The 144,179-nt window shown below is 26.5% G+C and overlaps 10 protein-coding genes across 10 annotated transcripts in view; 4 read left to right on the top strand and 6 right to left on the bottom strand.

The window, feature by feature from the left end:
- LOC135929110 (hippocampus abundant transcript 1 protein-like) overlaps positions 1 to 13,907 on the top strand; it is an 18,167-nt gene extending 4,260 nt beyond the window's left edge. Inside the window, exons 4-13 of the mRNA XM_065465617.1 lie at positions 1,715 to 1,842; positions 2,051 to 2,165; positions 2,248 to 2,448; positions 7,702 to 7,800; positions 11,163 to 11,276; positions 11,339 to 11,410; positions 11,455 to 11,567; positions 11,664 to 11,761; positions 11,870 to 12,069; positions 13,582 to 13,907. Coding sequence (XP_065321689.1) covers positions 1,715 to 1,842; positions 2,051 to 2,165; positions 2,248 to 2,448; positions 7,702 to 7,800; positions 11,163 to 11,276; positions 11,339 to 11,410; positions 11,455 to 11,567; positions 11,664 to 11,761; positions 11,870 to 12,069; positions 13,582 to 13,764 — 1,323 coding nt within the window. The 3' untranslated portion in view covers positions 13,765 to 13,907. The remainder of the gene's footprint in view (positions 1 to 1,714; positions 1,843 to 2,050; positions 2,166 to 2,247; positions 2,449 to 7,701; positions 7,801 to 11,162; positions 11,277 to 11,338; positions 11,411 to 11,454; positions 11,568 to 11,663; positions 11,762 to 11,869; positions 12,070 to 13,581) is intronic.
- Positions 13,908 to 13,928: 21 nt separating this feature from the next.
- On the bottom strand, positions 13,929 to 47,217 carry LOC135928717 (WD repeat-containing protein 7-like). The gene is made up of 30 exons (XM_065465173.1): positions 47,056 to 47,217; positions 46,909 to 47,015; positions 46,788 to 46,866; positions 46,541 to 46,742; positions 40,906 to 40,973; positions 40,726 to 40,848; positions 40,529 to 40,677; positions 38,956 to 39,022; positions 38,740 to 38,863; positions 38,133 to 38,215; positions 37,738 to 37,885; positions 36,608 to 36,843; positions 36,184 to 36,373; positions 34,072 to 34,173; positions 33,757 to 33,978; positions 33,313 to 33,470; positions 29,278 to 29,443; positions 28,903 to 28,980; positions 28,667 to 28,838; positions 26,782 to 26,926; positions 26,054 to 26,304; positions 23,809 to 23,999; positions 23,048 to 23,197; positions 19,881 to 20,139; positions 19,607 to 19,705; positions 19,248 to 19,410; positions 14,903 to 14,985; positions 14,762 to 14,861; positions 14,445 to 14,552; positions 13,929 to 14,402 (listed from the first exon to the last, which is right to left on the bottom strand). The coding sequence occupies exons 1-30, from the start codon at positions 47,215 to 47,217 to the stop codon at positions 14,214 to 14,216; spliced, it is 4,374 nt and encodes a 1,457-aa protein (XP_065321245.1). The 3' UTR covers positions 13,929 to 14,213.
- Positions 47,218 to 48,193: 976 nt separating this feature from the next.
- LOC135928955 (uncharacterized) lies at positions 48,194 to 50,552 on the top strand. The gene is made up of 8 exons (XM_065465414.1): positions 48,194 to 48,276; positions 48,326 to 48,388; positions 48,436 to 48,582; positions 48,627 to 48,701; positions 48,749 to 48,811; positions 48,859 to 49,005; positions 50,228 to 50,372; positions 50,430 to 50,552. Exons 1-7 carry the CDS (start codon positions 48,217 to 48,219, stop codon positions 50,258 to 50,260), a joined length of 588 nt encoding a protein of 195 aa, XP_065321486.1. The 5' UTR covers positions 48,194 to 48,216; the 3' UTR covers positions 50,261 to 50,372; positions 50,430 to 50,552.
- Positions 50,553 to 62,918: 12,366 nt separating this feature from the next.
- Positions 62,919 to 64,596, top strand: LOC135928151 (ceramide phosphoethanolamine synthase-like). Its single transcript, XM_065464518.1, has 5 exons — positions 62,919 to 63,600; positions 63,640 to 63,816; positions 63,858 to 63,980; positions 64,021 to 64,101; positions 64,154 to 64,596. The coding sequence occupies exons 1-5, from the start codon at positions 63,001 to 63,003 to the stop codon at positions 64,187 to 64,189; spliced, it is 1,017 nt and encodes a 338-aa protein (XP_065320590.1). The 5' UTR covers positions 62,919 to 63,000; the 3' UTR covers positions 64,190 to 64,596.
- A 16,164-nt stretch (positions 64,597 to 80,760) lies between these two features.
- On the bottom strand, positions 80,761 to 81,927 carry LOC135928716 (adenylosuccinate synthetase-like; the record flags this gene model as incomplete). Its single annotated transcript, XM_065465172.1, has 5 exons — positions 80,761 to 80,960; positions 81,085 to 81,234; positions 81,327 to 81,424; positions 81,513 to 81,637; positions 81,730 to 81,927. Coding segments are annotated over 5 exons (624 nt in total), but the record flags the coding sequence as incomplete, so codon positions are not given.
- Positions 81,928 to 84,190: 2,263 nt separating this feature from the next.
- On the bottom strand, positions 84,191 to 108,360 carry LOC135928715 (uncharacterized). The gene is made up of 15 exons (XM_065465171.1): positions 108,296 to 108,360; positions 108,094 to 108,250; positions 107,840 to 108,047; positions 107,670 to 107,797; positions 107,399 to 107,627; positions 107,243 to 107,354; positions 107,075 to 107,196; positions 103,563 to 103,751; positions 102,158 to 102,570; positions 98,506 to 98,668; positions 98,310 to 98,409; positions 96,320 to 96,498; positions 95,922 to 96,182; positions 92,489 to 92,611; positions 84,191 to 84,477 (listed from the first exon to the last, which is right to left on the bottom strand). The coding sequence occupies exons 1-15, from the start codon at positions 108,327 to 108,329 to the stop codon at positions 84,304 to 84,306; spliced, it is 2,592 nt and encodes an 863-aa protein (XP_065321243.1). The 5' UTR covers positions 108,330 to 108,360; the 3' UTR covers positions 84,191 to 84,303.
- LOC135928431 (uncharacterized) lies at positions 89,123 to 90,148 on the bottom strand. The gene is made up of 2 exons (XM_065464890.1): positions 89,204 to 90,148; positions 89,123 to 89,142 (listed from the first exon to the last, which is right to left on the bottom strand). The coding sequence occupies exon 1, from the start codon at positions 90,134 to 90,136 to the stop codon at positions 89,204 to 89,206; it is 933 nt and encodes a 310-aa protein (XP_065320962.1). The 5' UTR covers positions 90,137 to 90,148; the 3' UTR covers positions 89,123 to 89,142.
- A 209-nt stretch (positions 108,361 to 108,569) lies between the features above and the next one.
- Positions 108,570 to 115,948, top strand: LOC135929147 (NADH dehydrogenase [ubiquinone] 1 alpha subcomplex subunit 8-like). The gene is made up of 3 exons (XM_065465665.1): positions 108,570 to 108,760; positions 108,808 to 108,983; positions 115,375 to 115,948. Exons 1-3 carry the CDS (start codon positions 108,617 to 108,619, stop codon positions 115,565 to 115,567), a joined length of 513 nt encoding a protein of 170 aa, XP_065321737.1. The 5' UTR covers positions 108,570 to 108,616; the 3' UTR covers positions 115,568 to 115,948.
- A 5,184-nt stretch (positions 115,949 to 121,132) lies between these two features.
- LOC135928714 (uncharacterized) lies at positions 121,133 to 124,822 on the bottom strand. Its single transcript, XM_065465170.1, has 4 exons — positions 124,706 to 124,822; positions 123,270 to 123,362; positions 122,865 to 122,987; positions 121,133 to 121,483 (listed from the first exon to the last, which is right to left on the bottom strand). The coding sequence occupies exons 1-4, from the start codon at positions 124,760 to 124,762 to the stop codon at positions 121,133 to 121,135; spliced, it is 624 nt and encodes a 207-aa protein (XP_065321242.1). The 5' UTR covers positions 124,763 to 124,822.
- A 747-nt stretch (positions 124,823 to 125,569) lies between these two features.
- LOC135928993 (glutamine synthetase-like) lies at positions 125,570 to 127,084 on the bottom strand. Its single transcript, XM_065465477.1, has 7 exons — positions 126,898 to 127,084; positions 126,690 to 126,851; positions 126,500 to 126,646; positions 126,311 to 126,438; positions 126,063 to 126,259; positions 125,873 to 126,012; positions 125,570 to 125,721 (listed from the first exon to the last, which is right to left on the bottom strand). The coding sequence occupies exons 1-7, from the start codon at positions 127,067 to 127,069 to the stop codon at positions 125,570 to 125,572; spliced, it is 1,098 nt and encodes a 365-aa protein (XP_065321549.1). The 5' UTR covers positions 127,070 to 127,084.
- Positions 127,085 to 144,179: the final 17,095 nt, after the last annotated feature.

Below are 144,179 nucleotides of genomic sequence, written 5' to 3'. Positions count from 1 at the left end.
AAGGTTATATTTATCATATAATTTTTGATAATGTATTGATTATATAGATGATTTCATCAAATAATTTATATATATATAACAGATTTAATAAATTATCAGTTCATATAAAATACATAGAATACGAATATAATTAGCGTTTTATGGTTATTTTTTTCCGGAACGTTCTAAACTATTTCGGAATATACTGCTTGTTCCAGTCAACGAAGAAATTTGTTATAATAAATTTATAAGTTAAATTTTTTTTATCAAAAGTTAACTAACTTATCAGATTTATTGATTTTTGACAGTGCTAATACTACATCAAAACGATTGTTAAATTAGCATAAATATCTTTTAATTTCTCTTTTAATTTAAAGATATAATATACAGGCAGCCACTGAACACTTCTTCCCTATTATCTATTCTCATTCTTGTTAAAAAAATTTGTTGATTCACTGTTTTTCCCCTTTAAAAAAATGATTTTGCAAATAAATTATTATTGACCTAATTAATTGTATTTTTTTTTCTATCTAATTATTTAAATAAATTATTTATACTTTATAAATCAATGGCTTTGTAAAGGGAATATATTTTTTTTAACAAACTTTCCATTTCTCTATAACATTTATCAAATTAATTAAAATATTTTTTTTTCCAATTATATTTAACTATCGTCAATCATCTCAAACATAAAATATATTAATTTTTAAATGTTGCGAAATATCATTTTGAACTCAAAGGCGACGTTAGCCCTTATCATTTAGTTATTTCCAATTTTTTTTTCGCGTGCTTAAATTTACCCCTTGAATCTGTTAGCTAGGACTCTGTAACTATAGTATTGAAATTTATTAAGAGGGATTATCAGGGATCCAACAGTAATAAATATTGGTTCAACTTGTCTTTCAATTTTTCACATTCAAACGTATTAGGATTATGTAAAAAGAGGCACATTTTTAAAAATTTTTATCACTATTCTTTAAAAATAATTATTGGTGCATGTACAATTTAAATATATATCTTCAAGATTCTCTTCTTACAAATTATGTCTATAATAAAGAAATAATATTCTAGGATGAGAACACTTCTTACGCTAACTCAATTTATATTTTAGTCATTAGAGGGAACTTTTGCGTTATAGACTTGGGGAGGGGTCTGAAAGGCAAATTGGGTTCAAGAAAAGTCTGTCTACATCTAGTATTCTATATCATTAATAAATAAATACCATTTAAAAAAAATTATAAAATAATATGACGATTAGTAATAATATTTGAATATGGTCCAATTAAAGAAAATTGCCGTTATAACAGCTGATTTATTAAAATTTCTATTCGTCCATTTAGAATCACATCAGATTTGACAAGTTATTTATATAAATGATTAAATTTTGATCAAATATTCTATTTATTTTAACCTAACCATATAGTCAAACCTTTAAAACTCTCACCCATACCTCTTTATCCTTTAATCCTAATCTTTACTTTGGATACTTATTTAATTTTATATATATTTCATCCAATTGAAAAATTTTCTTTAGTTGAACATTTTTTTTAGTTGAGCTATTATCCCCCCCCCCTCCCACTTAATTTTAAAAAAATAAAAGGACTAAAATGTCCGCTCTTAAAAAAATTAAATAGTTATTCTTTCGGCGCTCCTGACGTCAATACATTTTTTTTATAATTATGTTTATTGTAATTGTGACAAAAATAATTCAATTGATTTAAAAATTATACAATAGGGACTACTGTCGTTTTTCAGCGCACCTATGATAGGAGCATTATCAGATGTTTGGGGAAGAAAATCATTCTTATTTCTCACAGTATTTTTTACCTGTAGCCCTATTCCTCTCATGAGAATAAGCCCATGGTTAGGACTTTAACCAAATATTATATTTGTTTTATTACATATACTAAATATCTTATAGATGTTTTAATAGTCTAGTTTTTTTTTAAATAATAAAATTTTACTTAGAATAAGTTTAGAAAAATATATATTACATTTTACATGAAATATTATTTGTATAAACCTTGAATCCTAATTAAAGCTATTATTTGTAATGTTTAAAACATTCAAGGTGGTTTTTTGCTCTCATCTCAATATCCGGTATATTATCAGTGACCTTTTCCATTGTATTCGCGTATGTTTCCGATATTACTACCGAAGAAAATCGAGCAATATCATATGGATTGGTATATTAAAATTTAATTCGTCATCGACATTTTATTATGATTATCTTTTCTTTTACTCAACTCCGTAATTTACATGATTTAGGTATCTGCTACGTTTGCCGCTAGTTTGATAACCAGCCCAGCTATAGGCGCATATTTGCACAAAGTTAAAGGGGAAACTTACGTGGTTACCGTAGCGAGCTTAGTAGCCTTAGTCGACGTTTTATTTATTATCTTTGTCGTCCCCGAATCTCTCTCCTATCGAGCTAGCAACATCGCCTCCATACCTGCTAGAACTAAAAACGTATTTAAAACTACCTCTAAAGCACTCTTATTTTTTTTACCTTTCCTTAACTTTACTCCATTTTCCATGCAATGTTCTAAGATGTTTGTTGGACAATTCCATATAAATAGATGAGAGCTAACCAAAAGTAAAAGTTAAAAAGAAAACTTTGATGTAGGGTTAAAAAATTACTTTTATTGTATACAGCTTTAATTTTATTACTATTTGAGAACTCTCATTCGAATTTTGATATCCAGAGGAGGAAATTGATATTGAAGAGTTTGAACTATTAATTTAAAAGAAGATAGACACGTGAAAATATAAAAGTTAAGGATGATAACTTAAAATCAGCTTTTGATCGAATTATTCGCCAGGATTTTCAGATCCTGGTTTATAAGAATTACATTTTTTGAGATTTATTTAGATACGATGCAAAAAAATAATATTTTTTTTAGTTCTCGCTTAAGATTTGGATTTTTTTTTATTTAATAAAACGCATATTAAATGTATTGATACGAGGATCACCTATCAACCCTTTCCCTCATCGAATCCGATATTAGCATGATTCATAATTTTTACCTAAATTGTTCATATTTATTTTACTTATAATTATTTGATCTTTAAAAAATTCAAATATTGTGATACTTGCAGATTCCAAGGATGAAATGGAAGAAAAGTTAGTGAGTTGGATAAATATCTTAGCACGGACTAAAAGTGAACAGAGAAAAGACGGAGTATATGGTAATAGGAGGAGATGAAACAGAGAGCATAGATATAAATGAATGGCAGATATTGGCAATTGAAAGCTACAAATATTTGGGCTCCATATAACGGCACTATAGAGAAAGAGATAAAGAGTAAAATTAATCAAGGGTGGTTAAAGTGGAGATCTTTATCTGGAGTGCTCTTTGACAAAAGAATCCCACACAAATTGAAAGGAAAAATTTACAGTTTCATAGTACAACCAAGAACATCTATTGGCAAAACCTCGAAGCTTCGGCAATATTTTCTTGGTTATAATGTTGAGTTAGCCGTTTTTAAAAATCGGCTCAAATTGAGCCGTTTAACAACACTACTGAGGATGATTGCTGGGGTATCAAGAAAAGATAAGGTGCGAAGTACAAGAGTACTAGGAAGTATAATGAACAGACTTAGGTGGTATGGGCATACAATGAAAAGGCCTATGAACTATATAGGAAATAAGGTTGAGAGTTTGGAAGTGATGTGCAAACGTAAAAGAGGAAGGCCAAACTTCGGGCCATAAAGTTAGAGCCAATATGAAGAAATATAAATTAGATAAGAGAGATAGCATGAATTAGTGATCTGCATCAGGCCTAATTTTTCAAGACCGGCCCGAAATTTTTTTAAAAAAGTTTTGCCAGCCCGGCCCAGCTTGATTTTATTTAAATATAGAAATTAATTTTTATAATTTCTCACAAAGCCATATGTTATATGGCTTCTAGTTTTATAAATAAAATCTAATATTTTTATTTTACAGAAAAAATTCAATATAAAATTGATAAATCTAAATATATTTTAAAAAATATCCAAGGCGCGACCCGGCCTTAATTTATTTTTAAAATATATTAGGCCGGCCTGAACCCGATTTTAAAAAATTAGCCCCGAGCATGGCCTACTTTTGCAGATCTCTAGCATGAATAACATAAAGTGGAGAGAGATATTGAAGGAGCTTACCACCAGAAAAGGTGCAAGCTAAAAAGATAAAAAAATTTATATAAAATTATTAGCTTATTACTTAATTTAAAATAAATTATTGCAAAATAATATATCAATTTATTAAAAGTTAGACAAGTATTTAAATATAACTTTTTATTTTTAATGTGGCAAAACAATTCATGGATCCATCATTAGAGTGCTCTATCTGACATTTTTTGAATAATAGAGTTCTAATTCGGAATCACAAAGGTTTACACTAGTCTTTCCTATCGTTTCAGAACTTTTGAAAAAAGAAAAGGATCTTTCTACATATGATTGATTGTCAAATCAAAAAATTAAAAAACCCTTATAAGTATAATATAATATCTTCAAACAACCTAATATTTAATTTTAAATCATTTATGTCTAATGGAGCATAACTAATAAATAAATTTATTAATAAATTAAAATTTTAATACACTATATTTACTTGTAATTTTAGCAATTTTAAACAAATGACTAAATTCTTATATTTAAAACCAGAAGATGTAAACATATTAATTTTTTTTATTAAGTCCCGAATATTCTTATTGGCTATACTAATAATTAAATTGTTACTAATATATATTTTTTAAATCTAGTAGTGCACTTTGAATATGATTTAATAAGGTTGAATAAATTTAAAAATTTCTAAAACATAAAGTCATTAAATAGAATTTTTGTTTACTCCAAATTACTCATGAATTATTAATAAACTATTGTCGAATGTATTAAAAGAGGTTTTATAAAAAAAATTTCCGATGACAGTTCTTGATATCGATCTTTGCAGACTTTATCAATACTAAACATTTTTATTTGCTTTAAATTTAGATTATTTTAATAGCCGGGTTTCAGGCCTGGTCTTCAGATATTTGAATAGTAAAATTAATAGGAATCATGGCTTTGAACCAGAGACCTTCATGGGCCGGCCCATGGCCCGCAGGCCCATACCCAGTACATGAGCCGGGTATGGGTCTAATATTATATTTTCTAGCCGGCCGGGCCGGGCCTGGATTTTTAAAATTTTGGCTTGGGCTGGGCTTGGGTTTAAAATTATTAAATTTAGATTTAGATTATTTAAAACAGTTGTTAATTTAAAGAAATATTGCCTTTTTTTCTTCTAATAATAATAAATTTCTCTATTGTAAACAATTTAAATATTGTATATTTTCATTAAATAAAAAAATTAAATTTTTGGATATGGGCTTGGCTAGGGTTTGGGAAATTATTTTGAAATATATCATGGGCTTGGGCCGGGCTTGGGAATTTTTTTAACATTAAATATGGGCTGGGCTTGGGCCTAAAATATTTTTTAGCTGCAGGACTGGGCCGGGCTTGGTCACCATGAAGGTCTTTGCTTTGAACATGAATTTTTATGACAAGTTCTGTTCGGTTTAACATTCTAAGCCGGATTCGGTTCAAAGCTGGTTCAGTTCAAGTTCAACATCAAGCATAATTTCTAAATGCATATTAATAATTTTAGATGGCGATTAAAAAAATTAAAATATGAATAATATTTTAAAATCAAAATTAGATTCTTTTCAAAACACAAAAAACAAAACTAGCTGGTTATTTACTACCAGCCTTATTTTTTTCAGATTTTTGAATATTTTTTTTTAATTAACTAGATTTTTCTCCCTTACTTTTGTACATTTTCTATAATTAAATTTTTTCCCGTTTTCTGTATAATTTTAAAATATATTTTTTAATTTTAACTTAATATTTTTCAGTTTTCTCTTTTATTTATTTATTCAAGCCAATATTTTATTATTTGGATTTTTTTTTAAATGAATTTTTCTCCTATTTTCCCCTACTTTTGTAGTTTTTCCGCTTATTTTTCAGTGTTTATTTTTATAATAGCATATTTTTTTCCCATTTTCGGCTACCTTTATATTTTTTCATACCCCTTTTTTTACTATTGTATATTTAAAAAAAAATTTCATCGATTATATTTTCATTATTTTTTCATTTTCCCGTCCAATTTTTAAGGAAAATTTCTCTTAATATCTACCTCATCTTGTATATCCAATCCACCCATTTTGGGGTTTATGATTTTTTTTAATTATTATTTTTTCTCCCTTTAAATGAAATATAAATAATATTAAAAATGATGGAAAAAATATAAATAAGCGAAAGTTAAAAAAAACCAACACGAGGGAATGGAAAAATAGACCAAGTACAAATAAGTTTAAATTAAATCATTAAAAAAAAGCCTCAAACAAGATTAGTATATTATATCAAGCTAATATATTCATATGGGTGGGAAAATGAAAAATTAAATAAAAATTAATTTTTTATTTTTAATATTTAAAAAAAATGGGTGGAACAAATATAACGGTAGAAAAAATTAAATTATATTATAATATAATACTCAAAAACTAGAAAATAAAAAGTAAACAGAAATGACATAAAAATTAAGTTTTAAAAAATCAAAATAATCAAAAATGGGCTTAAAAAAATACAAAAAAAAAGCAAAAATGGATAAAAATGAGGTTAAAGTTATTTAAATAATAACTAAATGCTCAAACATGATTGAGAAAAATGCCAAAGTAATCGGAAATGGAGAAAAACAAAGTTTAAAAAGTTATTAAATAACTCTAGAAAACAGGCGTAATTATAGTATAGTAAAATCAAGTTATTTATTTATAAAATAAAATATTCAAAATTTGAAATAATTTAACAAACAAAAAATTACGATCAATTGACTGAATCATAATCAAATACACAACCCTGTTAATTTATATTATTTAAATTTGTATATAAAAAATTGTCAATATTTTTAGTCATTTAAAATATTCTTAAATAACTTCTAGAATAATTCTAAGAAAAAATTAACCCCCCCCCCTCCTATCGCAGCGAATTCCTGCGTCCCATCACATAAAACCAGAGTTTGAAAAAAATCTTTTTTTTGAAGAAGAAGAGAGATTTTTGATCAAATTTACCTAAAAATGCTTTAAAAACTCTTTTATAAGTAAAATTTTTTGTAATTTCCATGCATAAAAATTTTTTGAAATTTTTTTCTAACTCTGCATGAAACATTATTACAAAGTTGTTTTACCACTATGAAGAATTTTTTACTAAAACGAGTTTGAAATGAACAATAAAAAATAGAAACATATTTTGACCAAATCTGAGATATTTCGCTATAACGCTTTATAAGTTATAGGTATTTGCCTTCTTACCCATCTGGCCCCTATCTCCCCTATTTATTATGATTAAATGATTTTATAGGACTCGGCAAAAATATTGAAAAGCATAATGTATGCATGAAAAATATTTAAAAAACATGATAATAACAATATATCCTATCGCCTATAAAAACCGAAAGATTCAACACCTTCTCTTAATTCGAATTATATTCCAATATCGAGGTAGGGTAATTGTTGAGATTAATCTATAATAAACGAGATTCTAAAAGATCAGATAATCATGAGTGAGCGGCTATAAACAAAAGATAATTATCGAGTGTGATTCTAATGTGATGGGCGGGTCTGTGAGTGATAAATCAGATCCCTCTTTGCCTCTTATTTTATTGTTGCCAAAGTTGTCAATAAAATATTATAAAAATATTATCTTTAGCTCATAAGCTCCTCGCCCGGCACTGATTTATTCGAGCCTGTGGGATTTGGAATCCATTCTGCCCCTCTCATTTCATGGCAAAACGCTGATCCATTATTGGTAGCTATTTAATTATATTAATAATATAACTAACACCTTTTGAATCATTTAAATTTCTTTCTAATAGTTTTACTTAAATTTAAAACCTGCGCGACCTGTTAGGCTCACATGACCACAATTATAAATATTTTTCCCCACTCCCCTTCGCCAGTAGTCTCGGAAATTTAACGAGATTTAAAGAAGTATTGTACTCATTCCTCTTTTTTAGGAGGATAAAACCGATACCAAATTTTATATTTATTAAATGTAATTTTTTTAAAAAGAAGTTAATTTGAAAAAAATGTCATTCAATAATGAGACTTTTATAGCCGTTTTTATTGTTAAGGTTTATTCTTCTTAAGGTTTATTCTTCTTAAAAAAGTTGATTCCTTAAGATAATTTTTAAAAGTAAAGAAAAACATGGGTAGAGAATAAATGGTAACTCACTGAAACTCGGGGAAATTTTTAATATTATTTTTTTTAAATATTATTATTATTTTTTTTAAATATTTTTTTTATTTTAAATTAATAAATATGTAGTGCTGTAAACATTTCTAAAAAAATCAAACGCGTTAACCTTCATTGACAAAAATCGAACGCGTTCACTTTCAAAAAAAAGAAACGCGTAATAATTGGTTTTCAAAATTTTCATCTGATAGAGAGGAACGCTTAGCAGTTAATACGGCATTAGCTTTACTAAAACGCGCTCTGCAGGGGCAGATGAGTGGATTGCGGTATTATGCTTCATAAAGAACTTTTTCAACTAGGGGAATTTATTAAAAACATTTATTGTTTTGTCCTTTGCTTCAAAAAATTGAGATAAGTTATCCTCCTAATCCATCTTCTATCTTCGTTATATATTAATTATTTTTATAAAAATATTAAATTTATCATTTATTTCATTTTTATATTGTAAATATAAATATAAAATCATAGGTATAGTAGATTCAAATCATTTTTATATTAATGCTTTTATATATCTTATAAAAGCTAATTATTACAATATATTAATTTATACTTCAAATTGTGTTTAACAATTTATAAAATACTTGATTTAGATTTATATCCATTAAATTTTATATCTCTTTCTTCATTTTTGGCATCGCGTTTGATGAACAACGCCATGATATCTTCTTTTATCATTCCTAAAGATAATCAAAATCGGCCTTGACAGATTGGATATCTTTAGCTCTACCTGAAGCTGATTTACTCACAATTTTAGAACCTTTAATTAAAAAATTTTTTTAAATACTCTCATCAAACCCCCCTTTAGAATATATTCAACTATTAAAAATGCTGACTGTGCTAGTCGTTATGAATGGCTGGAATCATTACCAAATTGTAACTAGGAAACCTTTTATCAGATGAACAATTAAGAGTTGTCATAGGACATCGAATTGGATGTAGCATAGTTCAACCACATACATGTATAAAATGTAAAATTAGTTGATTCCTAAGATGGAAATGGTCTTAATTGTATATATAGTTAAGGCATACATGCAAGACACACAGCAATTAATTCAGTTATTAGCCATTCTCTTACAAGAGCCCGAATACCAAACATCATGGAGCCTACTAATTTATCATTAGATAATGGCTAAAACCAGGTCGCTTAATTTCTATGCCTTGGTCTTTAGATAAGTCGACTTCACATGCGTCTCTTCATTTCCAAAAAGTTTAAATTCTGACCCGGTTGATATAGCCGAGAAAAAAAACAATTAAATATTCAAAATTAACAAATTTTATTTTTTTACCAATCGTTATCTCTTTGCTTGGACATATGTCATGCGTAACTTAAAATTTTTAAAAAATATAGGCGGCAATATAAGAGCTTACATCAGAACCCAAAGAATTTTATTTTTTAGAACAAAACATACAAATTATCATTTTAAAATATAATTATTCATGTTTTTTGGGAACTAGTATTCAACCTTCGTTTTTATAGAATGAGTTTTTTATTTTTATAATATAATGGTAATAAAATAGACATGGTTGATAAAAAAAAATAGTGATTAGATTATAATTTTAAAAAATGATATTAAAAATAAATTCTAAATGATATCAACCATTAATTTAATGATTTTTACTTAAAACAATCTGAAATAAATTATTAATTGGCTACTTTGTTATATTATATTATATAAAATAATTAATATTAAAATCGGAACTTGAAGCTTGAAGATTTTGAAACTGATATAATACTTTTGAGCACAGTTCTTTCGCTATAGGATGTTACTGTAAAATATATATCATATTTGGGCCATGGTAATGTTAATTCATATTTTGAATTTTCAGAATCAGATGATAAAATAATATCCATGCTTATGAATCTATTAAATTAAAATGCAATAATATTCAAAGTTTGTCAGAAATAAAAGGAACACCGTTCATCATTTTTTTCAAAAAAACCTACTTCGTACAGCACTATAAATACGCTATCGTGTGGATATGGGTGGAAATTTTTTGATGTAATAATAAACTCAAAAGTTTTAAGAATTTCATTTTTTTTTTCTTGAAAATTTTCACAATTCTTTAATTTTACATTAAAATGGAAAAGGCGTGTGCTATATATATTAAATGCTACTAAGTTAGGACTATAATTTTTTTTTGTGAAAATTTTCACAATTCTTTAACTTACATTAAAAATAGAGTATATTATTTTAAGATGCTACTAAGTTAGTAGGACTTTTAAATCAAATACTAGATAATTAAGCAATTTATTCGAATAAACATAATATATAGATGTATATTTTAAGGAAAAACATAAATAGTTTTATATAAATTTATTTTATTTAATTAACATAGCCTAATTTGGTAATTTAAAAATTTACTTAAATTTGACATATTATTAATATTACGAAAATAAGAATATTCACATATATATAAATGAGAGGAAGATTTTCTTCCATTTCTGGGGATGCTCGCCTTAAGATCCCACCATAAACGCTCAGTACTTTGAATATGATCGATATATCATTTGGGTCTATAAAGTTTTGGTTGTGATTGACCGAGTAATGTTCATATCCATTTTCATTTTGTTATGACTTGAAAAATATAAAATTTTAAGATTTGTGCGATCGCATATTTATTATTTTTTATTAAAAATTTCCCCGTGTTTCAGTGAGTTACCGAATAAATAAAATAACAACGGATTCTTATATAGTTATAAATTTTTAGGAACAAATTTTTTTTTCTTCTCATATCAATTCAACTTAATGTAGACTAAGGATTCCAATGACTATCGGTCATCGGCAAATCTCTGTTTAAACATATTATGTCAGCTGGGCTTGTGCAGGATTCTAATAATTAATAAATTTGTATCGAAATGATTTATATTTTTCTACTATAATATAATATTGTTTTTCGAAAAAATCTAACAAAAGCACATACGTAGAATCGGGAAAGACAGGACAATAATGATATTATGCATAACTATATTTTTTTCTTACTTACCCGAATCTGGTCAATATTCGTCGTTTTTCGTTTATCTCAAATTAGTAATTTTACCATTCTTAATATTACATTTTGAATATGGTTTTATTTCTAATTTTATTTATAGATTATGAATTTTTCGGGAGAAGAAGTCGCTTCATTTATTGCATTTGTAGGAATTTTATCCGTCATAGCCCAAGTAAATGTAAAAATTACAATATATTATGTTAAAATTTGTTATAGACATTCATTTTAAATTTCCTGATGAGATTTTTGGGTGGGAAAACTACGATATTGATAGGGCTCACGTTTGAAATTTTTCAATTAGCCTGGTATGGATTTGCTTCCAAGATGTGGTAATAATATACTTAATTCAATCAAAGATGCAGAATAAATCATGTGCTATATCGTTTTTATATACTAAGTTAATCATTTTTTGATATAAACACAAGGATGATGTGGTCAGCTGGAGCATTAGCTTCTTTATCAAGTATAACCTATCCAGCTATTAGTTCCTATATATCTACTCAAACAGACCCTGATAAACAAGGTTATAAACAAATTATTTTATTTATTAAATATTCTAATTATGAATGAAATGTTTTATTACCAAATTAATTATCGTATATTATAAATTATATATAAAATTAAAACATAGGTTTAGTTCAGGGTTTAATTACCGGAATCAGGGGACTATGCAACGGAATCGGTCCTGCCCTATTCGGCTTCATATTTTATATGTTTCACGTAGATTTAGATAATCATAAAAGGACTACACTTATGTTAGATGATTTACCTAACAATTTTAATCACACTGGCATACCGATACCACAATCTTTTTACGCTGATTATAGAGAGGTTTTAAAAATAATTAATGATACCAAAAATCCTAATTTTTTTAAAATATATATATTCGTCTCTTAAGATTTTCTCCATTGTTGATTGTCATCTAGCCCAATATTTACTCAATTCATGCAATTGCATTGATTATTATTATTTTATTTAATATCTTTCTTTATCAGATTGATCTATTTCTTTAACCATCAATATTGGAACCAACCTACATTTGTCTCTTATGTGTCATTTCATAATTTGGGCATATTAAAACGACAATAACCCACTATATTTTATTTCTTACTTACACTTGTGAAGGCCAGGTTTCGGAGTTATTGTATAGTTAGAACAATCACTGACCTATATAAATTAATTATTCAATCTGAGCGGTAAATTTCGCAATTTTATCCATTCAGAATTATTCTTTTATTTCCTATTACGGTCTTCAAATATTTTGTTCTTTCCCTATGCGTAACCCTTAATTATATTAATTTTTAAAAAAATCTACCATCTCTTCCTTAATAGTGCACTCAAATAGAACGTTTCAAACGCAAATAATGCTTTTCAAATATTAATAAAGTAACTGTTTGGCGTAAGCAACCATTTAAAAAAACGCAAATAGATTTGCTTTTTCATTACTTTTTTTATTCTTCGCTTTATAATATTATATAAAATGTAATATAAATATCCTACTTATATTCTAAAAAAGAATTTTTAGAAATTAAAAAAATAAGAAGAGGCCAATTGTATTTAATTTTAGAATTATATACCTATTTAAAATGAATATGGTAAATTAAATTATTAATTAATGCTTTTTATTATCAGTTATTATGTACTTTATTGTATTTCCTATACAGAAGCTTTTTGTGGATATTGAAGAGGCTATAATAATATCATATATATTATATAATAAATCATGCATCACGACAGCCTTAGAATCTAGCAAGAAATATTGATTATATTTATTAATAATTTTATTATATATTATATTCATTTTCTTTAATAAAATAAAATATTTTGGGAGAAAATTATATACGCGAAGAAACCTCCCATCCTATGCGTTAGAACTCGTCCGTCCTTCCAAAAAAGACATGGACGGATAGTTCCTTTTCTCTAATTTAGGGTGATCAGGCAGAAAAATTGATTCTATCTTATGTTCATCGTTTACCATAAACTAATTTTTGGCCATACGGCATCTTACCTTTCCCAACCTGGCACCCCTTGTTATAACTTTACTTATATTCCATACTTTTTATTTATTTACAATGTGAACTTGTCTTATACTCTATCTTTCATATTTATGTAAACCGCTCATAGAATTCATTGAAGAAACCAAACTCACAAAAAAGGATTATAATGGGATTGAACCTAAAGCCATAAGCATATTAAATTATATGCTTTACAATTGAACTAAATTATTTTATTGGTATTTTTTCCGTTGCCTCAATTTTCTCAAAATATCGCAACTTAATATACTAAATTTATTTATTATGTAAAATATAAAATTTTTTAAAATTATTTTGATAATAATCTAAGCGAATACTGCCCGGTCCACCATATGTATTCGGAGCTTTTTTAGTCATGATGGCGTTTTTATTAGCTTTACTCATACCAGAAAATGTAAACAAAGGTACCGTAAATCACTCGCCCAAAATTTATCAAACTAATCCGCAACTTAGCTATAGATACCAAACCGAAACTCAACCTTTCATATCATAAGATTTTTTTAAAAAATATATATATGTAATAAACCAAAAATTCGTTATGAATTTTCGAGTATTTATTTGAATCGATTTGGCCATATTTATTATTTATAATATTTAACATGGATCAACATTTATTGTACATAATTCTCGCATTAAAATTTATATCATGTTTTTTTTAAATATAAATGATCAGGTTTTAAAAAATATGTATACAATATAATGTGAATAATTTATATTTTTAATAATAATAGTCGTAATGGCTACAGAAAGATAAATAATTATGGATTCATTGCAAATAATTTAAAAAATTTTTTATCTAAGGAACTTGGCTAAATTAAATAAATTTTTTTTGTATTGGTTTTAAACCTAATTGATTACTACTTAAAATTAAATTAAATAAAAGAAGGAAGACTAAATCGCGAATTAATTAAATTGTGTGATTGGAATGAAAAATACTCTATCTTATAAATGGAATTTTTGTTCGGTTCCATCTGAAAAAAGAATTAATAATACTTTATTATTGATCCATATCAATTTTCCGATTTTATAATCCTGATCACTCGTTTGATACAAATGAGGCACATTGTCTAATTTTCGCGATTTTAAATATTTAGCTTGACTGGGGCCTATGCCAAATAAAGTCGAAGTTATCTTTGTTTTAAATTCAAAATTTTTTAAAATATTTTTATTTACCTGCCATATGACTAAAAGTCCTTCGGGGTAAGATAAGGTGGCTAAATTCTTATAGTCTGGAGAATAAGACACTGCTATGATTGCATTTATATGGGGTGTATTGCAAATCTAAAGAATTAAATAAAACTATATTAAATGGTCTTATATCAATAATAAATTCTATTTACAATATAAAAGTTGAAAAATACTTATAAATAGGGATAAAAAATTTTTAAAAATTACAATATTTTTGTGTATTAATTATTTAATGTATCTATCTTTTATAATATTTGAAATTTAAAGAAATATTTCTAATTAAGTTTTAAAAATTTTCTTACCTCGGGTTTGATTGTTTTAAAATCGTAAAGGTATAATAGGGCCTTTTGAGTACCTAAAATTAACTGCTTTTTTTCAACATTGAAGGCTATTTGAGGGAATCTAATATAATTTTTAACTATATGCAATTTGGCAAATTCAACTTCATAAAAGGTGACAATAATTTTTCCCAATCTTTAACTCTATGCATGGTATTACCTCCACAATATACGTATATATCAATTGTCTACAAATAAAAATTAATAATAATTTATAAATAACAGATAGATAACATATTTCTATCTAGAAAATATTAAATATCCTTTAAAGTTGCAGGGAGCTATATTTCTGGATTTAAAGGATAACTTGGAAAAAAAATATACTAAGAATATATTAAATAATCAAAATTGTGGATGGTAAAATAAAATATTGGGTACGACATTTTCCGTTCAAAGTTTATCATATTATTCCATATAATTTTTTTCTGTTGTCTTATTGAATATTCTTGTAGAGAGTTTTTATTTTAAATAAATAATATAAAATACATTGGTTGTATCCAGAGAATAAAAATTTATCATGCTATTTTTCTTGTGTTGTTCGACATGATCATACAACACAAGATAATATTAGCGTAGTATACGTGCAATTATAAAATTATTCCAACTATCTTATTTTTTTAAATCGAATAAAAAAAAAGGATAATGAAAATTTCTAAAAATTAAATTTAATAAACAAAAAAAGTTCCGCATTTTAAGCGCTATCAGCACCACAAACTAATGAAGATTAGTAGTCACTTTTGCGTCTGACCCACTGGAAAAAAATACGCTCATTGATAGACCAAGAAATAAATCTTATGAAGATATTTCATGGATTAGATTAGTTGAAGATTAAAGCAAAAATTCATATTGAAAGATCAATTCTAATGAAGAAAATTACCTATTGCAAGTATATTTTTAGGTGAAGATATAAGCATGATGAAAATCAATAAGACCATACAAGATGGTCAGTAAAAATTTATTTTTTTAATAATGATGCCACAATGATCTTAAGCCCAACGATCACTGAAAAACCTAATTTTTGATTAAAAAAGGAAAAGAAAAGAGTATTAAAAGATAAATATAGTTTTCTGTTATAACAAATTGTTTTTTTAAAAAAAAATGATTCTCGCATTTATACATTATGCGTCCAAACCCGATGGTGAATTACTTTTATCCCATCTCACTTGTGAGAACTCGAGGGATTATGCGAATTCTTCAACTCTATTCACTTCTGTCTAGTGCTAGAATTAATATAGTTATTATCTTTAAAATCTCTATATTTTTTCCCATCGGTCTTCTCTGTCGCTTATTTATCATCAATGATTCTGCCTCCCGAATTTGTAAATATGCGCCCAAATGACCATAAGTTTTTTTTAAAAAAATATGCAAATTGACTTTCAAATTAAATCCTGTTTTAATGATGATATTCGATGTATATTTCAAGATATAGGAATTTCTCTAGTTAATATGGTGAAATTATCAACTAGACACATACAGATATTTAAAAAACATTATCAAATAAATAATTTTATATAAGCAAATAGATTAATGGCAAAACAAAAATAGCTAGTTGTTTTAAACAGTTTAACTGCTGTTATTAACACAGTAATATTCACTATTTCCCAGAAATTGTGTTTTCCAACAATTATTATTTGACCCTTAAATAAATATATTATATACTAAAAAAAGGTGTATCAGCGACTTTGTTATTTTACTAATATTATCCTTTTTTGACGACCTTCATTTTAGCACCCATTATTTGTGTCACACAGATAGTTTCTTGATAACCCATATTTTTGATCCCTTAACGGTGGTTTAACCACTATTGAAAATGTGCTCTTAGATTATCTTAGTAAATAATGAAGCGGAAGAAGGTTTATAGAGGGAGGAATGAAGTTGCGTTGGTAAAGACGCGCGAATAATTAGTGGAAATGGCATAGATCGGTGTTAAAAAGCTAGGTGTAAGGGCTTAAAAAGAAAATGTACTTTCGATGAAATGGAAAGAGAAGAATTGAGTTTTATTGCCTAAATAAGACTCCCTCTCGAATTAAAGTCCATCAAAATTTTATATGAGAATATTCAAGGAGCATATTGGGAAAAGGGTAAATATGTAGGTGGTAGAACGAGAGCTGGGTAACTGAGAACCAGAAGAAGAGAACGATCTGTGTAAAATAGCGGAACTTTATAAAAGAGTATATGAGGATGATTATGTTATGACGTAAGCCAGAGATGATACCAGACAGAAGTGTATGAAGAAAAATAAGTCGAGTGGCAAGACAAAAAAAGGTTAATAAACTATAACCAAAAATATTAACATCATAATCAAAAATTTGTATCTATAATCAGGGATCCGAATCATTAAACCGTTAAAAACCGGTATTTTTTATCGAACATAAACGGCTAAAAAATTTCTAGCCGAACATGAACCGCGAAAATGCCTCTGAACCTGTTCGAGCCTCGTGATTTTATGTTTATAAAATAATATGTAAATTATTACTAATATATTGGAAAAATTTTAATTATATTCGAATTATTTTAAAGATTATTATCAATCACATTTGATTGATAAGTGTCAGTCATAATTTTTATAAACTTAGTATATTGCCACCCATTTTACATTTCCATAAAGTTTATTTATTTTTTTTAAAAAAAAAAATTGAATTGTATTAAAGGAAATTACATTTTTTAAATATTTTAAGCATATAAATTATATTGCCTAGAGAAAAATTAAATCCAATATATAAATTATTTACATATAGTATTATAAATGACACATCAAAATGTAATATTAGATTGTCAAATAAATATGAAAGGCCATCATGGAGTAAATCTTGAGCGTCTCATATAAAGAACGCACCCTCTAGAATTCGATAAAATTAACAAAATATCACATCAAAAGCCTAATGAAATAAATAAGTTTAAGATGTCATCAAGCAACAGATGATAGAAGAAGCATTAAAAGAACAAACAATATCAGTAAAACTAGATAAAAAAAATAATCGATGCTTGTAATGAGTTGGTCACCTTTAATGGCAGACCATTCAAATTAATCAATGATAGCGGTTTTAAAAAAATCTTAATCCCATATTAGAAGGCATGGGTAATTAAAATTAATTCTCAAAATATTCAATCTAATGTTGCAAAATTAGCCTTATTCGGCAAAATGTAATAAAAAAGATAAATAGTAAGTTATTATCTCTAAAAATTGACTGTTATACTCATCTAGACAGGTCGATTTGTGGGATTAATCTTCAGTATCTTCAAAAAGTAAAAATTGCTCTAAGAACACTAGCAATGAAAGAAAATTTTAAACGGCCCAGTGCAGAAAATTTAAAATAGAAGTATTAAATCACTATAATAACTGACAATGGGGCAAATTTTATTAACAGGTAAAATTATTTATGGAGGATAGTGATGATGACAATCAAATGTCTGAAAACGATGAAGAACAAATACAAATTGTCTGATATCACACTGGCAGTGCTGGCTACCCAAGTTAGTGTGGAAAGATGTTTTTTAACAATTAAATTTATAATCTCCTTATAGATGTATGAGTGAAACGAATCTTAAAAATATATTAATTGTGCGGCTTAATAAAAAATTTTCAAGTAAATAAAGTTAAATATTGTTGGTTAATGATGCTTACTACCAAGTGAATGTATGGAAATATTCTAAATACCAACTTAATTTGCTAAATATCGACCAAAATTTATTAAAATGTAATAAGATCCTTATTATTTAATATATTAATACGGAATCACGTGGTCGAGTCCGGCCTCCTATATATTATCCCCCCAAGGATGGAACCACCAAGTTAGAATAAGAAAAAAAACATGATCATTCCAGGGATTCGAACCCGGGAGCATGGGATAAGTAAACCAAGCTCTTGCCTACTAGGCCATAGAGGCTTTCCAAAAATCACGATTTTTCAAGTATATATTATAAATATATTTGGTAGTGCCTATCCAAATGAAAAATGAACAAAATTCAAATTTGATAGATGGTACCTTAAGGTACCAAGCATCATTAACCAATATTGTTCATATTAAAATTAATCATTGATATTTATTTGCTACACTTATAAATTAAATATTATTCTATAATGTTCAATTAATAAAAATGAAGGTTTTATGTATGATTTTTTATTTTAACGACGAAATAAAAAAAATATTCTTTATACTTAATGGTTTAAATACAAAAGTGTTTTAGTGTTTTTTGAGGTTCGAACCTAACCGGTATTTTTATTTTTTACAAACCGAACCTGAACCGATATTCGTTTCAGTTTGGATCCCTGTCTATAATGCCTTAAAGGAATAAAAATTAAATTATTTTAACAAAATTTTAATTAACCATAGTTACTCAGATGAATAAAAAAATCAAATCGACCGTTTTTATCATATACGACAAATTAAGTGTTTAAGTTTTAATGATGAAAAAAATCATATGAAAATATATATTTTTAAATATTTACTTCGGATAGCAAATTGATAATCTCTATAGGCTGTTTATGTATCAACATTTCTATAGTTGAAAATAAATACTCTCGAGAATTGATGATTAAATTAGAAGGTACTGTTGATGGTTGCGTTATTGCGTTAAAATTTTGAAGGGGTGTAAAGAAGTGCAGCATATATCTTTAAATTAGTTTATAATTTTTCAAGGAAAAATAAAATAAAAATTATTAATATTTTAAAAAGGTTTAATTTAATAGATCATAATATATTATATTCAAACTATTTCTAGTAAAAATTAACATTTTTATTTCGACCTCATACCCCTAGCCAATAACATCATTGTTGAATAATATAAGACACATTAAATCACATATACTTGCTAATTTCTTTGTTTATAATAGTTATAAATGCGGCAGGTCTCATGTAAGCTATTTTATTTAAGCAGGATTTGGTGGGTGAAAATAAGGACATCCCGCTTTATATAATATTTAAAATATGAATTATTTTGCTTTGAGCTTTTTATTTTATAAAATGGAAATTTATTTCTATAATTATTTAAATACAACTATTATGTCTATGTAATATTTAGGAATTTTCAAAACTATATTTATACTAATGTTAGCAAATAATATTTAGGCATTTTTTAAAACCCATTATTAACGAGTAGTTTAGAACCCGATGTGAGGATGCACAATTCGAGAAGCCTTAAAAACAAGGAGGATAGATCAAGAAATGGTTCCCATGTCGAGAAGGCTTTGCATAAAACGTTATAAGCTATAAGTCTGTTGAAAATTTCATTATTTCGAAGGTATTCACTGAATGATTTGACATTATTCGTTGGTTGAATTAAATTATGATCAAGGCGCTGGGAGAAAAACGGAGAGTTTATGAAATTCCATATAATATCGCCTGAGAATGTATGTAAAATAAGTTAAACAGTTGATATAAGAAATATATAAATATATGTTAGAGTCAATATGTTTTTTTCGGCATTGTGTGATTTTTTCAACTTTAAATCATTTTTGAGTGCCTTTTTTTTAAATTTAAAAAATTGATTTTATCGGAAATGTATTCCATCATGTTTGGAAAATATTTCTTAAAAATTTACAATTTTGTCATGAAATTTTGAACTTAATATAATTTAAATTTATATTAATAGATTTTTTATAAAATTATAAATTACTCAAAGGTTAACAGCTAAATTATTTACAATTCATAAAAAGGCGCTCAAAAATGATTTAAAGTTGAAAAAATAACACATTGATCCTAACATATATATAAATCTAAAATTATAATATTTATTTTATATCCAAATACCAGCATACCATACCTAATTAATTGTTTGGTTTCATGTCAATTCAGAAAAAATCTTACCACTAAACGTTATCGCGAAAATATAAATATCTAAGTAATTTTAGCAAAATTCAAATCGCGAAAACTATTTCGAAAAATCGCGAATGCAATACAGGGATAATTGCTAATATGTGCTATTTTATTTTGAATGATTTCTATTTTAAAACCTGATTAATTAAAAGATTTTAAAATAGGTTTAAAAAGCTTAAAATGGTTTAGAAAATTAAAAGGAATACTATGTTTTATACCACCCTATCTATTGCCTTTTCCTCAAAATCTTATTTTATAGAAATTGCGCGATAGGAACTTGAGCTTTAAGAATTTGATTGGGCTCATTAGACAGTTACCGTGATCCTTGCTGGAAGGAAAAATGCAAAAAATAAAATTTATGGTTTGATATATTTAACTCGTTAGGCGCCGATATGGCTTCAGATTAAGGCATGGATATAAGTGTAAAGTACAGAAGTAAATAGTTTAACAATAATAAGGTTTAAGTTATTTTTAATTTATTAATTCTTGGAAATATCGATTTTGATTTTATTTTTCCCATGCCTAACGTCCCGACCGCCCTCCCCCCACACATTTGTATAGCGGATGATTAATAACCTTAATTTTGTGTATATAAATACCTAATATATTTAAAGCTGTATTTTAGCAAAATTAAAAATTAGCTGTAGCTGGTAATTGTACACTATGCACTTTTTTTACAACCCTAACTTCGTCTATGAGTTTGGTCTCAGAAAAAACTCTGGGAAACGAAACAACTTGCTGCGCCTCAACCGGGATGTATATCTCTGAGTACCTTATAGACCTAAAAAGGCTACCTGGTTCGGGTTTAAAATATGATTACCGTCACCTAGGTGGAGTGTAAAATTCATCTTTAAGATAGAAAAAAAACCCGCTCCAAAAACCCTAATGATTAAAACATTTTATTCGCTTTCATAAAAAATTTTTTAATGATAGTTTACCCCTCCTCTCCTAATGATATAGACTAGACCATGATTTAGAGTGATGATTAATAGCATTCCTATTATTTATTAATTTTAGTTGATATTGATGCTCATATAGAGCTATTATTCTAAAAAAATATAGGCCTGCCCCCCTCTAAAGTATAAATAATATAAATAATATAAGTTAAATAAATTAAACATAAACGTTCTGAAATTTTCTGGAAAAAAATTTAAGAAATAAAATTTACTAAGCGAAATTATTTTAGTTTTTTTTTTAAATCAGGGAAAGTTCGTAGCTTTTAGTATTTTTAATCCGGGACAAGTAAGAACTTTTTTTGGGGGCGTTTCAATTTTTAATTCAAGTGTTTTTCATCAAGTTAATTTTTAAATATGAATGAATATTTAGCATTATTATAATTAGGGATGTACCGATATTTTATATCGGATCGGACCAGACCGATATTTCACCCATTTTAAAATATCGGTTATCGGCAAATATTATAAAATTTTCCGATCGGATAAAAAATGGCGCTTTTAATAAAAAATAAAATATAAAATTTTTTTAAAAAAGTTATATATAAAAAACCATTTATTTTTATAAATAAAATCGAAATCCATTTTTATGTTTAATTTTTTTAATAGTAATAATTAGTTATAAAAAACATTCTACCATATAGTTATTTTTCTCGCATTCTGTTTAAAAAAGTGTGCAATAATCTCTTCAGAACCTGTTTTAGTGATGCTAGTGATATTGCGAGTCCCCATCACCGCAGACTGATCTCTGATAAATTGGAAATTTTGCTATTTCTAAAAAGAAATCTTCGATATATTAATTTTAAATATTAATTTCAAATTCAATAATATATTAGTTTATTACTAATTATTTATAAGTAATTTATCAATAAAAATATTTTATATACTTTTAGAATTGCAATTAAATTATAGATGTTATACTAATAATAAGTATATTAAAAATCAAAACCATTGGTATCTTTACAGAATACAACAAAAAGTGGTATCGTGGTACACCCCTAATTACAATTATGTAAATTTAGAGTGATTAATTTATGTGTTGTTTGCTAAAATTTAAATTAATTGCATAAAAGGCATTTTTCAAGTTTGGGGATTTATAAAGGTTAAAGTGAAATTATCGACTCCTTACTCGCGAAAATGAGTGGAAGAAATCTGGACTTTAAACAAGAAATAAATTATCGATAATAGGTTTGCAATATTATATTGAATATAAAAACTGGAAAAATTTTTGCGAAATCACTTAGCTCTGATATTCTTTAGCGATAAGCGCCATTAGCGGTAAAAAAATCGCAAAAAAGTTAAAAGTTTTGCTGAATTGATCTGATATTTTACTAATTATAGTCTATTTTTTTAAAATAGGATAATAATATAATTCATATATGCAAACTAAAAATTCCCAAAACTGATAATATTCACTTATTAATATAGCAATGAAAATATATTTGAATGTTAATCTTAAAAAAACAAGTATACAATATTACTAGTTAGCACTAATAGGCGTGGGTTTTTAAGACTAAAATATTGATCTATTTGCCAATATGAGTCTTCGGTGGAGTCAGTAGTATCTGTAGGTAATCTATATTTGATAAATCCCATTAACACAAATGCTAAAATAGGTCCAGGTTGGCAACCTTTTAAAAAATATAATAAAATAGATTTTGATTTTTAACATGGAGTTAATGAATTATGAATTAGACCTTTTTTATAATTATTCTATAACATGAACATTGTAATTATTTTGCTGAATTCGTACTATCCTGTTAATAAAGTCTAAAAATAATTTATTTGTGCAAAATTTCTTTTTGGGTTGGGCAATTTAGGTAAAAATCTATTTGGGTTGGGTAATTTGTGCAAAATATCTTTTTGAGATGGGCAATTCGTGAAAAAATCTATTTTGGTTGGGAAATTTGTGGAAAATTATTTTGACCACGCGAAATTTTTTGAATTAGAATAATGAAAATTTATAATTTTTTCCCCCAAAAAATAACTACAGGTTGACCAGATACAATGAAAATTACGTTTTAAGGCCAGCCTATGCTAAATATTATGGGCCAAGCCAAAGCCTTTAAAAAAATGCAAACCTTTTATAAGCGATTTGTAAATTTTCTTCAAGCATTTAATAAGGACCATCAAAGTCCCTAACTTAGATGAGAAAAAAAAAATTACAAGTATTTAAGTGGTCATGTTTTAATGCTTACATTTACAAAGAGGTGAATATATTAAATATTGAATCAATAATTACCATAAAATGTATAAAGGTCTTCAAAAGGAGATCCACAGAACTTTCTATAAAAACTTTCAGTCGAATCGTATTCTGAGTTTCGATCATCATGAAATAAGGAATTTTCGTTAACTTCTTCGGCTTCATATTCCACGTATTCTTGATTGTCAAAAGGATGATGGGTTGGTTTCATGTTTTTTTCTGGTGATGTTCTGGATGTAAATAAATTTAAAAAATTCAGTTCACTGGCTCAAGCTCTTAGTAGAAATAGATGATTTATTTTTTAATGAAAATAAATTCCATATTTTTGTAGGCGGCTGATTAAAGTATTCTAACCCAAAATTCAAGGATCCAACCGAATCAAACAAGTGTTAAATCGGTATTGTTTATCGAATCTTAATCGTTAAAATATTTTGCCTTCTAAACCGACCCCTAAAAAATTAGTGAACTGGTTTGAATCTTTTGACATACTATTTTAAACATTTTTATTTCTATATGGCAATTTGATGGTGTTTGCTGAGGTAGCGTATGGAAGTATTTTCAGCGTAAAATTTATTCTTTTTCCTTATAGATATAATAGAATCTTGAAATATTCTCAATTGTATGATTTGTTATTTATAAAATAAGTATATTTGTATGTGTGATATATAAAATGTTAGTTGTTTTATAAAGAGGTTTTAATAATAATATCCATAAACTTTTCTATACATCACTCTATTAAATTCATATGCGAAACGGTTTGAATCAATTTTTAAAGGTACCTTTTGAGATGCACAATGCTTTTTTTGAAACCCCCATTTTAAGATAATATTTCAGCTACTAGGGCGAGCTACGTTATCTAAAATCATAAAAATATTTAGGGCTGTGCCGATATTTATAGGATAGGATCATCACCGATATTTAGTTTTTTCAAAAAAGCGGATCGGGCCGATCTTTACCGATCCGATATTTTATGTTTCTTTAGTATTTTATAAATAATTTCATAATAATAAATTAATGAAAGGAACTAATATAAAATTTATCTGTTGTAATGTTTAGTTTAAAATTTTACACTATTTTTTGTTATATTATCTGCAAAAAGGAAAGGATTTTAAAACTCAGGTCACCAAATATTTTAAAATATTAACTTAATAAAAAAAATAAAATACACTTATCATTGGTGAAGGTAAGTTGACTTTTTTTTAGAGTAGAAAATATTGATATATTTATGACATTGATTCAAAGAGAGATGGTAAATAAAAATCAATATAAATATTGGATCGGTATCGAATTGGTTTTTGTAATATTGGAAAATATCGGATCGGTGAAAAATTTGTGGATAGGCACAGCTTTAAAAATATTAAATATATTTTTATTCAATGCGATTTACTAAACTATACAAGTTATAGAATTTATATTTGAAACAGGAATTAATCATATATGACATTTTTTACCAATGTTAGGAATTAATCATATATGACATTTATTATTTTTATATTTACCAATGTTATGAATTAATCATATATGACATTTATTATTTTTATATTTACAAATGTTAAATTTTTTTTTTCAAGATATATTTAATATTATGACTATTTTCTATAAACTCCAATTTTATTCCTACTACTCGTTGCTATTTTTCTAATAATTTCTTCATTAATTAGCGCAGCTGCTGTATTCTCTCAAAAAATATAGCAAATAATGTATAAGGAAATGTATAGATACCTATATATACGAATGTATTAAAATAAAAGGCTTTTTAATCGTTCAAAACCATTTTAAAGGCAGATATATCCTAAGAATAATAAATTTTATAATATTTTTTGAAAATTCACATATTAACTCTAAAATCAATCGAATTGCCTTGAAATATTTTAAACAATAAAAAGCCTTTTATTGTATGAAAGTGCGAGATCATGTACAACTTTATCTGAAGAAACCCATTCAATTGGGATATAAATCTTGGATTTTGGTTACTTCCGTCTATATAGAGGAAAAAGAGAGCAATTATAAATATGAATGTTAGTTTATGGAACGAAACGCCTTATGAACCTTAATCAATATATTTTAAAAAATTAAGCATTTATGTCCGCTATATATAGTTTGAAATGGGTTAAATGATGAATTATAGGAAATAAATGGTAAACTCATGAGAATGAGATAAAGTTTAGATTACTAGAAGGTTAATTTTTCCCATTTGCCCTAACTATAAATTTAGTATAATACACATTTGAATTATATCTAAATTGGGAGAAAAATTATGCAGTGAATATCTTTATAAAAATACCCATGGCTCGCCTTTCTATATCCATTGCCAATCGTTGGCTTAGAATTGAATTGCGAAATAGATTTTGTTTGTTTTCCTAGCATTGTGGATAGGAAGAGCTTTTGTTGATAATGCAGGTATTCTAATTTTTGTATGCATATTTCTAGCACTGTACTTATCATGGTCACGAGAGGTTTTTCACGTATACTAGCTGTGGTGAATTCGAAATTGAAGAGTAGATAAGAAAGTATAGAGCTACAAGCATCGCTTAACTATTTATATAACAAAATTTATGATTGTTTATTTTACATTAACATTAGTATAATTTTATAAATATATAAAAGTTTGAAATGACTTGATCATCAAAAAAATAGTTCTCAAAATCGATTGATATATTTAGACTCCATATTTTATTAGAATTAGCAATACAGCCTTATTTAAAAAATATCATGATGCTTAGCTATTATACCGTCAAAACAACAAACTGCACCGCAGTCAATAATTTTATAAATTTCCATGTCGCCCATCTCTAAGAGCGGTATTAATATAATTTTAAAAGAAAGTATAGATTTTTCAACCATAATTTTCTGGGAAGCTTAGAAGGATTTAGTAAGTAATAGCTTTTATAAGCTTATCACTTGCATATGGGCTGTGAGAAAATTAGTTTCGAATTAATTAGTATAGGGTATACAACCTGAAAATACCAAAGGTTTATGACTAAAAAGGCATTCAATCCATATAGAAATTACCGGAGAACAAGGATTTTGTAATCTTGAAATTATGATATCTAAAACCAAGCCGCATTTAGCGTGATGCCCATCTCCTATGCCCTTATTCAGGAAACCTTGAAGGTATACAAGTTTTAACCTTTGGCAAAAATTGATATCCTTGACCCTGTTAAACAAACAATATTTTAAAATTTTATTATAATTTTAAAGGTTATTTTATATTGCATACATGTACATTCAGAGTTGGGCAATGTAAACACTTGTATCTAAGAAACAATCCTTTTGTATCTTGTACTCAGTAGCTTATTGATAATTTTAATAAAAAATTAGTATCTGTATCAAAAATCCTTTATTCTTGTATCTTCTTGACGAAAGATACAGATTCTTTTTAATATTCATGTTTAAAATTTTACATATCACAGTATATATCTTAGTTATTCGGAAATCTTGAATTAATTTCCTTATTTTTTTCCGCCATATTTTTTATAAATTGATAACCAAATTAGCTGGAAAATATACAACTCATATTAAGATAGATAGATAAAAAATAACAACACCAAAACGGAATAAGTAAGGATTATTTTTATGTATATATGTAACTCGATAGAATATAATTACCAATTTTATGTAATATTTTTTAATTTGTATTAACACTTATAGTAGTGAAGAAGAAGGTAATGAAATTTAAATTATGGAAATAAGTTCCCCTGAATAAAATCCCAATTTTAAAATTTTGATAAACATATTAAAGTATTTTATTATATGTGGTTTAAAAATTCAAATTTACACTATTGTCTACCTTTATAAAAGTTGCCCAAGAAGTGATATGAGCAAAAGATTTTAATATTTTTATATATGAATAAATGAGGCTTTTTTGGCATCAATATAACATCCATATTTTAAGAACTTATAGATTGAGTCGGGTGATAAAAAAAATACTTTCAAAATATATTATTAATAAAAGCCCTAAATGTAGTACTAAAGTATATAATCAAGCTCAAACTATAACACCAATAGATTTAAAATCTAATAAAGAAAATGATGAATTTTTGTATTGGTAAAAAATTTTGCTGAGTTCAATAATACAAATAACATTGAACTGGGGTTTTAAATTATATTAAAGAAAGTCGAAATACATTATAAATGCATTATTATCCTTCCATTAAGGAAATTTTTTAAAAATATAATACTGCAATACCTTCATCAGTGCCAAATGAAAGGTTATTTTGTTTTGGCACAATGTTAGATAAATTATTTGAAAAATTTGATTATCTTATAAAATAATGAATCTATTTTAAATACTCTTTTGCAAATTATTATTTCAACTCCCATTAAAAATACTAGTCTCCCTTCCCTATCTATGCTAAGAATGGGCTAATACTAATATTAAAATGCCTGATTAATATATTTAACTCATCATTAAATATTTTATTAATTATTGTAAACATAGTTTTAATATGCGTATGTTATGTTCTTTACAAATAAATAATAAAAACTGAATTTTATAAAATATTTTAATTTAATTGGTAATGATTTAAAAGTAACTTGTATTTAAGATACTCTAATTTAGAAAAAGATACAAGTATCTTATATCTTTTTGATATTTTGAAAAAGATTAGTATCTGTATCTAAAATACATTTTCTTATAAAGAATCTTTATCTCTATCTAGATTCTTTATCTCTATCTAGATTCTTTTTCCGGATGACCTGCCCAACTCTGTATACATTATACAATATATTGAGGCTTCAAATGATATTAACCCTATCTTCTTTATAAATGAAACAATCAAAATTAAATGAATTTCAATAACTATAAATTAATGAAAGACTAAAAATATAATATGAAAAGTTTACATTCGAAGTAATAATTAATAACGTTAATCATAAAAATGTAAAAAATGGAAACCGTTTAACAACTAGGTTCTCGGAATCGTTAATCATTGGCTTGCTATCTTCCTCTTTTTCCTTAGCTAGAGTCTCTATTATGCCTTCCTCTTCAAAATTCCGTTCCAGAATATTTAAAATGGTCAACAAATGAATGAGCTTGCAAGTCCTTAATATTGGTCCAATTGCAATATCTGTTTAAAAAAAATTAGTTTGTAAATATTATTTGACGTAAAAAAATAAACGGTTATCAGTTACCTCCTATAGGTATAACTATATCACCATTATTCCCAATTATGCAGTTTACGGTAGAATTGGATTGAGGCATATGAACTTCTAAAATAAAACAAAATGTAACTGATAATTAAAGCTTCAGTTAAGTATCGCGTCTATTGGACTGGAATCGACGGACGATACAATATAATATTGCGATACAAGGATCGATGATATCGCGATATAAGGATATAATATAGATATAAGGTTCATCCAGACTGTATCGCGATATAAACGAATTGTAGGAATATTGCTTATATCGGAAATCCTTTAAAAAATGAGTATCGATATCAAAATACTTTTGCTGTTGCCTTAGAATTATTCTAAAATAATAGTAGCATAAAATCTTAAATAAAAAACCAAATGTGGCTTGCATCTCATTATCGATATCGTTATTCAAATGCCAAATGTGAGCGTGCGAGAGAAGAGATATCAAAATTTTCTTTTCGTAAATCATTTTAGACCTTTTACGAATTGGGGACGATGCATTGTAATACAATTGATTTAAATCGGGCAATGGAAAAGACTTTTTATTTATTTTTTCAAGTAATATAAGAATAAGGTTAATACCAAATCTAAACTTAACATTTTAAAAATATTCATTATGATAAATGGCGTTGGCGGACTGGCAGGTCAAGAGGTCCGTGAGATGTATTTAATAGACCCCCTCCCTATTTAAAGAACTTAGCCTCGAACCAAGCTTTAGAGTTATTATTGTTTATTTATTCAAAAAGTTGTTCAATTTATAGTTTATTATAAATGTATGCCATAAATGAAAGTTTATCGTTCCCTGTAATCTGGTATAGAATAAGATCATCGTCGCTTTTACGAATTATAAAAAGCAATGTAAGATGATAATGTCAAGAAAGGCACTCGATAGTAAAAACTTGCTTCATTTTCTTATATGAACAGTACAACGCAATATTGGCGGTATACAGGGTTGTACATTTGACCGATCAAATAAGTATGGTCAAATATGGTCAAATTCAAATAAATATTTATCAAGACAATATTAATTCATTTTATTATAATAGTAAAAATGTATGTATATTAAATTGTATTTTTCTAAATTCTATAATTAATGTTTAGCTCTCCATGATAGAGCTTTGTTCTAATTTATATTATCTTATCACTTTCTTTAACATTTGTTAATCAATCTTAGTTTATGATATACTCTTACCAATTTTCTGGTTGTCGAGATCTTTAATTGGATTTCTGAGACACTTCTCTTAGCATTCAAGGTGAACAAAGCCCATTCCAACCACTTGAACCCGAAATCTGATTGTTTTTTAAAGTTACTGCTTTCCACATATTTTGGCTAATAAATATACCGCCGCTTTTACTTCTGAAATTTATGATATCACTTAAAATATTTTGATGATCATCACTTTGTAAAACGACTAATTTTTGTATTATATCATATGCGTCATGTTACATTATAGGAATTAATAAATTAAAATATTTTGGTTATTGAATAGTAAGTTTTAATTTATGTAACGTACATTCATTCTGTTTATTCAAATTATATTTTTTATTTTTAGTTTTACCTTTTATTTTTATAACTTAACCCTTTTAATATTGTATTCTAATTTTAGTTTATAAAAATTTATATATAGGTTGTTATTATTCTGTAAAAGTTAGTTATTGATTTATCATTCTTCACTTATTTTTATATCCAATTTGATGAACTATTATTTCTCATTAATCACAACTTACTGATGATAATAACAATTTTGAAAAATGATAATAATAACAACTGCATTACAAGCAAGCTATATGAAGTCACGATTTATAAGGACAACTTACGATAAGGATATCAAGCTCACGATTTAAACAAAAACGTGCAAAAACGAACAAACCAACGATTTGGACAAGCCAACGATTAGTGACTTATGCAACATTGACAACCAAAACGATAAACCACTTGAACAACAAACTCTCTATGACTTCTTAGATGAAATTATGGGAAGGCTTGTAGAAGAGGGAGAATGTTACATTAGAGGAATTAATAAATTAAAATATTTTGGTTATTTAATAGTAAGTTTTAATTTATGTAACGTACATTCATTCTGTTTATTCAAATTATATTTTTTATTTTTAGTTTTACCTTTTATTTTTAGTTTTACCTTTTATTTTTATAACTTAACCTTTTTAATATTGTATTCTAATTTTAGTTTATGTAAATATATATATAGGTTGTTATTATTCTGTAAAAGTTAGTTATATTAAATAAAATAAATTATTTATTATAGGCTCGTCCTTCTTTCTCTTCACGTCATCAAACTCAATCCCCTTATATTGGGGATCCAATAAATAATCAGCAGTGCAGTGTGAACACGTGTATTTGGATTGTTTTCTTTTTCAAACGTAAATATTTTTTCTTCAGGTTGGTATATAAAATCATGGACTTGATTGTATTATGTGTTTTCTAAATATAGCATCTGGTTTTTACTATAACCAGGGTCAATAAGATAGCTAAATGTTTATGAATAGTTTAAAATTTTAAATTTTTTGTCCAAAATATCATTTAATATATTAATGTAAATGTTTATGAATAATTTTTAATTTTTTGTCCAAAATATCATTTAATATATTATTGGTAATTTCTCTCGGACAAATATCCAACTTCTTCAACAATTGCTTTCTTGCATATTTGTATTTGCTCATTACATTTTATTCATGGCCTATATTGTATGAATAATTGTACATAATGTAAAACAAATTGGAAATTAATAATTTTCTCAAACCATGCATAAGTAAAATTATTATATTTATTTATATATTTAGATCCAATCAAATTAATAATGAGAAAAATTCTTTTTTTTTTATATTTCAAATTGAAAATTTAATATTTTAATACGAAAATTTAATATTTTTATATAAAATTATATTTAAATCGATGCCTTGATGATACAAATATATTTTTAAATAATTTGTACTTGCCAACCCTGATTTCAATATCTGAAATAGAAAAGCTTTGGAAAAATTGAGGAAGTTAAGCGACTTAGGCGATACATTTAGCGCAAAGAGGCGTTGACTTGATAGTGACTGCAAGGATAAAATAGGCTTAGAAAAAATTCAGAGATGGCTTCAATTTTAGAGGATAAAAATCTTCTTCTATCGAATGAAAAAGTTTATACAAGCCGTGTGATAAGTTGTCTAATGGGCAGCGAAACAGGGGGCAATTAAAGCGACACACGAAGTCAAGGAGATGAGAAAAGCTAGATGGATATGTGGGGTATATGAGAGAGAAAAAACAAGCAAAGAACTGATAAAAAATTGGTATAGAAGCGATAGGTGATTACGTGAGAAAGAATAGGTTGAGGTAGTTTGGGCATGTTAACCGAAGACAGAGGACGATGGATAAATATTAAAGTTGAGGGAATATGACTCATAGGCGACCAAAGACAAGCTAAATAGTAGTGGTAGATAATGATATGAAAATATTAGGTTTCCAGGCCGTGGAAAGGAGAAAAAGATTAGAAGAGTTACCTAGCTAAATATGAAAAAGGGCCACTGGAAGAATATATCATTTTAACCATTTAATAATTGAATTAAGAGATGGAATAAAAAATATATACAATAACTAACTATAGATAAAAAATGCAAGATAGCTAAAAATTTCTCATCAAATTCATATATGCAAATATATTTCTATATGTGTATATTATATAAAGTTATATTTTCACAAATATGGAACGAAAAAGAAAATCTAATCAAGTGAATGAAAAAATAAATCAAAGTATTTTTTTGTGGATAACGAGTCTCGTGTCTAATCATTATCCTTACTCTGTAATGAATAGTGAAAACTGAAAGACGAAAACTTTCCATATTGTACACTCTAAAAGAATAGTTTTTTAAGAGCCATCAAAATCGGCATTTTTAAGAGGCCCCATGGGACTTGCCTTAATAGTGTATGACCAGTCAGTCCCTGGGCGTATTATAAAGTAAAGCTAAGTAATATTTAGTGCTAAAAAAAGTTTCATTCTGCACAAATAATTAGTGTTTTAAATAGCTCGATTTGAGCCGATTTTTTAAAACTGCTAACTATAGGCTAGGCCTAGAGATTTCGCTAATAGATGTCCAAACCTTTGTACCGCTTATGAGCAAAATCTTCAGGCGTGTATGCTATTTTTCTGAATAAAATATTGACTTAGCCGTTTTTCCAAATGGTGCCGTTTAACAAGACTCCAAATAATGTTTAGGTATGCCGAGCATGCAATGGATTTTCCATAGCAAGCAGTAATAAAAATACTGGGTTTGACAGAAGGACATTATTAAAACTTACTTTCGTTTGCCTTTCTATTTCCAATAATCGTATTCTTAAAATTGGCTCTGTATTAACTAATATAAGGAGTTTTGGCCTATTAAAATAATAAGAATTAATATGTATACATTTCTCTGGGAAGCTTGGCGGTAAATTTGTCTACGTTGATCTTGCAAGATGCTATTATTAGGGCGCTTAGCGGGAGATTGGGGTGAGATAACTGGTGATAATTCCTCTAGTTTGTGTTCTGTTTTTTTATCCTGGGGGAGAGGTCCGCAAAAAATTCCTTATCATTTTTAAATGTCGCCGATTTATTCAGGATTATTTAAAAAAATAAATTTATAGGCTACAATTGAGTCATTTTAAAATTCATACCATGTTTATGAGGTAGATATCATTGTTAATATGAAAAATATTTTTAAAACCCTTATTTTAATTAATTTAAAAATTATTCGTTATTGCATTTTATTTAAATAGTTTCCGAAAGAAGTGTTTATTTAGCTATATATTTAATAGAAATTTTCATGAAAAACTTATCATAATTGAATAAAACTAAATTGTAGTAAGCAAACTTGCAAAGAACTCTAAATCATATAAAGCTATCTGATATGGAGCATAAGGATGGGTTCTGTGCATTGGAAGAAGTGTAAGTAATGGGTTCGTAAGTTTTGCAAAGTTAGACATTTTCGGTGAATTTGAATGCATGGCTATCATATTATTTGCTGAGATTTGGGTTTTATGATTTTCTAAGAGATAATTTATATCGTTACTCCAAATGAAACGTCTTTTATTTCCTTTTTATAATAGACATAAAATTAATTTTAAAAATAAACAACATTACATTAGATGTGGAATAAAATAAGGTATAATATTTTCTATGTGTTTACGCCTGATAAGATTTCTGGGGAATAATGGCCATATTATATGATCACGTAATTTGGTATATATTTGTTCGGAATTCAAACCAGTGACGCAACGATCTAAAAGACCTATAAAAATTATAATATTTTCAATTATAATAATATAATACGGTTTCCAGATGTTCAAATTTATTTGGAATCGCCATAATTTATGCTTAAAAAAAAGTATGTGGATACATATTTTTATTATGAATTATAAATATTCAAAATTTAATTCTCATGTAAAACACCAGTAAAATTATTATTTGCAAGGATTGATTTTATTAATTCTCAATACTTTCGGTTTTCAAGTTTTAATTTCGGGTATATGCGAGAAATTATTTAATTTAAAATGTTTATTGGTTTTTGATCTTTTCGGCAATTAGTATTTTAAATTTATGGTCACGTGGGAAACAAATTATTTATTCTATTTTATTTATAGTAATACTATTTATTAATTTGTTTCTAATATATGAGAAATATATAATTGTATAAAACTAAAAAACATTACATGAAACTATATTTAAAAATAAAGAATAAAAAAATTTTCGTACTTTTAAGAAAAACATACTTGGGTTTTTAAAAGGGAACAATTGTTAAATTAAATTGTTTATTTGTATGTTCTGCAAGGAATAAGAATCCCTAGGTAAGTGTTGTAATTTAATTTTGTGAGCTAAATTTTAAAAAAAAACCAAAGGTGATAAAAACAAACTGTCCGTTGGTGGGAGTTGTAAGTGTCGAAAATATGAAATTGCTGAGGCTTTTGTATTTGTTTATTTTTTAGTCTCGGCTAGAGTAAGCAAGTTACTATTTATAATGATGAGACACGTGTATAATCCCAAATAAGGGATTTACCCATAGCCCAGAGGATAGTGGTGCGAAAGTCTGCTCTTAGGCCGTCATGTTGAAAGATTGCAAAGGTTCTAGATATTAGGTATGCGAGCCTTTTTTTAAAGGGGGCTTAATAATTTATTTATCGAAGAGTATCGTTAATGTCGACCTTGACTTTTAATGCAATAAAGGTCATGTCTTCTCTTGGCATTTTAGGAGGTTGCAGTTCATGCAATGATAAGACTGAACTAAGTCGTATCCGAGTCTATATCCTAAGGTCACTTTTAGTTGTTCATTGGTTAAGAGATTTCCCAGATTTTTGCTCTGTAAGGCTTCCAGCCATTCGTAGCCTCCAATTTTATATTCGTAAGAGTTGGATGTCCTCAAGAGATGAGGAGAAAGATAAATTTAAAAGTTTTTGATATTAGGGGTGAATAAATTGCTTTGAAACATAGAAAAATTGAATCCATAATGATGATTAAATTTCAACATTAATGTTCCGTCCAAAGGAGCCAGTTGCAAAAATTAAAAATTATTAGGGAACCCCTTCTCATAATTTGAGGCCTCCTGAAGTGCCTATATTTGCAAAAAATTTGGGCCCAGTGTCTGCTACCATCTGATTGTATCGTGTAAAATATTTTTATTTTACTATTTAGTTAAGAATATAGATGCATTATAAATTTTTCCTTGTGTTTTAAATAAGATGCCATTCAAATTTTGATGTTAATTTTTTTTATATTTTAACCATTTTTGAAAAATATCTTATAATTTTATATCTATCTTTCGTTTTTTTCTTAGGGAAAGTAAAAATAATAATTCGATGTCTGATTGTCTCTAAAACAATGAGAAAATAGTATAGGATATTTTTTTAAAAATAATGAGATGTTATCAAATAAATAACAAGTAGGCAATAGAAATCTTGCCAGTAGTTCAAAAAATTCATTTTTCAATTTTACATAGTAATTTAGATAATTAAATTATGCATTTCTTCTTTTTATTTACATCGATGATATGGATTCAATTTTGAAAAAATTTTAAAACCTATAATGACTATGAGTATTTTCATTTAATAAAAAATATATTTACTCACAATTATGCTATATAAAATAATATAAAACATTTTGATAGTTTCAAAAATTTAGAAAATAAATTATATTGAAAGATATATTTGGGTATAAATAAAAAAATTAAACGATTAAATCATATGGTCATGATTCATGAACTAACAAAACAAGTTAATAAAAGGTGTATATTTTAAAATACAATTACCATCCTGCCAAACGTATAAATCCCCATTCAAACAACCAATCACGATATAACCTTTTGAACCGAGCCATATGACATAATTAATGGGTGAGGACATTTGTGACGATATCGTTGTGCAAGACTTTTGAAGTAAGTTGAGAATTGATAAGGTATTGTCACCGGCGATCGAGAGTATGAGATTATTGTATTTGTGCTGATGAATTTAGTCAATTTTATTTAAAATCATTTGATATCATCTGTTTTTAACTACTATAGAATTTGTCTGTTTTTATAAGGTAAATCAAATTACAAAAATTAATCGTTTTTCAGTTTTATAAAGTTGTAAAAAAAAGATTAGACAAACTAGCATCTAAGATATTGCGCAGTAATTAAAAGGATAAATTTTAATATAAAAAATAAAGATTATAATTTAAAAAAAATAATAAACCATGTTATAAGACAAGGGTAAGACGATTAAATCCCGAATATTGCTAGAAGAAGTATGAGGAGAGAACGTGTGAATCAGGGAAAATATATTTAGATCCCAGAGACATATGGTGGAATGGCGTTGGGCCGATAATAAATAAGACGAATCGTAAGTGGGATTTTCGGAATGAGGGTACTTCAAATAAGTTATTGAAGCATTGGATTTGTGACTAAGGAATTGGCATTTAGAAAATTGACCTGTAATAAAAGTGGATAAGAATTAATAAAGAATAAAATAGTTAACTTACGAATATACAACTTCGATAATTGTGATACAAAATAATAAAGTACTGGTGCCGTGGCCTTTTTGAGCTCGCTATAAATATTAAACCCTTTAGGCAGGCCCAGCGGCTTCTTCCACGGCTAGAATACGATGCAGGACCTTCAATAAAATCTCGGGTGGGGAGGTAGGTAATAAGAAATATTTTTAGATAATTGAGGCCCCTCTCCATCCTTGTGTTTATGTGTTTATTTCTCACTCAATGAAATATGGTAATAAATTTTACATTTTACCACTTAATTTTGTAATCTTCTTGGTGATCTCAATTATATGCTATAATATAATATTTCTTCTTGCAATAAATTTATTTCATTTATTTTCAGTTTTTTATTTGTCTTATTTTTATGAATTGTCATATTTCTTTTCACAATTATTATTATAAAATGCATGTGATGTCCTCTATCTTATATCAGTAATAATTTTTTAAGCTGGTAAAAAATTTCGGCGGGAGAGGGGGGGGAATCGTCAGTGGTTTGGGCTTAGAAGTCGCTGAGCCGGCCTAAATGATAAGTAGAAGTCACCTCACCACTGTTCTAAACTAAAATACATAGTACTTAAGATTGTGAAATATCATTTCAAACTTGTCACCTAAAGTACAATTTCAAACTTTAAGCAAATCAATTCAAATCTGTAAAGGATTACTTGAAAAATTAAAAGGTATTTAAAATATGTAAAATAATGAGTTTAAAATAATTAAAATGTGAGATGATACATTAAAGGGGAAAAATAATTTGAATCATAAAAAAAGACATTTAAAATTAATAATGACGAGTATTTATAAATAAAATAAAGATAGGAATATTCAGATTTACTTAGATAGTTGGAGAAGCTTTCTAAAATACCCAAGGAAGCACGTTGGAGGATAAAAATTTTGCCGATCGAAGTACCGTATAGATAGTAATCATGAAATGGAAGATATAACGATGAGGTTATTTTACATTCAAAATCGCATATTTTTTTCTAAAATGATTATTTTGAGCCATAAAATTTATATTATATTGTTTATAATTTTTAAACTGATTGGTGATAAATGACAACCAGTCTGAAAAATGCCCAATAAGAGGAACGCTGCAGGGTTATATTTTTTTAATTATAATTATAAATTAATTATTATAAAAAAATTGATATTTTATTTTTTCGACCAATCAAATTTTTCAGATCCGTCATTGTCTAGCTTTTAAGTTATGTTAATGAAAATATATTGTACTAAGTTTTTATAAAGTTCACTAGTGGGCTTGAACAAACTGTCCCAATAATCTTCAAGAGAATATTCAAACGCAGGTAAATGAGCTTAAGTTTATGTAATTTTATTTAAAATATATAAAAATTTTAGCTGATAATAACTAGTAAGTAGTGATGCAAAATCGTTCCATTTGAGCCGATTTTAAAAACGATTAACTCGCCAGAAAAATATTGCTTCGAGATTTCGCTAATAGATGTTCAAACCCTTGTGCTATATCTATGAGCAAAATCTTCCGCCTTGCGTAAAATTTTTCTGGATAAAATACTGAGTTAGCCGTTTTTAAATCGGATCAAATGAAGCGATTTTACTAGTAAGGGTTAATGATCCGGTTTCAGGTTTAGACCGCATAGATTTTCAACATTTATTGTCAGCTGGGATTTTAAAAACCTAGCCGAATTATTTTAAAGTCTCCTGCTTTTAAAGCTTTAAATTTTTGGTCGCTTGATAATCGTCAAGCGGGAAAAGTAAAAAAAATCCAAAAAATAATCATGTGTACAGAATTTATCTGATTGTATATAATGATTCAAAGATTTAGAGCGTCGATTACTTTTTTATATAAATTGTTTTTTACTTAATAATTGTTCCGATTTTAAAAGATATTTTGTGATTTCGTAAATATTCCAACATAAAAACCCGTTTTCCATGGAACAAAAAAGAAAGTTTGATCTGTAAAGATATTTCGGATTTAGCAATGGCTTTTTTTATAAAATAAAATAATATTTTATATCGATTATCTTTAAAATAAATAAACGCATTTAAAAAACATTTAAAATAATTTTAAGTTTACCTTTCTCTTCCCAACTTCAAATATACCCTTAAGCTCCAAATTGCAGCGCAAATCTAGTAAATCCATGCTTTCCATAAATAATTATTTATTAAATAGAAAAAATATATCTATTGTATGTATAAGAGTGACTATCTCAATATAAAAAAAACTATTGTAATTGTAGTAATTTTACAGTTATCTTCTTCCTGTTCCCAAAGTGATTTCCATAATATTTTAGTTTAAAAATGCGATTTTTAATTTTATTTAATTGTCTTTTAAGATAATAAAAAGAATTCATCAAATTAATAAGTTAACATAGCTAAAAATCAATCCTAAAATATTAAAAACCTTTATTCCATTTTAAAAAAAATTAAGGCTGTAAATTTCTTAATTAAAATTATTAACAATATTTGGGAGGAAAAATTTCTCCTATAAAATAATCGTGCAATAACATTTGGAATTCTAACTCCTCCACGATCAATCATAAAAAAAAATATTTTGGCTCCTTATTAAGTAAATAGATGAGGACATAAAAAAATGGCCCTAACTCAAATTAAAGCAAAAATGGAAATAGAATATAATAATCATGCGGCTGAGGGGCTAAATTATAATAAATTGAGAATATAAACAACAAAAAAAATTAGAAAATCATTAATAACCAAAAAAGAATTTAATGTTTAGAGAAGGATATTAAAAAATCTTATTTTATTTTTGTGCTTTTGTGCATTAAATTTTAAATCCACCCTAGATTTTTGTCATTTTATGTAATCTTATTGTAATTAAAATTATATTATTTAAATTAAATCAATACATATGGTTCGGTTAAAAATGTTTTTAAAAACCTATTCGGAACATTTTGTAGAAACTAATTATGTTCGAAACGAGACATTAAAAAATCAATAAACATTTAATTTAAAAAACACAAAAAAAATGATAATCAATTTAATTTTTTTTTTCTTTTTAAATGAATAGCTACATTTCTATATATATCTAATCTATATTAGGGATGCACCGATATTTTTTATTGAATCGGATCGGGTCGATATTTCATGTTTTTAAAATCGGTTATCGGCCCATATAAAATTTTCCGATCTGATCTGATTTTGGATTCAATATAAACTATAACTGATCATTATAATATATTTAAATGACTTGTGTTATGGTATAGTTAAATTATAGATGTTATACTATTAAAAAGTATATGAGATGAGTAATCTGTATGTAGTGATGCAAAATCGCTCCATTTGAGCAAATTTTTAAAAACGGTTAACTCAATATTATAGTCAGTAAAATATTGCCTAAGCCTCGAGATTTCGCATATAGATGTCCAAACCTTAACTATGATAAAATGTTTAGGCTTGCGTAATATTTTTCTAGATAAAATACTGAGATAGCAGTTTTTAAAAATCTAAATGGAGCGATTTTGCAAATTCTTTAAAAATTAAAACGATTAGTATGTTTACAGAATACAAAATCAGATATGATATCGGATCGTTAATCGGCCGATATCAATGTAATATCGAATCGGTCTCCAAAAATTGGTATCGGTTCAACCCTAGTCTATATTTATAATGAATGAAATATAAATTCTAACTTGAGTGGGATCATTCGAAACATGTAAGCTTTTACATTTTCAGTCCATACCAAAATATAATTTTTGTTTATGAAAACTCCTCCGCACCATTTTTCGGAAGAAAAACTGTCTAGGTGACACAATTTGGTAAAAGTTGCCACGTTGTATAACTAAAATTATCGGTTGAAATTTGAAAGAAAGCGTGAATGAATGAAAACCTGAAATACAGTAGCGGTTACCATCAAAAATATTTTAGGATTCTCGTGGCAATAAGTTATGCATTTACAATTTATCAATTCTGTTGACTTGGCTTCATTTTCATATAGATTTTCGAGGGATGACTAAGATTAAAAAAATGAGTTTCAATTTACATTTTTTTTAGTAATAATTAATATAACCGATATATTTTCTTTGGATAAGGTCCATAATTTCACGCATCCAGTTAGACTGATGCCTATGATCACATCTATATTATTCAAATAATAATCATTTTAAAATCATGAATTTATTTATCTTAAAAAAATTTTGTTCCTCTTTTTTACAAAAAATAGATATAATAATAACATAATATTGAGAAATCGGTGGTATTAACTTTTAACTTGAGCAAAATACTAAATAGGACTCCTTAAGCACGCCATGATAATAAAGCCACTTCATCAATTGATATTTTGTGCAAATAATTAAGAAAATATTAAATATTTTAATATAATCATTAATAATTAAAATTTTCTGCCTTCTATTATACTAATCGTAGGATATTAGAGTTCATTATAATTTTTATATTATAGGTGTTCGTAAGGGGGTTTTAGTTTGTAAAAAATACATTAATAAAATACCCGAAAAATAGAATTGCATCCCATAAATGAAAGAATATTGTTAAATTTTTAAATGATAAAGAAATTAGGATAACTTTAAATTGCTTTAAAGTTAACATTAATTATACCAAAAAAAATTTATTTACCGATTTTTAAAAGCACTAATTAATCGAGATAATGATTTTTTTTCTCAATAGCAAAACTGTATAATATATGGGTATTAAATTATGTTTCATTAAAAAAATGAGGTTGACTATATTTATTTTCTACTAAAACGTTAAAATTATATTGCAAAAATGAAGTATAGCTAGCGTAGCTTCCAAAATATTAACAATAAAAAAATGTATTATCAAAGAATTTTATTGTATTTTATATTCCGGGATGGAAAATCAATAAAATTAAGTTGATCTGTTATATATTTTTTTTTAAAAAAAGTCCGAGCTATAATAATATATTATTTATTGCATGAGTTTAAATGGATAATAAATATTTTAGAATTGTATGAATGCTATGCCACTAACGAATAGCTCACCTGAGGAGATTGTATGAGCTGTCATTTATGTGAACTTTTTTGGTGCTCATTTTAAGATTGAGCTAATTTGATTAAAATATGCATGGTATATTAGCTAATCTTTCAAACTATCCTCAAAAAAAGGCCTAGCTAAAATAGGAAATATTTTAAGCGCATGCACTCAAATTAAACATGATGAACAACAAACTCCCCTTCCCCTCCTTAATGAAGTAACGAAAAAAGGCGATTTTTTAATATACGGAAGATAAAATCAATAAATTATTTAAGTTAATCAATTATTTTGTAAATAATATTTACTTAAATAAATTTGGTCCTTGTATAAGAAAAAAAAATTAATAAAAGTTTAGATAAACAATTATAATTAAATAAATAGCAATTATAAAAAATAAATTTTGATGAAGTTAAATTTGTCCTCTAACTCTATATATATTTAATGATTGACAAATTTAAAAATAATTTTACCTTAGTTTGAATAAAATTTAAAAATTAGAGATATACTAGATCCAATTTTTTCACTGGTATCTGTGCCAGCACCAGATCATATTTTTAAGAAATTGTCTAACTAGACCTGTTACGGTACTCCAGATTTTCTTAAAAATATTTATCAACTTTTTATACATAGAATGGAAATATAAAAATATTGTTGGGCAAAAATCATGATTAATTACAAGAGCAATCCTAATGAAGTATACTATCCATGACAGAGAATTTCGAGATATTGTTAAAAGTGCATTTCCATAAGGAGCATTGAGCCCTTTTAGTAATTTAAATTATAAATCTGCAAAGCCCAAATAGTCCAAACGGACTTTGGGCAAGGCTTATTTTTCTTAAAAAAATCAGGCCCGGATATCATTCAATTTTGTGAAATAAATAGATATATTTTAAAATTTTTGTAAGAACCTAAGCGCCAATATTTTTATAATTAAAAAAAAACATTAGATTCTCATAAATAAATAAATTCAGGCAGGGCGGAAATAATTATTTTAACTTTACTATAGACTTTTCGGGATAAATAAATAAAAATTCGTTAAGGATCAGGCAGGACAAATATTTTTTTAAAAAAAATTTTGCACCGAGCCTTAAAAATTAGGCGTGATGCAGATCACTAATTTAAATATTGTTACATCTTTTTTATAGCTATTTATGTTTTTGTTTTACAGTATTTTTTTTAAAAAAATGAGTTATATTTTTTAGAATTTTTATATAATAATATTAATTTTAAATAGTACTATTCAAAAACAAATATGAATCAAATGCATTATTTGTGTTTGAGTCGTTTAAATGAATCAAACAAATAATTTAATATTCGTTATCATACGAATAATAAAATTTATTTATTTTCCTAAAATATTATAAAATCTTCTCCGTGGCGATCTCCAGGTTTACCCAGGATGGCCAGTTTTCCCTCTGATTTAATCATTATGAAATTTTGTAGCAAGGTTTTTACAATCGGATGCCGTTCCTGACATCAACCCCTTAGCAAAAATGATTATATGGTGATAAAGACTTCTAAATCCTAAAATTTATCATATCAAATTCATATAATATTCGAATTATTCAGATAATTTGTATTATTAGAAGCAAATAATTGTTTATTCATGAACAAAACATATTTCAATGGATTTCTTTAAAAATTTTGAAACAATAAATTTCAGACCAGACGTACCATTTGCACAGCTCGGCCCGGATTTTTTTATAAAAAAATTTTTTGGCCCAACCCGGCGAGTTTTATATTTTCAGGCCCGGCCGAATTTTTTTTTTTTAAATATTCACAGCCCAGCATTATTACATTTATTACTATTTTATAGCTAAATGGCGATTTAAACTATTCGGTTTTAAAATATACGGCCCGACCCGTATTTTTAAAAATAATTTTGGTTCGAGCTTGATCGGGCCTAATATTTTTTGAAAAATTTTGGGCATGGCCAGTCGGGCTTAAATTTTTAAATATGATATTACATTTTGTCAAATAAATTGATATATTTTTAAATTCAACAAGAAACAAGGTGCTATATTTTTATTTGTAGAATACTTTTTTATACAATCAAAAAAATATATAATTTTTATATATTTAAATAAAATAAATTGGAGCCGAGCTGACAAATAATTTTTATTTCGGGTCAGGCTTGGGACAAATAAAAAAAATTCACACAGGCCGGACAAATTTTTTTAAAAATATTTTGAGCCAGGGTGGAAAAATTAGTCCAGGTGCAGATCAGTATCAGGTATATTTAAAAAAATTAAAATACAACCTGGCACACTGATAAATTTATTTATCAAAAAAAATAATTAAACTTACCATAATGTTTAACAAAGGAATAAATATAGACATTAGATATAGTCAAATAAAAAATAATTGCATGGTTATAAAAAATTCAAAGTATTAAATATTACTCACAAAACAATCGATTTGTAGATTTTCGAATTGTATAATTGTATTATTTAGTGATCTGCATCGGGCCTAATTTTTCAAGCCCGGCCCGCCATAAATTATTTTTATAAAGTTTTGCCGGCCCGGCCCGAATTTATTTAAATATAGAAATTAATTTTTATAATTACTCAAAATAAACGGTATATGTTATATGGCGTCTACTTTCTATAAATAAAATCACATATTTTTATTTTACATAAAAAATTCAACATAATTGATAAATTTAGATATATTTAAAAAAATTTAAGGCCCGACCCGGCCCGGCCTTACTTTTGCAGATCTCTAGTATTATTCATAATTTTGAATCAAACAATTTTTTTCAGATACCCTGAACTCTCGTATTTTGGCTGTACCTGAACGGACCCTTTTTAAAAGTAGAGGGTTCAAGGGTTCTAGGTGTCATAAAAATTTTTAAAAATAAAAATATTTTTCTAAAAAATAATATAAATTTTTTTTGTGGAATCATTTATTTTATCTTCGCGTTTTTCTTTCAACTTTCTTCCTGGACTTCCATTTTATTTAAAGATTGATATCATAAATTATTTTCTAGTGCAGGTAATAATATTTTATTATGTAAATTTATTAATATGCTATGTTAAAGAAATACGTTGATTATTTTGAAAGTGAATTATTTTGTAGTGCAAGTAAATAATATTTTAATTTAAATGATAATGCACAAAGCATTGGTCCTCAATTTGTATGATGCTAGAACGATCATTAAGTTTAATAGATTTCTGTAGATTTTATTATAGGAGCAAGTGAAGCATTTTGCTGGAAGATGATTGGTGCCAAATAAAGGACCTTACTAGTGTATTAGTTTCTTTAAAAATAACAATATTAAGAATACAATCAGAACAATTATGTTTATTTGATTTTTATGGCTTATGTATTAGATGCCGTTTAGATTTAGAAAAATTTAAAGTCTTTTTTATATGAAATATTAGAAAACATTAAAATTCGAGAGCAACAATATTTGCAAAATAGTGTTGCATACGTTTCTATATATTTAGATACTCGATATCAAGTTTTATTAAGTATTGAGCAAAAACAAATGGCTAAAGACCATCTTAAGGATGGTATACGTAAAACTCCATTATTTACAATATATTGGAGGCTATGACAATACCTACTGGTTGTAGTGATAATAATAATTATGATAGCAACATTGATGATCTTGAAATTTTACTTTTAGATAGAGAAAATAAAATCAAATTATCAGATAGAAAGGAGGATCAAAAAATGCCTATTGCATCTTTAATAGAAAAGTTCTCAGAAGTTAAGAGAATCAATAAGGATAAAAATATTCTAAAATTCTGGAAAAAAATTCTTCACTGGCTGTACCAGCGACACAAATACAATAATTTTATAAAGATAATTATCTATTTTAGGTAAGGGTAGATGTGAATTTTCATCTTTGAAATATATATTGTCTAATTTAAGTGGAAGTCTCAAGGATGATATTTTAGAAGATATTATGATTGTGCATTGAATAAAACATTTAAAATATAAATTACATTTGTAAATTATGAATATGTATATATTGAAGTATAATAATAAATGAATGAAATTTTTATTTTATTTTTGAGTCATTATTTTTATGTTCCCTGAACCCAAACCCTAGACCCAGGTCTTTTTTGAATTTTATTCCAGTACCCGAACCTGGACCCTTTTTTTGTCAAAGGGTTCACATTCCTAGTGTAAACTAGTATAAAATAACATATATATATAGAAATAAAATTTAAATAAAAACATTTTTAAATAAACATTAAAAATAGTCATTTTCCTCTAGTGATGGCGAGGAATCTTTAGATGATTTAAAATTAAATCATAAAATTTCAAAGCTGAATTTTTGTTTGATGAATAAAGCTTTAATTGTTGTTTTAAGGCTCTTTTGGCTTATTAGTTTGATTAAGGATTTAACCTCATTTTCAAATGGGCAGTTTGTTAGTACCACAATGGGTATGAAGATATTGTTGTTGGCTAGAAGTGAATATTTTTGTGATTTCCATTATACCCAATGGATCTTCATATTTTTACAAATCAAATAATTCTATGTATATATGAGTAATAAAACATTATTTAACTAATATAAATCAAATACTTCATTTTAGGTAAGTTGAAAGTATGTGAATAAATTTTACATTAAATTTTAATCAAGATAGTATTATTAAAAAATTTTATAAAAGCTGGCAAGATAAATAAGATCCAGGCTTGGTCTAGCACATCTCTATTTAAAATAAAGCAAGATTGATAACCTAATTCGGTGGCAGTATTATGTAAAAAACAAAAGGATGTTATCCAATTAGGAGTAAATTTTGAGCATAATTTAAATAGTTGCAATAAAGATATTGCATCCAAAACTTTAATATCAGGATATGTTCCAATACAATATAAATATGTTGAATTAGTATTTAATGTTGATTTATTTGAATAAGGGTAATGAATAGGTTTATTGGCCTAGTAAAAAAACATTAAATATTATATATTTTTTTAAGTAAATACTTTAATTGATATATTAACTTCAGGATAATTAACAGAATTTATTGTATGCCCATTTTCATAATCATAAAGATTTACATTACTACAAAAAATGAATTAAATAAATCAAAATAGAATTTTATACCCATTTTCACAACAAGATACTAAATATTTTAAGTTATTAACTTGATAAGTTTCTAAACATTTTATACCCACATTTGAAGGATTGTGAAAAAACAAAATAGGTATGATCTAAAAATTATTTGTACTATTGGCTTAAATATTTTAAAACCTTGGAAAAGTTTTCATTGCATAACCAAAGAATAATGTCTCCATTTAAGGATCCCGTAATTATATATAAATTATCATGTGAAGATGTTAATGCTGTAATATCATGATAAGGACTTTGAGAAGACCAAAATGCATGTGATTGTCTTAACGCTATATCGATCATGAAATTTAAATAGTGTGCTTGGCATAAAATATTTTCATATGATTTTTGGTGGTGACCAACATTGAACAATGAAAAATTAAAAAAAGATGACAGGTGATTGATAGTGAATGAATAGGAAATGCGTTTGTAGTTGTTCAATGATATAATCATGGGAATCATTCCCACCCCCACGACCAATGATGCATTGGATAAATCAAGCTATAACACAACAAACAACAGAGCAATTACGTATGATTAAGAAAAAATGGGCAGCAACAGCTTAATGAAAATTATGTATGATCAAGAAAAAATATGCAACTTCCTGGAACAGAAAAAAGAAAATTTAATGAAAATAAATAATAATTTTTATATTTCTTTTTGATCATTTAATAGTTATGCACACATTTATTTTAATTATATTTATTATATAAACGTAAATTGATTTTTTTATCCCAGTTTGATTTCTCAAGAAAGGGGGCGTGTTATATCTGTTGATATATAATTGACATTTATGGATGTCAATTGATTTCGAATAAGAGATATATATAACATTTTTATTATCTTTGATCTTTTTAATATAATATCATGTGACATTATGATTATAGTTATATATTTGTGAAATTAAAAATTAGCAATAGAGAATCATTATTAATTTTTTTTAGAAATTTAATAAATACAACAAGTATTAATATTAATTTCCTTAGGGAAACGAATTTTAAAAAAATGGAATTAAATCTTTGGAAAAAAATCTCATAAAATCTATATTATAATTTTCCGATGTCCTCACTACGTCATCGCTACGTCATGTCATCGCTACGTCATGTCATCGCTACGTCATGTCATCGCTACGTCATGTCATCGGTACGTACTTATTTTTATTTTTTTATTGATTTTATTTTATTTTTTTTATAGAAAATATTTTTAGACATGAAGCCCAATAAAATCTACCAAATGCAAAATAAATTATTCATCTATATATACTAAAAAGGCTTATACTTTTCATTTTAGAATACTTAGCTTATGATGGATGATATTCCCACTATTTCTAGAGAGGTTAACCTAATATTGACTCCTCTTCAGGTTTAATACATTAATCTATTTTTTATTTATTCTTTTGTTTTTATTTTAGATAACAAGCCATGTCCCAACCTCACTTAATGATTGTACAGGTGGTATATTGACTCCTCATCAGGTTCAATGCATTTATTTTTTTTATTTATTCTTCTGTTTTTATTTTAGGTAACAAGCCATGTCCTAACCTCAGTTAATGGTTGTACATGTGGTGATTTATCCATCATTAATAAAAGAAAAAGATGGCAGATCAATCAAAAAAAGAAACACACTAGGGATAGCGAGGCCCTACAAAATCTAACAACTCAAAATAAAGTTAGCCTTATATATATATTTTTTTATACTCTTTTACATTATAGAATACATCTATTTTAGTTTCTGATAATGTCCCAACTATTTCTAGGGAGTTGAACCTAATATTGACTCCTCTTCAGGTTTATTGCATTTATATTCTTTATATTATTCTTTGTTTTTATTTTAGATAACAAGCCCTGTCTTACCCATATTTAATGATTGTACAAGTGGTATATTGACTCCTCATCAAGTTCAATGCATTTATTTTTTTTATTTATTCTTTTGTTTCTATTTTAGATAACAAGCCATGTCCTAACCTCAGTTAATGATTGTACAGGTGGTGATTCTGTCATTAATAAAAGAAAAAGATGGCAGATCAATCAAAAAAAGAAACGCACTAGGGATAGCAGGACCTACAAAATAGAACATTCTCTTATTTATCAAGTATAATTTTTCTCAAAATTATATTGGGATTTTTTAATGTTAAATGTTAGTCTTATGTTATTATTTTTATAAAGTAATATATTTTACCTGTAGAATAATTGGTAAATTAGAGATTTCCTCTTCATTAATTATAAATTTTGGGCTTGGTTTCAAAATTATTAGGGAAGGTGGGTTAGAGAAATTCTTTTTAAATATTAAGATCTTGGATGCTTTTTTCTTGAACCTATATTGGGAATTTCTAAATTATTAGGGAAGGTGGGCTTGAGAAAATCTTTTTAAATATTAATATCTTGGATGCTTGGATATTTTATCCAGATATTGTAGGCTTGAACCTATATTGGGATTTTTTAATGTTAAAGGTTAGTTTGGATGCTTGGATATTTTTTCCAGATATTGTAGGCTTGAACCTATATTGGGATTTTTTAATGTTAAATGTTAGTCTTATTTAATATCTATGGGCTTGGTTTCAAAATTATTAGGGAAGGTGGATTAGAGAAATTCTTTTTAAATATTAAGATCTTGGATGCTTTTATCTTGAACCTTTATTGGGATTTTTTAATGTTAAATGTTAGTCTTGGATGCTTGGATATTTTTTCCATGTTAAATGTTAGTCTTATGTTATTCTTTTTATAAAGTAATATATTTTACCTGTTTACTAATTGGTAAATCAGATATTTCCTCTTCATTATTTATAAAATTAATATCTCTGGGCTTGATTTCAAAATTATTAGGGAAGGTTGGCTTGAGAAAATCTTTTTAAATATTAAGATCTTGGATGCTTGGATATTTTATCCAGTTTAACCTATATTGGGATTTTTATTATTAAATGTTCGTCTTGGATGCTTGGATATTTTTTCCAGATATTGTAGGGTAGAACCTATATTAGGATTTTTTTAATGTTAAATGTTAGTCTTATGTTATAAATTTAATATCTCTGGGCTTGATTTCAAAATTATTAAGGAAGGTGGGCTTGAGATATTCTTTTTAAATATTAATATCTTGGATGCTTGGATCATTACATTTATCATGTTATTTTTTAACTTTTAGAATATCATAATAGACTTGATTAGTCCCCCAAAAATTTTATTTGATGATAGCCCTCCAACTTATTAGAAATATGCATCTAATATTGACCATTCTACCGGTTTTAGATTATTTTAATGTTAGTTTAATTTCAACAATAGTATATTTATATTTTTGCCTGATTTCTTTATTTGTCTAGAACCCTAATCCCTCACATTGCTACCAAACATGATGAATCTTTTATTAAAGATAAGCAAAGAAAAAAATGGCGATTCAACAACCGCCTTACCCGTTCTAGAGTTACTGGTGGCCAAGATAATAAGGCACTGTGAACTCCTCTGGAGGTTTATTTTGTTTTTTATCTAATGTTTTATATCTATATGTTTATTTTATACACCCAGTTGCCTCCAAATGATATTTCTATCACCACTACCACAATCCCTATGCCACCTCTGCTTAATTTTTAACAAATAAAAGCATTTAATTCCACTATCATTTACCTCATTAGGAGTTATCATAAATAATACTTTATCCGATTCCCTGAGGAACTTTCATGAATATTTAGAGAGATGTTCAAACGTGAATGTGTAGTGCGGCCAATTTCATTAACATTATTAATGGGAAAATATGCGGTAGTTTTGTCATGGCCTTTATAACAATACTTACGACCGTTTTATGGTTGAGTTGACAATGTCGTTCATGATTCTTTTTTAGAGGGGGATACCAAAACTGACACTTTGGCAGAAATATCATTTTGCGTTCTTTTTTTACCAGTAGCCCAGGGCCTCAGCTTTATCAGGACGCAATGGGTGTTGTACACTGCTTTGGTATTCCGTCATTATTCATTACTTTCACCTACAACCCTAAATGGGATGATATTATACATTAATTTTTCCTTCTGCAGACGACTGAAAGGATTTGCTCTTAATTTTACCAGACACACAGAGTAATAATTATTCCTCATCATTTTTAAAAAAAAATACCTAAATTTATATGGCAAGAAAAACAAATTTCTTAAAAAATATATAAATAAATTGCATATAAGTTTCATTAGTATTGAATGGCATTTTTGTAATTTAAATAGATAGCATTTTTTTGTACTTAACAAAAGATATATATAGCCCTTATCAAATTTTTTGATAAAAGGAGTTAACCCACTAATTGGTAAATCCGAGATTTCCCCTTCATGTGTTGATAAATTATTTAGAAATTTAACTATCTCCGGGTTTGGGAAATAGTTTTGAAACTTAATATGTGATGGACTGGGCTTGAAAAATATTCCTCAAGATTAATATTTGCTTGCACCTGACTTGGGAATATCTTATACAAATTATTATGGGCCGGGCTAGGAAAAAATTTTCAAAATTATTATGGGTTGAGCTAGATTTAAGAATTTTTTTTATAAATTATAAGGTCTTGAACGCGTGGAAATTTTTTTCAAATATTATGAGCATGGACCTGGCTTGAAATTTTTAATGTTAAATGTTAGTCTTATGTAACCAGTAATATATTTACAAAGAATTTTGGTATTGGGTACAAGCTCATTTAAATATATTTTGACTCAAATAATAGTTTCCACTCTTAGTCCTAATGGGTTGGACTCAATGACATTGCTTGGACTTGACATAAATGGGGAGGGGGGGGGTTTAAAAATTATATAAATTGGATATGATTTTTAAATAAAAGGTAACATCTTTCTTAAATAAAATTCTCATTCTCAGTCATTTTTGACGGGCTATCTACTAGTATTATTAATAGAAGAAAAAAAAATTCACCTTTTTTTGAAAAATAAAAAATATTTATAAATTTTGAGAAATTATCGGAAATAAAAAATTAATAGAAAATATTTTCCTGGAAAAACATTACACAAATAATCTAAATTATAGTTTTTCATTTGTGTGATGCCATGTCACATTTATATCATGCTTATTGCATTTGCAAAACCTCATCGTGTTGATAAATATTGAGCCCTTTTTTCGTTAAGTTATTTTCATATGATTTTTTTTAAATAATTTTTTTTAAAGTCTTCACATCACGATGATTTTCATTTCATATGGCTTTTTTTTGAATAATTTTTTTTAATAGTTATACATCACGATTACAAGGGTTATTGAGGTAAATTAATATTAAAATTGCATTTTAATTTAGTATTAAATGTAAATTACTAGTATTTTTCAGCATTAATTTAAAGAACAAGAAGGGTAAAATTTTTCATTCTTTATAAATTTAGGCTTATATTGACACAAGATCTTCCAAATCGTTTTGGCTTAATTTTGAATTATAAATGTTTAAATAAAATTGCCTTATTTACTCATTCCTCTACTAATTATTTAACTGTTTATTATTGAAATAATTTTTCCATATATTTATTTTACACTTATATACAAAACCGGATAATTGCGAAGCGTTGGGACTGAAAAAATAAATATTTTCGCACTTATCCGATTTTTGGCAATTAAATGACTAAATTTTAATTATTTAATATATAAACCAATTTTGTGTTGTTAATTGTAATATATTATATACAAATTATATTAAATTTTTATATAAATATACGATTATTATTATTAAGATAATAATTGAGGAATAATAATTATTAAGATATTTTTTAAAATGACTAAAAATATATTTTTCGCAATGTGTCTAATCTGTGAAATAACATGATAAATTTAAAAATTATACCTAGTTCAAGCTCGGTTATATTAGTTACCAAAATTTAACAGGTTAAAATGATTCATAAAATATTTTCACATATTCTAAAGATAAATACAAATGCAAATTAATCCACATAAAACAATATTACCTGTCAAATTTGTCATATTACTGTAGAGTAACATGAATATGTGCACAAAGGTAAAAAGGTGTTTATTTATATTTAACTTTATTAATACTATTAATACTATTTTTTCCATTTCACACTTCTATTATATACATTTTTTATAAGTCCAAATTAGAATATAAACGAAATACAAAAAAGTAAAATAATATTAAAAAAGTAAGGTTACGCCGTTTATAAAATAAAATTAGATTATAACAAATAACAAAAATTAGATTATAATAAATAATAAAAATTAGATTATAAAAAATTCAAAAACAAAAAGAATTCAAAAACAAAAAGTATATAACGCAACATTCTCCCTCTTCTGATAATTTCATCGGAGAAGTCATAGAGAGTTTGTTGTCCAAGTGGTTTATCGTTTTGGTAATCAAGTTGTATCACAAATCATCATAACGTTGGCTTGTCCCAATCGTTGGTTTGATCAATTCAATTTTGCACGTTGGTTTATTTAATCACAAGCTTGATATCCATATCGTAAATTGTCTCCATAAATCATAGCTTGTTTGATAGTACTCAATTGTTATTATCATTTTTCCGAAATTGTTATTATCATAAATAAGTTGCGAATAAGAAATAATAGTTCATCATAAGAATAAATGAAGAATGATAAATCAATAAGATTGTTATATTTTTAGCGTTTTAATTTTTTGCGTTTTAATATAAGCGTTTTAATATTTAATTTAGTTTATGCAATTTAACATTTATTTTATATTTTAAGTTACATAGTCTTTTAAATAAGCAGGTTTTTTTTTTAATTCGCATAGGTCTAGAGATAGGTGTTATATCGTTATTATCAGTAATTTTTATATTTTTGTCCATACTTCCCTCCTTAAAAGAATCCTTAGAGTCATAGTTAATAATTGTGTTAAAACAGTTTCTAATTCTTATTTGATCTAAATGTCTCCTCAAAATACCTTTCTCAGTCTTAATTTGGAACATCATATCACTTTCTTTATGTGTGATCATACCTTTGCACCATTTATCGTCACCTTGTATTTTATACCAAACAAAATCTCCTACATTAAAAGTTCTATTTCGTGGTAAAGTAACGTTTATTTTATTCTCCTTCTCCTCCATCGGTTTTAATAAGTCCCATTTAATTCTAATATCTCGATTAAACATTCTCTGTGATGGTGTAACTCCTGTAGTATCATTACGCGTATTTCTGTAATTAAGTAAAAATTTGCTAAGTGCGATATCTGGGTCTATTTTAATATTCCTTTTCATATGTGTTTTGAACGTTCTAACCATGCGTTCAACCTGGCCATTGGATTGCTGGTGATAAGCAGATGTAAGCACATGTTTAATACCAAAATTGTTGCAAAATTTTTCAAAATCGTTACTCGTAAAGTTAGTGCCGTTATCAGTAACTATAGTTTCAGGTATTCCGTATAGCGAAATAGTTTTAAAGATTTCTTTTAAAGTAACATCAGTCGTAATATTTTTAACAGGAATAATAATTGGAAATTTGCTGTAGGCATCGACTATTATCAACCAATTTTTTGTGAAAAACGGACCCGCATAATCTATATGTATCCTTTCAAACGGTTTGGTTGCCGAAACCCATGGTTTTTGTATCTTTATAGGATTATCATGATATATATTACAATCGTCACAACTTTTTACTTCCATAACGATATCATTATTTATACCAGGCTACCACATGTAATCTTTGGCTAAGGATTTGATTTTTCCTGCTCCCAAGTGACCTTCATGTAATGACTGCAGTATAGTTTTTCTCATAGAAGACGGAATTATGATTTTATTGCTTTTGTAAAGACAATCCTTAATTATACTTAATTCCAATTCAATGTTTTTATAAATATTATTCATTATAGGTCTGTTGTTATTAATATCATTTATGACTTGTTTTAATTCCGTATCTTTCAAAGTTTCATCACGAATTTGATCAAAGTTAATAGGTAAATCCTCATATTCATTTATTATGGTTACATCTTCAATAGTTTCATCACGACATTCTTGTGGTAATCTTGAAAGGCAATCAGGAACAACATTATATTTACCGGCTTTATACTTTATATTAAAATCATATCCTCCTAATGTAATATTCCACTTCTGGAGTCTTAACGACATGGTGCTATTATCCTTAAGACCCTTGGTGAAGATGTGAACTAGAGGCTTATGGTCAGTAATAATTGTAAATTTTGTGCCGATTAAATATTCCTGAAATCTCTTTATAGCGAACATTATAGCGAGAGCCTCACGCTCAATATTGGTATAGTTCATTTCAGACTTTAATAAAGTTCTCGACGCGAAAGCTATAGGTTTTTCTTTACCATCTTTTTCAATATGAAATAGTACAGCTCCTAAACCACATTTTGATGCGTCAGTGGCTATCCCTATAGGTAATTCAGGGTTAAAATATGTCAAAGCAGGTGGAAGACTAATTAACTTCTTTAGATCATTAAAACCTTTAGAGTGTTCTAGGTTCCAAGCCCATTTTTCTTTGTTGACAATCTTATAAAGAGGATCGGCAATTTCCGCAAAATTGTTCAAAAATTTTCTATAGTAGCCAGCCATTCCCAGAAATGTTGATAATTCAGCAGCTGATTTTGGTTCTGGCATATTAATTATTGCTTCAATTTTGTCGTGATTAGCATGAATCCCCTTAGCGTCAATATCATGACCCAGGAACCTCACTTTGTTTTTAAAGAACGCACTTTTATTAAAGTTAGGTATTAGCCCATACGATGATATCCTATCAAATACTTTTTTTATGTTGTTTAGGTGGGCTTCATCGTTTTTTCCAGTTATAAGTAAATCATCAATATAAAATATAACGTCATCCATGTCACCGAAGATTTGATCCATTATCTGTTGAAAAATTGCAGATGAGGTCTTAAGCCCAAAAGGAAGTCTAGTAAATTGGTAATATCCCTTATGCGTAGATATGGTTAAAATATTTCTGCAACTTTTATCAATTGGAATCTGTAAGAAAGCATTTTTAAAGTCAATCTTCGTAAATTTCTTTCCTTCCGAAAGTTTAGCAATTAGATCATTAATTCGTGGTAGAGGGTATCTAAAGTCTTCTAGAGCTGGGTTTACAGTATCCTTAAAATCAGCGCAAAGCCTAATGCTTCCATCTTCTTTGTAGACAGCGGTAACAGGACTTGCCCATCGGACATCATTCACCGGCTCAATTATTTTATCATGTATCCATTTTTTGAGTTCATTACTAACAAGATTAATTTTTGAATAAGGAATGCGTCTAGGCGGTATAATTTTAGGTTGGGCATCACTTCTTAAATGTAACTTGACACTTGCTTTGTTAATTGGCCCATTAGTCAATTTCGATTCACACTCTTTAATCAATTTTTTTATTTCATCTTCGTAATTAGTGTCAATATTTGCTATAAATTTATTTAAAATATTTTTGAAAGCATTAATCCACGTACGTCCCAATAAGGCATTTTTACTTGATTCAACCACTACCGCTTGTAAATATTTGGAAATACCATCATAAGTCACTTTAACTTGAGTAGTTCCTATGATTTTGATTAAATTCCCATCATAAGCAGTGAGTTGTAGCTCGGATTTCTTAAGATCTCTAATACCAAGTTTTTTAGCCAGACCATGAGGTATAATAGTGTATTTGGATCCAGTGTCCACTTGCATACAAGTAACAATGTCGTTCACTTTTAAAGTAGCCATAAAAGCGTTATCTTTGTCATTAATCATATCGCCAGATAAATTGTTGACATTAAAATCATTATCATCTTTGTTCTTTGTAGAGTCGCCTTTTTTCTTCAATAATTTCTTCAATATTCATGTTGTAATCATTATTGTATTGTATTTGCTTTCTATTATTTTCGTCACCACTTCTATAATTATTTGAGTTGTTGTTATATTGTATTTGCTTTCTCTGATTATTATCATTACCTCTATAATTATTTGAGTTGTTGTTATATTGTATTTGCTTTCTCTGATTATTATCATTACCTCTATAATTATTTGAATTGTTGTAATAAGATTGGTAATTGTTACGATTTCCGTCACCGTATTGGATTTGTTTTCTTTGATTATTATCATACCATGTATTATTTCTACCATAATTCGATTGATTATTATTATTATAGCGATGATTGTTATAGTTATAATTGTTATAATTATCGTGGTATCGCGAATTATTATTACCATAATTGTATCTAAAATTATTATTGTAATTCCCATTTCTATATCTATTATCATAATTATTTCTAAAATTATTTCTAAAATTATTATCATTTCTACTGCAAAAATTTTTATCTTTATCGGACTTTTTATCATTATTTATATAACTTATATCATTATCCTCCGACTTAATATTACTAGAATCCAATTTCACCCCTAATTCCACCATCTGATTCAATGTAAGGTCAAAATTTTTGGAGAATTTGTATTTAATCTTATCGTTTAAGGTAGATGTCCGTAATTTCTCTTTTAATCTACTATCGTCCAAAAAATTACATTTCTTATGAAGTTTCGATACTCTAATGTACCACAGCATAAAACTCTCTGATGAGTTTTGTTGAAGAAGATTAAATTTATTAATTAAAGTATTTAAATTTAGCGCTGGTAAAAGATAGGTTAACTTTTTAATCACAATTTTAAGATCTAAAATATCGGTATCAGAACAAATTGCCTTAATGTCGTCAAAAACTTCGTCTGATAAATTATTAAGCAAAGTATTAATTTTAATAGAGTCCGATAATGTACTGGTCGAAAAGTAATTTAATATTCTGTCTAAATAAATTTCAGTAAGAGGACCCACTAACTTAGGGATCTTATGTGTAAATTCTTGTTTAATTTCCATATTTAATTAATAAAACACATAAATAAGCAATTATAACATTTATTATTTTATTAATTCAAGTTTTGGTATAACTATTTATGTTTTAATGAATATACAAATTAATTCAATGAAATCACTATCGCTGTAAATATAGTGTTTCCCGTTTAATAATTCAAAGCAATTTATCATGTCTCTTAAATTCATAAATTCAAACAGTACATCCTCCGTACCGTTTATCCTAGAAAAGTTGACATCGCAATTATAAGTTAAATCAAATAGAATATCGTAGATGGAAATTTGATGGAGTACATTTAGTACTTTGAAGGCGAACATAATTGATGAAAATAATTTTGAAATGACTTACCCTTTTTTTATCCATCTTATATAGAATTGTTTGTACCATTTTATAATTTTTTTTATTAACCATATTTACAAAGGGAAAAAATTTTATTTTTAAAAAAAAATTTCCATGAGGCGAGTTTCTTTTGCCAAAACTGGAGCACCATGTAGAGTAACATGAATATGTGCACAAAGGTAGCAACAATTACTATTTAAAATTATTTATTTTTAAAAAAAATTTTGTTTAATATTTATTATACCGTCTGATTTTATATATCACGAACTCGTGATTTCTCTAAGTATAAAATAGACGAGATTTTATAATTATGATTTTTTGTTTTTTATAGATATATATTTGGACAATAAAATTGGAGTGAAAATATATTAATTTTAGTTTTAGAGTGAGTTAGGTTGTTAAATTGTGTGAGTTATAAAATAGCGTTGTACTACTGGTAGTTTTATAGTATATAATTTTCACATTACCCAAGCAACATATTTTGAAAATCAAGATTCTCAGAAAAATGTAATCAATATTTTAATTGATACCCCTCAACCATCAAACTAATTCTATTATTCAACAACTTCAAGGATATCAAAAAAGAAATATTCTTTTAGACCTGGAGAATTTACAAAAAATAAATTTAACAGCATATTTATATTTTTTATATTTATGATTAATAATTTAACATAATCACCTAGAATTTTTCAAATAAAACTTTTACTTTTTATGATTAATAATACATATTCATCCAAGTCATTACAATTTTTTTGGAAAGATATGTATATTTATTATGGTAAAATTCGTAATTTTTATTTCAGCTACTTTTATTTTATATACTTATATATTTATATATAACAATTTGTAAAATTGTGAATAGTGTAGATAAACGTTTAAACATTTCAAAATATATAACACATTTATAAAATAAAAGATAAATAATTTTTATAAAATTAATTAATTGATTTTAAATAATTTGTAAATAATGCTTGGGTTGAATCAGGTGTAAATAATTAATTTTCTATAATGACTTCTAGCCTTCTTAGTGATTCTTGGTCCTTCAGGTTGCATGATCTTTCATGGCTTTTATTAGGTAAATTTTCAAGTCAGGTATCTCTTCTATATCACTTCTGCACTACCATACCCTTCTGGAAAATAAGATAAATTCTTAGATTTAAAGAAAATAAATCTTTCAATTCTAATCTAATTTGGTTACAAATATCCTGATCATCTAATATGCCATGACAACTTGCATTATCACCATGTAAGGCATAAGATAGAAATATGGGATCTATTAATCCTCTTCTTCATCACCATATTTACATACTTTATCCTCTGATTCCCAATCAAATGGCATTGATTTGTCAAAGAAATTGGCTAGAATAAAACATTTTCCCCAAGCAAATTTTATTAGGAAAAGGCTGTCATAAAGAGTAAATTTGTAGTAAAAATTGTCACTCCCTTCCATATATTTGATCATTATTTTATTATACTTTTTGGGAAATGATATTTAGGGATCGAATAAATCCAATACCCAAGGATTGAATAAGTGATGAAGTATTTGGAGGTAAGAAAATTATTATTATATTTTTTTAAATAATAGTTTTTTCTATAAAGAAAAATCCTATTTTTAAGATGTCTTCAAAGGTTGGAGATGTTATCCAACTATTTTTATTAGAAATATATTTACCAGGTAACTTTTTATTTTTAAAACATCTTGGATTTTTTTTCCGATTCTTATGATAAAGAGAACTTTTACCTTTTCTTTATCTTGTTTAAACCCAAATGGTTGTGTTCCACTAAATTCCATGGTTCTCTCTGGTAATGTACTGTAGTACAGTCCAGTTTCATCACAATTATATATGTTGCACCGAGCATAACTATCAACCAGAGAAGGGAGTGTTTTCTTGCTCCAATCATTAGCACTAATAAGATCTGCACTCCCTCTTTCATTGCATATTATGAGAAAGTTAATATTATGCCTTTTTCTAAATCTTTGTAGCCAACTGGCAAGAGGAAATAGATATTTAAAAAATTGTAGAACTACCTCCATAAAATTTTTTGCTGTAAATTCTATCCTTTTCCAGCATGACATGATAGGGCTATTCAGGGCACATTATTTGCTTTTCATCTTTATATTTCAAGAAACTACTATTTCTGATTCTCTTAGTTGCTGCTGGTTTATTTGCAAGGCATTGCGATAATATGATTTATTATAAAAAAATAGTTATGTAAATTATATAAAAGATTAGCTAATATCATATTTGTGTTTTATTTTTTTTATTCTTTCTCTTCTAGACAAATCCTTTTTGATAATAAGTTTTTTTATTTAAAAAATAATGCTAAAATCGAGTTGGAGTTTTTAAATTTCTCAAATCATTTTTTAATTTATGATAAAATAATTTAGTTTCTTGTAATATAGTCGCTTTATTGAATGTTATATCCTTAGATATATAGTATCCTCTGATTTCATTAATTCTACTTCTGTAATTATATTATTATTGGAAAATGTATCATGAAAGCTATTCAATATTTTTCAAGAGTGGATAAAATGAGGGACTTGGGAAACATTCACCTAAAGCTAAAAGAGAAAGGCTATACATGTGTAGTAAATTATAAATATCCTCATCCCATTCCATAATCCCTGGCAATCATTCTCGAACTTTCCTCTATCTCCAAAACTATATGATGTTGATTAATTATTCTTGTTTATCAATCTCCATGTTTGGTAGCTGATCACTACATCTCTCCCTTACCTTCTTTATCCAATCCAAAACATAATGGTGCAGTCGCAAACCTTGAATAATCCCAGTCGTTATCCCTTGGATGGAATCTAAGTCGCCACAATTCTGCACCCACCAATCATACCCATGTGGACAGTCTATAACGTTGAACGGTCCTTAAACAAGCCTTTATCGCTTAACTTATCATGAAATCACAGTCCCTTTTAACTTGTATTTTCTGGGCAACTACACCAGAGCATCTTCGATGGACAATATCGATTCTTCTTATCTCCGAATAGAGGGAAGGGACTATGGTTGCTAATTCATAGCCCCAATCATCCTCATATTCAATCTCTATGGGGACTCATGGCTTCCAGAGTCCCATCATAATTTATAATTACGTATAATTAGTCAGGTCCTTTTATCATTAACCACTTTTTAAATGTCCAAATTAGCTATGTTCTTTTATCAATAACCTTTTTTTCAATGTCCAAATTAGCCAGGTTTTCTTATCAGTAACCTTTTTCCCAAAGTCTAAATTAGCTAGAATATTTCATCAGTTTATTTTTCACAATGTATAAATTACTATAGTCCATAATCATAATCCATAAACCAAATTACCATGTAAATGTCACTATGCCATTAGTATCCATATATTTTTACCATGATATTCCATTTTTAATGTCATCAATTTCCCAACACTAATTTCATATTACACTATCTATTACAACTAAATCCCCAAATTAATTACCACAAATTATTAATCTCAAAATAATATTTGAATCCATTTACCACTTTGTTCATTCCAGATGGCTCTTCATTATTGATAAATATTTTCCTAAATATTCTAATAATTATTTAATTCATTTTTCATTTGTACCATATTAACTATTTCTTATTTCATTGTTTTCTTTCTTTTTCCAATTCATTTATTACCCAATTTTCTTAGTCAGCAATTATAATAATTTATTCCAGAATCATTACACGATCATAACTCATGCATTACAATATTCCATAATTTATTCATTGTCTAAATTCTGATTCACAATTATTATTATTTACATAGTATCTAAATATATATATACAAACTAAAATTATCTAAAAAGTAAATATAAAATTAGTCTTTTATGATAAAATAGATTATGTCGAAAGATATTATAGCGCTGCTAATAATAACCTTGTTGAAATAAGTAAAGCTCCCTTTCCGAAGATACAATTTCCTTGAATGGTGGAGATTACACCAAATAAAAATTTCTAAAGATTATCTGGCAATTCCAGAACTTCGAATCTCTCTGAAAAAAAATTTCTTTGAAAAGTATAATGCATAACTGATCAACATTGTTTACGAGATGAATCCAAGTATCCTTATACCTAAAGTTGAAAAAAGTTTGTAAATTAGCTGTTATTTTTTTATTTGATTGTTTCATATTGATTTGTTGAAAAATTATTATTAGATCAAAATTTTCCAATTTCGTATCTGTTTAGTATTCTGAATTTTCATTTAAAAAAATCAGGAAATATACAGATTCGGTTCTTTAAAACAATATTGACTCATAGTTTTTTTAAAATCACTATTTCATTTTAATTTATTAGCAATGTGAAATTAAACCAATGGCAATACCAACAAGACATAGAATTGTTTAATCCCAATAGAATACCAATATTTAAACCAATATCAATACAATATATTGCTAATCTTGGGTTTTTAATCGCCCGACCCGAGTGTATTTATAAAAAACAAGATTTTAGCCAAATAAATATTATGTAAGCCTCAAGATTTGGCAAATAGAGGTCGAAACCTTTCTGCCATCGATGAGTAAAATCTATAGGGGTTAATTATAATATTTTGACGAAAACATAATCGCGCCATTTTTAAGAATCGACCCAAACCCGGATTTTAACCATATCTAAAACATACTTTGGGTGGGTGGAAGCTAGTCTTGAAAATAATTAGTAATTTATTTGATCGAGGGTTTTTTTGATAGGGAGGGTTTCCTTTGATCGTATTTGGATCCATTTTCGGTCAAAATGGATAAAATGATCATTATTAATATGAATTTATATGGAAGTAATTATTTGATTTTTATATGTATTTAATATATCAGATAATTACAAATAATATTTTAATAAGATATAATCTTAATTTACCAAATAAGCCAATAAGAAAAGTGGATGAATTTACGATCAAATGACTTTACGATCAAATGACTTTACGATCCATAATTAGGCAAATTAATTGATCAGATGTTTCAGATTTGTTAATAAATTCAGCTCTGCTAACATGGGAAATCATTTACATTCTTGTGAAAATCGCTATTTTATAGCTTTTGGATTCATATTTCTTACTTATTTTTTTTGGATGGACCTAATGCTCTATTATCATTTGCAAAATCGAAAACCAGGTCTCCAAATTAATGCTAGTCAAAAAGCCCCACATTTCTATACACCGTTTTCAGATATGACAATGAAGCTCATTATGTGTGATTCTCCTAATCATTATATATGGACACCTTTAGCTCAATTATCTGTAGATGTATTACATTTAACGAAATTATTTCCTGGCCTAACTGCTAATATGATAACATTTGCTCATTTCTGTGTTGCAATTATTGCAGCAAAATTTATATCATATGACCGTTTATGTATGAGAAGAATTGGAGTTTTATTATTTGAATTTAGAACATTCTTAGATGCATTAGATGGTGTTATTGCGAGAGAACGTAAAAATAAGCGCTATCTAATGGAATCTGAACATGGAACATGGGGTTATATATGGGATGGCTCAGCCGATATCTTTGGATCTTTAATATTAATGCTGGCTGCTTTCAATTATTTATATAATAAATTTCATAGGATATCTATACATGAAGGGGGTTATAAAGTAATACATTTATAAGAGCATTAAACATATTTTATTAAGTTGTTAGAATCTGGAAATGGTAATTTAGAGAATAAAACAACTATATCAACCAAAGTCATATGGTCAAAATTATTTAGTATTGCTATATTGATGACATTTAGTTTATCATTTTGGGATAGATATATAACAAAATACCATTTCTTCCTTGAAAACATATATGCCACCCCTAATCAACAAGTATATATTCAATATTTATTATATTTTATATAGTATTGTAGATATTAGAAAATGAAGTCCTTAAATCATCATCAATGTGGATTATCATATGGTTTTGGAGGTTATGTAATGCTCATGCATTTTTAGAGATATGTATGATAGCAATTTTTGTTGACAAAATATGGGTTTAGAAACTAAAATACTAATTGTTAATTTATTTTTTAGGAATTTTTGTGTTGGATCCAGTATATTGGATTCTTTGTGATATCATTATTAATATTAGTTAGTGAAATTCATTTGCGCAATGTAAGATTAAAATTTTTATATTTTATATTAATTATATTTATTTAAATTGAAGACAATTCAATTTATAGGTCCTATCATTCCTACCTAAAATTCAAAATACATCCAAATATTTATACCACTACATATTATTTTACAATACTTTTTTGTAATTTTTTTTTTTAAACTTATATTCAAAATTAGTCATTATGTGCTAAAGAGTGTTCTATTTGTGATATTTAAGAATCTGGTTTAAAAATTAGTCATTAAAATATTCTATAGATAATTTTATATCTTTTGTGATATTTAAGAATTTGCTTTCAAATCTATTCATCACATTAACACCTTAATAACATTTATAGTATTTTATTTATAATTTAAATTATATATTGGTGTGATAGTTGTGATATATTTAGCTTTTGTGAAAATTTATTGAACATTTATTATACTCAAAACAAAAATAACACTTTATTTAATATATTAAGTTGTCAAATTTTGGACAAATCTTCCTTTATGCTTACATTTATTGACTTTTCAAAAAAAATTAAAGTGTTTTTTTATATATATTTATTTATGATATTTCAAATTACAACATGATAATTTATTTATTCTTATTTAAATCTTTTATAAAATTTTTAGAATAAAAAAATATTTTATAAGATGAACTCTGTTTTAATTTTAAATATATTTTAAAATTGTTATAAAACAACACTATTCAATATTTTGGTATTAGCAGCAGATAAGTTATACTGGTCATATAGTGCTCAAGTAGTGTTGTTAAACGGCTCGATTTGAGGCGATTTTTAAAAAAGACTAACTCAATATTTTATCTAGAATAATATTACGCAAGTCTGAAGATTTTGCTCATATGTGGCACAAAGGTCTAGACATCAATTAGCGAAATCTCAAGGCTTAGGCAATATTTTTCTAGCTAAAATATTGAATTAGCCGTTTTTAAAAATCGGCTCAAAATGAGCCGTTTAACAACACTATGCTCAAGCACAAATATTTATTTTGTCATTTAACTTTAAATTTTTTATTATCACTCTTAAAGATAACCTTTTAAATTCTACATGGACTCCTGGATATATTTAGCTTTACTTTAAGCTGTTTTAAAATATAAATAAAATTTTGAACCTTGTAAAAAAAATTTTAAAATGCTTTCATCAAATCCTCCTTTGGAATATATTCAACCATTACAAAATGCTGATTATAAATGGTTTTCTTTCTTTCTCAAGTCGTAACCTAGATAACCATTTATCAGATAAAAAATTAAAAGTTGTCATTGGCTATCAAATTGGATGCAACATGTTAACTACATATATGTTAAATATTTGTTGATACCAAAGGGAGATATGGCCTTAATTGTATATATAGTCAAGGCAGACATGCAGCAATTAATAGATATTAGCCATTCTCATACAAGGGCTCAAATATTTAACACCCTAGCCTGTTATTTATCGTCAGATGTTGGTTTATGGCCATATAATTTAACTATAGTACCTTCGTCCTTAGGTAAATCTTTTGTTGGGACTTCATGCATCTTTTCATTTTCAAATAAATGTATATTTTAATCCAGTTGATATAGCCGAGAAAAAAATTTATGAATTGATAAATTAATTTGTTTTTTTGCCAATTGTTATCTCTTCCCTTGGACATATGTCAAGCGGAATGTTAAATTTTTTATTAAATAAAAAAATATCCAACTAAAATAATAATTTTAAACAATACTAGGATATAAGTTAATTGGAAGTAGGCTTAATATATATTTTTTAAAAACATAATATTTTGTTCTTAAAATTGCTTCTTTCCAAAAGTAACTAGTTACATTAAAAAGTAACCACGTAACTTTATCAAAAAATTAAATAACAAAATTATTCGAATCGAATATGAATAAGAAAATAATTTAGATATGAAATAGTTAATATTTTTAGAATTTATTTTAGTGTGATTCTTTGATAATTTTATCGCTATTATTTTTCAGATTTATCAAGGATTTTATATTTTAATTTGAACACGATTTAAAGTATTATATATTTTATAAATAATTATATTTATTGTTATATAAATTGTGTAAAAATATAAGGCACTTATTTATATTAAATTATATATTAGATGAAATTAAAAATTTTGTTTATTCATAAAGACTTGAACGAATGTGAATGCTAATGTAATTAAAAAGTCCGATTGGGTCGATTTATAAAAAGAGCTCCATTAAGATTTTAGTCAAATAATATTATGTAAGTTTGGAGATTTTGCTCATAGATGGCAGAAAGGTTTGGACTTCTCGCCAAATCTCGAGGCTTACTTAATATTATTTAGGCTAAAATCTTAATCAGTCTGTTTTTAAAAATAGACCCAAATTAGACTTTTTAACATAAAAAAGATGATAGTTTTAAAAGTTATTGGATAGAAAATTATTTAAATATTTAAGGTCTTAAAATTTTTTTAAAATATAAAACATAGGCCAAAAATAAAATTTACATTTTCGACAATGCCTATTTTTTTTACAAAGCCGTGCCGTGTAATTTATATCTGCAGGTCTCTGATACATATATTAATCTTCTCCATATCCATTTCTCTAACTCTTGGCTAACTCCTGGTGGTGATTTGTTTCAGTTCAGAAAAAAGGTCCCCCAAAATGTTTCGCCGGTAATGAAAAGAAGCATTGAGAGAGCTCAAATTTATTAACCTACTGTCTAACCAATTACACCACTAGGAAAAAAATTGATTATTTTAAAAATTTAACTAAATTTTACGAAACCCTTTTATAAGTATATATCATCCCTGCCCCAGTGTTCATGCCAGCTTTCTGCATCTACCTAATCCTCAATTAATTGCTGGCTTGCTTCAGGAAAAAATTTTCCCATAAGATGCATTAACTTAGTCTCTTGTTAATTATACTACTAGATTGCTTTAAAATATTCATTAGAAACTTATTTTGGAAATTTTATTAAACCATTTTTTAAAAATATATTGATTTTTTCCCCTTATCCATGCTGGCTAACTACAGAAAAATGGATCATTTCACGTTTAAACCCACTAGCTAAAAAAATTTTTTTTTTATAAATAATTATTTATCAAACAACAAATAATTTCAACAAAACAAAATTTCTTTTGTAGTATAAAAATACAAATAAGATTAACCTATTATAGATATCCATGGATTTTATAAAAGAAAGCGGCTGCACATTATCATTAACCAAGTATATTTTTTTAGAGATTGAAACTTATGTTGGATAAGAAATTAATATTTTTTAAAAATTTCCTCTTATTTAAGAATTTTGAAAAATTATTAAAACCTGGATATTTTTGTCCGGGTGTTTTTTATTCCCAGAACAATTCTAACCGATATTATTAAAATCATATTGGTTTATTTTATTTACAAATAATACAAGATCATAGGCATAGCAAAATTTTAATGGGGGAGAGAGAGGCACTATCATGTTGGTTTTTTCAATAAATTTTATTGAAGATCATAAAGATAATTGCAGGTCTTTGCCTATGTTGCATTTTTTAAATAATAGTTGATTTTTGATTTTTTTTTTATTATAATGCTTTTTTTCAAAAATTTTGAATTATAGTCATTATTTCAACAAATTATTAACTTTTATTTATCTTCCAAATTATTGTTTAGTGATATATTGTATATATTTTTTGAGGTGAGGGGTCTAGGAGGAAATTATTTATTAGTTTAAAATAAATTTTTCGGGTTAGACAAATTCCCCTCCCACCCCCGCCATGACTTCGCCTAGGTACAAGAAGTATGATAAAATCTAATTAATTACCTAAATTATTTTCAAAGCTGGGTATAAAATTTATAATAAATATCCCAAAATTTTGATTAATATAATTCGAGAGAAAGCAATAAAAACTGATAATTGAGTATTATTTTCTTAGAATTAGATGAATTGTGAATCAATATCTTTACAAGAATCATAGATATTAATCAATATTGTTATTATGCAAGAATTGTATATATTATTTTTCAATGTTGTGTTTGTCACACAATATAAAAAAATCGAACCCATTCGCGTTCAATGGCAAAAATCGAACTCATTTGCCTTCAACGTTCACCTTAAAAAAAGGAACTCATTACGTTCGCTCAAAACTTTATATTTTTTAAAAAAAATTTCATTTAATGCCATACACAATATATATTAGCCATGTTTAAAATTATAATTTTATTTTGGTACATATAAATCAGAGTTCTGCAGAAGTACCATTTGCGCCTGGCCCGGATTTAAAAAAAATTTTTTTGTTAAGACTTCGTTTTTTTTTAACTCGGCAAGAATTTTTAAAATATATTATATTTATTTTCAAAGATAATAAAGACGATTTAAAATATTCGGCCTGTCCCGGGTATTTTTTCAAATAAAAAATTTTTAGGCCAGGTCTGGGTATTCAAATTTTTTTTAAAAATAAATCGTGATTAGATTATAATTTGAAAGAATCACACTAAAAATAACTAAATTCTAAGACATTTATATATATAATATATAACTTTTAATAATTTTTTCTTCAAAAAAATTTAATAAACGCATGAAATGCAACAATCTAAAATAAATTATTAACGAGTTATATTATATAAAATAATAATATTACAATTAAGTATATCTTTAAATTAGAACTTGACGATTTTAAAACTGAAATTATATGCATAACTTAATTCAGCCCTTTTCTTTGTATATGTCGACACCATTTTAAATTACATAGGAAAAAAATGATTTTAATATCTTACCATTTTGATAAACGATGAAGCTAAAATTATTAATAGTTATTCTTATAATATCACATTAATATAGATGATAGAATAAGGGTTAGGCTTTCATTTTCTATCCGAGTTTAGAACCCGAACCATATTTAAAATTTTTAGGAACAGAATAGGCGTTGACATATTACAAATTGGAATAAAATGGAATGGCTATTATCAGAAACATCTTTCAAATGAAGTTTTGCACAATAGTCTATGTTGAAAGGATTATTGCAATTGAAATTTTTAATCTAACATAGTTCCGGACAGAGTTGTTTAAGTAGCGCGCTAACTTTTTTGGTAGCTATAGCTAGCGGCTACTTTTTTGTAATTATTTAATTTTTTAGCGCGCTACTTTTTTTGAAAGTAGCTAAGGCCGCTACTTAGCTACTTTTAAAAAATATAATGAAGGTAAGTATAAACATGAAAATTTAAATATAATATAATTAATTATAATTTTTATGATTTATTATTTAATTTTGAAATTGAAATATATTTTCAATATATATTATAAACCTAAATCACGTGTTAATAATTTAAAATGTCATCTCATATGGATACACAAATCGTTGAAAGTGATTCAGATAATGATATTAATGAAATGGAAGATACCAGGGAAGAAAATGTTCTTAATACCCATTCCATAGATTTAAAATTTTTTTTAAATAAATAATCCAAAACTGGCTTCAAATTTATTTGTTTAAAATGTAAAGAAAAATATTTCCTCAAATCAATCCAGTAGCTAAAGCCTCAAGAAACACATAAAGGTAAATTGTCATTTTTACATTTTAATAATATTTATTTTATAAGACTGTTCATGAGTTTTAAGAAAATGGAGAAACATCTAAATAATTTTGGAATAGGCGACTCTACATCCAAAAAGACTAATTCAATTCAAACCAAATTAATTAATATTGCAAATAACAATATTTCTCAGAAATTGGGTGATAAAGTTATTGTTGATTTTATAATTTATACAGTTCAGTCAATGTCCTTGATTGATAATCCATCATTTACCATGATGATTAAAACTATCCTCTGGTACAACGATTTTATGTCGCCAGACACTCATGAATAAAATAGCAGATAACTTTAAAATGATGAAAGATGCTCTAATAGTAGAGTTATCAGAGATATCATATATATGTACCACGGGAGATAGTTGGACACATAACAGAAGGTTATGTGGTAAAAGTGTAAATATTGCGGTATATTATTATTATAAGGAATAGAAGAAAAAAATAATATTTGTAGAAAATTATATAGTATTAGATGATTGTTGTTTTTTTTCGATATATATTATAAAAAAATAGAAGAAAAAAATAATATTTGAAGAAAATTATATATTAGATGATTGTTGTTTTTTTTTCGATATATTTTTATTATGAAAATATATATAGATTGTATTTATAAAAAATTATTATTATTATTATTATTATAGAAAAAAAATAAAAGTTTTGTTCAAAAAAAAGAAAATTTATTGTTGTTAAGAAAAAAGTGGATATCGGGAAAAAAAAGACTTAATAAAGAAGTATATTGGTCACGTAAGATCAATTTTAATTATTAATAATAAGTTTAGTATTAAAAGCGGATTTTTGTTATTGGACTAAGGTTAAAACTTATTTATATTTATAAATTGATCAGATTAAATATTTTTGAGCTTATTTGGGAATCACAGACCATTGGCGACCCTAGGACTTTAAAAATGATCAATGGCATTAGCCCTCAAAATGATAATTAGGATGCCAGACATACGATGTACTTGCAAATAAAATTATTGATATATTAAAAATATGTATATAAGATTAAATAAGCCCTTACCCTCAAGTGCTAGTGTCGAGAGATTATTTAGTAAGGCAAAACTTATACTTTCTGATCGTCGCTCTAGACTTGGGGATAAAAATATTGAAATGATTTTTATTATTAAAATGCAACAAATTACCATAAATATTTATTTTTATTATATAAATGTTGATTTTATTTATTATACAATAAAGTAGCTAATAGCGAGCTATACCGATAAAATAAGTCTATTTTAGATGGCACCATGCAAAATATTAATCAATAAATTGATTATATTTGTAAGTACATATCAGTGGCCAGCAGTGCTCAAAATTTAGCTTAACTTTGCTAGCAAATAAAAAAATACGTTTCCGATGCAGATTTTAAAATTTTTGGGGCCGGTACATGTTATTCTAATTTTTATTAAATTAGAGAGCTATTTTTAATAGCTTTAGGCTAGTTAGCAACTTTTACATTAAATATTGATAAAATTAAATATATTTGTAGAATCATATATTTTTTAATAAATATTTTACCTCCATGTCATATTTATAAGAAATATATGAGACAAATATAATAGTATATCTATCCAAATTTTAGGCCGAGCTGGCCATACAATCTTCCTTTGATATTAAAGAGCAATAGATCGGTTGTAACAAGTGAAGATTAACTGTCCTGAACCTGTCTTTTTTATTTAAGTTGGCCTTGCTACTTCATATAATTTTTGAGTATATTTTATTTTAATAGGAGTTACTTTAGTTTTTGCGATTCTATTTTGTTTTATAATATACCAAGAAAAGGAAAAGTTTGTCAAAATATTTTTTTAGTTTCAATAAAAAGCAGAGCATGTTGATTGCAATACCAAATTTAATGAATCGTCAGAAACAAGCAATATATTATATTATTCTAAATATAAATTAGTAGGTATTAAAGAGACATCTGCTAAAGCATCAAATTTTTATCTTTCATGATAAAGATCTAAATGAAAATAGCTGTAAAAACTTAATTTAAACATATAATTCTGTGAAGTAGTAACTTTCCTTGATTTGATATTGTAAACAGAACTTTTATATTTTATAAAATGATAAAACAAGCTTAATTAGGTAAAGATAAAAATATTTAAAAATACAAAAAAATAGAGATTGGTTTTTTTTAAAACCTAGAACCATCATCTAGACAGTTTCCTTTGCTAGGACCATGACCTCACTAGTTGCAACCACAAAGTCAACTCCTTCTATGTGTGATTTCCTTGAGAGGGATGATGGAATATTAAAGAAAATCCACCATCATCAAAAAATAACCATTAGCATATTTATTGACTTTCCCTATTTTATAAATATACTCTAAAATTGAACAACTAACAGGTGCTAGTGTTGAGCGGTTGTTTAACCAAGTGAAAATTATATAATCACCGCCCAAGACTTGGGGATGATGCTATATTAAAGTGCAATAGTATGTAAAACGTTAAATTAATTTCTTGTTTTTTAAAGTCGCTATTCATAATATTGATTTTATATTGTTTAATGTTCGAATTTCAAATTTTTTAAAAATATTTTACGAAAGCTAAGTTTTATATATATTAGCTATTAGCGCGCTACTTTTAAAAGTGGCCTTTAACTATTGTGGTAACTATGATTCGGCCAGTCCAGATTTCTAAAATTTTGTCACTTTAAAAAGATTTGCTATTTTTTCGATAATTTAATAGGTATTTTGTGAAGATTTCAAATGGAAATGATTTTATGCGTAATCGACTAATTTTAGCCGACAAAAAACGGCTTAGCCGAGATTTTAGGTGGAAAAATCGGCTAAGCCTAATTAGGTAAAGCCTAAAAATCGGCTAAACCTAATTAGGCTAAGCCTAAAAATCGGCTAAGCCTAAAAATTGGCTAAGCCTAAAAATCGGCTAAGCCTAAAAATTGGCTAAGCCTAAAAATGGGCTAAGCCTAAAAATTGGCTAAAATAAATTAGTCAAAATTCTGCATCGATGCTTAGCATTAATTATTATTTATTTTATTTTAGTAAAATAATTTATTTTATTTATATTTAATGTAAATATTTTATTATTATCAACAAATAAACATTATATGATTTAATATTTTTTATTTATATTATTATATTTTGAAATGATAAATAAATTTATTTATTTGATATTATTTTAATAAAAATACATAATATGCTGCTATATTGTAAAAATGTAATATTCTTTTTAATATAATTTATTAGTGATTTTCACAATCTTCTTTGTAAATACATCTTTTATTGAGGAATTATATTGTAAATTTTATTAGATAAATAAACAATCATTTAGGTGAAATCTTTTATAATTTTTTTATCACTTTTTTTTAAAATTATCTATTTATTATTAAATGAGGTGGATTTTATGAAACTTTTTTGATGTTATTTTATATGATCTTTTTAAGGATAATATTTTAATGTGACAATTGTCATAATCGTTATTTTATAAGTTTTTGAATTTTTTGAAGAAAGTATGTTAAAATAAGTATTAATAACATGTGTAAATACAAATTTAGTGAAGATGTACCAATGAAAAGTGACAATTGTCATAATCGTTATTTTTAAAGTTTTTTGAATTTTTTTGACGAAAATATGCTAAAATAAGTATTAATAACATGTGTAAATATAAATTTAGTGAAGATGTACCAATGAAAAGTGACAATTGTCATAATCGTTATTTTTATAAGTTTTTCGAATTTTTTTGACGAAAATATGTTAAAATAAGTATTAATAACATGTGTAAATATAAATTTAGTTAAGATGTACCAATGAAAAGTGACAATTGTCATAATCGTTAATTTTATAGTTTTTTGAATTTTTTTGACGAAAATTTGTTAAAATAAGTATTAATAACATGTATAAATATAAATTTAGTGAAGATGTACCATAGAAAAGTGACATTTGTCATAATCGTTATTTTTAAAGTTTTTTGACGAAAATATGTTAAAATAAGTATTAATAAGATGTGTAAATATAAATTTAATGAAGATGTACCAATGAAAAGTGACAATTGTCATAATCGTTATTTTTAAAGTTTTTTGACGAAAATATGTTAAAATAAGTATTAATAACATGTGTAAATATAAATTTAATGAAGATGTACCAATGAAAAGTGACAATTGTCATAATCGCTATTTTTAAAGTTTTTTGAATTTTTTTGACGAAAATATGTTAAAATAAGTATTAATAACATGTGTAAATATAAATTTAGTGATGATGTACCATATGAAAAGTGACAATTGTCATAATCGCTATTTTTAAAATATTTTGAATTTTTTTGACGAAAATATGTTAAAATAAGTATTAATAACATGTGTAAATATAAATTTAGTGATGATGTACCAATGAAAAGTGACAATTGTCATAATCGCTATTTTTAAAATATTTTGAATTTTTTTGACGAAAATATGTTAAAATAAGTATTAATAACGTGTGTAAATATAAATTTAGTGAAGATGTACCAATGAAAAGTGACATTTGTCATAAACGTTATTTTTAAAGTTTTTTGAATTTTATTGACAAATATATTTTAAAATAAGTATTGATAACATGTTTAAATAAAAATTTAGTGAAGATGTACTCTAGATAAGCGACAATTGTCATAATCGTTATTTTCAAAGTTTTTTGACGAAAATAGTTAACTTGCATCGATATTGATTTTAAAATAGAAAAAAAAGTTTACCCAAATTTTAAACAAGATTGTCTGGTGAAAAAATAATAATTTCTAACTTAGGATTAGATATTATAATATAAATTTCTGACCCGATGAACGGATGTAATAAAATGCCAATTTGCTCCTGTTTTTGGGGAAGAATCTATTATTACCATATGTTTCATTTAATTTTACAATATATATTTTTAACCATTTACATCAAAGAAATTATAAAAATAACGATTATGACAATTGTCACTTTTCTATAGTACATCTTCACTAAATTTTAATTTAAACATGTTATTATTACTCATTTTAACATATTTTCGTCAACAAAAATCAAAAAACTTTAAAAATAATGATTATCACAATGGTCGCTTATCTAGAGTACATCTTCACTAAATTTTTATTTTAACATGTTATCAATACTTATTTTAAAATATTTTCGTCAAAAAAATTCAAAAAACTTTAAAAATAACGATAATGACAATTGTCACTTTTCATTGGTACATCTTCACTAAATTTATATTTACACATGTTATTAATACTTATTTTAACATATTTTCGTCAAAAAAATTCAAAAAACTTTAAAAATAACTATTATGACAATTGTCACTTTTCATTGTCTTCACTAAATTTATATTTACACATGTTATTAATACTTATTTTAACATATTTTCGTCAAGAAAATTCAAAAAACTTTAAAAATAACGATTATGACAATGTCAATTTTCTATGGTACATCTTCACTAAATTTTATTTAAACATGTTATCAATACTTATTTTAACATATTTTCTTCAAAAAAATTCAAAAAACTTATAAATTAACGATTATGACAATTGTCACTTTTCTATGGTACATCTTCACTAAATTTTTATTTAAACATGTTTTTAATACTTATTTTAACATATTTTCGGTCGAAAAAATTCAAAAAACTTTAAAAATAACAATTATGACAATTGTCACTTTTCATTGGTACATCTTCACTAAATTTATATTTACACATATTATTAATACTTATTTTAACATATTTTCGTCAAAAAATTCAAAAAACTTTAAAAATAACGATTATGACAATTGTCACTTTTCATTGGTACATCTTCACTAAATTTATATTTACACATGTTATTAATACTTATTTTAACATATTTTCGTCAAAAAAATTCAAAAAACTTTAAAAATAACGATTGTGACAATTGTCACTTTTCATTGTCTTCACTAAATTTATATTTACACATGTTATTAATACTTATTTTAACATATTTTCGTCAAGAAAATTCAAAAAACTTTAAAAATAACCATTATGACAATGTCAATTTTTTATGGTACATCTTCACTAAATTTTATTTAAAAATGTTATCAATACTTATTTCAACATATTTTTTTCAAAAAAATTCAAAAAACTTATAAAATAACGATTATGACAATTGTCACTTTTCTATGGTACATCTTCACTAACTTTTTATTTAAACATGTTTTTAATACTTATTTTAACATATTTTCGTCAAAAAAATTCAAAAAACTTTAAAAATAACAATTATGACAATTGTCACTTTTCATTGGTACATCTTCACTAAATTTATATTTACACATGTTATTAATACTTATTTTAACATATTTTCGTCAAAAAAATTCAAAAACTTTAAAAATAACGATTATGACAATTGTCACTTTTCATTGGTACATCTTCACTAAATTTATATTTACACATGTTATTAATACTTATTTTAACATATTTTCGTCAAAAAAATTCAAAAATTTTTAAAAATAACGATTATGACAATTGTCACCTTTCATTGTCTTCGCTAAATTTATATTTAAACATCTTATTAATACTTATTTAAAAATATTTTCGTCAAAAAAATTCAAAAAACTTTAAAAATAACGATTATGACAATGTCAATTTTCTATGGTACATCTTCACTAAATTTTATTTAAACATGTTATCAATACTTATTTTAACATATTTTCTTCAAAAAAATTCAAAAAACTTATAAAATAACGATTATGACAATTGTCACTTCTATGGTACATCTTCACTAAATTTTTATTTAAACATGTTTTTAATACTTATTTTAACATATTTTCTTAAAAACATTCAAAAAACTTATAAAATAACGATTATGACAATTGTCACTTTTCTATGGTACATCTTCACCAAATTTTTATTTAAACAACTTATTAATACTTATTTTAACATATTTTCTTCAAAAAAATTCAAAAAACTTATAAAATAACGATTATGACAATTGTCAATTTTCTATGGTACATCTTCACTAAATTTTTATTTAAACATGTTATTAATACTTATTTTAACATATTTTCTTAAAAACATTCAAAAAACTTATAAAATAACGATTATGACAATTGTCACTTTTCTATGGTACATCTTCACCAAATTTTTATTTAAACAACTTATTAATATTTATTTTAACATATTTTCTTCAAAAAAATTCAAAAAACTTATAAAATAACGATTATGACAATTGTCAATTTTCTATGGTACATCTTCACTAAATTTTTATTTAAACATGTTATTAATACTTATTTTAACATATTGTCATCAAAAAAACTTTAAAAATAACGATTATGACAATTGTCACTTTTCATTGGTACATCTTCACTAAATTTATATTTACACATGTTATTAATACTTATTTTAACCTATTTTCTTCAAAAAAATTCAAAAAACTTATAAAATAACGATTATGACAATTGTCACATTAAAATATTATCCTTAAAAAGATCATATAAAATCATCAAAAAAGTTTCATAAAATCCACCTCATTTAATAAAAAATAGATAATTTTAAAAAAAAGTGATAAAAAAATTATAAAAGATTTCACCTAAATGATTGTTTATTTATCTAATAAAATTTACAATATAATTCCTCAATAAAAGATGTATTTATAAAGAAGATTGTGAAAATCACTAATAAATTATATTAAAAAGAATATTACATTTTTACAATATAGCAGCATATTATGTTTTTTATTAAAATAACATCAAATAAATAAATTTATTTTCATTTCAAAATATAATAATATAAATAAAAAATATTAAATCATATCATGTTTATTTGTTGATAATAATAAAATATTTACATTAAATATAAATAAAATAAATTATTTTACTAAAATAAATAAATAATAATTAATACTAAGCATCGATGCAGAATTTTGACTAATTTAATTTTAGCAGATTTATATAGGCTTAGCGCTTAGGCTAGTTTTTAGCCGATTACGCAACACTATACGAGACCGATATATAGCGTTTTCAAAAAATATCGGATCGGCCGATACCTGTAAGAAACCTATTCGATCTTTTTACGTTTGTTTATTATTTTATGTTATATATATTTATACAGTTTATTTTATATTATAATATTTCAGATATTTTATTTATAAAAATTGAGAGATTCTGAATCTTTTTAAAAAAAATTCTATATTAATTTTTTATTTATTTTTAAAGAAAGGGAAATCACAACACCCCCGAAATTTATTTGTTCAAATTGAAAATCAAAGGTGCTAATTTTATGTCTGTTTATTTAGATAATTCTAATAACATTGATATTATATCCCTGAATTAATGCCGAAAAGTATCCAACTTGTCAAGCAAATTTTTGGCGCCTCTTGCCACAAATATATCATCTGACTGAGTCTATCTTCCGTACGGCAGGGGATATAAATAGTCTACATCGTAGAAGCAAATTGACAGAAATCTAAAGGCTCTAATATTTATTTAAAAAAATCGAATATATTATAATTTTATAATTCATACCAACTTATATATGTTGTATTCCATATCAAATCAACTGAAGATTCAACCCGACCCTCTTCGATTTTTTTTAAAATTTGCATGATGGTAGTATATACACTAACTAGCAATAATATAAAATTTTAATTCTCAACTCAGCTTACTTCATGAGATATGGCCATCTTTAGAAACGCGAAAAGTTCAAAATACACCATATTTAACTTTAAATATCTCAAAAAGTAATTAAGCTAAAGGTATAATTTAAACTTTATTAAATAACTCTAGAATAGCCCTTTAATATGATATAAAATTTATTATATTAAAAATAATTTTATTACCAAAAACCGGAAATGGTTATAAAATAAAAATTGCCCTTTTTTTTCTTTCAAAATTTTTTAACAAATAGACATTATATATCTTAATATTTGTACAAAATCCTAGATTGGGACCATTACTGGGCCAATAGTTATTACGCTTTAAATAAATAGTATAGCTTAAATTCTATATTATACGAAATGAGTAATTATTTTTTTAACTTGTGAATAATAGTATTAAAACTGAAATCCGAACCATCTTAAGATTTATATTCGCCCCCCCCCCCCAAAAAAAAATTTCTTCTTAAATTCGAGATTTTTGACCTGGCAATTATATGAGTGAATTATGTAGATTATTTTCTTTGCCGGATAAAAAATTATCTTTGTGATAGTCAGAAATATATTTTCATAAAGATTATTTTCTACTTATAATTAATTATCAAATAAAATAATTATCATAAAAATCAAATTCAATTCCAACAGCAACAGCCGTCATTTATATTGATTAATTTTATAAAGCCATTTTTCTAAGAAAATTAAATTATCGGTATTCATTATGCAATTTATTTTTAATTTAAAATAATTATATAAAATTAATAGCTATCTTTTATTCCTTACCAAAAAAATTTAAATGTCTAGAAAAGATATTTCTATTCCAGTAAAGTGCTGTAATCCCTTTAGAATAAAATCTCATTCAGTACGTTACGATCTTAGAAATGTTTTACAATGGATGATAGAAGTGTATTCTAGCTTATCAATTAATCAAAAAATTTGTAACTCTTGCCGGAAAAAATTAAAAAATATTCAACAAATCTGATCTCACCTTTTACTTCTACGATCCCGATCACATTACCTTCTATTTCTAACTTACCTTCTACCTCAACTATTAATGAAACATTTAGCGATTCTGAACCTGATCAACCATGCAATAATCCCGACTCTTATACAGATTTTAATACTTCAATTTCAACTTTAAATGAAACTTTGCCATTTTTAGGGGAGACACCTTTTAAAAAGAAAAGGTTAAATGAAAAAAAATATCCTGTAAATAAATTTTTGAAAATTCAGGGAAAAATTAAAAAATATATATTATTCAAAATAAAATGGGCACATTATTAAATATATATTTTTTTATCTATTATAATATAATTTTTTTAAATTATAGTAATAATTGTAGAAATAAAAATATTAAATGCATAATTCGATTTTTTAATTACATTTGGTTCAAAGGGGGTTTGGTAAAAAATCAATATAAATATCTGATCGGTTTTGAACCAATATCGGATTGGTGAAATGTGGATCGGCACAGAAGTATTTTTTTAAATAGAGTATTTTAAAGGCTGTCTAATGATATAAAATATAGGTCCCTATATATATTTTTGTTTATTGCAAAATTGAGCAATAGCCTTTTTCACACTTATTGCTCATGCTTCCAGAACCAACCTATCAATCATAGGTAGTTTTAAAAATATATCTTGCGAAGTGTACAAAATATGCTGTATTTTTATATACTTGGCCGCGAATTCGCAGTGAATGCAGGGTAATGGAGCTGGAGCATAAAAATTTTGATTGAAATAATCCAAACCATACCTAACCATTGTAAATTCTTTTATTAATATCTAATCTGAAAGATGTCGTCCAAAATTTCTAATTTTATGTGGGATGACCCATAGGAGAAATATTTGTTTGTCTATAGGTGTACTTTTTAATTATCTACATAAGGTTCATTTTTGAAACTTTATATTCAATAAAAATTGAAATTATCTTTATAAAAAGTCGAGTCAAGCTATGTCCAGATCAAAAAAATCAATCAATTCTGCAGGTTTCTAACTGACAAATAATCAGTAGATGAAAGATAAGCCGTTTTAAAATAAAATTCATAAACTTTATTTTATTTCAAAACTTTTGTATTACATATAAGAGAAACTTCAAGAATATTGATTGAGTTAATATTTTTAGAATAGATGCCTAAATATCTACATAATAAAAATAATTAGGGCAGACAATATATTAAGATGTAAAAATTTTCAATCGGTCAGCCCACCTGTAATAATTTTTGTGTGAAGGGAAACGACATAAAATTGGCTAATTAGCAGCTTTAAACATTTTCTAAAAATATTTTGAACAATTACACAGACCCATGCCCAAATATTTTTTCCCGAACTGTGGACCAGGCTTTGGACTACACCGATCTAATATATAAATACTATTTCATCAACAAAATAAAATAAAAACAATTTAAAAAAAAGAAAGTAGGTTGAGAGATGGGCTTAGGCACCAAGAGCAGAAAAGCTCTTTACCATTGGGCTTGGACCAAAAAAAGGATTAGCAAGAAAATAAATAAAATGTTCCAATTTTAATATATTGTTTAAATATTTTTGAACTTTAACAAAAAATTAATGAGGTTTATTAAGTTTCATTATGCACGAATTGATCTAGACTGTCATATTATAATCAAATAATTTGCAATAGCTAAAATTTCCATGTATAAATTATAATTATTTCTTTATTTTTGGCTAATTTAATGGTAAAATTTAAAAAAAAAGAAGTCGCGAAATTAGGTTCTTTCGATAATACAAGAACGTTCTTGTCCAACGCCAATCCATCTGACTAGAATAATTAAAAGAATAAATTAAGATAAAATTTAGGCGAAAATGAGAAACGCTTATTTTACCAAAAACCCAAATTTACATTCTAACTAAATAACTATTGAATAGATAAAAAATATATCTACCAGGTACGTTTGTTAGCTCTTCGATTTTTTGAATATATTCTTGAGCTTCTTTAGGAAGATCGAAATATTTTCTACAATTAGATGTTGAACACATCCAACCAGGAAGCGTCAGGTATTTGACCTCAACTTTGGACAACTTATCTAGATCGGCTAATATTAAATCAATTTAAAATAAGTGTATAATATTTTGCACAAAATTTTAATTACCCATATTTTTTTAAAAAGATTGTAATTAACATTACCTGGGAATGACTGTAAGACTTGACCATTCAAATGGTATTCGTACCCAATTTTAATTTGTTTAAATCCATCTAATATATCTAATTTTGTTAACACCAATCTTTTATAATAAATAAATATCAATAAGTGATTAAAATATATCGAATAATAAATGTTTAGCTAGAAAGAAATTTTAAAATCAGTTTTACGCAGTATAATAGTTGATCATATGAGTATATTTAACAACAACCAAATCCAACCAACCGCATCTTCTTGGCCGTTTAGTTGTAGACCCATATTCTCCTCCCTTTTCACGCAAATGAAAGCCAATATCCTAAAAGAGAATATTTTAATAACATCAGATTTTACAAAATTACAATTGAATATTTTCCTTTATATTAATATATAAAATAGGAATGTTAATACATCATATAATTCTGTAGGAAATGGGCCTGCACCGACTCTAGTTGTGTAAGCTTTAATAACTCCGAGTGTTTGTGATATTGTTTGAGGAGGAATTCCTAAACCAGTACATACTCCACCTATGCTACAATTTGACGAAGTAACGAAAGGGTATGTGCCTTTAATGTATAAAAATTGTACAAATATGTATCCATTCTTTTTAAACAATTTATTATTACAATTATAAAAACAAATTATATAAGGTTAATGACTGATGTGAAATTTTATAAATAAAGAATTTGGTTACATTTTATTCAGATTACTGTAAAGGTCAAATTTTTGGGCCTAGTCCATATTTTATAATCCTATCCAATGAAGGTATTTTAGAAAAAAACTTTAGGCAGCTTGAGTTTTTGATGAATTTCAAAAGATTTAAAAATATGAGTTTAGTGACATGTGTCTGACATGAGTTTTGCATAAAAATATCTTTAGGACCAATCCAGATTTATAAATTTTTTATTTCGACATCTGGATTTCTAATATCACTTAGGTGTATTTCTGACATGATATACGAGACAGGACAAGTTCGGGCCTGCAGATTTCTAAATTAAGCTGTTTTAGTACATGACAGTTAAATTAAATAAGTAATAAGGTTAGCATAATTTAACAATTAATTATTTTTAAAGATTTTATTTTTCTGCATTTTAGGTTTTTGGCTATTTTTGAATCAGGAAAGAGAATGGACAATAATTTGCAATGCAAAAATGTCACATTTTATAGAATTCATTAAATTATTGGTTTGATTTTTTTAATTGGATATATGGTTGATTTTTTTTAGCATCCCTCTATGGCTGGTATTAAATTTTGAATTGTATATTATTATACAAGCTACATTTGAACTATTTTGTTATGTTCCCTTATCGATGAATACTAATTTTAGGTATTGTGTTCAAAAAAATTGTGAAATTATAATCAAAATTAATTAAAAATAATATAATATTATAAGATAGATCAGGAAGGTTAAAAAAAGAAAAGAGGGAATTAAAAATAACATTTCAGATTTATTAAAAAGACAACAAAAAAAATTATAAAATTCTTTTCAAAAAAATAAAATTTTCTTTAAACCTTTTCTTGTTAGACTCTTCCTTTTTTGATCGGGACTTTTTTTTTACTTTGACTACTGTCCTGTAGGTAATATTATAGGTAAGAGTTAAAATTTAGTTTTATATTATCCATAATATGAAAAAAAATTTGAGGGCTTTTTACTTTTAAATGAAAATAAGTGTCACCTTACACAAAATTAATGGTTAGACTTTACATTACTCAGATTATTAATTAAATAAGGGTTGCTGAAGATTATAATGCATATAGGTATGGTGCTAGAGTTTATATGACCTTCTAGGCTCTGGGGTAAAGCCTTCTGAACTCGAGTTGGAATCGCAAAACTTATTACAAATTGAGTGGCTCAATGAGCCGCCTGAGAGTCAGCTCGATGAATCTGCTGAAATTTATTTTGAATCGATCTGTTATTATTATTCCAAGATAAAAATCCTAAAAAAATTTAACCACTTTGGTTTGGGAATTTAAATACTTTTAAATTCGAAATTTTAGGAGTTATGTGTATTATTGTAAAAATATGACTATGCTATTTTTATAAACCTCGACATTTTGCTGATAGATGTCGAAACTATTGCGCCATCTAAGATCACGATCTTAAGGCTCGCGTAATAGTTTCTGGATAAAATATTGAGGACCGTTTTAAAATATCGGCTCAAATCGAGTCGTTTAACAATACTACCTATAAATATACAATTATTTTAAATATTATATATAAAAAACAATAACTCTTTATAATCTTACGTTTATGAGATTTTACATTATGATTATTATGGCTACTTAACCCTTAATATTTTGTCCAGATAACAATTACGAAGCCTTAAGATTTTGTGGTCATAGATAGCACAAATGTTTGGACATCTATCAGAGAAATGTCCAATAATGTATGGTAATAATAATATATATATAAGTCTTAAAATTTCGAATTTAAAAATATTTAAATTCCCAAACCAAAATGGTTAAAATTTTTTAATATTTTCATCGTGGAGTAAAATAATAGCAAGCCAATTCAAAATTAATTTTAGCCGTCTATGAAGCCGATTCAACGAGCTAACTCTGAATCCAACTCATGCGGCTTATTGAGCCGCTCAATTTGAAATGAGTTTTGCGACTAAAAACTTGACTCGACTTTGCTGTAGGTAAAAAAGGATTAATTTTCAATTATTTCACCCATTCAATTTATTTAAGCTTATCTACTACTTTTGATACCAGGCAGTAATTATAAAAAGTATGAGAATAAAAATAAGAAAATCTAAATATTATAAAATTTTGAGAGGATAATGTTCTGAATAGTTTTTATTGCACAATTTAGTTATGTATATATTAATAAATATGTAATTTACAATTTTTAAAAAATGGTCGATGTTTTACATACATAAAAATAATTTTTTTTTTATATATTAAAAACGAAAGGTAAACTATTTAACATTATGAATGACAATGACTATCACCAAAAATTGAAATATAAATTTATAAACAACATCAAGAAAGTAAGTCCAAGGGCTCTTCAATTTCTCTAGGTATATTAGAATTATCATTATTTAAGATTTGGCTTTGACACAATTTTAATCTTTGTGATTTTTTCTCTGTTAATAATATTAAGATTGATATCGACATCATAATATGCCATAAACTGTGAATATACGGATAATTGTCCTAAGGAAGATAAAAAAATTTGAATTACAAATGTATATTCGATACATATATATTGAAGATGCATTATTAATTCTAAAATTAAAATATCATAATGTAATATAAAAAAAAGCCATTAAAATAAAAATATTTTTAAAAATTGGATAACTATTAAGTTAAGTTGGAAGAACGTGACCCGTAAACTCAGTTGCAGAAACAAATTTCTAGATACTTCGTGGGGAATAGTAGCCCCTCGTACAGGAGACATGCGGAACAAAAGAAGGATTAGGCTGTTATACTTATTAGTTCTAAAATCTTCAGTTCTCCTTCAGTATGGAGCCAGAAAAGGATTTAACAAAAAGATATATGATCTAATCTAAATGTATGTCTTAGTTTAATTGTCAAAGCTGAAGTAGGTAAAGATCTCAAATGGGTGTTGTTTTCAAAATATTTAACCAGCCTGTCCATGATTTTTAAAATTTTCTACAGTTTAATAAATTTGTTTAAAAGGAATTTCAAAATAAAGAGATAGAATTCGGGATGTCAAAGTGAAGAGGGAGTGAGAAAATAAGTAGATAATTATCATAAAATTAATAGTTACCATATATTAAAAGCGACTCATAAATATTAAGACTAATAAAGATACCATACGTTAAAAGAGACTACTAAGAAATTAACTGAGAAATTATACTGTAAAAATTAAAACTAAGAAATGGTGAAAATTTTCGGGCTCTCTTTTGCACTTAAACGAATTATATCAAATCTCATAATTAAAAGAAAATTCTAAAATGAAATATTATTAATAAGGATAAGAAAAAAACATATAAATAACCTAGCATTACATGCCATCACTACCTAGAACTCAGACTCCGACAAGTTGAACCCTAATAGCTCCTCCAAATCTTCAATTGATATGTACACAATTGGCGATTTCTTAATTCTCCACCGTTGGGATTTAAGTCCACAGCCTGTTAGAGGGTTCCACTACTGCTACCAGTTTAAAAGACATCTATTCCTAGATTCCGTAGGAAAAGATGTCCCTAGCCTCGTCAGGGATGGGAAAATCGTCCGAATAGGCCAAATCCCATTCCTAGTTCGCCTTCTGCTCCTCCTCCGTCTCGCAGGCCAACGGGAGCATTGACCTTGCGGGTGGTCCCTAGACCGGCACATGTAACAAGTTCGTACTGAATTATTGACTTTCCTCTGCGAACGTGGCTCTGGATGGCTAGGTTTGGGTAATTCTGGCCCTTCATCTATGATTCGCTAATATCGGGTTGGCAAAATCCTCATTTAACGGATCTCGGGGCCGCATAGTCTAGCGATAAGGGTGATATCCTTCTGCCCTCTTCATCCACTCGACCCGGGAAAATGCTCATACGTATATTGATATTTTCCCAGTATAAGCATCTATGGATTCCCGTCTTAGTTGGTGTTATAAAACAAAAATATATATTTGTACAGGCCGACAATGTAAGAAATATATCATAGCTTGGCGTGAGAGATAATTTTAGTTAAATTTAATAAGGGAATGAAGCCCAAAAAAATGAGGGAAACGAGTAATTTGGAACTAACATAAATCAAAAATTGTGGAAATATATTGTTAAATAATTCTGTTGAAAAGGAGTGGGAGAGGAAAAGTATAAATAAACTGGTTCAAATTTTATTTTAGATATTTTGTAAATTTTTTTGAAAAGGAATTCTTTTGGGTCAAAGAAAATATAGTAAGTTATTATTTTTGTGAATATAAAACAAAATGTTTTCCGCTGGGCAAATTTAAAGATATCTGGCCTACACAAACTAACGGGAAACATATACGTGTGAGCATTTTCCAGGGTCTTGTAGGTGAAAGGATACCATCCTTATCGCTAGACTATGCGGCCCCAAGGACCGTTTAGATGAGAATTTTGCCAACCCGAGCCATATTAGCGAATCATATGGATGAAGGGTCAGAATTACCCCGGGCTAGCCATCCTCTCAGAGGAGAGTCAGGAATTAAGTACGAGCTTGTTACATATGCCGGTCTAAAGACCACCTGCAAGGTCAATGCCCCCGTGGGCCTGTGAAATGGAGGAGCAGAAATCGGACTAGGAACGGGGCTTGGCCTATCCGGACGATTTGACCTACCCCGAAGAGGCTAGGGACACCTCTTCCTATGAAATCTGAGGAGTCGGTATCGTTTAGACTGGTAGCAGTAGTGGAGCCCTCTGTCAAACGGGCAAATCCCAACGGCAAGTCAATTGTGGACATACCCAAATAATTAAAGGAGCTACTAGGGTTCAACTTGTTTGAGTCTGAGCTCTAGGTAGTGGAGGCATGTGATATTCGGTTATTTATATATTTTCTTCTTATCCTTATTATCAATAATTCATTAAGATTTTCTTTTAATTATGAAATCTTGGATATAATTAATTTGTTCAGTGCAAGAGGTAGTGCGAAAATTAGTAGATAATCACCAAGAACACCGCTGGTGATAATGAAAGCGAATGGGAAGCTCCGTTTATGCGTCGAAATCCTGGTCACGGTACCAATTTTATAATAAAAGTTTTCTTGCAAAACTTTATTTCAGGATAACCCAGGTTCGTTGTGATTAGTGTTGCGTAATCGGCTAATTTTAGCCGACTATTAATAGGCTAAGTCTAATTAGGCTAAGCCTAAAAATCGGCTAAAATAAATTAGTCAAAAATTCTGCATCGATGCCTAGCATTAATTATTATTTATTTATTTTAGTAAAATAATTTATTTTATTTATATTTAATGTAAATATTTTATTATTATCAACAAATAAACATGATATGATTTAATATTTTTTATTTATATTGTTATATTTTGAAGAAAATAAATTTATTTTAATAAAATTTATTTATTTGATGTTTTTTTAATAAAAAAAATAATATTGTAAAAATGTAATATTCTTTTTAATATAATTTATTAGTGATTTTCACAATCTTCTTTGTAAATACATCTTTTATTGGTAAATTTTATTAGATAAATAAACAATCTTTTATAATTTTTTTTAATCAATTTTGTAAAATTATCTATTTTTTTATTAAATGAGGTGTTTTTTCCTAAATAATTTTTTAAAAATATTTATAAACTTTTTTGATGTTATTTTATATGATCTTTTTAAGGATAATATTTTTTAATGTGAGAATTGTCATATCGTTATTTTTAAAGTTCTTTGAATTTTTTTAACGAAAATATGATAAAATAAGTATTGATAACATGTTTAAATAAAATTTAGTGAAGATGTACCATAGATAAGTGACAATTGTCCTAATCGTTATTTTTAAAGTTTCCTGAATTTTTTTGACGAAAATATCTTAAAATAAGTATTGATAATATGTTTAAATAAAATTTAGTGAAGATGTACCATAGATATGTGACAATTGTCATAATCGTTATTTTTAAAGTTTCCTGATTTTTTTTGACGAATATGTTAAAATAAGTATTGATAACATGTTTAAATAAAATTTAGTGAAGATGTACCAAAGATATGTGACAATTGTCATAATCGTTATTTTTGACGAAAATATGTTATCAATACTTATTTAGCCTATTTACGTCAAAAAAATTCAAAAAACTTTAAAAATAACGATTATGACAATTGTCACTTATCTATGGTACATTTTCACTAAATTTTATTTAAACATGTTATAAATACAGATTTTTGCCTATTTACGTCAAAAAATTCAAAAAACTTAAAAAACTACGATTATGACAATTGTCACTTATCTATGGTACATCTTCACTAAATTATTTTTAAACATGTTATCAATACTTATTTTAACATATTTTCGTCAAAAAATTCAAAAAACTTTAAAAATAACGATTATGACAATTCTCACATTAAAAAATATTATCCTTAAAAAGATCATATAAAATAACATCAAAAAAGTTTAATATAAATATTTTTAAAAAATTATTTAGGAAAAAACACCTCATTTAATAAAAAAATAGATAATTTTACAAAATTGATAAAAAAGAATTATAAAAGATTTCACCTTAAAGATTTTATTTATCTAATAAAATTTACAATCAATAAAGGATGTATTTACAAAGAAGATTGTGAAAATCACTAATAAATTATATTAAAAAGAATATTACATTTTTACAATATTATTTTTTTTATTAAAAAAACATCAAATAAATAAATTTTATTAAAATAAATTTATTTTCATTTCAAAATATAACAATATAAATAAAAAATACTAAATCATATCATGTTTATTTGTTGATGTGAAACGATACACATGTTTAAATATACTAAAAGGTGGTAAACAAAATAAGATTTTATTTTTAATAGAATAAAGATTGAAATTAAATATGGACAAGCAATTAATTAAGAAGATTAATAGTTGATTAATCATTATAAAAAGAAATGTGTTACATATATATAATTTGTGATGAAAAATGAATTTTTTTTTATATTTTCTTTGAGAATGCTCAAGTAAGATATTTGATTAAATTTCATTTAAAATTCTAAATCATTTTTTGTAAAAAGTCTTTTTAATATTTGAAAATATTTTAGAATTTCTTAAATGTAATCTATTTTGTATATCCATTTATTTCGATAAAAATATGATAACACTATAAACTTTTATAATAATTTCGATAAAATAATTAATACATAAAAAATATAATTATAATTTATCAAAATATTCCATTGTTACACGAATTTGATGTTGGTACCTTTTTGAAATTAAAAGAGTTAATATTATAATTATTAATACAAATCGATTATAAAGATTACCTAATTAATCAGTTGCCCGCGATAACCCAACTCCAAATAGCTTTGCATGTGATTGTAAAAGTTAGTGAAATCATAAGGAATAAATCCGTGTAAGAGTTGAATAATATTCCTAACAATTTCATCTCTTGAATTAGGGCGGGGATTGATTGCTCTAAATTTATTTTTCAAAACTCCAAAAAAATTTTCAATGGGATTTAACTGAGGTGAATAAGGTGGTAGGTATTCAATCCTACCTTTATACGAATCGATAAGATGGCTTCTATGGATAGATGCATTATCCATTACAATGATTGCATCTGGTGGTAGGATACTAATAAGCTCCGTCATAGAATCACGGAATAATAGCCCATTATAAGCTCCGTCTATTATTTTATAATGAATTACCCCTCCAATTCCGATTGTACAAAGGATACTTACATTTTTACCCTTAGAGGATGGGATTTTTATTATTGGACGGACATTGTATGGCGCCCAGGCGTAGATTGGTACAACATGCAAGTTTATTCCAGTCTCATCTAAGAAATATAAATTTTCTCTTGGGATATTTAAGATCTTTGCACAATAAATTTGACGAATATTAATAGCCCCGGGAGTATTTCTTCTATCAGGCTCCTTGCCAGCCCTTTTTTTAGACCAACCAATATTTTTAATATATTTACTAATTGTGGTTTTTGTTTTTGGAATACCAGGAGGTAACTTTTCTATTATCTCCTGAATAGTCAATATCTCCTGAATAGTCAAAGTGTTATTATCCATTAATAGGCTTATGATACTTCTTTCAATAATGGAAGAATCTTTCTTTTTACTTCCTCTTTTTTGAATATTATATTCTTTTAAAGGTTCTCCATTTATATCTGGGAATGTGTCCCGTCTAAATTTATGAACTGATGCTGTAGACATTTCGACGTATTTTGCAATGTTTTTAATTTTCATCTGTTCTCTTTCTGGCATTGAAAACATTTTAGTAACTATATCTATTTTTTCTTTATTCCAATAATTTGTGTATTCTTTTTGGTCTTTGAATTCTCGACGAAGATTGGGAGTTTTCATTTAAATTGGAAAAATTAGTATTACTATTGGATAATAAAGATTCTATATTAAACATTTTTTTTTATTATTTAAGAAAAATTAAAAATAATTAATATGTAAGTATTTTAATTTTTTATTTTGAATTAAATTTTAACACATTTTTTTATAATGATTAATCAACTATATTAATCTTCTTAATTAATTGCTTGTCCATATTTAATTTCAATCTTTATTCTATAATAATAAAATATTAACATTAAATATAAATAAATTATTTTACTAAAATAAATAAATAATTATTAATGCTAGGCATCGATGCAGAATTTTTGACTAATATTTTAGCCGATTTTTAGGCTTAGCCTTATTAGGCTTAGGCGTAGTTTTTAGCCGATTACGCAACACTAGTCGTGATGGATTTATTTTTCCCCTTTTTATATAATTTCAAATTGTTCTTACTCCTTTTATTCCCGAGATTTTTAAATAAAATAAATATTTTTTTAAAACGAATTAATATATATTTTTTATAAGATTTTATAACCTCAAATTATTATTTACAAGACTTCTAAGTGTTTGATTTGCCGTAATTTTCAGCAGTTAAAATATTATTTATCAACGCAGTTTAGCGTTTAATTCGCTTCAGTACTTTAATTATAAACACAATTTGGCGTTTAATTCGCTTCAAATTCAAGTTTAAAATATTATTTATCAACACATTTTAGCCCGCCCGAAAAAATATTTTAATTCCAATAACAAACTCTCAGTGCGATAATAGGTAAAAGCAGTCTGCTATGTATTTATGTAATGATATAATATGCAAACAACTTATTATATAAATCTATTTTGTAGCTTATGAATGTATACTAACATTGTCAATCACCCAGGTCAATTGTGAAAGAACCTTAGCAAATTATAAGAAATCGACTGCGGACAAAGGTTTGACAAAATATTGAAGGCATTTTTACTGATGTCGGTTGAGGAGAACAAATCGAATTTTAGGTATAATTACGTCAAAATACGACGGTAATGTGATTAAGGTTATAAAAACATTAATGAAATATAAATAACCGATTTGTAAAAAATTCATATTATAAAATATCAAGTTTATAATTTTAATGGACATATTTGTTAATGTTATCGAGCAGCGGCATAGACAAAGGGGGTGGGGGTATTAAATTATCATTTTTGCTGAATATTTAAAATTTAATTGCCAAAATAGCACTTATAAGCCTAACTAAAAATAATCTTTAAAAAAACAAAAAAAGTAATGAAATATTATAAATAAAAATCATTAAATAATAAGCTCCTAATAGTAAGATCTGGCCAAAGGTTAGGATTAACGGGGATGAAGGCCCACAAAAATAAATATTGGAGATATGAATAAGGTATTTTATAAAATTTCCCGCAAAGGCTGCAGTGTCCTCAGTCCATCCACCCCTGATGGTATGGCCTGTCGACCTAGTTACTTGAATTCTTCCCAGATCCAAACACTTTACTGCCAAGTAATTCTAGCGGGATTTGCACCGTAATAACGTTTCAGAAATTCTCAATTTTCTTACACCTGTCTCATATGAAGACTTTATCCTATCTCAGCTATAGCATTATAAGGAATGCCCCATATTATCCCTCTACGCTCAGATAAATAACTTAGAATTTATTGCCTTTAGTCGCGATTAAAATGCACTGTTGTTCAGTATCACTCTATAAACTGACAATCGTAAAGTTCATAGAAATTAATAAAGTCAGTTGTGTTTCACAATTTATTTACGTTTGATAATATAAAATATAGGGTCTTTTTCTATTAAATATTTTTGTTTACTTAAAATATATATTATTTATAAGAACATCTTTCTTTCTTATTTTTTTTATAAAAAACTGAGCCCCGTCAAGTTGTAAAAACTAGCGATATTAAGGTTCTATTTTATAAAAAAAAATATATTTAAAAAATAGAAGGTATTTTTCTCGTTTTACTGAATTGATTGTCAGTCTTCTAGTGTAATAAATTTATATGTAATCAGACCTATCAATTTATTAAATGCAATAAAAATATTTCCGATACCGTAGATCTAAATTCCGCCAAAGGACATTATTAGAGAATTCTAACTCTAATTTCTTATCCTTAATTCCTCCCAGGGATGTGGCATTTTTTTAAAATATATATATAATAGCTTTTGGTAATAATAGTAGTCGGTAATTATTTCTAAATGTTTGAAATACTGATTAAAAAATATATATTTTGTCCCCCATAAATATCATTACTTCTGTTTGAGCAAATGCAAAAACCAATAATCCTATAAACGCCACCATTATTCCTGGTATAATGTGTTTTAATAAAACATTTTTAGGAGGGAATAATTTTTTAGTTGCGTAGCTTCGCCATATCTATAGATAATATATTAAATAAATATTTTTAAATAGATTGATATTAAATATATTTACTCATTTATTTTTTAAAGAAATAATATTTCAAAAGATATTACCTGATAAATTTGACTTAAGTTTTCTAGATAATTTTCCAAGATCTTTTAAGAGTTAAATATGGGCATTAGGTTAGGATATGATATCTAAATATTTGAGCTTATTCCCCTATGATGAGCTAAGGGTAAAAGGAAAAGATAGATTATATAGTGGTCTAGTAGAAGGAATTAATATATGTAATATATAAAGTTAGCAATTAAAGTTACAGCTATCTTAATAGTTAGATGTTAAAAAAGGGTGGCGGGGTATCTGAAGTTTGATTATAAGACTAAATGGGGCTAATTAATCTGTAAATCGGAGGCACCTTGTTTTCATCAGAAAATGTTTTTGAAGAAAACATACCTCACATTTTTAATCACAAATTATTTTTTAATTTCTATTCTTTAAAAGAAATATCAAATCAAATATCTCCTCCATTCATATAAATCTGCAGAGGCATGTGCTGTTAAGTTAAAGCGAAATTCAATTGGCTTAACATTAACGAGAGATGAAATTTGATTGATAATGAGATGAGGGCAAAAAAGGTTTACTGAGGCGCCTAATAAACATATGGAGAATGAAACCTTGATTGTGTAAGAAACTGTTGAGTCAAGGAGAAGAAAAAAAATATATATACTGTAAAAAATGAGACATATAACGATGCAGGTTGATGATGAACTAAAAATAAGTGTATGAGGATATTAAAGATAGAAATGTGTGTGAAAATATGAAATATTAAAGACAAGGGCAAAAAAAATGCAAATGATACCATTTTCATTGAAATGTAAGATCAAAACATTCATGACAGATGGCTCAAGTTTGATCTCAAGATCTAAGTCATAAAAAACAGAAATAAATAAATAGACCCGAGAGGAAGGGAAGGAAGGCGAGATGGAGCCACATAAAACCGTTAAGTAGTGAAGGCGGTTGATTAAATAAAATTTAATCGTATTAGATAAGTATCTATAGTATAAATAGTAGGGATGTGCGGACAATTACTGTTTAGAAAAACCAGATCAGGCCGATATTTTGAAAAAACCGATCCGATATCATTAGAGACATACCAATATTTTCATCCGATCGGATCGATATCAAACCCTTTTTAAATATCGGTCATCTGCCGATATTATAAAATTTTCCGTCCGGTAAAATGACATCATAATCTAGAAAAGTTTATTTCAAATTTCATAATATATTTATTTATTATTTGTTATGTAAATTGATTGATGTATAAATAATTGATTTATTAATAAAAATATTTTCTATACCTTTAGATTCATAAATATAAACTATAACTGATCATTATACTATACTTAAATGACTTATGTTATGATATAGTTAAATTATAGATGTTATACTATTAAAAAGCATGAGATGAGTAGATGCATTAAAAATTAAAACGACTTGTATGTTTACAGAATATAAAATCAGATATGATATCGGATCGGTAATCGGCCAATATCAATTAATATCGGATCGGCCTCCAAAAAATGGTGTCGGCACACCCCTAGGTATAATCATTGTTTTATTTAATTATTTTATACATAATTTCCTAATAATAAAAAATGAACAAAAATTCAATTTATTTATAATTGAATTGTGTAAAAGAAAAATATTTTTTTTCAACTAAAAAAGGATTCAAAAATATTTAATGAGTCACAATCAGAGACCTTCATGTGTCTAATATTTATTTCCCAGTGGGCCTAGAATAGGCCGGTTTTTGAATTTTTTTAATGGGCTTGAGCTAAAATATTTAAATAGTATATTTTAAACAGTTGTTATCATAAAAAAATATTGCATTTTTTTCTTTTGAATAATAACAAACCATTACTTTAAGCAAAATAATTGTCTAAATATATTTAAATATTGTTTATTTACATGAAATACATTAAATTAAATTTTTGGATATGGACTTGGGAAAATTTTTTGAAACTTATTATGGACTTAGGAATTTTTTAAATATTATATTAACCGGGCCTAAAGATTCCGAGGGCTTGGACCGGGTTTGATTAACAAGTCTCATGAAGGTCTATGGTCACAATCAGCAATAAATAATGCCCATATTTCAAAATGATTAATTTTTGGGGATTAAACAAACAAAATTTACAAAATCATTTGTGATCATGCACTATATATCGCGTTGGCTATGAGTAGTAAAGGTCATTGTCCGGTATTTGGACCGGACCGATGTGCTCGGACCAGATCATGGTCGTTTAAAAAAGATGGATCCAGACCGTGGTCCTAAATAAAAAGGTCGATTCAGGACTGGACTTTCATTTTTTTTGTATTTTAAAAATAATTTTGTTTTTACCTGATTTAATTCTTGTTTATCGGGATAAGTAAAATGCTTCTTAGAAAAACTTATGGTTTTCATATTGCAAAATAAAAATGAACAAAAAATTTACAAAAACTACAATAACTAGAAAAATAAAATAAAATATACAAAAAAAATTAGGTAAAAAATAATATGAATTAAATAATAAAGCAAACATAAATATTAATAAAAGACCGGTCCGGACCATAAAAAATAAAAAGGTCGGTTCGGACTATGGCTCAAAAAAGATCGGTCCAGTCCGGTCTAAGACCGATAGGACCGGACCCTTGACCTACACTAGGTATGAGAACGGAAAATTTAAAGTGTTTCTTGTTATCGATAGTTTGCAACTAAATATTCTTTTGCATAGAAAATATCTTATGACATTTGTTCAAAGATTGATGGAATAAAAATTAATCTGCATATCGGATGGGCATCAGTTATCAAATATAGTTTGTATGAAAAAGGAGAATATTGGATAGGATTGAAGCAAAATTTGTGGACCGGCACAGTTCTATTAAAAAGAAAGATGGATTTATTGTAAGTGTGCGGTATAATAGCTAGCGATTTTATAGAACGTATAAATTCTTTGATCAATTTGGCCTTAAATAATTTGTCGATTAATATTCATAAAACAATATTGATCTCATTATTTTTTTTATAAACTCGATCAGCTGTTAAATCACCAGTGATTATGCTGTATATGCTAATTATAAATCCAACAAAAGACACAGATAAAAAGAGGATCTGAAATAAAACGATATTAAGGTTAATAATGATAATATGAGTGAAGTTAGATATTTAGAGTTGACCATAAAACTAGGTGGTAAATAGTTATAGGAAAAAAACATAGCTTAATGGATTTGAAATGTTAGATAAAGTTTTAAATATAAAAATAATATTTATATAATAATTGCGTACCCACGAAGCCAAAAGTATAAAGCAAGAAACGATGAGGGGTCCTAAAAATGTCCAAAGTCCAAGTCTATTAAGTTGAACCAAGAAGGCGGTTACAATAGCGAACAATAAATTTAAAAGGGATATAATTCCTATGTCTAGGGTGGATATAGCGTGAACAGTAACGATTGTGGAAAGGATTGAGGTATAGAAATCCATGTATTGCAACACTTCATAGGGTAAAAGACAAAACTTTATGACCTCTTCATCACAAGCATGGTAAAACTTCAATCGATAAAAAATATTTTATTTTAAAATAGATCGAATTTCATTATATGTTTGCTAATGGTGGAACATATAATTTAATTTTTAAAAATATATTTCGATGCTTCATTTTATTGCATACAATTCCTATAAATTACCATGGATGACATCATATTTAACATGTAAACGGCAGATTCGGAATAGAATCGGATTGATAGCGAATAATAGATAGCAGGGAGAAACATGAAGTTACTAAAAGTTAGTAATATGAGGTTTATAATTTGTCTAGTCTTACTCAGAGCTCTAGTGCCGTCAGAGCATGCTACGCCTTTCCAGCCTAATTAAATAGTTTTTTTAATTTTGAAAATAATATGTAATAGAGGTCTATAAGAAAGGTTATCCAATTAATAGGGCGTCGGACTGAATTTTCAAATTATTTTTTTGGATTAAGCAGGATCGGGCTAAGCATTATTATGGATTTATTAAAAAAAATTTTTTAATAATGCTAATTTCCTAATAAATTTGGGCTGGACATATAATATATATTTTGGATCAGGCATGGTGGAATAAATAATATAGGGCAAATTATTTAAAAAAAATAGAGCCGGGCTAAATCAGACCCGATGTAGAACCCTAATATATACTACCCCGTTTAAATGATATTCCACCACTCTTATTATTTTAGCTTATTAAAAAAAATTCAAAAACTTTATTATTATAAAATATCAAATTTAATATTAATAATTATATTCAAATTATTAATTATTAAAATATATGATTTAAAATATGTAATCCTATTCAAAATTATCACCCTATTATGCTATAATATCATTATTTATGATCAGCTACATTGAAACAGTGTTACATCTGCCTTTGCCATTATAACTGGGGCAATTTTTTGTGGAAATGAAATAATAAGATTCTGGCACAATTCTGAGATATCGATTTCCATATAAACTCTAATTTACTTTAAAGGACCCTGTTCTAGGCCACTGATTTCTACTTCGTTTTAGTAAACCTCAAATGTTTCAATAGGATTAAAATTAGGGATTACTTTAAGGTTTATAGGGATTTAATAAGGAGGCCCATCTTACTAGAAGGTGATTTTCTTCATTTTTTGATAAAATTTCATGGTATCAGTACTTAATTGATGATATATTGATATTTAACAATAATTATTATATTATTTATAAATAGAACACATATACTAGACCTTTTGCCTCTCCTGCAACCCTCAACTATTATAATATATTGAAACTTAACGGCTCTTTATAAGAAATCATAGAAGGTTACTGCTTATGTTCTTACCCTCCCAAAATTGAAATAAAGTTTAGATTTATTGCCGATTGTGTGCCATATTGCACTTTTGTTTAATTACGTATTTAATTCTTTTTTCTTGTGTAATGTTGTTAAAGATGAGCTATATGAAATAACAGTAAATTAAATTTCAAATAGAGTATTGAAGGTAATTTTTGTAAGTAGTTTGATATAGATACTCAATTGCAGGAATTCAATCAAAGTATATTTCTAAAAAGGCATGACGATTTCAAGACTATTTTTCGTACCCTCTTATTTTTTAATTTAGTCTTTTTATATGTCCTTTATTTTGAGTAGGCTCAAAAACCACGGTATTTATTTTTTTACTTCTGTATATATCTCTAATAGTGGACATATGGCTAATTTAATTTTCTATCTTCCATAATTTTCCCTCTTATATGAGTTAATAATGATCTCACCAATGTGAACATTTGTCGCCTCACCTTTACCTATTTGATGAAAATAAAATTTAAAAAGGCTATAAATTAATAAAATTATAATGTAAACGTTTTAAAAAAAGGAGACATTGTTAATTTAAAAAAATAGGTTAGAAGAATTAACACGAACGGATATTTTGGTGATCATAGCGTGGTGAGCGCGAATATCCATGCATAAAGTGAAAATTAATTTTATTTTCCTTATTATTTATAAAAATCAAATTCTATATATATTTCCCCTTTAAATTATCATTAAAAATAATTATGATTCTAATTTTTTTAAAAGAGATCAATAATTATTATTGAATTTGAAAAATTAATGTAAGCTGAGATGGGATAGACTTATTTATAAGTTTAAATAATTTACGAAAAGGATAAAATAATCTTAATATACCAGCTAGACATTGACACCCCGTTATGAATAAACTTTGTTGAGCTGTTATTTGACATTTTCCTTTTCTAAGCCCTCCACATATATTAGGCGAAAATTTTCGCTATTTTAAAATTAAATAAAAAAATATAATTTATTATAAACATTTATTAATATTTTTTTTTACTCCGTTCAAAAAGAAAATAATATTTATAATTACCTCATCGGATGATTTCGCGTGGTCCATTTTCAATATGGTAGTTATATTAGATCCTTTTTCAATACTATTGATTTTTTTCTCCCCTTCTATAGAAATACACGGTTCTAGTTTAATGTTAAAAGTTATGAACGCGTTGTATTCGGTGTGATTAAAACATTCGTCACTATTTTTTTAAAAAAAGGTGATATGAATATTAAAAATATTTTTTTAAAGTTAGAAAAGTATCAGAGATATGGAGAGATCAAAATATTAGACCAGGCTCTGGATTTTCATTTTTGATCATTTGAAGGCCCGGCCCGAAATTTTTAAAATGTCGTTTATTTGAATAATATTTACTATATTCTACAATTATTTTAAAAGGAATTTAAAGAATAAAAGATCCATGATTCTTAAATTGATTATTTAGATAAAATTTTTAAAAAAAGTTTAAATTGATTCAATGGCCCGAATTTTAAAGATCACATAATTTTTTTCGGCCTGTTCCGACCCAGGTCTACAGGTCTCTGATAAGTATATAGCAAAACATGAATTAAATCAAAAATATTAAATGATAGTCAGAGATATTCTCATGCCACTCTTTTTTTAGCCAATGCCGATACCAAGAGATTAACAATGGAGTATATTGGGGAAAATAAAGAGAAGATATAATTTATCAATATAATAATTTATATTTTTTGTCATTTTAATTTAAAAACGATTACAATTTATTAAATAAGATACAATATAAGCTATATCAAAATAAAATATATTTTAAAAAAAGAAATATATTTTTATTTTTCAAAAAAACATGAAAAGGTGCCTCTAGGTAATGGCACAGGGGATTGATATACTATGTGACCTACATATTTCGATTAAAACTCGTTGACGTGTAAAAACCTTCCAGAGGATCACCCGAAATTAAGCGCATCTTTTGGCCGGGTGCTTTGAAGAAATCCCGGGCTCGGGATCCAAAAGACCGATTGCGTCAGAAACAGTGAGGATTAAAGTGATATTAGGAATGTTAATATATTTATTAATTTTTCTAATTTCCGCTCTAACCAGAGAATTGGAGATAAAGGATGGCTCAAAAAGATAGACGCATGTATAATCCCATGCGCTGCTCTATGGAATGAGTGTAATTATGTCAAGCCTAATGTTGTCTCATAAATTAAGTCTCACGGGTTAAGGGGTTGATGGAATATTGACTGAGCGGAGAGTTTTAGCAATAATAGAATTTATTGCTTGATGATATGGAGTGTGATGGCATAGGCTGTAGATAGGGGCTGACAGTTTGCAATACGAGGATGTGACAATATCACAGTCTAAAAGAAGGCCTATTCCTATCAGAAGTTCTTGGTTTGAAAGAAGCAAACCAAGGTTGGAGCTAGAGATAACCTCGAACCATTCAGAACCTAACCTTAGTTGAAATGTGGATTGTTGATATTAATCACTATTTTGATTTATTGAGGAGGTAATATTTGGATTAAAGGTCGAGGAAAGGCCCTTCAGAAAAATAAATTAACAGCATCTTCTATCTTTTTTATCGATTAAATTTTTTTTAAATTTAATTCCAATTAAATGTTTCAAAAGACAGGAATAAAGTCTAGACTGGTTGAAATACAGTAATGAAGCTGATGCTGCCATTTGCTTTACCTGTAAAAAATGTTATTGTAATATAAAGAAGCAAGGAAATATCGATAATTTTGGTAACTATTAAGTTAAGTGTAGTAGATATTATTTGAAATCAATTTAATGCAATTTCTAAGCATACACGAGCTCCCTTTTCGAGTACAATTCTTCAGGACTTTTTAATACAATTTCATACATCCAGCAAGGAGATGAGAAATTATAAAAATAATATCAAGAAATGCCCAATAAACATAGCCTCAAAATCAAAATGGTTATATCTATTAAAGTGGAACTGGTGTTAAAATAGATCTTAACAAATTATAACAAAAACGAAATGTCTTTTTTGTCTAAAGGCTGAAGAGGCAAAGGATGCAAGCAGGCTTCAAAAATTTGAGTTTAATTTTCGGTATATTTTTATGGAAAAATTCAAGAAAATTTAATAGAAATAATTGATTAAGAATTTGCTGAAAGCATTAACAAATGCATTGTAAAACAACTTAATGATTTTAAGATTAGTTTATCTAATATAAGCCAGACGTATGATGGTGCAAATGATGTCTGGTAGAAATGGAGAAGTACCGACCTTGTTGAAATAAAGGTGCCTATATACATTGCTTCAATTATAAGTTGCATCTTGTTGTTAATAATTGGTATCAAAATATTCCTGTAATTTTTTATTTTTTAAATTTAGCAAACGCATTGTACAATATTTTTAGGCATTTTAACTATCCTGTATATATAAGGTCATACACTTAAGAGAATTTTAGACCAGAGATGACTGGTCATTTAGAAATACTTCATAACATTTATAAGAATTTTGAAGCTATTGGTGGAGTATTATATTTCTAATAGAACTCTTCTCAGAGGTTTCCACTATTGATTCAGTTGAAGTCACTGGTCTGTTGTGTCAATTAAATAAGTACAGTGAGTAGATGCTAATATAATAGATACTAAAAATCGTTTTGATTCTACAATTAATATATTAAAGAATAAAATATGTTTAAATTTATTTGACTCTACAAAGATCAAGCCTGAAATTTTTTTATCAAAATTTAATCTGGCCCTCGAAAAATATTCAAGAATTATTAAAACGCCTAAAAATCTTCATGATTTTTTTGTTGATACCAAATTAAAATTTGATTGTGAAAAGGACTCTAATTGGAGTTCTTTAAAAGGAAATTATTATGGGAAATTGATTATTTGTTGAACGTTTTTTAGAAAGATTTATTAACGTTGATTATAACCTTGTATTGTTTTAATACATTCCCTCCGACCCAAATACTTTTATTGCAAATAAAATAGACCCAATAGCATTTAACAACACTATCATTGGGGTATCAACAGCTTCATGTAAAACCCCATTCTACAAAGAGGGTTTTATCGAGTATCAGATAATCGATTAAAGACAAACGAAAACAGAAGTTAATTCTAATAGCTCATAAAAAAATAGCCCAAAATTCAGCTTTTAATTTATACATGTTAAAATTTATAAATATAAATCGTCGTATTATATTATATTTTTTATATTCAGAATTATTTGCATTTACAAAGTTTAAATAAAATAGTAAAAAATTTATGAGTCCTATTTGTATTATTTTTAAATATATTGCCCCCTTCATCAACTACAAATTCCTGACAATGGGCCTGCTTAGGGATGTTCGGAAATAAGGCACTTAATCTCATCAAAGTACTTGACAAAAAGGAGACTCATTACTGGCGACCCCAATTAGGGATTATATTTCCGCCAGCAAATTCCCTTAAAATCTGCCGATCTAATTTCTTTTTCTCTTTAAGGTGACATCTTCTATTTTTAAAATGAGTTTTATGTTTTTTACATATAGATTTTAATAAAAAAAATTTTAAAATTAATATTCTTTTAAAATATATATTTTTAATCACGTGAAATAAAACAAAATCATAGCTTGTAGGCTAAATAATATTTTAATTTATGAAGGTTAACTATAATTTTTGAGTATTGTATTGGCCATTGGTATAGGTTAAAATGGTGATTATCAATACCTCTCTGATAGCGAATCTAACTTACAAATTGGTGATTCTATAGTCATGCCCATCTCTTTGATTATATGTGCAGAAGGGTCGAACGTATAAAAAATATTGTCCAGACATAGGATAAGGCACTTTAACATTGTTTAGATTATTTTCATTTATATTAAATGCCGGTTCGTTTCTTCTTTGAGGAAGATTTATTTTCGCGGTATAAGATGGATTAAGTGACGGGTTTTGAATATGGTAAGCTATCAAGGGAAAAGTATTATCGAGATCGTGACAACTCAATTCAAAATCAAAAGGTAAGGAATGATTATTAAAAAGGGATGTAGTAAGATTTAAGTTAGGAATTTGAGCGCGGGATACACAAGCAGCTAGCAATAATATATGATTTTTGGAAGGTTTTTCATTATTGTTTGAAGTGTGGAGAGAGCCTTGAGAATCGTCGCTCTTATGTAAATAAAATAGAGTATATCAATTTTTATTAAAATGAACTGTTTCCTTTAACCAAGCTAATTATTTTTTTATCCTACTTTTAAGGTTATTAGCTAAGACCATTTTTTTTAAAGCTGGAATTTCCGATATCTTATATTTATTCTTAAGATAATAAAAAAAATACCAAAATAACCTATAAAAGAAAATAAATTAATATTTCATAAAAACTTTGTAGTCAAAAGAACACATTTGTAATTATTTATAGGTAAAAATGGCATTTTAAAATTAGACTCTTTATTAGCCTATATGTATTCGTTAACAAATGCACACATTCGATTGCCTGAGAAAACGTAGATTTATGTAAAAAATCAATAAAATTATCAATGTGATTTTAAATTACAAAAAGACATTTTTTTTTTGAAAAAGGGCACCATGTGATCAAAAAAAGAGCTGCAAACTCGAAAATAGGGTTCAGGAATTTCAAATTCTATCTAGCAGAAATTTTGATAACAGGAACTTAATCGAAGCCAATTTTCTGGAAGGAGTCGGAACCCGCATTAGGTTCGATGAGCGGTCCATAAATCGGTTACTGCTTGATCTGCAGCCTCAAAATGCCCAACTAATTAATTTTAAATTACGAAACCCTAATTTGGGTTCACAGACCTACAAACTATATAACTTTTTACCGCGATTCGCGTATTTTATTGTGGGCCTCAGAAATTCTATGATTTGCAATGCTTCGCTCAGGTTTAATTTGAATTTTCTATTGTTCCTTTTCACAAACAGGATAAACCAATATAAATCAAGTGTTTTCGGTCCAATTCTCTATAAAACCTCACTGTAAAAAATACAAGTCTAAAAAAATAAATGATTGTTTTTTTTAAAGTCACACAGTTTAATTTTTCAACCACATGATGAATTTTTTTCAAAAACATAATGTACTTAATACAAAATAGATTAAAAAATTAATATATAAATTTTTTATTTTTCTACAATAATTAGCTTACACGTGGGATAATATCGAGATACAACGTGACTACCAATGTTAACCCGTTATCGATATAATCTTCCAAATAAAATGGCATTAAAATAGAATCGGCGCTATGACTAGGTTCCAAGGAAAATGTATTGATGTGAAAAAATGTCCATTGAATGTAAAAGCCGTCGGTAAAATATTGCGGGAGATGAAATCTATCCTATTATCGAATTTAATTATTTTTAAATACTAACTAAATCTACTGTTGAGTGCCATGGTAAAAATTAATCGTTTGACATAACTGATTTTGTTATCGGCTCACAAGTTCAAGACATAAGCCTCGATCAATTTTTTAAAGTAATAACAATGTATGCTTTCACATAATTTACCCCCCCCCCCCCCCTCCCCTCTTATTTACCAAATCATATGAAATATATACTGTACATATTTTAAAGTACAATCTTTTAAAAATTTAAATGTCCAAAAGGAATATATATTTAGTTTTATAATCTATAATTAAGGAGAAGAAATGCATCGATACCATTTTCTATTTAACTGATACAGATATAACTAATACTGATATCAATTAGTATATTTAACATGTGTAATTTATTGGGAAAAAGGTAGACTCAATGTTGGCTAGGCCTAAAACCAATTATTGGTTATCTGTATTTTCTATTCAAATAATGAGAATTATATTATTTGTGTAATAGTCTTTTTATTATTAAATTCAATTATTCAAAACTTATTCGCATTATTACACATGTGTAACTTTATTTATTTTAATTTTCCAAATCAAATTATCATTTAAAAATATTAAATAATAGTTTTTTGACTTTTGAAAACTTTATTTTTAAATATTCGAATAATGGTTCGATATTCGAGATATTAAATTGATATCGGCCAATTACCGACCCGATATCATATCTAATTTTGTATTCTGTAAAGATACCAATGGGTTTTTAGTATACTTTTTATTAATATAACATCTATAATTTAACTATACTATAACTTATGTCATTAAATATATTACAATGATCAGTTATAGTTTATATTCAATTCAATTCAATTGCAATTCTAAAAGCATATAAAATATTTTTATTGTTAAATCACTTTTATATAATAAGTAGACCTGTGCGCCGATGTCTCAATCGACGGCCGCGGCATTTAATTTTTTCATCAGCGTTCGGCGGCGCGCTGATTTCGCCGCCGCCTACTAAATTGTCGGTGGCGGCTGCGCGATATATTTGTAATATTCTATTGATTTTTATTATAACAAATTAAAATATAATTTTGTTGCAAGCAAAATATAAAGTATGAAATATAATAAATCAGAATTCAGATTTATCAAAATTATAATTGTCATGAATAAATAGTACTTTATCAAGATTCGTAAAGAAGTCCTTTTTGCAATTAATCCAGTAATGAAAAAAATACTTTCGCTAGGTGTAGTGGTTGCAGATATATACAGAATCGTCCTAGCTAAATTAGCAATCCTATGAAGTTCCAGTCGCTTTTTCTTCCAAAAGGTTAATGCATCCTCTTCTGGGATATTATGTTGGCTGAGAAAAATATGACATTCTTGTTCTAGATTACTAATGTGTTATAATAGTTGCTTGGAAGGGAATGTTTACGAGCTATTTTATCTATATAAAAACTGGATGTTTGCCCATTATCTTCAACTTAAATCTAACTCTTTGCATTTCTATGCTCTAAAAGTTTTAAATGTTTAATTGAAAATTGCAATAATGTTGTAGAATTCGAATTTAAATATTCTGAAACAATTTTTAGATTTTGAAATCTGTTTCAAAATAAAGCTTAATAAATGTAATTTAATAAACCAGTTATATATTTAATACTAACCTAAGAGCCATTTTTTATCTTTTATATTGTTGCTACATCTTGGTGTTGGGTTTAAAAACATTTTTAGACTTTTAATTGGATTTATTATTATTAATTTTTCTGATATTTTATTAACATTTACTGAGTGCCGAGAAAGGTTACTTGTACTTATATTTTTACTAAAAATTTTTATTTCATAAGTAAAATAAATTATATATAAATATAAGTCTAAAATTAAAATAAATTACTGTGAAAATGGATTGTGTTTATTCGAATTTTCCTCATCATTGTTTCCCCAATTTTAAGCTAGGTTCACAATAATTATAATCAGGCATTATTGTGCTTTTCTTATTTCATTCTACAAAATAAGATTTCCAAAATACCTCCAGACATAACTTGATTTATGATTAGTAGAGAGAGTTGTTATTTCATAATTGAATATAGGGTAGTTTAAAACATGCAAGTCCATAAAAATATATGTATTGTTTGTGGAAATGAAATATGATGTAGGAATGAATGTAAATGATATACACTATTCTATTCTATTATATATAGATATAGATTACAATTCATATTTTCATTTTATTAAATTCAAATTTAAATAATAACAATTTAATATTCAAAATAACATTTAATATATAAATATAATTAAACATATACACGCCGCGCTGCCGCCATAAAAAAAATCGGCGGCGAGCTGGCTTGCGTTGCTAATCTCAATCGGCGGCTTTTCCGGCGTGAATAAAATTACCGGCGGCGTAGGCGTGAGCCGAGGTCTAATAATAAGTAATAACATTAATCTATATACATAATAATTAATAAACAAATATATTATGAAATTTGAAAAAAAAATAATATATCAAAGATTTCTTTTTAGAATTACCAAAATTTCCAATTTATCTGAGGTCAGCATGTGGAGATGGTAACTTTCAATATCACCAATTTAATTAAAACAGATTTTGAAGAGATTATCCCACACTTTTATAAACAGAATGCGCAAAAAAAAATAACAATATGGCAGAATATTTATTAATTAATTATTATTAAAAAAATATACATAAAATTGGATTTCGATTTTATTTATAAAAATAAATGATTTTAGATATAACTTTTTTTAAAATTTTATAACATTTTATTTTTGTTAAAGACGTCATTTTATATCATATCGGATTATAATAGTGGGAGATAACTTATATTTCAAAAAGGGTGAAATATGGGCCTGATCCGTTTTGATAAAAAATATCGGTACATCCCTAATTTGTACAAATATAAATAATAAAATAATTTATTTGGAAAAATTACAATCAAATATATGTACTGAAATCATTCCATTTATATTGTGTAGGCCTAACCAATGGGTTAAAAAAAATATGAGGATTAATTTTATTATTATTTATGTATTGGCCCAGGTAATGAATAAAATTTAACTGATCAACACCAATACTGACTGACCAACACCATGTACATTATTAATACATCCATGTTAAAAAGGAAATATAAGTAAATAGGGTTGGAATGATAAATTAAATAGAATTAAATCTAATTTTTTATGTTTGCTTCAATAATTTACAATTGTTTGTTTATAAATTCCACAGGAAAATAGATGTTTAATTATAAAATAAATGCATGTTTGATTAATATATTTGTCCCAAGAGATATTTTACTCTATACCATATTGTTTAAAATGAAATAAATATTTACCAAAGGTAATACGATAGCTTGACATATTTCTATTTGTTTGGGCATCTTATATTTATTTATGATAGTTCTTATATCATTTTTGCTATTCTTATCCTTTTCACTCACATTTTTATTAAGGCAAGCTATAATTAAAAGATATATAAATGTTCATATTTTTTTTAAAATTACTTTCAATGATTACTAAAGTTTGAAAAGTAAAAGAAAACTGAGTTGAGGCATTTAAGTCATTTGGTACTACCAAAAGTATATAATAATAAACATCTGACTTTGGATAATATTTCTAAAGCATTTTATAAAGATTTTGTAAAAAATAGTTAAATGAACAGTATAAATGCAAGTTCTATAAATGTCTGTCTCATTATAAGAACAGGAATATGGTTCTAATGTTGAAAAATTTAAATTCTGATCATTGTGCAAGTTTAGAAATGGTTGATCAGCTATAATTAAAGATATTTTTGACATTGAAAAATATATTTCCTTGGCATTTTTTAAAATTTGAGGGAAAAAGGTAATATTTATTTGAAATCTCCATGAAATTTTGGGGGCATAAAATCTGTTTTGAATAGAAATATATTAACAGAAATTGTATAAATACTTAAAATAATTGACTTTATCTGGGAAAAACTGGTGTTTATTTATAATATTTGGTATCAATTCCACAACATTAATGACATTCCAGGCATGCGATATATTTAAAGCATATCTACAATTAGTAGATAATCCCTATATAAAGTGATTTAGCAATAAAGATAAGGTTAATGCAACTTTCTGTTTTATCATAATTGTTTCTGGTGATAAAAAAGCTGCAATAAACCATACACCTACTAAAGGATTTTGAATATTTAAAGAATATGCGTTGTAATTATCGTATGAGGCAGTAGTTTTTAAAAAATATTTCTGATAATTTTGATACCAAAAATTATGGGCAGAATAGTTATTCCATATAGTAGGATATTTTTTATATTGTATAAAGCTTTAGATAAAAATACATCAATTCACAGTTTAAAAAATATACATACATATTGACATCTTTGGTAGGACAATTATTTGTTTCAGAATAAGGAATAAAACGAAAAGATAGTATTTGGGAGTCTATTGGAACTTTGTAGTGGCTTAATATAACAGAGTGATAATTTTCAAGATATTTTAAGTAAAATTTCTCTAATTTTACAGGACCTAAAATTAATATAAGATTAAAGTAGCTATAACCAACAAATATACCACATATAACAAAAAAATATATGATGAACTTCATTTAAAGCAGCATATTTATTAGAAGATTATCTGAAGCTCAAACTATTCAATCAATGATTGATTACTGACAGCTTTGTTTTATAAAGTTAGGGAGTTATTAACTAATCATATCTACCTTTTCAACACTTTGTTTCACATTTTTAAGGATAATGACTCTTAGAAACATATTTATAAATTGTAAAAGTTAATAGTGATTAATCAATAAGTCACTTGATTGCTTATATGTTAATCTTGATCATATGGCGACTCAATCAATAATAAGAATATATTCTAATTAAGTTTAAATTGATGTCAGGAATTCAAGGAGTTGTAACTGATTCATCACAATTACCATCTGACGAGGAATTATATTGCCCAGAACTAAAATTAACATCTGTACCCTTATATGCTGGGGCGCGACATTTCGCAAAATATTGTTATGCTCAAAATAATGTTATTAGTTTATCATGCAATGCAATGCAATATTTGCTATTTTATAGGAATTTTGGCTCTGTAGAAAGGAAGAAAGAGATCCAAGGAAATGTCTTAAAGAAGGAAAAATTTTAAGCTTATGTGCATTAGAGTACTTTGATAAAGTTAAAGAATCATGCCCAAATCAATTCAAAAAGTTATATAAATGTATTGATTGGAAAAGTTCTCGAAAAGATTTCACAGGGTAAATATTTAATTATTGTAACCATATTTTGTCTAATTCAAACGTTAATTTTTAATTCATTGAAAGCTATAATTCTAAATTAAAGTATCAGAATGGATTATATTTGATAATGAATTATTTAATAAAAAAATGATAAAACTATTGAACAGAAGATACTTCACCACTTTATTATTTGGCTGATATTGATATTAACATGGTATAGGCCAATACCTAAAAATCAATTTTATTATTAATTTATGATTAATTTAGCCAGGGAGTCCCAGTGCCCATCTGGAGATAAGTTATTAAGAAGTGAAAGACCTGTATGTTCAAGTTAAGCAAGCTCACGAGGTTTTTTTTTTAAAAAAAAAATTTTCAGAATATAAAATTAATATAGAATAATGTTTAGCTTTTCAATATGATTTAGAAAATGTTTTTTTTTGCATGACTAAATAAGAATCCTAACTAATTATGGACTATTATAAAAAAAAAATCAAGTTTATCTCTTCAATGTGATTCTGAAAATGTAAAAATTAATTTAAAAAAATTAGTTTTAAAATAGTGGGATATTGAAGAACACTTTTTTTGACTAAAATAAGAATCCCCTATTAAAAAGCTAAAAAATAAAATATAGAATCACATATAACTCTTCAAGAGGATTCAGAAAATGTTAATATTAATATATTTTTTTGATAATTTATTTTTTTGTCTAAACTAAGAGTATGAATCCCTAAGATTCCTCACGAATTATGGTTTATTATAAAAAAAATAAGAATAGATTAAGTTTATCTCTTTACTATGACTCAGAAAATGTAAAGATTTATTAAAAAAGTTATTTTTAAAATAGTGGGAATTGAAAAAAAACTTCTTTTTTTTTTGACTAAAATAAGAATACTATATTAAAAAGCCTCAAATTTGAAAAATAAAATATAGAATCATGTATTAAGGCTGCATTCATAGTGGTGTCCAATCTGGCACAATTTCACAACTGATCAATTTTTAAAATCTGCTTATGAGATCAATTTATTTTATTAATATTAATTTTATTTATGATAAATAATCATGAATGCTACCTAACTCTCAAGAGCATTCAGACAATAATATTTTTTATTTTTTATAGTTTAAAATATCGAATTTTTTTTTTACTAAACCTAATTTAAAAAAAATAAATGTAGATTATAACTCTTTAGGAGGATTCACAAAATGTTAATATTAACCTATTTAAAAAATTCCTAAAATATCCAAAAGATTAAGTTATTTTGACTAAATTAAGAATCCCCTATTACAAGCACGTTTTTTAAATAAAATTATTCGTTTATCTTAAATATGATTCTAAAAATATGGTTTTTAATTTTAAATTAAAACTGGTAATAGTTTTAAAAAATTTCAAAATTTACTAAATTAAGAATCCCCCCCCCCCCCCCACCTATTAAAGAGGAGTTTTTTAAATATAATTATTATAGATTCGTGTTTAGCTCTTCAATATAATTTACAAAATTATATTTTAAATTTTTAAAATAAAATTAGTAAAATATTGAAAAAAAAACATTTATTTTTATCAAAAATCACTATTTTTGGGCGTGAATAAAATACGCATCCCCGGAAACGACTATGGTCCAACTCAAGGAAATTATTTTTAATTACATGACCTGTCATTTAATCTATGCGGAATATCGTTAGAGATATTATTAATTATTTTTTTTATTTTTTTAAATAGAATTATGTTTTACATATTAAATAAGGAGTCAGGATCAATAGCTATAATTATTTATCTGGTCTACATTTTTAAGCGCTAAAATCTAAAAATTTATTAAAAATAGTCATATTAATTAGGGGTGTAACGATACCACTTTTTGGAGGCCGATCTGATTAGATATTCACGATATTAAATTGATAGTTTTAATATAATTTTTATATGTCAGTTATATAGCTTATATTAAATTCAATTGCAATTTAAAAGTATAATGAGTAATATCATTAATCTATTTACGTAATATGTAATAAACAAATATATTATGAAATTTGAAATAAATATTTAAAATTAATATATCGAAGATATCTTTTAAGAAATACCAAAATTTCCAATTTATTAGCCACCGGCTATGAGGACTGTCAATATCACTATTAAAAACAGATTCTGAAGAGATAATTGTGGCAGGTGTTGCTAGATATTGGCGATTAAGTTTAAGAGCCAATATTTCAATGGATCTTTGAATACTGGTTCATTCGAATAGTTTTCAATCTCAATAAGGACAATTTTCAGTGGTAGTGTTATTAGACTCCTCGTTAGCTTTAACAGTATCAGCATAAGATCCCCACAAACTAAATATGCCAGTTGAATCTCGGATGTTGATGGAATTTATTCTATCTTCATATTTGATTATCTTTTTCTAAATTGTTTAAATAAAATTAAAAAATTTTTTTTATTAAATAGATTTAATTCTTTACCTAGGCTGGAATTTATTTTCTCACGGTGATTCAAAGCATTCTAGAAGTAGTTTTTATCTCTAAAGTTTGATTGAATTGAAAAAAAGATTGTTTTAAATCGGGGATTCAAAATTTTTGTTATGAAGTATATTTTAATCATTATAAATATAGGGAAAATGTTTAGTAAGATCTTTATGCGTAGCATCCATAGTTTGGACACCTTTATCATACTCACCATGATTAGCAAGCTCTTTTTTTTAGTAATTCTACAAGGAATTACTACCTTAGTGGATGCATTTTCTCCACTAATTTCTTTAGTGAAGCGTTGAATTGGTAATAAAGCCAGATTACTTTTGTTCAGAATGTTTATTAATTATATTAAAAAAAATAAACATAAAAATGGATTTCGATTTTATTTATAAAAATAAATGGTTTTTTAGTTATAACTTTTTACTTTTTTAAAAAAATTTTATGACATTTTATTTTTCTCAAAAACGCCATTTTTTATCGGATCGGATCGAATTTTATAATATTGGCAGATAACCGAAATTTTAAAATGGGTGAAATATTGGCCCGATCTGATCTGATAAAACATTACCAGTACATCCTTAATTCAAGAGGATATAAATTTATGCGGGGATGAGTATTAAAAATACATACAGCTCCTGAACCTAGTTAAATTTTGGATCAACACTCCTCAACTAATTAAGGGAATAGAATTTCAAAATTTACATTGAATGCCAAAAATAAAATTTTAGCAAAAAAAATATTATAATATGGCAAAAGTATCGGCTAATAGATCAGAAATGTATTTGGGGCATTTCAATTTGGGATACCTCATCCTCTTCAAATCTACATAAATTATGTAATAAAATAATTTTAAAAATGACCTTGAGAAGTAAAAACCGGCTAAAATAGTTGTAAGAGCTCTCGGAAAAAATATGCGCGTATACTCTTTTGCATTACCCAGCTCGTAATAATTTCTTATGATAAAAAAGGATATATTTGTTTAGTTATAATTTTAAAATATTTTGAAATTCCGGGCGCGGTAAAATATTTTGCACTAGTTGCCCCACTTAAAATTTTAAGGTTTCGGGCTGGGACATTCTGATCTCATAACTAAAATTTGTAAGGTAATGAAAGAGAGAGAAATAAAGTACGAAAGAAAGTAAGAAAATTTATAGGGGATTCTTAGGTTAATCAAAAAAAATTTAATTTTTTCGCTATTTTAATTTTTTTTTTAAAGAATATAAATATTAACACCTTTTGAATCCTTTTGAGGAGTTATACTTGATTCTATTTATTTTTTTAAATTTGAGCCCAAAATGCTTTTTTGGTGATTGTGCTCAATGCCCTGGATCTTCTAATTTAAAGGCCATGATATGTGAAATACATATTTAAGTGACATCGAATATATTACCTACAAGCAATGGGTAATTACAGATCGTACAGATCTTTTAACTATCACTTCATCAACCTTCAATTTTTTTTTTAGTTTAGTCAAAAAAATTTTTTTTTTTTGTATTTTTAAATTAAAAAAAATATGATTATTAACATTTTCTGAATCCTCTTGAAGAGAGTTATACATGATTCTACATTTATGTATTTGAATTTAAGCCTTTCTAGAGGATTCTTAGTTTAGTCATTAAAAAATTGGTTTTTTTATTTATTACTTTACCAATATTTTAAAATACATTTTCTGAATCCCCTTAAAAACTTATACATGTTTCTATATTTATTAATAATATTAATATGTTCTTCCCCTTGAAGAATTAATTATACATGATTCTATATTTTATGTTTTAAATTTGAGGCTTGTTAATAGAATATTCTTAGGGATTCTTAATTTAATAAAAAAAAGAAGTGTTTTTTCAATATCCCATTATTTTAAAAATAGTTTTTACACTTTCTGAATCCCGTTGAAGAGATAAACTTGAATCTATTATTTTTTATAATAGTCCATAATTAACGAGGATTCTTAGGGATTCATATCGTGATTCTTAGTTTAGTAAAAAAAAAAATATTTTTAATATTTAAAAAATATTAACATTTTATGAATCCTCTTACAGAGTTATACATGATTCTATATTTAATTTTTTAAATTTGAGGCTTTTTAATAGCAGATTCCTAGAGTTTCCTATTTTAGTCAAAAATATATAGCAATATCCCACTATTTAATAATTTTTTAATTAATTATATTTTCTGAATCCGTTAAAGAGATGAACTTGTATCTATCTTTATAAAGATTCTTATGGATTCATATGAGGTTATTTAGGGATTCTTAGTTTAGTCAAAAAAATAAATTGAATATTAACATTTTCTGACTCCTCTTGAAGAATTATACATGATTTCATATTTTATTTTTTAAATTTGGGGCTTTTTTAAGGGGGTAGAGATTCTTATTTTAGTCAAAAAAAGTTTTTTAATATCCTACTATTAAAAAAAATTAATTTTTACATTTTCTGAATCACATTGTAGAGATAAACTTGAATCTATTAATTTTTTTTTATATTAGTCTAAAATTAATGAGGATTCTTAGGGATTCTTATTTAATCATGCAAAAAAAATGTTATTTGTTTCTTTTACTAATCTACCATTTTTAAATCATATTGAAGAGCTAAACAATAATCTATATTATTTTTATATAATATGTGCTTGTTTAATAGGGGATTCTGGATTCTTAGGGATTCCTAGTTTACGGGGATTCCATCGTTACTTCATTAGAAACGGGTTTCATATCTGCTAGTCCATCAATATTCGATGGATATTTTTCAATTACTAGATCTTTATTTAAATATTATTTCTCGACGTTTAAAAGATATACTTTGAGCATTGGCATCTTATCTTGCGCCATTTTTTATAGAGGATATATGAGCAATCTTCAAATCAGAGACCATTATTGGGCTGGGCTTGGGCCTGAAATTATAAAATTTAAATTTAGCTTATATAAAACATTTGTTTATGTAAAGAAATATTGCCATTTTTTCTTTCTAATAATAATATATTTTGGTAATGTAAACAAAATAATTGTCTAAATTCACTTAAATATTGTTTATTTTTTATTAAATATATTTAATTAAATTTTTGAATATGGATTTCCGGGCTTGGAATTTTTTTTAAATATTCAATATGGGCCGGGCTTAGGCCTAAAAATAATTTTTTTACTGCAGGCCTGGATCCTGTTTGGTCAAAAAATTGAGGCCCATGAAGGTCTGCTTCAAATATCACTTTTCCGGGATGAAATAGATTCATTAAAAAAAATTTAACTTACTAATAATAATTTTTTAATATTATTTTTTTGACTTAAATATTTTATTTGTAATATTATAATAAAATACTAAATTATATATTTTTCTTTACATACCTTTATAAGATGAGTGTATCCATTATAACGCATATAAAATTATAATCCAAACAATATGTTCATTATTATATGATAAAAATGCAGTTTTTTCAGGGGTTTTCTTCTTAGTGGTTTTCATTAGTTTTTTTCCGGGATTTCTATCGACCCGGCTCAAATTTATTTAAATATAGAAATTAATAAAAAATTTTTCATCATTCCACTAACAAATAAAATATATTGGCTCCTTGTTTCTTACATAATGTTAAAATATATCAATTTTATTTCAAAATTTAAACTCAGGCCAATTTTTTTAATATTAGACTATGCCCAGTTCGAACCAAATATTTTAAAAAATAGAAGCCGAGTTACAGATCTCTAATAGACATACCAGTCATTGTGAGTCCGTTACTCGGTATCAGTGCATCTCTGATAAAAATGCGAAATAATTATAATTTTTTATTTTCATTGCATTATACTATATAAAATTTTTATCGTTTGAATCTAATATTAAGGTGTTACATAAAAGAATATCAGAAAATATTGTTAATAAAATATATTAAAGTTTTTCGAAAAAAGATTTTCACTTATAAAATATTCATATACAAATTCTATACCTTTTTAATTTAAAATTAAATTAATTAGATGTAAAAAAGAAGAATTGTCGTTTGACTATTGCATGTATAACAAATTGGGACTCTTGCGTTTCGAGCCAGGATATATGTGTCGTCCTCACATTCATAAACCTACAAGGGAAAAACCAGAAATTTATAAAGGAAGGACATATCCTGATGATTATTTGAAAGAATATCCCCAAGAATTCAATAAAACCAAATGAATTTATGTATTTTATTTTGTATTATTGTTGTTTACTAGCTTATGAATTAATTAATTGATTTCCTCTATTTATTATTATTAGATATATTAAATATTGATTATATATAATAGAATTAAATGAATATATTTTCTTTTTAATTCTATTTGTCCATTTTTCACCAATCTCTAATCTGCCAACTTTCACCTTTGGCTAAATCAGTCGATTATATTCACAGCCAGATTTTGACTGGAACTTCTTATTTATTTTTTATCTTAACCGGAAAATCTTATATGATAAGTAATTATTTATAGAATTCAGTTTATTTTAACAATATTTTTTCCTAAATTCACATTCAAATGCACGCTTTCATTAGATTTATTAAACAAGCTCTGTATACTAATTAATAGGGAATAAAGATTTAATAAATATAGAGAAACAAAAATATTTTTAGCGTAAAACTTATTATGAAAGAATTAGAAATTTAATTCAGCTATGCTGTAAATTACGAAGTAAAATATCCAAAACGGATCAATTTGGTTTAAAAAGTTTATAACGTTAAAATTATAAAAATAATTTGAACACTTATACTCCTTAATAAAAAAAATTTTTTTTATAACTGGTTAACAAAAACTTACCTAATATAGCATATAGGGGTTGGAAACTAAAAAAATTACATCTTTTGTTTTGGTTTTCAAAAAGTTTAGCTTTTAGTTTTGATTCGATTATCTTTATTAAAATATAATCTTTCTTCTTTAACACCTACCCCGCTTGAATTTAGCAATACTCCATAATTTCAATTTGTATACATTCATGCACTATTATTATTTTGATTAATGTTAAATGGTGCTACGTGAATATATAGCAATTTACTAAACAACGACCAAATTTTCTTTAAATACTATAAGACCCATTTTAAATATATAATAGGTGAAATTATGCGATCGCCTTTATATCCCGTAGTTTAGTTTCAGAAAAAAAACTTGCTGGATTTGAACCCAGTCCAGTATTATACGGTGACGTGAGGATATACACATACACCCATTAGATCACAGAAGCTTGCCGAAGCCTATAATTATATATATGTTGTATTCCATATCAAATCAACTGAAGATTCAACCCGACCCTCTTCGATTTTTTTTAAAATTTGCATGATGGTAGTATATACACTAACTAGCAATAATATAAAATTTTAATTCTCAACTCAACTTACTTCATGAGATATGGCCATCTTTAGAAACGCCAAAAGTTTAAAATACACCATATTTAACTTTAAATATCTCAAAAAGTAATTAAGCTAAAGGTATAATTTAAACTTTATTAAATAACTCTAGAATAGCCCTTTAATATGATATAAAATTTATTATACTAAAAATAATTTTATTACCAAAAACCGGAAATGGTTATAAAATAAAAATTGCCCTTTTTTTTTCTTTCAAAATTTTATAACAAATAGACATTATATATCTTAATATTTGTACAAAATCCTAGATTGGGACCATTACTGGGCCAATAGTTATTACGCTTTAAATATAAATAGTATGGCTTAAATTCTATATTATACGAAATGAGTAATTATTTTTTTAACAAAAGTGATAATATTTGTGAATAATAGTATTAAAACGGAAATCCGAACCCCATCTTAAGATTTATATTCGCCCCCCCCCGCCCCCCCCAAAAAAATTTCTTCTTAAATTCGAGATTTTTGACCTGGCAATTCTATGAGTGAATTATGTAGATTATTTTCTTTGCCGGATAAAAAATTATCTATGTGATAGTCAGAAATATATTTTCATAAAGATTATTTTCTACTTATAATTTTATCAAATAAAATAATTATCATAAAAATCAAATTCAATTCCAACAGCAACAGCCGTCATTTATATTGATTAATTTTATAAAGCCATTTTTCTAAGAAAATTAAATTATCGGTATTCAATATGCAATTTATTTTTAATTTAAAATAATTATATAAAATTAATAGCTATCTTTTATTCCTTACCAAAAAAAATTTAAATGTCTAGAAAAGATGTTTCTATTCCAGTAAAGTGCTGTAATCCCTTTAGAATAAAATCTCATTCAGTACGTTACGATCTTAGAAATGTTTTACAATGGATGATAGAAGTTTATTCTAGCTTATCAGTTTCAAAAAATTTGTAGCTCTTGCAGGAAAAAATTAAAAAAATATTCAACAAATCTGATCTCACCTTTTACTTGTACGATCCCGATCACATTACCTTCTATTTCTAACTTACCTTCTACCTCATCTATTAATGAAACATTTATCGATTCTGAACCTGATCAACCATGCAATAATCCCGACTCTTATACAGATTTTAATACTTCAATTTCAACTTTAAATGAAACTTTGCCATTTTTAGGGGAGACACCTTTTAAAAAGAAAAGGTTAAATGAAAAAAAAATATCCTGTAAATAAATTTTTGAAAATTTAGGGAAAAATTAAAAAAGTTTTAAAAAATAAATCTAGAGGATCAAGCAAAAAAAGATGAAGTTGAAATCATAAATCAACTGGAAAGAAAAATTTGCTACAAGTTCTCGCAATGAAAAAATACAAATTTTAACAGTTTTACCAAGATCTTGGACTCTTGATAAAATTGAAAAGGAATTTTCAACCACAAATTTTATGGCCCGGACAGCTAAACAATTAGTTGAAGAAAAGGGTGTTTTGTCAAACACAAATATCATAAAACCAAGTAGAATAATTCCGGATGACATTGCAAATAAAGTAATAGAATTTTATAATTCTGATGAAAACAGCAGACTTATGCCAGGTATGAATAATTTTATATCAATGAAAGTTAATGGAAAAAATGAAAGTCAAACGTTATTCTAATTCATTAGATAATTTAATGTATGATATTATTTAATTTAATATGTTTATAACAATATTAATTTTCCATTTGATATTCATGTAATATAAATAATTAGCTAAATAAAGTTATAAATATTTTTACAATTATTTTCTCTCTAAAATAAAATTGCTAAACTTATATGTTAAATATGACATAATGTCTACTAGTGGGCTCACAGCCCCCGAAACATTTATAAAAAAAATATAATCTGCCCGATCATAAAGGAATTTTCTTTTTATTTGTTTCGTAAATTACTATATATTTGGTATAATTTAGGATTTAAGCCATACTATTTATATTTAAAGCGTAATAACTATTGGCCCAGTAATGGTCCCAATCTAAAATTTTGTACAAATATTAAGAAGTATAATGTCTATTTGTAAAAAAAATTTGAAAAAAAAGAGCAATTTTTATTTTATAGCTATTTCCGGTTTTTGGTAATAGACTTTTTATTAATAAAATAATTTTTATATCATATTAAAGGGAGAGCTATTTAATAAAATTTAAATCATGCCTTCAGCTTATTTACTTTTTGAGATATTTAAAATTAAATATACTGTATTTTGGAATTTTCGCGTTTCTAAAGATGGCCATATCTCATGAAGTAAGCCGATTTGAAAAGTAAAATTTTACATTTTTATTAGTTAGTGTATATACTACCAACATACAAATTTTTAAAAAAATTGAAGGGGGTATCGATTTTTTTTGGTTGGTTGTTTTAATATGGAATACAACATATATATTATAACCATAATAAAATTTTAACCAAATTAATAATTTAGTGGAATAATATGAATAAAAAAACTACGGGGGATTGTTAATGTACCCCGCTTCATTGACATAGCAGAAAGATAGTAAATTAATTAAGCATTTGTTAGTCTACTATTAGTGAATATATATCATTGTGCTTAATACAAGAGCATAAAGAATAAAAAAGGACAGCATTTTATCAGAAATAATTCTAAAAATCGACATGCCTCTTTTCCCAAAATATTATCTGAATGAATTTCTGTAATTGGAAAATTTTTTATACCAACTTGTCAACGAAATTACATTTACTGGGATATTTTATCTATAAGATTAAAAAAATCATTTGAAATTTTATTTAAATCATACTATTTTAGAAAGCCGAAGAATAAATTATTTCTAACAACATTGCAATAGGAAAAGAAATTAGGCTTTAAGATGAATAATTTGGTCCAAAAACGGCAGAAATGAGTATTTAGATATGAAAATAATGTGGAGCTAGATATATTTAGAGCAATGAAAGGGACTGATAGGATAATACTGTTAAAGCGACTAATTTTTAACTATTGAGAATAAATATCTTAAATTTAGTGCCAAGATGTATTTTCACTTATAATTTCTTACCTGTGTATTTTGGTAAATGATTCAGGTTTGATATATTTTGCCAAATACCCCCTTTTATCCATAAATTATAAAAATAATTAATTTTTTTTTTGGCAAAATATTTTTATCCTAATAATTTAAAATTTTGTACACATCTTTAAAATTTTATTTATACTACCCTAAATCGATCGCCATATATTTTAGGTTCATAACCATTATATCTAAAATGCTGTGTTTAGAGAATAAATAGATGATAAAGTCGTAATTTACAAATCTTATAGAGGTTAACATGCCCTATATACGAAGTCTACAAATAATAAATTATAGCAATTATTAAAAGATATTTAAATTTTAGTAATTTGTATGCAAATCAAAACAAATATCTCCTAATATCGTGTAATTTTTTAGATATAAATTATGGGGTTGTATTTTCAGTTTATCACTATCTTATTGTATTGTTTTATATTTAAGATATTTTTTAAAGCTATATTTTAATTAAATAAAACCCGATCATCCTACTATTCTGAATCAAAAAAATAAAAAATATTAGATACTATGACAAAAATTTCGGAAATATTAATGATAGGAAATGTGTTACAGTTCAAAGAGATTTGAGATGTTAGAAAAATTATTGATGAAAGTTAAAGATCATTGTTCCAACCATATTACATCCGAGTGGAATTCATTTTTCGAAAATCATTTTATTAGTACTTGCACGTGAAAGATTTATTCTATTGGTTTTTATTTTATAAAGTATATATTTAATATCGAAAAATGACAATAATCTAATAAATTATTTGACATGCCAACATATGCAAAAAGACTCAAGTGAAAGAACACCTATCTTTATCCTTAGGATGAATCCAAATGAATGCAGAAATAATTTTTAGTCTAAGAAGATTTGAGCTTGACTCATAAACAACTATTATAGCCCTTAAATTCCCAACAAGCATTATTTTATGGGATTGTATGGCTGGAAAAGATCTATATAACAATCATAAAATGGAATAAAAGTGCGAATATGCATTAATTCCGAGTAGAGGTCTGCAGTATGCAAGGTTTTAGCCCAGCAGGTCACCCCCACCTAATCTACGAGGAGGTGGGCTAAAAAAAAATTAAGCTGGCCGGTTAAAAAATATTTTTAAAACAATGGGCGAGTGAATTTAAAATATTTCTGGCGAAATAAGCAAAAAAAAATTATACATACATTTTAATATACAATGAACTGTAAATACTAATTATAATTATATCATAGCAATGATCATTAAATTGTATTATTAAAAACATCCAATATTCTCTGATTTCATTATTTTATAATGATTTACTATTATTTTCATATGAAAATTAAAAAAAAAAATGTTAATGCTTAGTTGATGCATTTACACATTCCTAATTGTTCTTCAACATTTGCTAATTGTTTGCTCAAAAACTCTAACCGATCCATAGCGTAAGCTAATTTATCGTAATCTACCATAATCAACATTCGATCACTAGTCATATCATGTCGCCGTTTAGGAAAAATTGTAGCATTTATATTTTTTGAGTTGTATTTTGGAGTGTTTTCCAAAAAATTGATATCATAGTAATCGGAATAATCTTGGTTATCGGTAATAAACATGTTTTTCATCTTAGAATCAAGGTCTTTACTGGGTTTAATGAGCGCAGTTCTTACATCATCTATGATATTAGATATGTTGAATCTTTTTTGATCCAATTCCTAATAATAAATTTTTTTAAAAATAATATTTTTTATTAGAATGTTGGTTTAATTAACATATCAAAATGGTTGTGATAAAGGATATAACCCTCAAAGTCGGTTCAAATCTTGACCCTACTTTTTTTAAAATCGGTCTGAACAGAGCTCGGACTTAAAATTTAAGAAAACTCGGCTGGACTTTATATTTTTTAAAAAAAATCAAGCCGGGCTCTGGCTTAGAAAATATAAAAATAATATAGAATATTTTTTTTTCCTTCTTTAAATAAAAGGATAATTAACAGGACTGGAATAAAAAGTAAATTTTTGGCTGGGCTCGCGTTTAAAAATATTTAATTTACAGGGTTCTAATAAAATACAATAAATGATAGGGCTGGGAAAATAAAAAATTAAAACGGCCTTTTTATATTTGATTTTTAGAAATAATATCATTTTTTTAATTTTGAATTTCAAAAATCATATCATTTTTTGGTTTTGAAAAATCATATAATTTTTTAGAATTTGTATTATAAAAATCATATCATTTTTTTGATTTTGAATTATTCTACACTGTTTTTATTTTATTTTTGAATCTTATTTCTGAATTAATAACTAATTGGTAATTGAAGTTAAATTAAATTTTAAATGCAAATGAATTTAAAAAGATTTTATTCATCGAGGATTTAAAAATAAATTTTACTCATAGAAAATTTAAAAATAATTACTAAGTTGGCAAAACTTCTTCTTTTAACAGAGTTGTTAAAAGATACTTTTTAAATGGATCTAGATACAGATACATCGTCTAAAATAATATCTAGATACAGATATTTTAATCGAAAATCTATCTAGATACAGATACAGATACCACATTTTTATATCTAGATACAGGATCTAGATACAAGTATCTAGATCCTTTAACAACTCTGCTTCTTAATATATAAGATTATTTTGGTATTTCAATTTAATTTTAGAAAAAAATCAAAATTTTGTTTTTAAAATATTTTATTTTGGTTTCCCAGCCCAATACTTATTTTCCACAAAAGTTATCACAATTGGGAAGGCACATACATTTTTTAATTATTATGTTAAAAATTTTACATTACATTTCTATATTCTTGAATATTAAGAGAAATCGATCTGGTTTCATTAATTACTTTCTGAAATTCTGGAATGCATTCGATACACACTTCAATTGTTTTATTTTATAAAACATATGTATAATTATTTAATTCTATATTTATCGTTAGGTTTTGAGGAATTCATGATTTTTTTTTATTACTTTAAATTATTCTTCTTATATGAATGCTATAAAAGTCTTAAAAATACTTTACTTTATTCGAAGTTATTTTATCATAAATGATAATCGAAAAAAAATTTCATTAAATATCTAAAAATTTATCTTTACAACGGCATGTCTTTTTATCGGGATTGAGTTTGAACCCATAGTGGCATTCACATTTATATGACCCCTTTGTGTTAGTGCATAGATGTTGACAACTGATGTTGGTATGGAGACATTCATTAATATCTTGATAGACAATATAATTTAAATTAAAAAAAAATAAACCAGGGATGTCCCTGAGGAGGGAGAAAGGCATGCTCAACACACACTTAATATTAACGCATTTGAAATATTTTATATTTGAGTAAAGTGTTTTTTTTGAGTACTAGTAAACCAAAATAAATTATAGCAATACTGAAATAAAATAGCAAAAAATATAGAATATTCATAATCTCGGAATTTTATACGATCAAAAAGCCAAAAATAAATATAATTATTAAAAAAGAGTATATTTAATTAAAATTTGACCTTTGTCACATAGTGTACTCGTCCAACCTTTGTGGCATTTGCATATGTCAGGTGAGGAGCAATACCCATTTTTGCATTTCGGTTCACAGACAGCTATATATTTTATATGCAGTTATTTTTGAAATGGTAACCTGAACCCAAGATCCTCAGAACCGGGGACAAATCTAGGAACCGGAACTAAAATACTTTTTTTAATATTTATCAGAACTTAAACTATTTTTAAATTTGAGGAAACCTGTTCTAACAAGATTACAATTAATTAATATTTTTGTTACGGGTACGGTTGGGCATATCGCGAATATTTGTATTTAAAATACTAAATGCAGTTACTTTTTTGTATTTATTATTTATTTATATTCTTATGGTTATTATATTATAAATTGAATTACAAATGGAGATTAATTTTTTATAAGAAGATAATATAGAACTAGAAGATATATGTTCTAGTCCCATAAATAAGATTTATAATCTATATGAGATATTTTTAGCAGAGGGTCTGAAAGAGCATCCACATCCCCTACATGCCATAACCATTGGAAGGCTTTTCAAAATACCTTCCAAAATTAATAAAGTAAAAGCACAATGAATTATTTGGAATTGTTTCATATGTTGGATAAAAAAAAGTAACTGCAAATTTTTTTAATGCGAATTATTATTTGAATAATTTTTAAATGGTTAAGAAAGTATCCTTAAGTAAAAAATATTGTGATTACTGCAAATATTTTTATAAAGTATTCGTAAAGTGTTTGTATACTTTTTGTGAAAATTTTTTGGGTACTTTTCAAATGTATTTTTTGGTGTAAATACATTTTTTTTGAAAATGTGTTGGACCCTGTTACCAGTAATGTTCACAAGGTAATATGCGTAATATCTTATAGAATTGTTTAAAATTTACAGGGCAGGTATCACATGTTGGAATAAACTTTCGCCAAAATCAGCTTTTTCAAATTTAAAGGTTGAAAAATAGTAAAATATTTTGGCACATTATAAATTCTAAGATCTGATTTTGCCGAAAATATATTATGAGTATTCGGTAATATTTTTCGGGCTAAACTAACTGAGTTGGCAATTTTTAAAAATCGGAACAAATCGAGCCGTTTAGAAATATTAATAAGTTTCAGACATTTTTAATAATAAATTTGAGTTATTAATATATTTATATATGAAAACTATGCGAATTAACTGAAATATTAATCAGGCAATAACACATATTGCGAGTATCAAAGTTTTCTGTGATTCATTTTAATGTTTAAATATTAATTAATTTTTTTCACTATTATTAACAGTTTGGAGCCCGAAAACTTTAGAACCACGTCAAATCTATGAACCAGAACTCCTTTTTAAAATTTGTAATAACCGGAAATAGATTCCTTCTTAGTCCAGGTTCTAAAGACAACATTTAACCAAAATGTGTAATAATATAATGTTGACAATACCTTTGGTGCATTTATTTTTTTTCTTGGAATTATTCGTCCACCCAGGACAGCAACCATATTCTAATTTTTCAATCGATTCGATTTCTGTTGAAATACGTTCAAATTCTAAAAGTTTTGTTCTTGGTTTTATAATATTCCGCAAATAAATTAAAAATATAATTTAAAAAAATATATGAATGAAAGTTAAGTATTTTACATCAATCATAACGATATATCTTTAAAAAAATTTTTATTACAATGTCAAGAGAATTTTATTTTATAAATTATACGATTCAAATTTATTAATTATATTAATAAAAAATAAAAACCTTTTAATATGATTTATCATAAGTTAATATATAATATAAATTTTAACTCTTTAAAATGACAGTCTGAGTTAGGCTGGTTGCATATCGTACCATTAGGACCAACGAATATAAACGTTGGTTTAAAAAATGTTTCATTTTTCGTAAATAAATTATCATAAACAAACTTATTTAAGCACACTGTTTTTCTAAAGTAAACAATTAAATATTTTTCATAACAAAGACTTACTCTTTGGACCCTTTAGTATTAAAATCTTGGAAAGAATAATTTGATGATAATAAATTCTCTAGAAAATACATTGATGGATATTCTATATAATATGGTGAAATAGATAGAATAATTTGAAATGTTTGTAAACATATAAAAATTCGCATTTCTTATTGAATTAAAATAAATGTGGAATTATTTTACCAAGATTCCCTTTTTTTTATCCCTTAAAATTGTGAAATTATTCATCTGTTTATATATTTTATTAAAATGTTAATTTAAAATTTTCATTATTATAAATATTAAATAAATATTAAATAATATGTTATAATAATTGTTAAAAAGTTAAAATTAGATTTCTTCTAATAGGCATGTTTTAATAATTTGTTCCGTAACGCGATAAGGGTCACAATTGCTGGCAGGTCTGCGATCTTCAAAGTATCCACATTTATCTTCGGCTACCTGTCTCGGTATTCTCACACTACACCCTCTATCCGCTGTTCCTATTATATAATAATTTTAAAGATGTGTTAAAAATAATTGAAACCATAAAAGGTGGATGGATCAGGTCGTCATATAAAACATATATTTTTTATCAATAAAAGTATTTTTTATACTATTAAATAATATTACAAATACTTTGTTTTGCTATACCTGAGGAAAACTTATGAATACTGGATGTTTCGTGGATACCGGTCAACCTTCTAATATTATCTTCCCCATTCTTGGCGTCGTATACAGCAATATGTTGAGAATGACGATTGGACAAAAGTTTAATACATCTTTCAATCTCCCTTAAGAAAAATCATTATGTATAAATTTTTTTTAAAACAAAATAACTTACTTCAATCCATCAGTCTCTCTCATTGTCTTAGTTGAAAAATTGGTATGGGCTCCGGCTCCATTCCAATCTGGTAAAGGTTTTGGGTCCAATGAACATATTACGTTAAAGTCTTCGCACACTCTATGCATAATATATCTTGATAACCATAACTCATCACTTACGCCAATTCCAATATTAGGACCAATTTGGTATTCCCACTAAATAAATGATTATGTGTATGGATCGGATAAATAAAATAAAGTCATTACCTGCGAAGGCATAACTTCCGCATTTGTTCCGCCAATATTTATTCCAGAAAATAAGCAGCAATTGTAATGGGATTCTTCAATTTGCCTTCCAAACATTCGATCCGCACCTACACCGCAATAATATGGACCTAATGATGTTAATGTTTGATATCTTTTATATATTATTTCTATAATGTATATATATAATACCTTGAGGTTTAGGATAACCATTTTTTGGCCATCCTAAAGGATGACCATCAGTATCTAATAAATTATATTCTTGTTCGATACCAAACCATGGTTCTTGATCAAGTACCTTATCCATCGTGAGTCTGCACGAATTTCTATGATTGCTTTCTTATTTGATCAATTATATATTTTATTTTAAAATTTTACATACCTGATGGACGTTTATTATATTTGTATGTCTCGCAGAGGGTCAGTAAATGTTTACCCTTTTTAAAGGGATCCCTATAAATACATATAGGATGTAAGTATGTATCAGAGTTAGAGCCTTCAGCTTGATAAGTACTGGAACCATCGTAGTTCCAAATAGGTAATTCTATTCATAGTATTTTAGCTATATGAATATATTTTTTAAATAATACCCGCAATACACAAAGGTTGAGCGTTAACAGTTCTAGTTTTACCTCTTATATTTTGCCCAGTTCCGTCGATCCATATGTATGTAACTTGAATTTTTTCCCCTTGATCAAATGTCATATATTTTTGATACAGAGACATTTTATCTTTATCCAGTAAATCGGTCAGATATTTCATGTCAAACTAAGGCTTTAGTAAAAAAAAAATTAAAAAAATGGGAATAAAAATGTATTAATTTATATTTTTTTAAACCAAAAAGTTTGTTTATAAAATAGTATTGATTTTTTTTAGTTTATAAAAATCGCCTGAATGTATATATTATAAATGGTATTTTAAAAAAAAACATGAAATATATATCTACAATAATCTAAATCACAACTTAAATTTTCCCGACATAGTATTGAATAGATAACATTACCAAGTCGTATATTTTTTTGAATTTCATTTTTTTTTAAAAAATTACAATTTTACTTTTTATAAGCATGCATAACAAAATCATCGAGTGCACTGTTTCTTGCCAATACAATATTTTTTTTTAGCTAATTGAATAAAACATTTTTATCAATTTTTTTATAAAGAAATTTCAATTAAAAATAAATATAGATTTATAAATTAATTGCATTTTTGGAAAAGCTGGGTATATTGACTTTTTGAAGGTAAAGTTTATGAAATTTAAATTCATATATACCCGAAAAAAAGTGTTCAATTCCCAAATGAATGAATAACATGTGTTTTTTAAATTAGGCTAGGCATGTTAACATAAATTTAATACCCCTTAGCTTTATGGTTTCTTGAACAAATTTATTAGAGATTGCAATAAATTATTAAATTCATAGCTTCGAATACGGACTATTTAATTTTGTACACCATTATAAATTTAAATTAAAAAAAATGTAATATGAAAATATTATAAAATAATATAAAACAAGTGGCTTATGCGTGATTTTCAAAGTGATTTAAAGATGGAGAAAACTGTTGCCCCTCCTCATTTATATTTTATTTTTGATATTGGTAAATTTTAATTTAATTGGCTTTAAAATGGAACTAAACGCAGGCACTTCCAACACAAACGGCAGAGAAACTAATCAGTGGAATTAGAAATGAATTGTTTTCTAATTACTTACAAATATCTTTGATATAATCATTTCATTTATATTTTTAATTTTTTTGAGAAATCTTTCGATACATTATCATTTATTTATAAATGATTATTCAATTTTTTGCTAAACAAATTTTTTACATTGAAAATTACAAGTCCAACTCATAAGAGCAGTATAATAATGCGCCATTTAAGCATTTCACATGCAAATAATGCATTTCAAATGGTGTCATTAAAATTGGCCAAATTACCGCTTGACATTAGAAATCATTTCAAAAAACGCAAATTGGTTTGCAATATGTTTTTATTCATTCATTTTGCACGCTGGTCTACCATTAGTTCTTTAGGAACTCGTTTTTTTTCGATAGAAAGCCACATAACCTTATTACACAGATAACAATAATAAGGTGGGGGACACTAAAATTTCCTTCCTAGTTGTTCATAAATATGTAAATTAAATGTAATATTATATGAAATGTATAAAAATTACTCTTTTTTTAAATAGAATATGTATAAATTAATAAAATAAAAAGCAGATGATGAATAATTTAGAAAACCCAAATCTATTTTATAACTTAGTTAGAATTTTGAATCGACGATACAAATTAAAAGGCAGCTCCAATTTATATAAGGAATGCATTAATTTTTTAAAATTAAAATAGCACTGCAAATCGCAAAGGCTCAATTTTGAGTTAGTGCAAATTCGAAGCAAATTATCATAAATGAAGAGTCTAACCGGTCATTCATAGTTAGCAAGAATTCTCGGGGCCTATTGTACAAAATACGCTGTAATTATTTTCTTACCCGCGAATTCGTGCTAACTATGAATTTAGGGTAATTAAAAACTTACGATTTGTTGCTAGATATGGCAATTCATTATATATTTTTTCTTACAAAGCTAAGGGAAATTTTATTTTAGATATTGAAGGTTTAGGGCAGTGGCGTAACAGCCAAGGTATAAGGGTTTCTCCGCAAACAGGCTTGGGTTATATTTTAATTTTCACAAATATCCCCGGGTCTAGGTCAATTTTTTTTAAAAAAATACCCTGGTCGGGCCTAATATTTTAAAACCAAATTTTAAATCGCCATTATTAACTATTAAAATTAAAAATAAATGTAATATATTTTAAAAAAATTTGGGCTGGGCCTGAAAATATTAAACAGATCCAGGCCGTGCAAGTGGTACCTCTGAAGGTCCCTGAAATATATTATGGAAAAATTGATATCTTTTTAAAATATTTAAACGAATTCGACAGATCAGATGCTTTCGAAGCGTTTAGATGCGAGAGAAAAGCTTGATGCTACTCGACAGATCAGATGCTTTCGAAGCGTTTAGATGACGAACTCGACAGATCAGATGCTTTCGATGCGTTTAGATGCGAGAAAAAAGCTTGATGCTACTCGACAGATCAGATGTTTTCAAAGCGTTTAGATGCGTTAGACAAAAGCTTGATGCTTTAGTGTCACCATCCCCTTATACATTATATTCTTAAAGTGACACTATTACAAGAATTAGTAAAAAGAAATTCTTTTGTCATGCTTTACATTTATAAATATAATGGCAAAATATCATTTAAATATTGTAAAAACATTAGCTTATTTCAACAATAAAACGTAAAAGAAGGTTTTGGTATAAAACATAATTTAAGAAAGTATAGAATAAAAACCGATAACATGGCCCTTCTTTAACAAATATATTAGTTTAAAAAATATCACTTTTAATGCTAGCTATCAGTGTGGCAGAAGAAAGAATATGGTCGTTGAATTTAAATACTCCCAGATTTCAAAAGAAAGTGAGAAAATATGTAACATTTATTAATCTAAATTATATTTAATAAAATACAGATCTACGAAAATGATGGAATAGAGATATAATTAGACAAGTTCTATTTCAGTACCACATCTAGTTGCACAATCATTCTTTTTGATGTCCATGTGGGATAAACTTAACTTATTATTTTCTCAATTATATTGTAAAATATTTCTAACAAATAAAATAAATAAAGGTAATAATTTATGGTGTTATTATTTGCATTCACAATCTGATTGATCTATTAACATGGAAATAAGTCTTACTTAATGTATCCGATATTTTTTTTCAATTTTCCCTATTTTTCAGCCCCTCCCCTTTACCAGTTTTTCTTTAATTTCCCTTGGTCCTGTAAAATTTTCATCTATTTCTTATTCGAGTATTTAGATTTATTTCTAATGTATATCTATTCCAATACATATTATATGTCATTGATCTATTCCTTAATTATTGTAATTTCACTCCAAGAATTAATTAATAATTATTCTAGTTTTGATCCCGTGTTAAAAAATTACTTAATAATTTATACATCTGCTTATAATTTATTTATTTTAAATTAATAGGCTCAACAATATAACCAACGATTTCTTAATCTTGCAATTAAATTTGAAAGAAGATATAATTCCTAGTCACAGTAATAATAAATATCACGTTTCATTATATTAGGTATTTCATTTTATTAAAATGTAAAAAAAAAATTTAAAATTTTGCTATTACATCTAGATTTATATTTTATATTTTAAAAAATCACAAAGCACATATTACACAAGGTAAAATCTGAGGTTTACAATGGTCATGATGTGAATCTGGGTCTTGCCAGCAGGGTGACGAAACTAAGGATAAAAATGGTTCTTTTCCTGTTGTATCGTTGTCGGACTCCGAAACATGCGAGGAGTCCATATCCGCTTCCACGTTTATGTCAAGACATATGTATTCTGACCACTGATAATGGCTATAATCAGAATCGTATTCAGATCTCTTTACTACGTATTTTGGCACATCCAGGTCCAGAGTATCATTAAATAACGATGAAACCTTATTATTCCTCTCTAACCATCGCGATTTGGAGTTATCATACACATCCCTTTTCGCCCATTGATTATTTTCTATTTCCTCGTTTTGATTATGCTTTACTTTATTGGTATTTTCATGAGATTTTTCGCTTCTAGTTGATGTCAAATAGCCATTATAAACTAATTTCCAATAGGGAGGGCAATCTTGTTTCCCTGGTATCATTAAAATCGCGTTTACATAATGTTTTACGCACAGAGTACATTTTAGTGGAGGGATTAGATTTGGGGATTTGTATGCATCTCTTTTATTGTACCAAGGGGGCTTTATATCATGATTGTTGTTACTGTTGAAAACGTTTTTGATAATAGATACACCTTCGATTCCTGCCCAAGTTTCGTGTTTTTCCCATTTTGAATCATAATCTATATCTTTTTCATACGTAGATTCCTCTAGTTCTGGAATTTCAGGTAGACATAGTATATTGTAACCGCCACCTCCACCAGAAGCTTGTAAAAATGTAGAAGTCGCACCTATTCCTATAAAATGAATATAAAATTAGAAAAATACAAAAAGTATTTGATTTTTCTTGAAGTATATCATTTTGTTAAATTTCATTTTAAACGTAAAAATATTTAATTCTGCTAGTTTATTATATTTTTACGAAATTCTCAATTGATCAGTAGGTTTTTAAGTAAAATTTAATCAATATAAATAATGGAATCTCGATATATTAAGTTTAAAATTGGTCAGTATCTTTCGATCAACAAAAAAATAATTGGTCAGTAAAATAAATAATTTGTTCTTTATAAATAAATTTTGCTCAGTAAAAAAAAATCAAATTAATTAAAAATAAGGCCCTATTTATAATAATCGTCATGTCGCTCAAACGATACATAAATCATCGCTAAACGGAACATATCTGTAGAATTTAACACTATATAATTTGTTTAGGTTGCATTCATGGTGGGATCTGATCCGACACGATCTAACAGCTGATAAATTTTTAAAATTTGTTTATAATATTAATAATACTTTAATTCTATAAAGTATCGATTTTAAAAAGAAAAATTGATCACTTAAACACATTTTAAAAATATATCAGCTGTAAAATCGTGTCGCCACTATGATAGCGGCCTTACGCATCGCTTGAGCGAAATCATCGTGCTATTTCATGTTACTATAAAAGAAATCTAAACCTATATGAATTATATATATTTTTTTAAAATAAATGAATACTTTAACCATAATTAAAAATAAAATAATCTTCTATATGTGTAAATAACTTTCTGTTATGAAAATAGAACGAATTATTGATATCAGCCTGTTAATTATCTTCAATAAACTTTTGGTTTTTGCAAGAATACATATTCAGACATATTTTTAGATTATACTTTTAATTTTTTGTTTAATAAAATTAACTAACATCGTTAATAAAACACATAACCATCATTTTACACGTAGGAAGAGAAAATTAAGAATTTATATTTAAGTCCATCAGTAAAAGAAAATCGCATTGTGCATGAATCAATCCTTTTTAAATGTTTTAATTATTTATTTTATTTTATTTTAAACGATACCGACACCCTCAAATTTTGGTTCCGACTGCAGCTTTCGTGCGATTCTTTACATCAGTAGTGTTTTAGGCTTTAAAAAAAATATCCGATACCTAAATACAGCATATTTTTTATATTCCCCCCCCCCTCAAATTTGCGCTAACTGTGAATGAGGGGTTGGTCAACACTGCATGGTAGAGCACAGGTCTAGTGTAATACACATAGTTCTTTACTAAAACTTTTGTTTTTTCCCAAAAATTTAATAGAATTAAGGTCGAGAAGCCGTAGGAAATTGTTTTAGATCGCGAAATGAATAAATTTTGAAGATGTATGGGCGGAAATATATTAGAAAATTTAATTTTACAATTATAGTATATTATTTTTAGGATTAGTAAATAGATTTTAAATGGATCTTTAGTGACTACGTTAATAATTAGTTAATCTTTATAAATATTTTGTTTCAATCAATATTATTTCTTTAATACCTGTTAACAATTTTTCATCCTCATCACCTGAACCGCATTCATATTTTTCACCCCATTTATAATAAGTTACAGCTTTATTCTGTTGTGTGGGTTCAGGAGGAGGAGGGCAATAACAAGCCCCGTCTTCACCACTGTCGCCCATTATTCCTGAATCTCCTTGCTCTCCTTTAGGTCCCATAGATCCCATTTCTCCTTTAACGCCGATCTTTCCTGGATATCCCTGTAAGCCATACTTGCCTCGTTTTCCTTTCACGCCAGGAATGCCCTATAATTTTGGATAATTTTATTTATAACATAAGATGACTAATTAATTCAAGTATTAACTTTCTTTTCTATATTATATATAAACCTGCATAGCCTATTTGGAATTTTCCTATAAGGGGGGGGGCTATTAGGTGGAGTTTTCCGCCATTAATATTATCGGAGGTTTTATGGTTCACCTATTTTAGACCTTTGGCTATGTTATATTTTTATAAAAATCTTTACTTTTTTAAATTAAAAAAATACTTTTTTTCGAAAATTTTGAATTATAGTCATTATTTAAAAAAATTATTAACTTTTTGACTTATTTTTTTACAAATTATTGTTTATTGTGATATATTGTATATATTTTTAGGGGAAGGGGAGTGGGGGATGTGTAGGGGAAACATTTTTATAAGCTTATAAGGATATTTACGAGGACAATGGGTTGAAAAATTACAACCCCTTGATTACGACTATGCAACCCTGTTCCAAAAATATAGTTTAAAATTTTAAATTCCTTTATCAATATTGAATATGTATGATATAAATTAACTTGATTAATCATGAATTATTACTAATTTTTTTTATTTGATAAAATTATAGCAGATTTCATAAAAACTTCATTTAACTAAAATTAGCTTTGTGGTTGCCCTTGTAATATTTTATTTTATTATTAATCATAATTATCATCTGCTTAGCTATGATATTGATTTAATTATAAATGAATTTCCATATACAGGATAGAGGTCTGCATTGGGCGAGTTTTTGAACCATAAACCCGCCCACCCAATATTTAAAAAAATTTAACCTGCCCGCCCAGCTCTAATTTCAAAAAAATACCCGCCCGCCCATTAGTCTAAAAATTTTTACCCTCCCATCCATTATTTATAAAAAAAATTTAAACCCAAACCCGCTATTATAAAATTTAATTATGGCCATTCTTTCAATTTTTTTAAGTATCAAATAAAAATATTTCAGCATTACACCTCTACAAGAAGTTTTATAATTATGGAAATTACTATATTAAGCATAAAAAATATTCAATTTAAATTATGGATAATTTATTTGATCAAATAAAATACTTATGAAAATATATAAATATAAAATTGATATTATATGTAATTATTATTCAAAAATAATAATGAATCGACATTTTCTGGATTCAAACACGTTCTTGTTCTAAATTCCAGCAATGCTAAATTCTCGTTCAGAAGAACCTCTAGTTGCAGGAATTGCCAATATTTTTCTTGCTAATCTTGATAGCTTTAGCAAATCTCTTGTTGTTTCCTCCAAGGTTTTATGATACCAAAAAAGGGCATTTTAACATTTATTATCCAAAGTTCATAAGAACCTTTTTAATTATTATTTTCTTAAATGATTTTAATTTTTTTAGCCTACCCGCCCATTGCTTAAATTTCTTAACCAGCCCACTCACCCCACCCGCCCACTTAGATGTGCGGGCGTGGGCGGGAGTGCTGAAACCCCGCTTAATGACCTCTAATATAGACCTAGGCTATTGTTGAATCTAAATAAAAAACAGATGATAGATTAACAAATAAAGGATATGAAAATTGAAACAAAATCATTATAATTTATGTATTCCTTTATTCAGCTCCACTCCATTATTTATAAAATAATAACTTAAAATTAAAAGTAAACATATACTAAATTAACATTATAAAAGATTATAGTAAAAACTTATAAAAAAATTAGAGTTAAAAATATTAAAAAAAACACTATAAAAAAACAAAAAAGAAGTCTTTTCAAAAATTGAAAAGTATCATTCTATCCAAATCTCAAATATATATCTTTCCTTTAATCCTCATTTACATAGCCTATAATATGAAATTAAATAATATAGTAATAATTCTTCTAATTTGAATAAGACATTTTTTGTTTGTATTCATCTGACCCTTTCACTTAAAATTAAACCAACTATTCTGCAATTGACCAACTTCCCTTCTATTTCTGCTTTAATGATCTTGTATCTCACCAGACTAATCTTCTTTTATTCATTATCCTATGACTTTTAAATCATATGTTGAGTTAAAATTTTATGTCTCTCTAACGATGACTGTCCCTTGTCCCGTATTCTTAGCTTCTATCTATTGTGTGTGTCCGATTACCGTTTATTGCTTCTTTACATTACAAGGTTTATTTCTATTAATAAACGCTTGAAATTCTTGAATCCTATCTTCTGTTACTTGTCAACCCCCGGTAAACGATTAGATCTTTATTTTGTAAGTGATTTGACGAACCAGATTAACGCTTTCAACGATTCATGATTTCTAGTCAACACCCGTGTCAGATTTATTTATCCTTCCAATTCCATTTCCTCACTCTTTTCTAAATATACCCAGAGATCATTTTACTCGGCTCATCCCTATTAGGGGAAAGCCAAGTTTATTAAAACTTAAAACTTCTTCATATCTAAAATTTTAATGTCATTTTTAATGAGAATCTTCTGGCTTCGCTTAAATCAAAATTAAAGACCTATTGGAATCGCTTTTAAGCTTAAAATTATCGGCTTAGATTATAAGCCTCTTACCATGTTCGTGGGCATCCGCATACCCTTTATATTGGAATTGGACTTCCCTACTTATCTTTTTTTCCCATGAATCCAATCTTTTACCGCTCTTCCAAGAAAAGGGCCTAACTTTAGCCCTTGACTCCTGGGACAAAAACTGCTCACCATCTCATATCAGACTAACCTCCCATACTAAAATAAAACTGACTTGAGGCAATATATGTTTTATCTTCAGAAATATTATTTAATTGAATTTCTCTAATTGAAAAGTAAGTTTGTGCCTAGTATTTTATAGAATAATTTAATATGATTTATTATTTGAATAAAGTAAATAAAAAAAAACCATTTCATGCAACATTTATTTATTTACACGTGTAACATAATAATATATCCCATACCGGATCGCCTGGATAACCAGGAACTCCTAAAGAGCCCTTTAATCCAGAATTCCCCTCTAATCCTGGCTCACCAGGAACTCCAGGCTGTCCAAAATCGCCTCTGATACCCTTAAGGCCCTTCCTTCCTCTAGCTCCAATGTCACCCATTTTCCCAGGCATTCCTTTTTCCCCAGTCGGGCCCTAAATTGGGAAAATAAAAATATATTAATATTTAAAATAAATAAACTGTTAAATAACTATTCCAAATTATGCAGTGGGAAAAAGCGCAATAGTTATAATTTTGAATAATTCATTACGTAAAAGATGAATTCACTGAAATATAGTCATAAGAACCTACGGAGAATGTAAACTATTTTAATTGTAACGTCAAGTATAAATTACACTTACTTTAAAGTAACAAATTTGAATGGTGTAAATGCCATTTCTATACCATATAAGGTATAAGAATATATAATACATATATTTATCTAGAATCTAAGCAAAGGAAGTTACAAGCATATTCTAGATAATATATTAACATTGTTAATTTTCCTCACAAACCTATAAAACTCATATTTAATGTTTTGACTATAAAAAAGTTAAACTTTAGGACCCATAATACCAGGGGGGCCATCTTGACCATCTCTTCCGGGAAGACCCATCCAGCCATCTTTTCCATCAATACCATCCATTCCTGGTTGCCCTAATTTTCCTGGGATTCCTGGCCACCCTGGAGGCCCAATTACGTCAGAATTTTTACCAGGACATCCATCCATCCCTGGATTTCCTATGTATATAAAAGGGTAAAAGTAAGATAGCAAAAATAGTGGTATATACATAATGTATTTTTTCATCGTTTCTAAATATAACTTTCAGAGATCTTAATTAGTGAGAATCAATGATGCCTTCATTAATTTTAACTTTGCTATCGATTTTTTTAAAATTTGATGTGTACAACTTATAAAGATTATTTTGTTTACAACGAATTCTAATAATTAATTAAACATTTACATTTCAACTTCATAGGTTTATATATTTTCAAGTGTGAGAATGTGTCATGTCTAATCTAAAAGTATATCATAATAATTAATATCATGCAAAATTTTTTTATGAAAAATATTTTAAAAAGAACATTTGAACAACCTGGAATACCTTCTCTACCCGGTTTTCCCGGTCTACCGGAATTGCCATTCTTACCGGGTGGTCCCGGTTTTCCAAAACTTCCATTTTTTCCAGGATTACCAGATTTTCCAGGCTTGCCATTCTTTCCTGGAAATCCATCTCTACCCGCTGGAGATGGACTAGATAACGGGGCTTGGCCCTTGCTCCCTTTAGAACCCTTTAAAAAGTAATTTAAAATAGTCATATTTTCACTCTTAATTTTAAGAAATAATTTGAAACATTTATGAGCCTTTTATTAAATTTCAGATAATGGTTGATAAGTGTTGAGTATAATAAATTTAAGACTATTAAAATAAAACGTTAATTGATTGTATAATTCAAGAATGAATATTGCAGAATCTATAATATATATGAAAGTTTATACTGTGACAGCACAATTTATAATACATATATTTAAAAATTCGTTAATATTGATAAGTAACTTGTGGTCTAATCGGCAAGAGCGTCGCTAATAAATCTAATGGACTTAGGTTCGTATCCCAGCAAAGATTTTTTTTCTCATTAAAATATTTTTTTCTTTCTTAATCTGGCAAAATTAATCAAATAGATACGATTCAAAGTTTGTAGCTACTTTAAAAAACTTTTAAATAGGTATACTTATATTTTTATTTTTAATATTCTTTTAAAAAATATTTGTCCAATAAAAATCACCTGGAATTATATCTTATCAAACGTTCATTTATCTTCCATTTTCATAAAACCATTACCATCTTATACATCATCATATATATACTAGAACTAACTGAAATATCTATAATATATATTATAAATTGTGACACTGATATTTTTTAATGCTATGATTTTTTTCTGAAAAACCATTTCATGGTAATTTTGAAAAGTGTCTATGGCCTAATCGGTAAGAGCGTGATTACAAATCTGATGGACTTAGGTTCGAATCTCAGCAATGATTATTTTTTTTCTTAATTCAACTTGGTGGTTCCGTTTTTGAGATTTACCTAAATTCCCATTGGACCTGAAAATGTTATCCTTTGAAGACCTCTGGTGGTAAATGCATGGGAAAATAAAAGTGGCAGACGCATATCATTTATAAATGGATTCTTTGGCAGAGGTAAAATTCATTATGATCTGCTGTTTCTAATGTCATCCTGATTAGAGGTCTGCAATGGGCAAGTTTTGATGCACCTGCCTGCTCATTTATTTAAAAATGTTAACTTGCCTGTCCATTGTATAAAAATTATTATTGGTTGATTTGGCTCTTTATGTATTATTTTAATGTTTTTTACTTAAACTTATAAATTATGTAATAAAAAAAATAATCTAACAATATCTATAATAATAATATATATAAAAGCCGTGTCACAGTCACAATGTCACTGTCACAGTACAATTTAAAATATATTTAAAAAATAATTTTTTAAAAGCGTCTGTGGCCTAATAGGCAAGAGCGTCACTCGCAAATGTGAAGGTCATGGGGTTCGAATCTCAGTAAAGATTTTTTTTTACTTAATCTGGCAAAATTAATTAAATAGAAGATAAAATAATTAAGTGTGACATATTCACATACTAAACAAAGTTTGTTGTTATTTTAAAATTCAAACTATTTAATAGGTATTCTTATATTTTTAAATTTTTTATAACGTAATAACCAATAATATTCTTATAGCATCATACCATATTAAACATTCATTCATCAAAGCATCCATTAAAATAATATCTAACATTACCATCTTATAAAATATATATCTATCTATCTATAATAATATATATAAAAGCCGTGTCATAGTCACAGTGTCACAAAATATAATATATATTTAAAAAATCGTCAACTTTGAAAAGCGTCTGTGGCCTAATCGGCAATAGCGTCGCTTACGAAGCTGATGACTTTGGGTTCGAATCCCAGCAATGCATTTTTTTTGTTAATCTAACTTTTGTATACTTTTTTAAAATTATTATTTATGTACTTAATTAAAAATTTTACTTTGCCAGATGAAGGTTTTATATATTGTTACCATGGAAACTGATTTCGGATTTGGACTTATTAAGACTTAGTCTTTTAAAATTGGCTTCAAGAAATTAAAAACCAAATATTTTAGAAAGAGCATCAGAGATTGTTCCATTATCAAGATGCCAAATAATTATATCCAAATCAAATTTAGATTTAAGATAATGGATGTGATAATACCAAGGTAAAATAAACGTGGACGTTTTCCCCCTGCTGGATCCTTTTGTCAGAATCTATGACATGTGGGCTGAATAAAGAAGTTTTAATGTTACAGTATGTCTCTAAGAATTTTAAATAAACTGGAAATTTGGGATAAAAACTATTTATGAAATGTTCACAAAATTTGATATTGTAAGCATTTTTAAAGTCTACTTTGATAATAGCCATGTTAGGAGGAGGATTATGGAATACAAATGGCATGCGAAGCTATGCCTTCTCCCTTAACACCAAATTCTAATTGATAAGTATAATTAATAAGTTAAGACCCTGGGTTTTGACCCATGGCAATTATTTTTGCTAATAATCTTATAAATAGCCCAATGCAATGGGGTGGATACCATCACAGTGTTAGTGAGATAATCAGGCTTGCCCCTATGATTGATTCGAATCTATTATGGCAGGTCTTTTTTTAAAAGAGTATTTAGGAAGGTTTTAAAAGCATTTAAATGATTCTTTGAGAAAAATGTAGATTTTATACGAAGTGAGAGAGCAAAAACCATTGCGTCTGGATGTGGAAAATTTCTTAAAAGAATTGATAAATATCATAACTCACAAATCATGTTTTTTTTATTCCATATTTTTCATAGTATATTTGGCCTTTTCTCTAAAAATTTATAGAAATCTTGGATAGATGAATACGGATAATCTATTTCCCTCATTTGACTATTATTCTGATTCATCCATCGTCAAATGAAGGTAAAATTTATTATTTATCCATGGAGAAAATTCTGATTACCCGTCATTCTTGACGGGCTATCAGCTAGTTTATTAATAAAAATTTTAGACATAAAATATTCTTAAATTAATCATTAAAAAAAGTATTAAAAAAAATCAAATCATACATTAAAGTTTTTATATTTTAATAAAGGAGAGCGCTCCCGGAGTGGAAGACTTTCGAAATTTATAAAAACAACAATCTATATTGAAATACCCTAAAAATTTATGGAAGTTTAAAAGTGATAAAACCTTCAATCCTTTGGCCCCCTTTGATCCAGGTATTCCTGAATTTCCGACAGCTCCCATTTTCCCGGGATTTCCAAAGGTTCCATCTAAACCGTTCCATCCATCTTTTCCAGCTGGCCCTGGGGATCCCTTTTTATAACGATTTTAAATATATAGAGTAAAATTTTCTGAAGTGAATGTCTTTAGGTCTTAAGTTATTTGTATTTGAGAGATTTGTTTATGACAGGTTTTAAGAAGCCATAAAAAAAACACAAATTTTAAGCCCAATCATGCATTTAATATAAGCGATTGAGGTATTATTAATTGCGTTTTTTGTATCACTTTATTTATAATCTCTCAAAAAATTTATTATTTAACTATTTTGGGGGAAATTGTTAAGTTAAAATAAATAAATTCAAAAGGAAATTTCTAAAGTTTAAAAAAAATTTCTTAGATGTTTCAAGTTTTTGTTCTATGTGGTGTTGTTAAACGGCTCGTTTTGAGCTGCTTGATTTGGCTAGCCTTCTATGAACAAAATCTTCACGCTTGCGTAATATTTTGCTGGATAAAATATTTATTTAGCCGCTTTTAAAAATCGCCTCAAAACGAGCCGTTTAAAAAATTATATGCTAATTTTTAATGAGAAACCGATTTTTTGTTATAAAGTTTTAAATTCAGTTATGTATTGATTATCTTAAAAGAGTTATAAGTTATAATATCTTAATACCACTTATAATTATATTTTATTTTTATTTATATGAAATTATCAAATTCAATATTAAAAAAGATTACAATAAGATAAATTTTTGTTTAACCATATCTATATAAAAATAAATAAATATTTTAGGTGAAAATTAATTTTAGATTATAAATTATATAAAACTATTATTCTTAATATAAAATAATATTTTGTTGATTTGATTTCAGTCAACTTTATTTCTATTTTATAGTTTAATAAGGTAAATTCTACACTACAGGAAACAAATTAATAAAATTCTAATTACTTTGGGACCCTTGACTCCTGGTAAACCGTCTTTGCCTGGTATCCCTTTAATCCCAGGGTATCCATCCTTTCCATTGTTTCCCTTGACACCAATAGTTCCAGGTGATGTACCATCAGATCCTTTCACACCCTATGTATCGTTACAAACGAAAACTATATTAGCCTATTTTTTTAATTCCGCTTTAAATAATATAAAATAAAATCTACATAAAGGGTCCACTTATGATTTGAAATCCCAATACGTATTTTGGAGGATTAAAGAACGCGGTTCATAGAGCCATCAAATTTTATATCCATGCCAGAAACTGATTTATTGATTGTTTTTATTATTGTGTGAGAACAAAGGCGAATTTTATTTATTAATTACTAAATCTAGCCCTTTTATTACCATAAATACATCTATACAACTTTGCTTATGTTAATAGGATAGAAAAAACCTTTCCAAATATATCAGTCCTTAAACAATTCTTAAAAATATATTCACCTTGCATTTTAAATTAATCAAGCCATATCTGAGATCTTATATGGCACAGTATTGGCAAATAGGTCTATCTCTATTTCTCACATAGATAATTTGCTTGTGAATATAATAAGTTAACTCGGACTATTATGATTATTATGCTTTCCGTATTTTGTTTGTCAAAATATCGGAGAAATTTAATATAAGCTTAGTCAAGCAGATTTTTTTTAATCGAATCGCCATTTGTGGTCTAGGCAACCAAAAAGCACCCTCTTGTATGATCTCATCTAAATGGTTATTAGATATTAATCACTACAATAATTAAGTGGGGATTGATTGTATATTTTGTCAAATCAATTTTACATATCTGAAAAAATATTAAATTATATATTCAAAATTTGATAAAGATTTAGGGGCATTGCAAAAGAATGTGATTGGCTAATCATGGCCATTTTATAAAAACCTATAAAATCTTTTGCTACTCTAAATTTTGCTCTGATACTCGCTACGTTACTCTTATTTTCCTTAACCTTGTTTTATATAAGATACTCTTCGACAGATGGCATTAATCGAAGTACAGAAATTATGTATTCTTCGAAGGAAACGCATATTTCTTAATTAGAATTAATCAAATCATTTTCAATAGAGTGGTATCAAGATTTGATAAAGGGGATATTGACATTTGAAATCAAATTTGGATTGGAAAAAAATCAGTTACAATATTTTTGATTTAAGAATATTAACTCTACGACCGTAAGAAGTTAATTTACGGTATTATAAGAATTTTCAACAACTTTTTTATTGGGGGGAGGGGGGAGGGAATACATTTTCGTAATTAATATAAAAAGAATAATAAATTAACATGGTAAAAAATAATCAATAATAATGAATATACCACAGAAATCATAAGAAAGAACTGATAAACTCGTCGCATTGGTAGTCGAGGGATTGTATGCACCGAGCATAAAATTTCCGGGATTAAGGGTTTTTTGAATGGTTGATTAATTCAAATTTTATCGGGTGGGTTGTAAATTTATTTTTAATATTCTTGATTTATGATTTATCATGATTCGCATTAATATCAACATCAAATCCTCAAATTTTGTTCCTTCCTAGCGCTATTATTGCCTCATTTGTAATATATAAGTATAATCAAAACCAATAAAATATTTAATTAGTAACGTGTTTACACGGGCGGGATACCCGTGAGTTAATAGGCCTTCGAATTGGGCTAATTTATAAATCATTAAATTTTATCTGGGGTAATTCTCGTAAATTTTTATATTGGCGTACTACGTAATACTCTTAGGAACTATTCCCCTCCCAAAAAAACAAAAAAATAAAGCATGGAAGACACAGAAAAGGATATGAGTTGTAAATTTTATAAATATAAGATTATTGAATAGCTGGAGAAAAAGTAAGGAAAAAGTTTAAAATGAAAAAATAATTTGACATCTGCCAATGAATTAAGAATCTTATCTTGTTCATTTTAATGAAACAAAAGTGTATAGTTATGTAATAGCCGATTTTGTCTTGGCGAAGGCTCAATCTTAGCTAATTATTCTATTTTCGAACTAAGCCATAGCCAATTATTTTTGGTCTAGGTGAATTATTTATTACTTTAAAGTATCTTCTTAATCATATTATTTTCGGAAGGTAGGTGAGATCGGGATTATACTATCCAAAATTATAGGGTTATAAATAGACTAAGAAAATTTCCCAAAATATTAAACATTTATATATTTTTAATTAATATAAAATTTAAAAAAATAAAAATTTGAAAATTATTAAAAATCTGAGGTGCCTTTTACCCTTTCACAGTTCGTATTATAGGGCTTTTTATTTTTAGATGTTTTAGTTATTATATAATACCAATTATCAGCGCCGGGGTGGCCCAGTGGTGTATGATGTATGTTTGAAAATTTAAGGTCCCAAGTTACTAAAAATTTTCGAATTTTTCTTCGATTACGGATGGGTATAGACATATGATATGATAAATTTCTGAGCTGAAAAATGCCACCCCGGTTACTGACAGGCTTGGACAGCCGGGTGCTAGGATACTTGTTCAATAAACTAGATAAGACGGCCAGCTAAACTCGTGGGTCAGATGATAACGATTTCTTGGCCAGCGCTAGGATGATGGTGACCTCGGGGGTCGTTCAAGCTCAATGTTTACTAAGTTACAATGGACTTGATAACGATACTCCGGTGGGAGATCCATCGGGATTGATACTCTGGTGGGAGATCAAGATTGGGATATCTGCGGATTTTACTTCGGGATACTCAATGGAATCGATCAGAAATAGAAATTAGATAAAAATAGATGGCATGAGTAATAAAGTGGAGATAGATATTGAAGGAGCTTACCATCTGAAAAGATGAAAGCTAAAAAGAAAGAAAAAATATAATA

The sequence above is a fragment of the Gordionus sp. m RMFG-2023 genome, chromosome 4 (genome assembly GCF_954871325.1).
Source record: "Gordionus sp. m RMFG-2023 chromosome 4, tfGorSpeb1-WG-v2, whole genome shotgun sequence".
NCBI lineage: Eukaryota > Metazoa > Nematomorpha > Gordioida > Chordodea > Parachordodidae > Gordionus > Gordionus sp. m RMFG-2023.
Note: the sequence above shows the minus strand (reverse complement) of the source record. Positions and strands in the feature narration are given on the sequence as shown.

What these genes read in the sequence shown, in the direction of transcription:
- LOC135928151 (XM_065464518.1), top strand. Translation starts at nt 63,001, where the DNA reads ATGGGAAATCATTTACATTCTTGTGAAAATCGCTATTTTATAGCTTTT. An exon ending in TTTTTGTTGACAAAATATGG is followed by an intron (nt 63,981 to 64,020) that starts GTTTAGAAACTA and finishes TTTATTTTTTAG; the next exon opens with GAATTTTTGTGTTGGATCCA. An exon ending in GTGAAATTCATTTGCGCAAT is followed by an intron (nt 64,102 to 64,153) that starts GTAAGATTAAAA and finishes TTTAAATTGAAG; the next exon opens with ACAATTCAATTTATAGGTCC.
- LOC135928715 (XM_065465171.1), bottom strand. Translation starts at nt 108,329, where the DNA reads ATGAAGTTCATCATATATTTTTTTGTTATATGTG. An exon ending in GACTATAGAATCACCAATTT is followed by an intron (nt 98,669 to 102,157) that starts GTAAGTTAGATT and finishes TTAAAAAAATAG; the next exon opens with TGACGAATGTTTTAATCACA. An exon ending in TTATACTTTTGGCTTCGTGG is followed by an intron (nt 92,612 to 95,921) that starts GTACGCAATTAT and finishes TATTATCTATAG; the next exon opens with ATATGGCGAAGCTACGCAAC.
- LOC135928993 (XM_065465477.1), bottom strand. Translation starts at nt 127,069, where the DNA reads ATGAAATATCTGACCGATTTACTGGATAAAGATAAAATGTCTCTGTAT. An exon ending in TCAACCTTTGTGTATTGCGG is followed by an intron (nt 126,852 to 126,897) that starts GTATTATTTAAA and finishes TACTATGAATAG; the next exon opens with AATTACCTATTTGGAACTAC. An exon ending in AGAGAGACTGATGGATTGAA is followed by an intron (nt 126,013 to 126,062) that starts GTAAGTTATTTT and finishes ATTTTTCTTAAG; the next exon opens with GGAGATTGAAAGATGTATTA.
- LOC135928714 (XM_065465170.1), bottom strand. Translation starts at nt 124,762, where the DNA reads ATGGTTGCTGTCCTGGGTGGACGAATAATTCCAAGAAAAAAAATAAAT. An exon ending in GAGTACACTATGTGACAAAG is followed by an intron (nt 122,988 to 123,269) that starts GTCAAATTTTAA and finishes TTGTCTATCAAG; the next exon opens with ATATTAATGAATGTCTCCAT. An exon ending in CGATAAAAAGACATGCCGTT is followed by an intron (nt 121,484 to 122,864) that starts GTAAAGATAAAT and finishes ATTTATTATTAG; the next exon opens with GAATTGGATCAAAAAAGATT.
- LOC135928955 (XM_065465414.1), top strand. Translation starts at nt 48,217, where the DNA reads ATGATGGATGATATTCCCACTATTTCTAGAGAGGTTAACCTAATATTG. An exon ending in TAATATTGACTCCTCTTCAG is followed by an intron (nt 48,277 to 48,325) that starts GTTTAATACATT and finishes TTTTTATTTTAG; the next exon opens with ATAACAAGCCATGTCCCAAC. An exon ending in AACATTCTCTTATTTATCAA is followed by an intron (nt 49,006 to 50,227) that starts GTATAATTTTTC and finishes TTATTTGTCTAG; the next exon opens with AACCCTAATCCCTCACATTG.
- LOC135928717 (XM_065465173.1), bottom strand. Translation starts at nt 47,217, where the DNA reads ATGATCGATATAGCGTTAAGACAATCACATGCATTTTGGTCTTCTCAA. An exon ending in GAGAACCTAGTTGTTAAACG is followed by an intron (nt 26,927 to 28,666) that starts GTTTCCATTTTT and finishes TTTGTTTAACAG; the next exon opens with GGTCAAGGATATCAATTTTT. An exon ending in ACGCCTATTAGTGCTAACTA is followed by an intron (nt 20,140 to 23,047) that starts GTAATATTGTAT and finishes ATACATTCTCAG; the next exon opens with GCGATATTATATGGAATTTC.
- LOC135929147 (XM_065465665.1), top strand. Translation starts at nt 108,617, where the DNA reads ATGTCAGGAATTCAAGGAGTTGTAACTGATTCATCACAATTACCATCT. An exon ending in ATTGTTATGCTCAAAATAAT is followed by an intron (nt 108,761 to 108,807) that starts GTTATTAGTTTA and finishes GCTATTTTATAG; the next exon opens with GAATTTTGGCTCTGTAGAAA. An exon ending in TCTCGAAAAGATTTCACAGG is followed by an intron (nt 108,984 to 115,374) that starts GTAAATATTTAA and finishes TAAATTAATTAG; the next exon opens with ATGTAAAAAAGAAGAATTGT.
- LOC135928431 (XM_065464890.1), bottom strand. Translation starts at nt 90,136, where the DNA reads ATGAAAATTAAAAACATTGCAAAATACGTCGAAATGTCTACAGCATCA.